This window comes from Gavia stellata, chromosome 3 (genome assembly GCF_030936135.1).
Source record: "Gavia stellata isolate bGavSte3 chromosome 3, bGavSte3.hap2, whole genome shotgun sequence".
Taxonomy (NCBI): domain Eukaryota; kingdom Metazoa; phylum Chordata; class Aves; order Gaviiformes; family Gaviidae; genus Gavia; species Gavia stellata.
Genome location: NC_082596.1, coordinates 10700435 through 10844613, shown reverse-complemented (window position 1 = coordinate 10844613; position 144179 = coordinate 10700435). Strand labels below are relative to the sequence as shown.

The following is a 144179-nucleotide window of genomic DNA, read 5'->3' as shown; positions in this document are numbered from 1 at the left end:
CTATTTAAATTTTATCCACCAATCTGAATTTGGTTTAATAATCAGGGGCATCTGGTCACACAATTGTTCCTGTCCATTCAAAAACAACCCTTGTGATAGCTGACATTTTTAATTCAGCCCATGCACATTTAAAACAATACCCTGTGTATTGCTTCATGCGGCTGAAATACGCTCTTACACACGGTGCACAAGCCATGCTGGGCCTGCACTAATTCAATCTACACCCTCTTTTAGTATGAAATACGCCATGTGATGTTATCAGCCTGGAATAACACCAGTGACACTGTGTATCTAATCTCCACATATTTCTAGTCAGAAACAAAACCTAACAACGTGCCCATCCCCAGCTAGGAAAACAAGCACAGAATGCACGGAGACAGGGTACCTCGAGCCACGATCCTGACATTTGTTTCCAAGAAAAATGGTTACAAGTTAAAAGCGAAGGTTAACTACTGAGTCAGAAGCTCGACTTTGCTAAGATTTTGGTCTCGGGCCTTTGTCCTTTTTCACAAAAAGTCCCACTCTGATCTCATTCATAGGAGTTTGCACCCATGTAACTTCCCCGGCTTGGTTTGAATTACTCCAGTTGTGATGGAAATGAGAACAGGGTCAGGATGAGGGAAAAGATTGATGGTTCAAACAAAGGGCTGGTGAAATGACAGAAGAAAATTATGTCAAAGCTCTCCCTTGCTTTTTTAATGTAGGTTAACAGAAGGGCTAAAAGGCTTCCCTGGCTCCCCCAGCCAGCAGTGGAAGATCACAGTGCCGCCACAGTTTAGCTCAGATATCTTTCTTCTGTTGCATACAGAAAGCCAACCAAGTGAAAATGAAGATATTTATTTACGAAGCACCTCAAGAGCTGACGTGATTGACAGTGCTGTCCAGGAAGGTGCCAACTCATGAATCAATTGAATTTCCTTGCTGCACAGCAGTTCGGAGCAGGTCTGAGAAGAGCGCAAAGGAAGGTTGGGGCTTGCTGGGGCAACAGCTCCCTCTAATGATGGTTGGGCGTCAGCCTCAAGGAAGGAGAGATCCTTGCTTCAATGTAGGAAATGTGTCAGGAAGATCCAAAGTAAGCAGCTCTCCTCCCAGTAATCTGGCACCCAGATGGAGCTGGCATCTCCATTTACTTGCCACTCTTTACTGACAAGCAGCAATAAACAGTATTTTAACAGGAGGAACAGATTAGGGGTTGAACTGCTGTAGTCTCACAAGTGCACTTTTTATACAGTGGCCCTAGCAGTTCGGGCTGACTTTCTTTCCGTTGTTGATGGAAGCAACCCCTTTACCTACACAGATAAAACTAACTGTATATAGGTACCACCAGCAGCAAGGCTGCCTGTGCAATGAAAGAAAAGCCAAGTGCTATTGTGGTTGCATTGAAGAGATGGCTACTGCATAGGTCAGAGCGGGGCATTTCTGACCAGGCTGTGCTGTTTTTTGAGCCAGCTGCCTAACACTATGCCAGCTTTTTTTCTCCTGTTGAGCTCTGCCTGTTTGGGGTAAAACTTTAAGGTCTGATCTCATATCTACAGAAATCATCAAGAGTTTTTCTGGTGGTCTCAGGGAGAGCAGACATGACAATAGTTCTTGATTCACATAGCCAGGGAGAAAGGCCCACATAGCTTCCCACATGCACAAAAGGTTCATTGGTTTCTAGTCTTTGCTTCACTAATACCTTTGGGTAGGTTACAAGGCTCCTTTTCTAGAAGACTTTTGCACTCCTACCCTCTGGGGCTATCAAGGTTCCCAACTACACAGCACTAGTTACTTTTATCTATGTTAGTGAGTAAGTGCTGTATGGTCACCAGCAATCACTTAGATGATCTGGGATCAGCCCATACACCTGTAGGAGTTCAGTTAAGATGACTAAGTCAAGCAACTTTTCTCCTTAAGCTTTGTCCTCAGTCAGCCAGGAAAGATAGTCACTTAAGAGCAGTCCACAGCAACTGCGCTCCTTAGTCTGGTACTGAAAGTAACCTCAGCGTAATTTGGACTACTCAGTGTGGTCTGCACTGCTGTAGGATATGTAGGGTCCTTTACACCAGATCAAAGTGGAAGGCAAATGCTACAGCTCTGATCTGGCAGAACATCACATCCACTCGCACCCTTTGGGCACCAACGGTTCACCCCCCATGTGCAGTGCAGTGGAGACCATTCTCTACTCCCAGCTATGGCTTATTCTGCAAACTGCCCAAAACAACCAGCTCGCCCATCTGCTCTGTTTCCTGAGCAACTGCTGCCTGATTTGAAGACTTACGAAATCAAAGGAAGTTAAAAATGATCTCATGAAGACGCCATGGCCTCTACCTTGGACCAAATCTAACTAATATGAGTTTTGACTGTATAGAAACTGCGAGAGTGGGCATTTCATTAGAATTAGTAAATTGCCTAGAGAGAAGTTAATGGCGGGGGGGGGTGGGAAGGCTCACTTCTAAGAAGTGTAGAAATTTCTGATTACTATTTAAGCGCCCATTTTTAGTTAATTTGCTGGGTGTGAAAGAATTTTTTTTTTATCTTTGCAAAATTATGCTTAACGATAAAATGTACAGATAATCTTTCTAAAATGCATATAGGTCTGAAATTGAGAATCTAAATAGTAAGTCATTGGTCTGCTTTTCTAAAGGATTTAATGCCAGGAGACTGCAGTGCAAAATGTCCAGTTTTTAAGGTGTCTAAACAGGATGTCCAAATATTACAGCTGAAATCAGATGAACACCAGCTTGAGTCACCTGGTTTCCAACTTCATGACTCCTCCTGGGTCTTGCCTCTGGAAACTGGGATGTGGGCATCAACCTTATATATAGTAGTGCCTCGTCCTACAGACCATAAAGGAGGGAAAGTGTTTTTAATAAATTGTGCAACAAAACCTTGAAAATGCAAGGTCAGGCTACATGATAACAGTCCTTTCTGCTTTTAACATCAATAAATCCTAGCAAATGTGATCACATCACTTGCGCAGTACAGCTAATTGATTGCATGTTTACCTTGCACACCATTCAGGAAATCGGACACAGCTGCAGTGAACATCACTGCACAGAAGACTCCTGCGGGGAAGGCAGTAGAGTCAACATCTTCTGGCTGTCCCTAACAAATGGCACGACTCTCAGCATGCACTTCTACAGAGGCAAGAGGAAAGTGAGAACAAACAACGAGTGGAAAATGTAAATACCAGACAGTCAAAGTGTAAAAGGCAACTGGTTTCCACAAGCCATGTTTTGACTGGAGTCCTGGGAGGGAAGGCAGCATGTACCTCGAAGCAATCACATCACAAAGAGCAACCAAAAAACCAACCCACAACTATTGCAGTTATTTTGAATCATTCATCTCAGCAATTCAACTCCCCTCTTTACAGGAGAAGATTTGTGTGGAGGTGACAGCCCTGCAAGGCTTACCATTACTGCTAACATTTGCTGTATCCCATCGTACATACTTAGTATTGAGCAGTTTTGCCATCCTAAAAAAGACATGTGGAGCTTCAGTGCACACTGAATTCATCAATATTACCCTTGCCTGGTTGAGAGCACTGAGCTCTGCACAGTGCAAGAGAGCCTCCATCCTTCCCTCTGAACTGGAGGGAACACCAAGTGAGTCTCATAATGCACTTCTCTGATCGCTGACCCAAAATAGCAAGGTCCCGAACACTGCCTAGCACTGATATTCACTTTTCAGTTCAGAAGCAGGAGAAAGTATGTCATGATCTGCATATTTTAGAAAGAACTGTTTGTTTTTTCTGCCTTGTATTGGGTGTCTGTCTGTGGGAACGCCACCTTCCCAAACTGCCCTGTGGACCAGCTCTGAGTTTAGTCCACCCAAGAGACTGCCTGGGACTCAGCCAGAAATAGTTCATGCACATCAGCAGCTTCACGGTGTTTTTCCCCATGTGCAGGCCCATACACTGTGGTACCAACGCAATGAGCCAAGAAGGGGAAGCCACATCAGCAGGGGCACAGCGTCAGAGCATCCCAGCCAAGGGGAGGAAAGCAGGTCCGCACACTGCTGGGGATGGCAGGTACTCCCAAATAGGTGAGCCATGGGGTATGAAAACGCAAGGTGACAGGTTAGACAAGTCCAAAGTAAAGGGTATTAGGGCAAGGAGCAGGACAGATTGGCCTCTCTCTGGGGCGCAATAACCAGAGGGGTCAGCACTGTTGACTGCTTGCCTTCACTGAAGTGAGAGTGCTGTCTGTCCTTGGCAGGCTGTGGAGCTGGGTCCTCTGCAGTAACGAAACTCCTCACGTTTATGAATGCTTTTAACAGTCCGGCCCAGCAATGCCAAATCACTTGTCCAGCTTTACTGCAGACAAAATAAAATAGCTCTAGCAAGATAAGCATATCCTGGAAGGCTGGGATTTTCCAGCAGAGAGGGCCAAGTCTCTGTTGGTGGCAATTGGCACTGTTGCTTGCAACTCCACAGACAGGTGCCAAATGACCATAGCAGAGACTTTGGCAGTGGAACAGCAGTTGTAATAAATGACTTTGTGAAGCCTCGCGTGCACTTCACCTAAAGTATTACAGCCTGCCCTGCCCCTCCAAAGCCCTCCAGAAGCATGGGATTCTGCTTATCAGCACAATGGGCCAGCAAAGGCCCATCAGGGAAGTTCACCACCACCCTCAGTGGTGTGAAAGCAGCAGCCACCTCGCCCTCAGTGAGGAGAAACCCCAACTACCTTTCCAGAAGGCTCCCATCGCTCTCGCTCCTGAGCCACCAGCCCCAGGGGAAGAAACCACAGTGTCTGGGCCAGGCTCCGCAGGGGCGGGAAGGTTGGCACAATGACTGCAGCCACAAGTGAGCTCAATAAAGCTATGAGTGGCTTTTGTTCTTCTTTTGCAAACTGCAAGGGCTTCCAGACAGTCATCCTCATCCTCTTCCACCCACCTGGGAAATGGTTATTTGCAGAGAGACAATAGTCATGGTGATTCACCTCCAGGCCCAGGCTTACCAGGGGACCTTAGAGAAGCTGCAGCACTTACGGTGGTACATGGCATGTGCTTGGGCTGACGTGTTGAAGGAATAGTGATGCTGTTTAGCTAACTCATTGCTAGGGTGGCCTCCTTCTGATCTGGCGTGATTCAGATGTCTCCCATGCCCACATATTGACTAAGCCAAATTGCTTCTTACATTAAAACCCTCTGGAGCTGGACTTTATAAGTCTTCAGATTCCCACAGATGTTTGGCTTGGGAGTCCTGGACCGGCCTGTCCCAAAGCTAAAAAAGACATGCAGGTCCAAACTGAATTTTGCCCCAGCCTGGTTGAAGTGGTCAGCTGCTGCTAACCTTGCCCGGCAGATTGAGAAGCGGGGAAGGGAGCAGGAGTCAGGCTTGTCAGTACTTGACTGTTTGTTGCTCACCCTGCTAGGTCAAACCTAAACTGAACCATGCTGAAGAGTACAAAAATAACGTGGAGGTGTGCCCTTGTGTGGGTGAAGCTTGATGGCCCTTCACCAGTTTGTCCCTGATGCTTTACACCTAAATAACTCGTATTCAACATCCCAAGTACACTCAAGAGCTGAGTATTTCTGAGAAGCCCCGGGTGCCTGGTGACATCTTCAGCTGTCTACCTGCTCTCAGCCAGCACCCTGTGGAGGCTGAGCCTCCACACAATAACTCCCAGCATGTTTTTATTGTATTTTCTTTAATTAATCTCTGCAGGAAGCTAAAGGCCGTTCCTGCCCCTGGAACTAGATCACTAGCTGACAACCCAAACTTCACAGAAAGAAGCAACATGACAGTGGTAATGAAAACAAGACAAAAACAAAAAACTGTGAACATTTTTATTGCCACTGGAGCCAACAGCATCCAGAGAGTATATGCAGAGCTGTCAGCAATGCCTCTCTTCATTTGGGACCCAGTCAAAACAAAGCTCCAAGTCAAATTTCTTGCCTGACCATTACATCAAGTTTTAGTTTCATTCTCAGTCATGGCCTACCACTGATTACATTATGAAATTCATTAGGAAAAAGAAAATTGCAGTTATTTCCTTGATGGAGCTGAGTGGTGCTATTGCAGAATAGCCAGGAGCAACCAGGGAACACATGCCCATTAGAGGCTGGTGTAATCCCAGCGGGATCACAGCCAAGCAGGACAAAGCAGCAATGTGAGAGATGCACTGACAGATCACAGGGTAAGTTTTTAAAAAGGAGGATGTTTTGCAAGGCCTAATCTTTTGGGTCATATTGAGAAACAAATGTACACAAAAGCCTCAAGGAAATGGAAAGAGTGAGCGACTAACTATATTACAAAGGTTTTCCTGCTGTAGCTATATGTGTTATAATAGAAGAACCTGGCGGCATCTTGTATTGTTATTAGTGGTTTAATTAGGAAACTTGTCATCTCGTATTGCCCAGTTCCCACCTCACTGCCATTAAATGGTTCACTTCTTATTGTTCTCACAGCAAAGGTAATGTCAGAGCAATGATATAAATGAACAGAGGCTGCTCAGTTTTATTCAGAAAGTGTTAGATGGAAGAAGGCACCAAGATCTTCACCACAGACTATCATCTCACATGTTAGCAGAGACCTAAATGAAAAATAAATAAAAAAATCTCAAGGGAAGCCTTGTTTCATTCCCACAGAGTGGTTGTGATTGAGCGCAGGTAGTTTTCACGAGGCAAGGGTTTTCTTTGTGGGACTAATTTGAACAATTTCCCACAGAACACAGCCACCATGCCGGAAAGTTCGAAGCCGGGGACTGAGGACTCCAAACTGGCAGCACGAAGGGGCGCAAAGCCTGCGCCGGTCCTGACTGCCTTGGATAAGAGCACAGTGTAATTCTCACAAACCACAACTGCCAAGGTGCACTGGGAGATTGGAGGGAACTTGTTTCTTCTGTTAGTAACCACAGGAGTTTCTTGTGGTCGGTAGTTCTGAGAATGGGAAGCTGGACAAGCCGTAGGTGCGGGAGATTCTCGCCGCCTCTGGGGTTACCCACCCAGCCAGAGCTCAACTGATTAGGAGGGTATCGGAGTTACATAATGACATTTCTGGGCTGTTTTACTGTAAAGATGTGGGGGGCCTCTTCGAAGCGAGAGGTGGGGGTTGAGGATAGCAAAACCGCAAGAAATTGAATTTAAATGGGAGAACAATTTAACAAATTCATGTAATATATAATGTACAACAAGCACATATATTTGTATAAGTAAAATATAGCAAGTCAGTATTTAAAACCCATTTAATCTATTAGTGTATTTAGACTGGGAGTTCTGCTTTTAAAATGCCTATAAAATTGCTTGGGATCCGTAGGGATCCATCTCTCCTAACACCACACATCTGAAATATTGACATCTATCTCTGAGCTAATCCCTAAGAGCTCCAGAAAAAGAAATTAAAAGCCTGTTAAAAGAAATAGGCACTTTTAGGATGTTCTTAGGATGACAGTTTTAGATATTTTCTTCAGGATGCATCAAACCGTTCTCTGGTCTCCAGTGGCTACTGAGAGTGTGTGGTTACTAGCCCAGATGTAGATGCCTGTATTTACTCACAGGAATCCCATCCCAAATGTTCTAACATATGGTTAACAACACAACGTAATAATGATAACTTTCAACAGTATTTTAATGGGAACTAATTCGGCTTCCTGTAGAAAGTCCTTTCCAGGTTTTTGTCATTATAGGAGGCATAAGCCACCTCCAAATTGCTTGTCAAATGGATGCCTTGTGCAGGATGCATCCATCAAAGACCACCAAATTCAGGTTTTATGAGGCCAACATGTGTCAGAAGGCATTGCCACCCCTCACAGTGGAGTTACTGCACATGGTTTTCACAGCAAGGCTGTGATGTAGCTCAGGTGGTTTTGCAGACACTGGTTTTCTTTGTGGAAGAACTACAAGCAACTTACCCCAAAAATGACCGTGAGGGATCAGACTACCTGAAAACAGGTCAGAGGAGAGTCAACCTTCACACCCATTCCTGCCTCCTGAGACCAAATGTGGCAAAGGTTTCAGCAATATACTTTTTTTTAATAGGGAATTATTTTGCAAATACCCTTATTTTCAAATGAACACCAGCTCCATAAAGCAGGGCTATAATTTCTCCAGTGTGTTTCTTTCCTGTTAGGTTCTTCATCCATAAGGAAATTCAAGCCTCCTTCTATATACCTCCTACAGCATTGAAATTGTATATGGATTTCAGATGGCAATATTCATTAGACACTGTCAACTCACATCAACAGGGAGAAAAACCTTCCTCCATCATCTCATTAGATGTGGGAAAAACAACAGAAAAGCTGCAATTGTTTGGACGTTTTGTGTGATAATACTTTGAGAGACAAAACATTTCTCCTCCCAGCTCTAAAGCTATTGAAGAGATTTTCCTGACACACTCTAAAATGATTTATTGTAGGTCAGAGGGCAATTGCAAGAGAAAAAGATCAATCACACAGGAAGAGATAAGTTTTTCCCTTGATCTTTCTTTCTTTTTTTTTTTTTTTTTTAAGTGAACAGCTTCACTTCTAGGATTTCCAAAATTATTTCAGGACTTTAATTTCCTCAGTGATCATATAGTTTGGAGTTTGCTTATGGTTAAGCCATTTTATATCAGAAGACATAAGTTCATGGTTCTGACCTTACAAAAGCAAATATTCAGTTGAGATGTTGTTGTGAATAAGATATTTTTAGTGCTTGGAAAAAGTTCTCTGTGGGTGAAGAGAAAAATATAAACTAGTCTGCAATACTCTGAAACACAACTCAATGGCATTCTCATAGAGCTGCATATTATCATCCCATAGATGCCACACCGATTCATCATGATTAATGTTATCACAGCCAGTCCCAAGGGTTGCAGCAATGATTGGCCACTTTTCATGAGGAGCTGTAAAATGGTTTTTTTGTTCTGCATGCTAGACACAGAAATCATTTAAGTGCAATAGACTGAGCAAAGCCGATTACATTTACGTACAAATTCACTGCATTCACCATGCAAATGTTTTCTTTCTCTCTACTATTAACGAAGAACATTGTCCCTTCATTTCTCAGGGAATTAGTCATGCAGATCCTATTGCCTGTCAGGAGAATAGCATGGCTGATTCCTCAATAACCATACTCAAAACATATCCTTACCTGGTAATTCATATTTATCACATTAGCATACTGCAAGTATGAAGAAATAGGGAATACAATGGTTTTGCGTTCATTGTAATAACCACAACATTTGGGATTGCTTTTATTAGCCAGATAGTATCTGCATAGCTGTAGTGTCTACATGTCCCAGCATGAGCAGAGCTGTAGGTGAACTCTGCAAGAGGCAGAACCTCCGCCAAACAGTTTTGAAGTCAAGTCCGCAGAAGATCTGTAGCATGAGAGATGTTATAGGAGCCAGGACAGGATGAATGATTCAGTTATGGCAATGGTCTACCCAGCCAGTGACAAACAGAATCAGCCACATCAAGTTATGTGGACGGCTCTAGCAGTCAGCTAGTCCTCATCTAGTGGTGTTGCTTCTGGCTGTGCTTCTGATTCTCACTCTTTCTCTACATGGCAAAGCCCAGGTCTCAGGAAAGAAAGCTGAGGGTGTGCAAAGCAAAGTCTGGATACTCTGATTCGTAGGCACTTATTTAGAGATGGGTGCATGGTGAGCTTTATCACACATGCAAATCAAGAGAAATGAGCTTCAGCACAAGCCTGGAGCCAACCTCAAACTCAACTCCCAGACCCATCGAGAAACCTCTTCACTTTTGGCCTATACAACACTGAGGCTAAGCAAGCCAGAAATAAATTCTTCACTTTAATTCAGATGAGCTGATAGCAGATGCGTAAACCTGGGTTGCTAAGGATATTTTATGCAGCAAAATCCCATTTTTAGGTACAGTGTCATGAAAGTCTCCACTGTTTTCGCCCTAGGCAATGTCTGGCACATAGTTGTCAGCTTGAGCAACACACAACATGGAATGAAATCACACCCTTACCAAAAGTAAGAGAAAATCATAGCGAATTGTCATGCAAGCCAGAATTTTATCCAAAGGTTTCACTGACACTCATCCGGGAAGGGTATCCAGGTCCACTCTTGCAGACTGGGCAGCCTCCAAAGAGCCCAGGGTCCCAAAGTGGCACTTGGAATGCAAGTGCTAGGAGTTGTGGTGTTCAATGTAGTTGCTTATAATGTAGGCGTATACACCCAAGCACATCTCTACAAAGTCAGTGGTCAGTGGAGAGCAGATAATAGCGTATATGCTCTTTAGAGCACAATGCACCTCAGCCTAAATAGACCCCTGACTCTGGTAACTCAAATCTCACCCTGAACTCCATTGGCTGCATTGACACGTCTCCACAGACCGCCACAGAGATCTACTGCCAGCCAGCTTGGATCCAGACACCTACACTGTCAACACATGAAGTTAGAATACATGAAACCCATCCTTAAAAACTTCTCTCATTTGAGCCTTGGCGAACCTAATAATCTAGAGAATGGCAGAGTGAGAAAGCACGACCACATGAATGCCGGTTTCCAAAAATTTGCTTCCCTCCTCTCCCCACCCCCAGAAATCAAGAATTTTATGTTAGTAAAGGCTAGGAAAGATTGAGTCAGCAGTCATTACTGCTCTTCTGTCACAAGATGGAAAAGGCATCTCATTAATTTCCATTGTATAGCATATCCACAACTCAGTTTACAGCCACTGTTCTCAGTGTCTTATTTTCTTCATGATAAATCATAATAGCCTTCCAGGGATGTTTCTTATTACTAGATTTGTTTTTTGTCTGCTGGAAAATAGCTGAGTAAATAATTTATCCTCTTAGATTTTCAGTAATGAAATAAATTATTCAACATAAACTAGTAAAAGACTTACCTTTTCCATCTTCTTCAGTCCTCTTCTGAAAGCTGGTTCTCTCCTAAACCCCACCTGAGTTAATTACGTGATTTTACCAACTGTCCAGGTTCATTGGCACTGCTCTTGAGCTTGCACCTTTGCACTGTAATTTCCCCAGGCTATCTATATATCAGTAACATAGATTTGTGACCAATTAGTCAATCTTGTTGGTAGAATGGAGCTATTTCTTTCTGTTCCTGTTTTTTGCAGCATGTGAAGGAAAGCACCTGAGCCATTTGGTCACCCTGCGTATGTGGGTCACCCTATCACATGAGCTACCTTGGCCACCACAGTCAGCTACATTGCCCCTGTCATCTGGATCAAACTGCTCGGCTCCCAGTGGAGCGTAAAGCCTGATATCTGAGTCCAAATATCCTTGAACTCCGTGGAAGTTAAACTGAACATATTGCCGACAAACAAGAGCATTAGATTCAAGATATGCTTAAATTCAGCTCCACATTTGTAAAGATGTAATACTTCATCAGAGAAGATATCTGTGGGGTTTGGGGGTTTTTCCTGTTATCCAGATATTAAATTCATTATGCAGGTGTAGCAAAACTATATCAAAGTCTGTCCACATCCATCAGTAATCATAATCCTCTGAATGTGGTGGTGCTCCTGCTCTTTCATTGCCTGGTTTTTGGAATACAGAAAGTGTCCTTTGACAACACTATGGTGATCCATCCATTCCCCTTTTGGGATGATCTGTAAGGTGAGAAATTAGCATTTGTGAACACAAAATTGCACTAATGTGTTTCCCCACTATTATAGGATCTACATCAGGTAGCCAGTGAGGAAACTGGAAACAGTGTGGTCAATGGCAAGGGAGGAGAGCAGAGAGCCAAGTCAGTCACAGTCCAAGAGGAGCCCCTGCTGATCACTGGGGGGATTGCAGTGAGTACTGCGGCAAAATTCGGGTGTTTTCACCCAGCCAGGCAGCGAAACTGTGTTAATGTGAATTGAAAAGAAACAGAAAAAATAAGAAGACTCAAAAGCAGTTAGAGAATGAAAAACTAAAATGGATTCAGTCAAACGTACTTTCAATTTCAGCTGGTTTTGCAATGGGTATTTTTACAATTCGGAATATATGAAAATTGTTTTGTCCAAGTGCCTTCTTTTTTAAGATATAATCAAGAAAACACATGTGTTCTTGTGGTTTATCTTTATTCACCTCCATTAATCACGCAAAATAAATATCACTCATCAGACAGATACAATAGATTGAAAGATTGGCATGAACTTTTGATGATTTCATAGTGAATTGGTAAAACTAAAGAAAACACTACCTGTATATAATGGTTTTATTTCCTTGTTGTTTTATATCTTGGTGGTTGAATATTCTAGATTTGCCTCTCCCTCCTCCCCCTCCAAAAGGAGGTCCAACTGTGTTTGCATTTCTAGTGCCGAAGATCAAAAGTTGCCCAAGATCAGAAGTTGCCCAAGATGAAAAATGAAATCTGTGTCACAGGAGAGAATAAAGCCTGGTTTCCATATGGCCAGGCTCGGCTCCCCCATAGGGCCGGGGACAGTTTGAGACTCTTGTACCTGAGGAACATACCTGTTCTGTCCACAGATCCTGCAGCGCCTGAACAGTCTTCGAAGCAGATGGATGGACTGGAAATAACAGTGCTCTTCAGTCTCCTCCACTTCTCACATGGGCTTCACCGATACACAGGTTTACAATCCAGATGCAAAGGACTTCATATTCTTGGGTAGGTACATGCTTACTTATAGCCGGTTCCATCTAAACTTGATTGTTCAAACGAATCACATATACATAATGATGTAAATCATACCACTATCTGCTGGTTAAAAGACTACATGATGCCTTCAAGAAGTGCAATGTAAAGTCTGGGAAAAGGCAGAAGGAGACTGTACAGTCAGTGAACACTGGGATCGTATCCACATGTCTTACACACATGCAGTATCACCAGCTTTTCCTTTCACAGAATCACAGAATCACAGAATCACTAAGGTTGGAAAAGACCTGTAAGATCATCAAGTCCAACCATCAACTAACACCACCATGCCCACAAAACCATGTCCCACAATGCCACGTCCACACGTTCCTTGAACACCTCCAGGGATGGTGACTCCACCACTTCCCTGGGCAGCTTATTCCAGTGTCTCACCACTCTCTCAGCAAAGAAATTTTTCCTAACATCCAGTCTAAACCTCCCCTGGCGCTACTTGAGGCCATTTCCTCTTGTCCTGTCGCTAGTCACTTGGGAGAAGAGACCAACACCCACCTCTCTGCAACCCCCTTTCAGGTAGTTGTAGAGAGCGAGAAGGTCTCCCCTCAGCCTCCTCTTCTCCAGGCTGAACAACCCCAGCTCCCTCAGCTGCTCCTTGGAAGACTTTGTGCTCCAGACCCCTCACCAGCTTCATCGCCCTTCTCTGGACGTGCTCCAGCACCTCAATGTCCTTCTTGTAGTGAGGGGCCCAAAACTGAACACAGGATTCGAGGTGCGGCCTCACCAGAGCCAAGTACAGGGGCACGATCACCTCCCTGCTCCTGCTGGCCACACCATTTCTGATACAGGCCAGGATGCCGTTGGCCTTCTTGGCCACCTGGGCACACTGCTGGCTCATATTCAGCCGGCTGTTGATCAACACCCCCCAGGTCCTTTTCTGCAGGGCAGCTTTCCAGCCACTCATCCCCAAGCCTGTGGCATTGCCTGGGGTTATTGTGACTGAAGTGCAGGACCTGGCACTTGGCCTTGTTGAACCTCATCCAATTGGCCTGGGCCCATTGATCCAGCCTGTCCAGATCCCTCTGCAGAGCCTTCCTACCCTCCAGCAGATCAACACTCCCACCCAACTTGGTGTTGTCTGCGAACTTGCTGAGGGTGCACTCAATCCCCTCATCCAAACTTGTGTCCTCCAGCCTCCTGGACCATTACTGGAGAAGAAGAGCAACCTTGTTCCCACTCACTGCCAGCCAACTGTGACCTCCTCTGTGACAACTGAGGTAGTAACTCCCTTGTGTCAAGGTTACAGTTACAGAGAAACATCTGCTAGAGAGGTCTGTCATGGCAAGCAGAGGTTAAGACCAGCAGGTAAAAGGTAAGAAAGAGAGCACAGTAGTAAATTTAAATTAAGATGAATTTCAGAGGGTTTGCCCAAGTCAAGAGCATGCTTCATTGAGCCACTGTCAGAGCAGAGCGAAGTGCTGAGGACAAGGGGAAGAATTGCACAACCTCAGGGCTCACTTCATGTGGCCAGAGTCTAGTGGGAAGTAAAAGTGCCATTTTCATCTAGAAACTACTTTCCTTTACACTGCCCCTTGCTGATACTGAACTACAAAAATGCAACGCTGACCAGAGCAGGAATGGTCTGGCCATTCAGCTGTGTCAGGAAAGTCTTATGCTGCTGCTGGTCCTGTAAAGACATATATATATATATAAAAATATATAATATAAAGCAAATTGGAAAAGTTTGGACATGAAAAACAGAGCAAACTGTCTCAGGAATTCAGATCTGAGATGAGCACATAAGCCTGAGAGGGGGTAGTCTCTAGAGATGTGTGCATACTCACATTACGATTAACAACAACAGTACAGCTGTTCTTTGTTCTTATTGAAGGATGAAGAAAGCATGTTTATGGATAGATGAAATTAATGTACAACTCCAGCTGTTTAAAAGGAAACTTGGAATTACCCGGCATATCCTCAACGTGTTATCCCTTATGAAACAGCTGAACCTGGACATCCTTACCTGCTGGAGAGCCAGTGGTTAGTGCACTCATACTTAGTCAAACAAATGTGAATTAAGGTCACCTTAACTCTGGATAAGAGCTTCTGTCCTGGCTTTTAGTTACACTTGACAAATTTCTTTCCATTTCTTACCTTTCTTAGGCTTAGATTCATCTCCTCATCTCCCAATATTCTGTAGTCAGTGTGGGGATAGGAAGAGCTCATTAGCTTCAGTGAGTGAAATGCTATTGATTCACAGCCTTCTTCATCCTATTAGTACAAATTTAGAAACGACCCGTGATCCACAATGAACCAGCTCCGGATTTATCCTAATGCAAGCAAATAGCGACCCTCGCTCACTTTACTTGTATAATCAGCAGCTTTGGTTTCCAGCCAGCTCTAAGCATGTGAGTTTTTCTCATGAACTGCTACCTATTTACCGTGTTAGAAATGCATTATGCATGCATTAGATCTCAAAATGAGTCTGAACTCTCACAACCTTTCACACTGGGGATGTGTCCTCCCTTAACCCTGCTGCACAACTATTTGCTTGAGAGCATTTCCTTCTCTCTCCCTTCTGCCTGTGCAGAGCAAAATAAGGAAGAAAAACAGCTCTACAAACACTAGAATGCTGTAATGAACAGTAAATGTAAAATGGCCTTCAGATGATTTTGCCCTAGCAGAGCTACCTGGCCCCTCAGTATCCAGGGACTGCAGCCAGACTAGCCAGGGGGTGGGATTAGGTCAACATCCTCTTATTTCCCCAATTCAGCTCAGCACAAGGTAGGGAAATAAGCTCAGGCCCAAAGGGATGCCATGAGAAGGGTGTAACACCAAGCACCCTGATGCCTATTCCTACACTCAACTACTAGGTACACAAAGCCCAGCACAGCTTTGGTTACAGACTTGCAGTTCAGATGATACTGTGATACAGAAAATCAGAGTATGTAACAGTCAGAGGCAGGGATGTAGGATCAAGAGTTCACAGGTAGAAAGCTGGGAAGGTGATGAAGTATTGCAGGTCAATACGCTCGTTATTGACACTTCTACAAGCACAGCACACCTTGCCCCAAGGCCCTTTTTCTGTGGGAGAGGTGTCTTTTATGGTGAGCTGGAAGCACATCTTAGTTGCTTTATATTGACCACTCTAAAAACTATTTCAGGTGCTCATAATCTTTGCGAAACCTATACTATTTAGGCTTATTTTTTTATGTGCAGAAACAAACCAGTTAAAATCTGGAAAAACAACTAACACCTTGCAAATATTGAGAAAAAATCATGCAAACAAAAAAGCCAACAAAAAATCCCAATATAAGAAAAGGTTTCTTTTGGTATGAAAGGTTTCTTTTTTACGAAAATCTTTTGATTTTTGTAATTTTATTTAGAAAATTCTGGGGCAAAACTGGCAGTATGCTGAATTTGCAATGCTATGTGGCACCAGAGGTGGAGATAATTACAAATGAGTGTTCCTAGAAACAGAAGGGGAAAAAAAGAGGAAAGAACATGGAACTGCGAATGCCAAAACAGCTCTGACCCCATCAATCCACAACAAGCAACCAGATCAAGCTAGAAGATTGTCCCTTCATGAAGGCAAGCAAAGATATTGGAAAAGGTAACTAAAAGCAACCTTTTCATCAGATAATCACAAACCTTGTTTGATAATATGCATTTAAGTGAAGATCAAACTAGTGATGAAATTATAATTAAGACACTGAAAAAAACCTTCATTCTAGATAGAAAGAAACTTTTGAGAGAGATCTTATGACGTCTGACAAGATATCATATGAGAATTCAAAAAGAGGGAAAAAGAGGCTTCAAAAGCCTCAAAGGCTTTGAGAACAGAGTTGTGACTGTTGAATCAACTGTGTTGTTTGGAGGGTTTGTGGAATCCTTAATCTGAGGCAAAAGTTGTAACGGAGAGCCAAAACCAAGACCAAGGTTGCAGAAAAGATTCTGACTTCAGTTTAGAAAAGGCTATTAGACCATAAGTGGAGAACATAATTTGTAGATTGAAAGCTCTGAAGGAAACCAGGTCCCATTCAGAGGACCGGGTTAGTCAAAGGAGGAACTGGAAGAAAATTGAAAGCTCAGAAAGGAATGGGAAAACTGCGCACAAAATTTGAAAGAAGGAGCATGAAGAATGGCACAAAAAGTGGAAGAAAACACAAACCAAATTTATGTCTAGCTTTTGTAAAGAGCTCCTATATTTTGTAACAAGCAAGATAATTTTGTAAAAGCCTACTGGAAAGACAGAATGTACCGAAGTGGGTATAAAGTACATTACCTCTAGACAAGCAAGAATAATTTATTAAGGGAAAGATTTCAGCGATGCCTAAATGGAGCAGATTTTTACCTTACACACTAGCAGATCTCTTATTAATTTTAGATTGGGTGCACAGATCATTGTGATACCTGATTTACAAAACAGAGTGTGAAGACAAAACCAACACTACCAATGCTCAGCTTATACAGGGGACAAACCACTCCTGAAGATGTGGCATTTAAGTGTAATAGGACAGTCACCTGGCTGGAGAGGTGGAACTGCCCAGACCCTTCCTGGGAAGTGTGCTGCCTAAAAAGATATCTTTGCTTTGAGTAAAAACTTCACTTTTTAAATTAAGAAATAACAGCTTGGTAAGCCAGGATGGAAGGAGGAATATTTGCACACAACCATCTCCTGGCCATGGCCCCTGCTTTTCCAGGGGGTCCTTGCTTCCAGCCAGCATGATCACTTGCTGCATGGCAGCAAACAGTGCCCAGTGCCCTCTGCTCTCTAGGGAGGTTTTTCCATTAATATCTGAGGCCTAACCAAACTCATCACAGCCTCAGCACATGCTGCAGACTCCCAGGGTCCAGCTGCGTCCTCAATAACGGCACAGCCTCTGCATCCGTTGATGCCCTGGGTTGCTACAAATGGAAAGGAGGAGGAAAGGGTCCAGGGAAGGGAATAACATTCTGCCAATCTCCTTAGTGGATTATAAGCATATCTGTGAAAACCAAAAGAAAACAAACACGCGTGTCATGAGGGCATATAAATTGAGATAAAACAAAAACTTTAAAAGATGAGGTTTACAATTACTTTGGGAGAAGGTGCACCTGAAACATAGCAGGCTGCCACTGGGAGATCAGAAGAAGAGTGCAGGGAAACAGGAAAAGAGAAAGCAAAAAATAGAGATAAGGATAAGGAAGAAGTAAATTAAAATATGGAAATTACAAAAGAAAACTCAAAATATCCAGGATGTAGAGAAATGCCATAAATAAAACAATACAGACTACTACGCTCTGGGTAATGCTGTAAAGAAAAGGCCATTTTAAAAGATGAAAATAGTCAAACAGAAGCAGCGTAGAATGATAACTCTAAAAACTTTAAATCTATGATCCAAGACTGATATCAATTCATATGTATATGCTGGGAAAAAACCTACCTAGATTATTATCCTTTTTATCCATAAACAGCATTATTAGAAAATACAACCACTAAACATGCAATCTCACATGTAAAATCTTTCTTTGTGAGCCACAGCACACCATCTGCAGTAATAATGGGTCACAGACCACGATTGCCATGACTCTGTTTTGCAAAATTTTGATTTAAAAACAGCATTATTTCAGCTCTAGGATAGCTACATTTTTTTGCTGCTATAAAAAATACTGTTAAAAGGGTGCTTAAAAGAGATGAAGAGTCAGATCTGGAGCTTTATTTGATGGTGCTGAATTTCAGAGCAATACCCTCTGAACAGGGCTGCCACTTGCAGAGAACACTTCAGCCCAGACCGGCAGGTTATTTTAGCTGCTGATGCTAAATGCTGGGGCATTTTCACAAAAAAGTGACCCAGAAAATTTACTGCGATCATGGATGACATGAACTTAATGGGGCCGCAGAACACTGAACTGGTGTATTACATCAGAGGACAACAGTCTCTTGTGAAGTAGCCTCCCTCCCACGAGGTGATTACTAATGGAAGACAGATCTACAGCTTCCATAACAAAAGGAAGAGGGAAAAAAAGAATGAGTCTGAACCCTTGACATCAAAACCAGAATCAACAGAAGCGAGGGATAAAGCAAGGGAAGGCACAAGTCTAGGCAAAGCAGAGCTAAAACTCATGAGATGCTTCAGACATCCCCAGGACAGAGGTGGTCAGCTCAAGAGACTGGTTGAGACCTGGTGATGCCTCATTAGAAATCTCTGTGTTGCCTCTGAGTGGGGATAAGTCGTTAGAGTAATTGGCTCTTTAGGAAGCTTGAGATAAAATATGACACACTCCCTCCCAGCACGTTTGAGTTGAAAGCAGCTGTCGAGGGAGTCAGCACTGATGTCAGTGGCTTGAACAGCACACAAAGATCCCCTGTCCTTCCTTTAAAGCTCTTTCCTAAAATGTCTTTCTGCTGACCTCTTGTTGCCTTAAAGAATCATCATAGCTCTACACTCCAGCCCCAAACTCTCCTTAGTTCTGTCCTAAACCCACTTCCCCTCCATGGTCCAAGCCTCTCCTTTTTCAAATCTCCTAATTCCTCTGCTCTCCACAAACATCTGGGACGCTTACGGGCCACATGTTCCACTTCCTTCAAGGCAGTAGGGAGGATGGGGACACGCTGCTGCTGTGGATTGCCCTGTTAACACACTTGGCAGGGCTTTACACAGTGAATTTAAAGTGTTTGGTCCAGCTGATACTAAGTTCAGATTCCTACGTGATGTTACATGTCGTGTTTTCAAATTTTTGAATGTATTGAAAATATAACTTTAAAATGCACCATGTACCCACTTAAAGATAGGAAGGAATATTTCGGTTACAAAGCTAGTAAATACATGCTGAAATAAAGGTCACACACCCAGCCTCTTTTTTGCACTTTTATAGATCCATTTTTAAATACATAGTGTCATACTCAGCCTGCCTTTCCCATGTTCATTCAGCGCACAGGACAAAACTGGTTTGCAGCTGCTGCTGCCTCAGCTGTAACTAGAGGTGTCGGGAGCTATACCCTGAGCACACACTATACACCAAGGGCTCTAAAAAACCATGGCTTGTAATTAGTGCCTGATGAATGTCTCTCTGCCACCAAACATGAGGATAATAGCTTAACTTCATCTCTTGGCATTAGTGAGAAAAAGTTTTTGTTAGAGATGGCATAGCATTTGACTGCTACCATGATAGAAAAGCTCTTGGAAAATGAGTGATGCTGTGCTCGGAGGATGGCTTGTGTGGGTCTGGTAAGTAAGATGAGCCTCACACCGACCATGCTGAGGTGCCCAGTGTTAAAAGACCATCATCCATGGGAGCCCCAGGAGGTGCAGGGGTCTGCAATCACATCATTAAAGATTACTTGTTCATCTGAAGACATCAAATTGGGGCTGCCTAGACAACTTTATCTTCTTTATCTCCTAATTTGGGAGTACTTCAATTTGCCCCCACAGTAAGCTTCTTTCAATACTTGCAAGAGGGAGTGTTTCAAAGGTTTTAACAGATATTGCAAGGAACTTTTCTGAACTATTGTGCCTCAGGTCACAGGTCTAATTTGTCAGCGCTGATGTAGCTGCTTCTTTGTCCTAGGAGTGTCCCAGGAGCTGAGACAGAGCTAGCAGCAGAGGAGCAGGCAAGACCTCTGTGCAGTGCTAAGAAACTGCTCTGGCTTCTGAGATTTACACAGTAACGGCTGCAGGGGAGCTGTGTGGGGGACATCAGGTTTGTTGAAAGGAATGATATTTCCCCTACAAATGGAAGGGGAAAGAGAGGAACAGGTATAAGATGCTCAGCGTCTCCAGCTCCTGCTGGGAAGGAAAATCAAGGGTTAAGTCTAATTTCCATTTCCACTTACCACAGAGGGGAAAAATTGGGCATTTTAGACGGTTATCTAGGGTTATAATAAAGTCGTTTTAAGGGATATTTTAAAATTACTTATACATGATTGAGACTGGATTAAGAAACTTTATTGACCTGTAACACTGACTACACTCCACTTGACCACATCAGGTAAGTGACTTCAGCTTTGGCCAGGCTTTGGATTACCTAAAATCCCAAGAGCACCAAGGACAAGCCACGCAGTCACAAGGGATCACTAAATATCAGTTTAGTGAGCAGAGAAACACTTTTAGTCTGAATGGAGATGAATCCGAGCAAGATAGCTTTACGGACACACAGCAAGGGAGAAACAGACCTGATACATAGGATCAAATATCAGCTGAGAGAGGGTTAAGAGTATTGAACACGAGGTTACGACGGAGTGAAGGTACATAAAGGTATCTGATAAGCTAAAGCAGCAGCCCTTCTGTGCATGTATATACCACAGATCTGAATCTTCATTGCTTTGCAATTTATTTTCACCTGTGATAAGGTGGGTGTAACATACTGAGTTGGCAATAATTTACAGCCCCTTTGAAAGGGCATAAGAGATGAGTGTAAATGATTGCCAGGAACCAGGGTGTGGTGAGAGATGCGTTGACCAGCTTCCAACACTAGAAATAGCTCTTTTTTTCTTTGTATTTAATAACTTCCCAGAGGGACCCACCACACTCATTTCTAGTCCTGGAAAAACACATTTTAAAGTTATGATATTATTATGTATCAAAAAGCTATTTTGCATCATTTATTATTTATTCACTGAGGCCTTGAGAGCACTTGAGTTTCATCCATGCATGCAGAAAAGATACAACACAGTCCCAAGAAATTTATTAGCTAAGACATTTGCTATAACTAAACTTGCGTCAGATTTACTTAACAGATTTCTAAATTGATTTAAATGGTGCAAACCTTTCTGCAGACAATGTAAACTTAGCTTAGATGTTACTTACAGAAATTTAGTATCCATAATTACTGACTGGAGTCAAGTAAACTGAAGTGAGACTCTCAAGTTTAAGATGTTTATTATGTGGGTTGTGTATCTGGGATGTATAAGTGAATTGCAAACAAAACTTTCAAAGACATCATTTTTCTAAAAAATCAGTTTTGAAAGAAGTGATCTTTTATGTCTAGAAAACTTCTTGTAAAACACTAACCAGCTTTTACCCCATCGTTTTGCTGCCTGACTTTATACTTAGCTGTAGCTGCCTAGGTTTTTATAAGGTGTTAATAAATCTACCCCCACTATTTTAAAATAATTTGTCAGAGAAATGCTTTCTCATTCATTCCATGAAGACTGAATCTGCCTGGGAGCTACTTGGCTGCTACACAGATGGGCACCCCTTGATAAAGAAAGCTGATTGTGTTGCAACCAAAAATAGTTTCTGCCTGTATTAAGGACACACACTGAATGGAAAATCTGACAGCAAAGAGGTGCTTAGCACCTGTGCTTGGTGTTAATCAGAGCCAAGCCAAAAGTAGCTTGCAGCCTGACAGCCTCTCTGCCGCTTTCTCCTCTTCCTCATACAGAAATTTAGGTATAGCTAAATTTCTGTGGGCAAGGTGTGGGCTAGACAGCTCCCACAAAATCTCTTCAGGCCCTGATTTCTATTGCTTTACACTCAGAGGCTGAACTTTCTTAAAAGAAAAGAAAGGAGGGAAGAGAGGGAGAGAGAAAGAGGATGGGGGAGTCACCAAAAAAGCAGAGCCCCAAGGATGGCTGACTGCATAAGCAAGATGGGGGTATAACTTAGTAAGATGATGATGTCTGCTGCAGTGGGGACAAACTCTGGCCAAGATGGCTGGGAATTATGTCTGTCTTCTTGAAAAGAGTAAATGAGATCTACGGACCTTCCTCAAAAGTCACTGCTGCTCGCTGCGGCGGTCCAGAGAAGCCCACCATGGGTAGCTGAGCTTTCCCATGTGGTCTGAATTTCTTAGTAGGTCTTCTGGTGGGTTGCAGAGAGGTGAGTGTTGGTCTCTCCTCCCAAGTGACTAGTGACAGGACTAGAGGAAATGGCCTCAACTTGCACCAGGGGAGGTTTAGGCTGGATATTGGGAAAAATTTCTTTACTGAGAGAGTGGTGAGACACTGGAACAGGCTGCCCAGGGAGGTGGTGGAGTCACCCTCACTGGAGGTGTTCAAGGAACGTGTGGACATGGCACTTCAGGACATGGCTTAGTGGGTATGGTGGTCTTGGGTTGATGGTTGGTCTTGATGATCTTACAGGTCTTTTCCAACCTTAATGAGTCTGTGATTTTGTGATTCTTCTGCAATTGGAGTCAAAGGCCTTTACACCACATCAAGTTCAAAGTGGCAGGCTCTGGCAGTGGGTGGGGGAGAAATATGTTAGTACATAGACCTGGGAACCAGCATACCTGCATTTAGTCTAACCTTAGTCTGCCTCTTGAGATAGAGGTTTGTAGTCCTAGGTCAGAGACTGTAAGAGCAGTTTAATATACTCCCCTTTCCATCAGATGACTGACAAAGTGCTTAGTGAAAATTTTACCATTAGAAAGCCACCATTATCAAATGGAGTATTTGCAAGTTAGAATTTAAAATGCAAAAAGGGACAATAAATCTATAATTTGGAGATGCAGGGTTCAGAAAGTCCTTACAGAGAAATGTTCTTGGCCTGATTTCTCTCACTGTCTCTGTCAATGCTCCTTTCCATCAGTGACACCAGGCAGCCACTGCATTAAGCCCAGACACTGCTGATGGACCAGGGGCTCCCCACCACCCAGCCCAGGGCTCCCCGCTCGAAGCCACAGCCACTGGGCTGCACAGTCTCACTCATGATTCCTGCTCTTCTCAGGGGCCTGTGAGCCTTCCACTCCTAGTGATGGATTCAAAACGCAACTTGTGCCCGGTCTTGCTGCAAACGCCCTCCAGGCATGCATGGCGGATTGCTCTCCTGAGATATGAAGACAGGAGGTTCAAATACCCCAGGGTGCGTGACTGGCTGTGAGCCACAGCCATTTGATCTCACGTGAGTTTACGTGGTAGAAAGGCACAGTCAAGACTGTGCGAGCCATGAAGTGACACAATCCGGCATGTTTTGTAGCATATTTTATCTACTTATCTCCAAAAGCTTTCTACACCCTGCTTACAGCAACGGAAACAGTTATGGCTCTCACTCCCAGGTTTACCAAGGGGCCAGTGAAGGCTCACATGCATTTACGGATTGAACCCCAATCTACACTGGTGTAAGAAGTGGTACCCTTGGCATCAATGGCTTCCTACTGAACAAGGAATATTGCAGCTAAAGTGAGTATCCAAGGGACATGCAGCAATGGCCAAACAAATGGACAACTCCCTTGGGCTCACACTATCTGCCTCTTTGCATTTCCATACTCAGGGCCTGATCTTGCTTCCATTAAGAAGGATGGAAACACTCCAAGTGCTTTTGGTGGGAGCAAACGCCTGCCTCTATACACTGCAGCCTCCTGGGGTGTATATATTGTAGACTGTATTGAAGCTACGTGCCTGCATGTATTTCCTATGCAGTTTCAGTTTTTATAAACCTCTGGATTTTGCAGCTTTGTCAGCAATGACAATGACGGGTTTCGTTCCAACTGGTGTGTTCCCAGGGAAAGTTTTTATTTTAAAGAAATGTCACTTCCAAATGAAAAAACTGTTCTGCTGAAAAATTCTTCACTGGTTTTGTCTTTTGAGGTAATTTAAAGGCTCATCTTGCCTTCAGGTGCCCTGCACACTCAGGAAATACTGAATCAAAACATCTGGTACTATAGTGATTATACTCTTCTTCAGTCCATCTTCTGCAAGTGTTAAAATGCATCATTGTGGGTCCCCGTTCCAGCTGGAGAGGAACGACTAACTGCCCCTGATCATTTGTTCTTTCTCATCCTGCACAGACAGTAGTAGTAGAGGCTACCAGTTCCTCTTCTGGATACTTTTTGGGTCAGAAGTTAGCAACCTTTGGAAGGTCTTCTACACATAGCACTTCAGCTCTGTCAATGTCCTCAGTATAAAAAGCAAACATCTATAAGTAGCCTTTGAAGATTAATGGGAAATTCAAATGACTTCTTCTAGATTTGCATATATTCTTCATTTTGACGGTTTCTACTCACGCTATGCACTCCTCCATGCATTTCCCAGTCTTTGGATACTAACGTATAGCATATGTTCCCCATTTAGCTCGTCCTTAATTCTTGTTGGCATCATGTCTGTGGCAAAGGAGAATAAAAACAGTTGCTTTGAGAGAAAACATTTGTTTGCAAAACAAACTTTTATTTATATTTGTATGTGAAAACAGTCAAAACCTTTATATTCTTTCTTGAGATAGACATGTCTGCAGGAAGAATATCTTTCATAACCATTTAAGTTATGAAGCAACGGTCATGTTTTAATGGAGCTTATCTAATAAAAATTAAGTAGAAGAGCATGTGTTAAGGTGTGTTTATAGTCTTAAACTACCTGTGTGTTTCATGTGTATAGAACCAATCGACATCTGCAATGATGCTGGAATCTTAAAAATGCAAGAAAAACATTCTTTGAATAAATTGCCTTGCCCATAATTGAAAAGTTCTTGAAAAACATTATTTAGCTAACATGTCAATTCCTGTCACCAGTTTGCAAAATACTAGTCTGCATCTGTAAGTCCCACAATGAATAAGCCTGGCTAGACACCTTCAGAGAGGGAGGACCAGGAACCTAGGGAGAGAGCAATATGTACGAAGTAAGCACTTGTAAATCTCACCCAGTAGAAGGAGGTTTTAGAGATGCATGTATGCAAAGGCTGAGTACAGTAGATGTTAGAAGACCACAAATCTGGAAACAAAACAAACAAAAAAAGACCCACCACCACCATCACCAAGTGTAAAATCAGGCAGGAAGAATTCAGAGTAGCTTTGCAGTTCTTTTTCTCAATGGCAACAAGCATATGCCGTTGAAGTCAATGCTGATGATTGCAAGGTTTTGCCGTATCCTACAATGGAAGCTGATACAGACCAGATCTGAGATATTATTTCTAGCAGGGAGTAATGTCCCAGGAGTTGAAGGTGCTCTATTACTTCCCAGAATATGACCAAAAATGACAATATCCTCTTGCATCAGTTTCAGAGGAGGGCCGTGCTGGCAGAAATACAAAGGAAGCATCATATGCACAGGCATATGAGGCACCTTCTTTCCCAGGACTGGAAAACATTCTGGAAATGTCATGGCTTTAGCTCCTGCAGAAACCCAGTGGAACTGATACCAGAGCTCTTTGTAGAAGACACAGGCAGGGAGGAGAGGCCTATGAACTAGTATCACTTCAAACCTCCATGCCCTCTTGTCTTTACCAATACTTCTTGATGCCAAGCCAAGGGTGGGGGGGGTGAAGGGGTGGGAGGGGGGTCTTTTCAGGGGAGTGAAGGGGACAGCAAGCTCTTAATTCAGTTAACGATTGCAGGAAGTGGTTTGTCAGTTTAGAGGTAGTCCCTGCTCAAAGCCAGTGCCCTTCTCAGAAATTAACTTGCAGTTCTCTAAAGATAGATTGCGCAAAACACCAGGGGGCCCTCGGGAACCTGCAGCCACAATTCCCCAGGCAAGGAGCTCCAGAAAAGCGGTGAAATGCCCCCCTTTGTGCAGCTGCTCTGTGGACTAAACCAACGCTCAGTGGAGCGGGTCTCTTATGCAAGTTCTCAGGTTTCATATCCGCAGTGACCAAATTTTGTTAAAAATATGACAGCTGCTCCTGTCATTTTCTTTCCATGTAATTTTAACTGTAACTTCAAACTGCACACGCATCGTCTGCCTTTCAGCGATGGAAAAGGGAGGTTTGCATAAAGCGAAGGACTTCCCAGAAGTTGCCAGCTTTGGCACTGAAAGATCAGGTCCCCTTGGCACATCTCATAAATGGCATAAAAGAGTTTGCAAACTGCAGCAAGTAATTGATATGCTAGGTGATATTCAGAGCAGTCTATTCAAGCAACATGGCAAAGTAGGATTCAGTTGGGTATAATTGCAACAAAACAGGAAATTGATGGCACTTCAAGGAATAACTCCCAGATTGCCTTGAGCAATAGTGAGGATCTGATCAGTGTAACTGTAGAGTATCAGGATGTCTTATTCACACTCCCAGAAACTGTACAATAAACCCTTTCATCAGAGCCTCCAACATGCCCGGTGAGAGCATTTTATTCACCCTTAAGGAATCACTTCAACTAATCCACCTGAATGACATAATTTTGCACTGGTGTAAATCTAGATTATCTGCACTGATGTCAACATATTGACTCAGAGCTTAGCATCCTTGCAACTGGAGAAGAGAATCACAGAATCACAGAATCACTAAGGTTGGAAAAGACCTGTAAGATCATCAAGTCCAACCATCAACTAACATCACCATGCCCATTAAACCATGTCCCACAATGCCTCGTCCACATGTTCCTTGAACAAAAGAGGTCTTTGCTCTTTGAACAAAGAGAATCTTTGCATTATTTTCAACCCAACGGTTCCCCAGTTAATTTATACTCCTTTTGTTAACCAAAACCACAGAAACTGGCACAAAGGTGAAATGAGTGCTCCATATAACCCAGTCTCCCACCGTGGCAGAAGTAACTACTTCATGAAAAGACATCTTAGAGTAGGTCCATCTTGCTCCATAACTGCAGGTCAGATGCGGCCACACATCATGCAACACAACAGTGTTATTGGGAGCATTAAGGTCCCATTTCCATCCCTATTCCCACCTCAACAAGTATATATCTGTCCTAAAGCCCAACAGCAAGAAGCTGGCTGTCCCTCCTTAGTGGTGGTGGTTGTATTTCAAGAGAGGAACGCTTCAGTCCATCACGGTCCTGCCACTGTGTCTCTCCAGAGTGACTTCAGCAGTGACAGCTTGTTTGTTATTTCTCCCACAGAGTTTTTACCCTATTGTAGGCCAAACACTTCAGGCAAAAACAAAACAGTGTTGTGCTTTTTTCTGTTTTGGAATCCTTTTTTTGGTTTGGTTTTTATGTCTTTGGCAGAGAGGAAAGGGTTTATTTTAAGGTGTTTTAGACAGAAAGGTCACAAAGTGACCTAGCAGTGCTAGCCCTTCCCCAAACATCTCAAGCCAGAGCTTGTTTTGTGAGCAGTGGCTTGGTCTAATCTCCCATGGCAGCAGCTCCATGATCTCTCCCCTTCAAAGCCGGTAGAGCCACAGAGACAAGAACCTACCTGGTCCATACTGCAAAGAAACGGAGAATGTGCAAAAAAAGGTGTGAAAAAATATGCAACAGAAATCAATTCACATTGAAGTGGATATTTGAGAGCAAATGATAATCATTAAGTATGAGTTCAACTGGCTTATTAAAATAGCTTTTCTCCATGAGAAGCAGGTATCACCATGCCCTCTTCTGGCCAGTGGCACCTCCACAGCCCATCTGCAAATATTTCTCTTCTCATAGCTCTTTTCCTGAAGCATTTATGTTTAGCTTAAAGTGCCCTCCTCATTTAAAGGTCTTTTCCTCTGCCTCTCTCTTTGTTTCCTTCTCAACCAGTTACACAGGCAAAGAAACCTTTAACTGATCTACAGAAGACGCTGCTCTGGTGCAAAAAGCTCGAAGAAATGGCGTAACATCTCAGTAGCTTCCCAGCACCAGGTGCCTCCCATGTCATGACTGGTCTCCCCAGCTGCATATCCCAGCACAGGAGCTTGTTCCAGCCTCAGGAAAGAAGGTGATTTGAAATGGTGCTGGCACACACAGGACCGCAAGCACACAGGTAGTTTGCTAATGGTAGCAGCACATCACACTGTCGTTGTGATCCCTTCCCTGAATGTTGCTCAAAGACTCCACACACGTGAGTAAGTACTCCACAGACTCATCCGACACAGTGCACAATGCAGCTGACAGATGTGGCCCTGAATCATTGGCTTGTTTGCTACCAAACCCTCCCCATGTACATTCTGCATCCTTTTAATGGAAAACATTAGCTTTCAGAAGAACTCATAAGATGGTCGTGTATCGACCCACAGGGGACGGGAGTCTGCTCTGCTCCCCAGCGAATGAATCAGACTCATGAATGAGTGGGCTCTGTCTTTCCAGCTTCCACTTTCCCAGTCATGGCCCGTTCTTGTGTTCCTTGCTTACGTTAAATTCCCACACTGAGTCCTTCTTGTGTAATTTAGACTGAGATTTTCTCGCTTTTCTTTTCTCTCCCTCCCCTCCGCCCCCCGCATCCTCTGTACAACAGAGCTGGCCACACAGCAACAGAGGAAATGAACAACATCTGGTGAGATTGATTCCTCGTTCTTGTAAGCAGTGTGAGCTAACAGCTGTGTCAGGCATTTCATCCAGCTCTGGAATAGAAAAGAAATCAATCATGCATTCCCCTTTACCACACCTCCTTGTTCTGGCATCTGCACCACTCCTGCAAGATAATTGTCTGGTTCACTTTCCTGAAAATATACTGGAATCCCACCCTTTGTACAGTGGACACACCTTGATGCAAGTATAATGATTATTCTAAAATACAGGAGAGTTTAAAAAAAAAAAAAGAGTAGAGCACTTAAGTGCATGTCCACCTTAAAGCAAAGGAGCTCATTGGATTTAATAAAATGTGCGAGCTTACATGTGGGTTGAAAAAACAGGGTGGGGTTTTTTCCTATGCATTTAGATGCCTCATCACTATTGCATCCTATTGCTCTTGGTAATACCCAGGCACTTAGGAAAGCCGCTTTTAGGCACAGACATGATTTGTACCATTATGCCCAACGATGCCATAATGGTGGCAACATATCTTGTTGTATTGAAACCTTACTGCTGACCACTCTCGAAATCAGAGCTGGGGGACAGATGAGATCCAAAGCAGTAGCAGCCACAGAATGAGCAGTAGATGTAGCAAGAGAAGGGCAATTTTCTTATAACTTATGGGTCCCTGAGCCAGCTTTGGAGTTAAGGATTAACCTCTTCTTTTGAGTGTTTCTGCTGACACTGCCAAGGAGCTGCCAACTATCTTCAATTGCCTGGGCAGTTGCTGTGATGCAGACATCTGACCACTAAGAACTCGGCGAAGATCCACCAACAAGTCTTCGGTAATAATTACTGTCCCACAACCTCAGCTGTGACCACATAAAGCACAGAGCAGCTCAGGAAGGAGGATTCAAAGGCAGTTTTTAACAGTCTGGGACTGCCGAGCATTGGGCGACTTGCCCGGTCTGTCTCACAGCTGCTCACGCTGATGGTCTCGCAGATAAGCCAGCTGCAAAGAGCCACAAGCAGGGAGCATCTTCATCTGTCCCTTGGGGTGCCGTTCAGAAGCATGCTGGTTTTGACTCAATTTCATTGGGATTCTGGCAAAAAGTAGGGCCACAGCAGTGTAGAAAAAGAAGGGTTTTTATCATCAGTCTGGATCAGTTTGGTCTATAATCATAGCCAAAACTTGGATGCCTCTGGTAGATGACTGTAGGTTGCATGCTGGTTCTGCAGAGATTGAAGCAGCCTGTCTTCTCGCTATCCAACTGCTTTCCTAAGAGCACTTCAGAGTAGTGATACCCACCTCCAGGTCTCCAGAGATGTTTCCTGAGGGCCCTATAGGATTAGTCACGACCATGAGCAACTGAAAAGCAAAGTATGATGCTGAGAAGGACAGCAACGTATGATATTGCACGTGGCACACCATCCTGCACAGTTTTGCTAACACTGAAAACGCTGACTTAAGAAAACAAGAAAGGAAAAAGAACACTTCTTTTTTTTCTTTTTTAACCTCAGGTACCGCCACAGGTGTCTCATGCCCACAGTGAATTTCCCAGTGCCTCTGCATTGACCTTCATCCTGAAAATCTGAGCAGTACTGAGCACAAAAGCCCTATGAAGTAAAAGGAAGGACATATTGCATCTTCCTTTTTGCCAGCTATATGCACATGAAAACAACTCCTCTTCTCAAACCAGTGATATTCACTACTGTAAAGTAGAATGGAGAATTTGGAAGCAGAGGGAGAAAGAAACCTAAGAGAAAGTGGGAAACAGCCAATAAAGGACATATGTAATCCAGGGAAGCAAGCTATATTGCTAGGGGTTTGCTTGGGGTTGAAGATTTTCCAATAAGCAAAGTAACAGAACAGATTTATGATTTCACCATAAAGTTGCATGATACCATTTAATGAATTAAACATTCGCATACGGGTTCAGAGAAAATATTACCGACTAGGAGAGCATAAAAGCGTTGGGACATTCTTCACGTTTATTACTCATGAAAAGCTAAAGAAAGAAAGCAATCACAATAGCAATGAAACATACTTTTCCACCCACATAGTATCTGATCAAATATTCACAGATGGAATTTATATGGGGGTTTATGGTAGTTTTTTTAAGCTGCAGTTGTAAGTTAGGTTCTGCTAAAATCCAAATATACACATATATCTTAGGTATTTATAGGAGTCCTATTACCATAATAATTGAGCACTTCACCTCTTTTAATGTATTTATCCTCACACCATCCTTGGAAGGGAGGATAGGCTACCATTCCCAATGCTGAGATGGGAACTAAGGCACAAGAGAGGCTATGGACAATAAAGTGCCTTAGCTGCCTTCAGTTTGGATATTGCCTTGCCTAGAAATTAGGCATTTGGCCACACTGGAGTGCTTAAAAGAGCCAGAGCTAAACAGCTTCCTAACTAGTCAATAGGAAAGCTTACATGCCCCCTTGGACAGAGCAAGGAGAACTATCTAAAATAAAATTAAATTCTCCTGGACATTCACATTTTGGAACACTGCCAAAATGGGAGGGTCCTGCCATCCAGCAGAATTCAAGTAAAACGCAGCTGATGAATATACTAAAAAATATATATAATAGAAACTAGCTGATATAGATCTGCTATATATGTATAGTAGAAACTAGCTGATTTTTTTTTTTTTTTTTTTTTTTTTGACTGCTTCAGCATGGTCTTTGCAGACCACAAAGATCCTTCAGGTCCTAAATTCTGGCTAAGTAGCTTCTGTGAATTTCTGCCTTAAGACACTCACTGCCGGTGAGTGGGGAAGGCTGTGAGAAACTCACTGTCTCCAGGAGCAGCAACAGCCTCATCAAATAGAAGGGAAAATGCTCTGAGATTATGATTATGCTCCATTGCCTTTGGTCCCACACTCTCACACCAGTGCCTTCATCCCACCACCATCACCATTCCCCCTGTGCAGGGAATGGCTCACCTGAGTGACCGAACTCTGCTCAATCGCATACCTAAGTGTTTTCCACTCTGATGCCCAACCTGAACAGGTCCCTGATAAAATACATTTATAGAAGTTGAAAGGTTGCTATTTCTGAGGTTACTGAGAAGGAGCAAATAACTCCCCTTTTGCAGCTTCCAAACTCTTGCTCTTTGTTTGGACTCGTGTCATTGACATGAGAGCATCTCATTTAAGCATGTGTGATATGACAATAAGGCAGGGAAATCTTGTATAATGTAGGCTAGTTCATAAAAGTATAATTCACCAAAGAAATGAGGTTGAGTATATGCCTGAGACCCAGGAAGGGTCATTCAGTTGGGTTTCAATTCAAACAAAGATGGGTTCCAATTCAAATTCAGTGCGCTGGCACATTACGAAAGGCCTTGTGCCTACAAATTTTGCTCAGAACAACAGAAACTCATAATCTTTCATGGAAAAACAACCCAAAGCATCCAAAAGCAGTAATTGGCTCATAGCACCATGGAAAGAGGCCAGAGCTACATTTGCTTCAGACATGGTGGGAAGTCATTCAAACGTTAGCACCAGTGTTGTGGTCAGTTTGGAAATTGGGGTAAATTTGACACCACTACTGTGTTGAAAGCATTCAAAAGATTTTCCCACTCTTCTCCTATCCCCACCTCTAAAGACAAGCTCAGAACTGGTCAGCCTCCAACATTTAAGAAGGATGTACACATTACCTAAATCCACTTTGACAGCCAGAGATTAAAGTATATCTCTATAAATAAATAAGCTCCATGTAGGTCCCAGTTACCAAACAGAAAGGAAGTCGTATAGCAAAATCCTCAAAACACACAGGCATCTGGCTTGAGCAGTACATTAATTCCTTCCAAAAGATGCAAAGGCATCTTGTTTGATCACTGATGGGCATGTAATACAGAGGGATAGACACTCGCACACCAGGAGGAAGCACAGCATCAGTACCATAAGCTGCTACGGGCCATCAGTTGTCACTGAACTCAGCAACAGGTGACATTGACCATCTGATATTCACCCCTGCAGGTTGTGATTTCTGTGGGACACTGCTTCAGAGACTGTCTGGTCTTTTCCAGCATCATCAGCCCTAGAAAAGCCTGGACCTAGGGCTGTTGATTCATGGCAACTGGCAGGTTAAATATGGACAATTAGAGGAGGTACCTCCCTTGACTGCCCATTCTGGCCGTTTTCTAGAGACTGCTGCACTGCAGTAGATACAGTCAAACTGTATGTGATGCAGTTCCCAAACCATCATCTACAACCTGGGTGATTTTAACAGAGCACAATGCAAATGGCTGTAGTCCAAAAGTTACTTCATATGCAATTCAGCTTCCTTGCAAAGGAAAGGAGCAACCTCTGGGAGAGGGGAGGAAGGAAATATTGGGGAAGGCAACTATCTCTGCCATCTCAGTTTTATCTTCCCGTCCTCATGAATCAACATCCTTAGGAAAAAAATCCATTTGGAACTTTGAACCATCACACTGAAAACATCCTATGTGTTATTTTTTCAGCAGCTTGTCGCAGTGCATTATTGGTGTCATCTTGTTTGTTATTTTAACTTTAAGAAATATTTCATTTGAAATTAGTAAACAAGAAAAACCTCAGGCTCTTTTTTTTTTGTTCATTGTTTCTAGACTGAAGTTGTATATATAAAAATCAGTTCATCTGGTTTTTGTCATTACTAGAAATAAAATAATGACTTAATGACTTACTATCACATGGCATTCAGATTACAAAAGCAGCACTACATAAAAACCAATGCAGCACATATTAAATGGATTAAAATTGAACTAGATTTCTAATAGTGACTGTATGATGTGGTTACTTGAAATAGCTGGGGATTAGACTCAGTGACCCAGGAGGTCTATTCCAGAGTTATACTCCTAAAAAGCAATTGTTAATGGGGAATCATCATCAAAGGGAGGGTATTTTCTGTGGGTCTTACAGAGATCTCCTTTTGTCCAATGTTATTCAACATCTTTAGCCAGGATGGTGAAGTTTTCAGAGGACACAAACATTTGGAGAACAGTAAACAATAATGGGAACGGGTCAATTGTGCTCACAGCTTGGTGAACTGCGTTATTTTGAACGTCACTCTGCAGTGAAACGCACTATCCCTACATCTAAGTTGAAGTCACTCTTAGAGCATATTCAGAAGTAGGCACTCCCAAAATCCCTGTATATTGTCCTGTAAAACAGAAGATACAATGCTTGGTTATAGAAAGAGCGTGTTGTGCCAAAGTTAAATGTTTTTATTACCTCTGCATACAGTGCTGGTGAGACCATTACTAAAATAACATGTACAGTCCAAGGAGGTAGCTGAAACACTGGAAAGGGATCAGAAAAAGGCTACAGCAATGATTTTATGTCTGGAAAATCTGCCTTAAAACAAAAGAAGTTCAGCCTCTTTAACTTCTCTAAGAAAAAGTTGCGAGGCAATGAAATCACAGTCTGTATTTGGGGAATGGAAAATATTTCTGATAATAAAAAGTTGCTTAGTTTAGCAGACAAAAGGCATGCAATGTCTGACCAGCTAGAATTTGAAATTAGATTCAGGTGAGATAAAATATACATTTTTGATAATGAGTTCAGATAACCACTGAAACAACTTACCAAGGAAAGATTTGGTAGATTTGTAACTCTCATGAAGTCTGAAAGACCAGATATCTTCCATAATGACACGACCTGGCTAAAGGAAGTATTCGTCTTGATATGGGAATGACCAGGGCCCTTGCTCAAAAGAAAGCAGTACAGGAGATCAAAGCCCCTTTACTGTTTTTAAAACCTGTGAAGAAAGCTAATCTGCCCACTTTTACGGACCATCACATACAACCTCTTGGTCACAATGCAGAATCTTTCAGGAATCTCTCCATCCAACAAGCACATTTATTTTTAGTTCAGCGAGCTACCTATTAGGCCTTTATTCTTTCTAAACCTTTCCATTCTTTGAGTTCTGTTTTCATATCTTCTTTTAATCCAACGATTCCTCCTTGCCTTCCCATAAAGTTGTCATTTCCTTCAGATGCTCAGACTGATGAAAGAGCCACACCGAAATAAAAGCTAAATGAGGTGAAAATATATCCCATAAAAACCCCCATTAAGGAATTTACAGAGAGATTTCCTACTCCTCTGGCTCAGATAGCCATATTTTATTCCTTCTAGGAAACAGAAAACCCTTAATCCCATAAGAATGCAGACAGAATCAAAGAGCAAGAGGAGGCATTAGGTTGCAAGAAGAGGAGGGGGGAAAGAAAGAAGAATTTCATAGTCAGCCCTTCAACACAGTGTGAATGAATGGACTATCACCACAGCTACTGCATGGAGCACAGGCACCGAGCGGAGCAGATGCGGAAGAAAAATATGATAAACTGAAAATATACACAAAGTCCACAGTCAGATAGCACTGGCTAACATAGCGTAATAGGCTGTTGAGTGCTTAATGAGCCAGACACCATTAGGAAAAACGTCTATCGGAGGAAAAGAACGGAGAGAGAAGAAAGGCATGAAATGCTTGTGTTCGGTCATGATTAATTCAGAAATTGAGAGAAACAGTAAATTTGGTAGTTTCTCATCCCTTACACAAGAAACTGGTTCTTCTTCAGAGCAAAATATATTCTGTCCCCAACCAGCTCTCAGGTTATTGCTTCCCCCGCCTTGTCTGTTTGTTTGTTCTCTGTGTGTGTGTGTGAGCACTTATCCTTCAGTATTACAAGTTGGGCAGTGATCAAACAAGACCAGCAACCACTCAATACAACATCCCAGATTATGGAAAATTTGTATTTTGTGAAAGGTCCCTGGTATAAATGCCACATCTTTTTCTCAGTCTGCTCAAGCAGTTACGTGGCTTTGTGAGATATTTAATTTCCATTTTTGATCAGGGTATCTTATGTGTTTTGGGTTTTTATTGTTTTACATTAATTCATGTGAGGTAAAAAAATTCTTTCACTTACTTGCACCTTTCTGGTCTTCTCAAGTTAATAAGAGACAGAGAGGTTAAGCCTATATATTTTAGTTAAACCTATGTATTCTAGTGCATCAACACTGCACTAGATGATAGATGCAGCTTTTCCTGGACATTTTCATATGTTTCTGGAACAAACCCTGCCTGAAGCTCTGGCACCTTCTGTTCAAGCCAAGCCAAGCACCGTACAACTCAGCATCACTCAGGATTTGGGTTTGAATCATTTTAATTACTTTTCCCTAAAAAGGAATCCTCAATATTTTTTGCCATTTTTCTTGTCTTCATTGTTGTCAAATTGCTTCTAAGAGACGAACACATGGAATTCATTGAGCATACAACAAAACCCACATTCAATTAGATATTGACTGTCTTGAGGGATAACAGCAATAAAATGCGGCCAAGGGGAAAAACAGTTCACGGGTTATGGTACAGTGACCCAAGCGTTGTGGGCAGAGGGGAATGTTGCATAATCAAAACAACAATGAGGCGAGCATGGGGAATAGCATTGTCTTCTCCACACCCTGCCATCACAGCACTGTTCCTGGAACCACCCCCGCCACTTGTGAGAAAGCCTCTTTGAAAATCAAACCCCCAAATTTTCAAACCACCTTCAGATGTGGGGACCACAGATTCACCTGAACTGAGTCTGGCTAGTTCTCTGCCATGAGTACGACATGTCTTCTCACTCCATCCTCCATATCCACGACACTAGTGAGGCCAGCAAAGCTAACTGTCATCTGTTACGTTTGGTTCCTTAAGAAACCATGCATTTTGCCCATGATATGGACTTACCCTGAGCAGATCACCATACCATAACTTCTAGTACAACCTCCAAGCCGTCTGTCTTTGTCTGTTTATCCAGTCTGAGCTATTTGTCTGGATTCTATCTAGTCAAAGGAGAAGGATTCACCTTAGAGTAACTCATCTGACCCAACAGAGGTGTCTCAGGGAGATGACTGTCTTGCTCCTTTCATGACATATGGGGACCGAATGTGCAGATGGCCATATTAAATGGACTGAATTACATCCTTACTTTCTGACATCAGAGAGTTTTCAATGGATGTGACAGTAAGCCTATTGAAATCCACTTTATTTACTTAACTTGGCTTCAAACCAGAGGAAACATGAGCTAAGAGCATGAAGAAGGATGCTTATCCTCTGCGAGACCACCAAGATTCGTATCCTTCCTTGTCTTCATTGGTTATAGAAGGGGTCTAAAGTTACTAGGCTCCTAAATGAGACACCTCACTTGAATGACTGAAATGAGGTGGGCTAAATCTCTGCTTTCCTGACATTCTCTGCAGGTATTTCTTTGCAGCACCTGGATCTGTCAGCTGTACAAATTCTGCACTACAAATCCTGATCGAAATCCCAGCTCTTCGCCTGCTGTTGCAGAGATACATTCTCCCACCAGAAGCTGAAATAACACAGGCGAGTATCAGGAGTGTCACTAAAACTCACAGACCTTAAAGCTCCAAGTGTATTTTCTTCTTTATTCTCTTCCTCCAACTCACATGTAATCCTTTCCTTTCCTCTTACACTTTCTAAGTCTGCACATTATGAAGTTCTCATGCCACACTCCTTCCCGCTCCCTCCTTTACCATGCCTATAGGAGTTTACACTAAAGATTCCAGCTCTGTTGTTCTGCGGCCTGAACCACAAGAGAGTCGTAAGTAATGTTCTATATAAAATACTCCCATTTCCTAGAATTCACTCCCACTTTCAGTATTTCTTTCCAGAGAATCTTCTTTGGGAAGATATAAATAATTTTCCTTTTCTCCTTCCTGGCTTAATATCATGGTTGATAAACCTACTAATTTCCTTTCTTCCCTTTCATAATATGTCAGATCCTAACCAAAGCAAGCACCACCAACAGGAAAGCTCTCTTCTGAAAACAGCTGAGAATACCCCATACAGTATATCTGCCATCATTCAGTTTTAACAACTCAGGAACAGGGCTACTCCATCCCAAGGATGTTTTGGGGTGCTGTTTTTGTCTCATTTTGGGATGAGAGCATGGTCTCAATGATGAGTTCCACCCAAACATGTCTCTGCTCACAAGTTTGTGTGACCAGACTTCGTCTTTGGTGGTTTTGCATATGTCTACCAGTGCTTCAAGGTTCATCTCCAAAATAAAGGACTCAGCTGGAACTGTCATCTACTGGACAAGACATTCCCATGTACTTTAACACAGGTTTTACAGGATGGGGATATACTTTTCACTGACATTCTGATCTCACCCGTCTCTCCACTGTGCAGCCTCCATGGAACCAAGTCATAAAGCCTAAACCTTTGAGGATATTACCCTGAAGGAGGCGGGTGAAATCCCTTTCCCTGCTGCAGATTCACCATTGGAGTCAGCAACACCTTTCCATCCTGTTTCCTGGAGGGAAGCTACGGTCTCTCCATCATCCCACTCCACAAACCTGGGACATTGCCAAGGATATCTGCAGCCAAAGGAGGGGAACGCAGTTTCCTACCACAAGAAACAGAGCTGCCGGTGCAGGTGTTTAATGTGTACTCTTCTTTGCAGAGTTGTGCTAACTAGGGATGCACAACTCAGTTTACATCAAAGAACCAATGTGAAATTGCATCCACAATTGAAACTACATACTAGTCCAAAAATCATGGGGAAATGTGGACCAGAAGCAAATACCTTGGCATTAGACACAGCTTTGTGCTACGCCAGTGCTAACATTACTTACTACTTACACCATACTGTACAAGCTATTTCAAGGAGTGCCTTAAAACTAATGTTAAAACATTACAGAACAAGAGTGACATGGGGTATATAATTGAACCATGCACTAGAGCAGCCTCATTCCACAGCCAGAGATACAAGACAACACCAGTGGTTTGCTCATATGTGCAAGTAACCAGCAACACCTTCTTCAGCAAGGCTAAGGCACAAATTCCCGCAACGTGCTCCATAATTCAGCCTCTTCCTCTTTAAAAGCAATCATACAGATAAGCGTTGCTCACACCGGTTGCAGCACATATTTCTGTATTTCAATTTAAATTCACCCATTGAGATGCATGACTGCTTCTTTTGGTCACGCACTATGTCTATGAGTTCATGTGACACTTGCAGCTTTTAAAGTAACACTTTCTAAGCTGCTGTGCCATTCATCTGTTTGATGAGTTCAAACAACCTCTGTTCATTTATTCATAAAAATCTCAGTTTGGGGCTCCAAACATCTGGTCACAGAAATACAATACCTCACAAAAAGCACACCAAGAAGTCAGGAAGCGACCAGAATGATTTCTAGTTTAGCAAATCAGTTGGCAATAGAACTTTTTTCTTCTTAGCTGTCCAAACCAGGTGCTCTCACCTTTTCTACATATCCAGAATCACATGCCATGAGACAAACCGACCTTTTCTGAGGATATTAGCTAACACATTAGATTATATATAGATATAACTGAGACCAACACACTTGTTGCTTTCTGCTCAGAGTTTGGCCCTGAAGAACAAGGAACAAATATCCTAAAACATCACAGCTAGATCCACTGAAAGCTCATTTATCAGAGCCTTTACAACTATTGAAGTGAAGTTTTTGAAGCATATGAAAGTGTATATATTAAGATCAGTTGTCTCTGAACAAGTTTTTTAGAAATCCTTGCATTTTGGGCTTGTGTAATCACTCTCTCTTGCAGAGCACAAAGGATATTTCATTCAGATTCCAGTGTCTGCTGATGTTGGGGAACCAGCACTTCTTCAGCTATCTTTTCATCCTTTTGTTAATTTTGCATCGTGCATCAAGTTTTAGAGACTGATCCTTCACTACCACATCCTGCTCACTGGCACCTATACATATGCAGAGTAGGTGTAAAATTGTTCTGAAGCGTAGAAAGTGTCCTTCTCCCATCATATTCCATCCTCTTCCCACTAGCACTGGATGCAAACCACCATGCAAATAATTAACACGCTTGTCTCCCTTTGGGTTGACTGATAAAATGGAATCAGACAAATGAATTTTTGGTCCCCACTGATCTTTGAGTGCACTGTGTTATGACAGGGTGTGAGGTGACATGTCCGGTAATGTGTTGTGTCACACTCCCCAACTATTTGATGCCATTTAATGTAATGCATCCTGGCATGCTGTGATGGGATGACACAAAATGAGAAAGAAGCCAAACTGGAAATACCAATTACCCACTCTTAACCCTGAGGCAGTAGGGGAAAAATATGCCTGTGTCTAGGTGACCCTTGCTCTGCTTATTGCCTAAGCTTCATAATTCAAGGAGTTTGTTTCGGGTACTCCTCAGTTTGAGGTCATTACTAACCATTCAGGTGGCCAAAGTGCCTGTAGCCCTCCATCGGAAATCCTGCAGAAGCAGCGGAGAAATCAACTGAAAAAAAATGTAAATCACTGTTCCCAGAGCGTCAAGTTAAGCTGATATTTTGTGTCTAATGAGCTGCAAAGAAAGCCACAGGGTATAAGGAATAAAGAAAAGGCAGGAGAGAGCAGGGAGAAGGGAGACTGCACTGGCAGGGAGGCTGAGCTGAAGAGCAGGCTTGCATCCAAAGGCTGCATGGACAGACAGGGTCATGGCTTGCGAGCTGTCTAGCAGAGTAGAAACAAGCAGGACATAGGAATAACACACCCTGTTCTGCTGCAGGTCAGCCCTGGGAGGAGGTTACTCTCCCAGCCTACCCCGAGCAGCTCACTGTCACCTTTCTCTCCATCTGAAGTCACTACTCCTCTGATCTACCAACCAACCTGCTCACGTAACTGCTGCCTAAACTGGTCCACTCAAATGATCCAAGTCAAAGCACAGCCTCTTGTTTGACCCCTGGAGCACTGAATAGGGTACAATTTCACACGTGGGTATGTTGGCAGACTGGAGGGAGAGCTAACCACCCAGCAGAGAGGCAGGGGTGATCCCGCGGGTTCCCATGTCTCTCAGCTGCACCACAACACATGTGGCCAGCATGAACAAAGTGCCCCAAATACTTCTGGACAGTGGCACAAACAGGGTGATGTAGAGTCATGGTTTCATGACAGCTGAGATTAATACCGCAGACAAGGCAGAAGTCAGCAAGGTTTCAGCAGTTTTCCTTCTCTAGATCACCTTCCAACTTCACACCTTCTTCCATCCCCACCACATATTTCTAAAAGCAACAATTTCCACCCACATGTCTAGAACCCAAATTCCAAATACATCATAGCAGGAATGAGTTCAGGTCAAGGATACGGCTTCCACTTGATCCAAATCTAGTTTACCCTGTTGCCCTTCATCAGTCTGCACAAGGCTGTGCTCTCCAAATACTCCTCTGCCAGTCTCAATGGGCAGTCCTTCCTCATCCCAGTATTCTTTTTTCCCCCATAACTAGTCCTGGGAAAAAATATCTGTGCAGTCCCACTCTCTGTGTCTTCATGCATCAGTGCAAATATCTGTATAAGGTTGCATGTGCCATGCCATTATTTGTCCATCACTTTCCCGAAACCCATTATGGTGGGTTGTCTGAAGACACTTGATTCTTAGGATTTTTTAATGGGAAGAAGGAAGTAAAATATTTTGGTGTGATGTAAAACACTTGCCATACAAATCCTGCCCTCAACTTGTACTTTGTTGAAACCTCTAAAGGAAAATTTGTATTTATAAGCTTATTCATAATACTCTTTTTGAAAACAAAAACAAAAACAAAAAACACCACGATTCAAAACAAAATTATACCTCCATGAATAATGTCATAAAGATGTGAGACGTGTATTCAGAATATTTGTCAGAAGCTGCCTTGGTCCGTTCCCACGCCGGCTTGCAGCACTCTGGAAACAAACTGTTTAATGGTATATTTTCATTAATTACTTCCATGGTTGAAGAAACATTATCCTAGCTATGGAAAAATATTTTAGTGATATTGTGAGAAAGATGGAGAAACGCTCCAGAGTGCTTTCTGTTAGAAGTGACAATGACCATATCTTGTTATATCATTTAACAGCTGGGAACTACAAATACAGTATGGCAGATCATAACTACACTGGACTTTTACATACAGACTAAAAAAATTCACGTTGTTCACAGCCAAACAAAATTGGGAGACTCCTTATAGCAAAGCTGAGGGAAACACAGATTTACCAAAAGATGAATTTATTTTGTTGGGCTGTATAGTGTACTTATTATCTACTTTATTTTAACTTCTTTTTTAAACATAAGTTCCCTGTTTGTAAAAGAGAAAAAGCCTAGCCAGCCTCCAACAGAGTGTCAAAACTGAACAAATTGCAAAATCATACCGTGTAATTGCCAGGAAAAAAAGTGCTAAAATGATGCAATCAAATTCCAACCGGATGGAATACTGAAAAAGTAATTATAAAAAAAAAAAAAATCAGACAACTGAAACTGTTGCACCAAATCAATGTGGCAACTGCAGGATTTAAGATAAAATCTCTGTGTTAGGTCCTGAACAAATGATTGTGAGCAGGAATCCGGACATGAGACACTTTCAGTTCAGACAGAGGCACAGACTAAGCCCCATGAGTGACACAGCTCAAAGCAGCAGGATTTTTCAGACCTAGTGATGACAGGGGGTTTTTTGAAACACAATGTATTCACAGTTGTTTAATCCTTGAGACAGTCCTACACAGAAGCAAAGTACATTTAGGACTGCTGTGGAGGCTAATAGAGAAACGAGCTTCCTAGAGGCAACATATCAGGCAGCCTGGGGGTAATCAGCAAGATCCACCTTCATCCAAAGCAAAGCATATAGAGTTGAGCTGGTCCTGCTGGCCTCCAGTAAGCCACATCTCTGCACCAAGTAATAAACAACCTCATTCAACACTGCCCCATTTCCGATTCCTCATCCTGTAGCCCATCTCTGAAAAATGCCAGCGTAGCCCTAACAATCACCAGCGCAGCACACTTTTTTGTTAAAGTATGCGTGTATATGTTAGAAATGTGGATATATTAACATGCATATACAGAAACAATTCTCTATAAATAGAATAAATAGGTGAAACAAGCCTCACCTACCGCCAAATTTCTCCCAATGCATGTTTAATGTATTTATGAGTATTTCTAGTTCATTTTTCCTTTTGACTCCAGACCTGCTTGTGTTGAGATTCTCCGACAGTTTAAGTAGAACAACCTTGTGTTCAATACTTAAATTTCATGTTTTATAGGCTATACAAGATACTGTTAAGCCTTAAAGGGCAGCCACTATAAGAACAAGAACAGTCATAAAGATTCCACAGGAGCCTCTCTATTGCCTTGATTTCTTGTTTTATTGCAGTAAAACTTTGCATGGTTGAGTCATTCCATTCTCAACAAATTGGTAACTGCAAGCAAACAAAATGCTTAAACAGTTTGGATAGTGATCAAAATCTCAGTCCTGCCAATGACTATATTTGTGTTGTTAGAGAAGTGTTGGTGCAATATGAAATTAAATTCTACCATTCAAAGGTCAAGCATAAAAGCAAAGAAAAGGTATTTGTTTGTCAAGGTATAAGGTTTGTTAAGGAGCTTGTGAGCATTATAATATCCTGGCAACTACTGCTTATGAGCGTATTTTCCCTTGAAAATTCTTTCCTCTACCGCTCAGCACTTGTCTTGTTGACATAAACAAGACTCATCAACATCCAGGTCAAAAAAGTACACTCAGCTCTGTAGCAACATTGCTCACATAAGTTAGGCTGAACTTTGCTCACAGCGTAATCACGTGCATTTAGTGGGAAGCAGATGCCAGATGTGGTCTCAATGTCTGTGGCCAGAATGGCTCTTACCAGAGCACAACACCTGCACTCATGTTAACACTGCTGCTGGGGCTTCAGCAGAAGGGAACATACAAATTAGAGTAGAAGAGCCATAGTCTTAAGGGCCTTTTCCAAAATGTTGTTCAGTGGCACTAATCCAATACCTGCTTCCAAGTTTTGTGCTGGTAGAACATTTTAGAAAGGCTTGGATTTCCTTTAAATCTATTAATACTCCTCTTGGTTTAATCAGAAGCACCATGTAAAAAATATTAGGAAAAATTTCTTTCCTGAGAGAGTGGTGAAGCATTGGAACAGGCTGCCCAGGGAGGTGGTGGAGTCACCATCACTGGAGGTGTTCAAAAAATGTGTAGATGTGGCACTGCAGGACATGGTTTAGTGGGCATGGTGGTGTTGGGTTGACGGTTGGACTTGATGATCTTACAGATCTTTTCCAACCTTAGTGATTCTGTGATTCTGTGAAATATGTCACCCATACACCAGACATTATAGTTGAAAGGTCCAAGCCCATTGGTTTGAAAAATCTAATCCGAAAGTTTATATTTCTTTCTAACTTGGTTCTTTAAATAAATAAGGCTTAGGATAACAATGTTTTCTGTCAGACAGTCCTTCACCAATAGCCTGAACATGTCAATTCACTTCAATTCAATGTGGCAAAAGAATAGCAACGTCAGAGATGCTGCATTCCTACAGATTTTCTGGATATAGGTAGCTGAGTACGGGAGCAAGACTTCTTAATGACAGCAAGGTCAATAGGCAGTAATTTATTTTAGATTCCAAGAATACACAGAAATGGTACCTCTCATGTCCTCCAATGAGTTCCTCACAACCATGTAAGGAACTGGATCTCTTAAGTTCTACTGTTTATAATGCTTCCCTCCCTCCATCAGGCAGTAGACAATACTGAGAAAGATCAAGAGGCAAACTCTCTTTTATGTTAACCCAAACCAGAGCATCTCCCTTTTCAATTGAATTTTATAAACAGAGGAAAAACAAGATCAAGATTATAAGGATCTTATTCACAATGACAAGCAGCTGTGAAGACATGACTTTATGTGACATTGCAGCTATCATTCGCGCCTGACTGAAGGAAATAGTGCATGCCCTGGAATAAGGTATTACTCAATATTCAATCAAGTATCAGGTGGTGACCCATAAACTGTCCCATCACCATCATGAGGTTTATATGGGCATAAATTTAAAGTAGTTCTAAATGACGTCTTGAGCACTGTAGCCATCAGACTTGCTAATTCGTATATGGAGTCCTATTACTTACAGATGAACCGCAGCTTACCATTAGAAGTACTTTTACTTCGGTCTTTATCTAACTAATCATCACTGCAAGAACAAATAATACAATTTAAATTATGAAACAGTAGACACAAAATACTAATATTCAAGGCAAGATTTCTATAGGTAACCCCACCTGAATAATGAGCAGCACCATCTCTGGCCCTCGGGGTTTCAACAGACAGGTATATACAGGGGTACATGCAGCACCCTCTGACCCTGTTCTGCAAAATTCATGACTTGCTCAAGCAATACACTGATGGAAATCCAGGGAACTCTGGGAAAAATTATAAAGAAGAACTTTCAATACTTTGATAAGATTCCCTAACTATAGTCTCCTAAGAGGATTATCATCCTTGCACTCGCAAGGGGTTTGGGAAGCTAGCTTACTTCAGTGCTCCCCATGCAGACTTATTTGATGACAGATTTTGTTGCTGGATTGTTGTTTTTACTTTCACTGCAACACTGGGAGCCAGTCTGGGATATGAAGCTGTAACATTCCAGGAAGAAATGGAAGAAGTGAGGAGTCCTCTTCCTTTCATCCCCCACAAAGCAGCTCACAAATCATACCACAGAGGATTAAGCCATCAGGTCCTAAGGACCTGTGGTCAGCCTTGGTGGGCACTTTCCCAGCTAAATGACATCTCTTTCAGTTCACCTGTGACCTTGTCCTACACAGAAATTTTGGCAACATTTTGAGAAGTCAGCAAAAGTATTCTGCTTCTTGGCTCTGACATAAAATGCAATCAGAGTATGCCAGGAAAAGTTCAGGAAAAATAGCTGAGAGGAACCATGACCCAGTGGAGCATGTCTATAAATCCGAACGGATCAGCCATGCAGTTTCCCTCATTTTCACTAAGGCACCTGCAGACGAAAGATTTGTGAGAGAGAAAGCGACTGGAAGTTTTCCTATACAATGACCCTCCTGCTACACTTAGGGGGAAAAAAAAGATAGGAGTAGAGGGAGCCTCTGGTGCACAGAGAGTTCAGGTGTCAAAGGAGGAAAAAATCCAATGTAAAAAACCCTTTGTTTTAAAATAATCCTTTCAGCAAGAGCTAAGCACTAGTGTAGCACTTCGTTCTATGTCTTATTTGTATAACAGTAGGACATAGAGGTCTCCAAGGACAAGGTCCTTTGTGTTGGGTTCCTCACACAAGCATTGTAAGAGATACTACCTGTCAAAAAGCCTTTCTAAATAGACGTGACAAATATGGGGAGAAAGCAAGAAGCATAATTCTCTGCATGAGAAACTGAAGAGAAATTAAAAAACATGCCCAAAGACATTGCAGAAATCACTAGCAAGGCACTGATGTGATCCCAGCTCCATGGTCACAGTCACTAGTAGATGACTACTGATACAGTAATCACCCGGCCTAGCACATTAATCATATGTTAACCCTCCCTGACTACAACTCACTCTCTTACTCAGACCTCTAATGTCTGTAAAAATGGAAACAAACGAAAGTACATTCCAGGGCACTTAACAAATCTGCTTTTTTTTTTTTTTTTAATTATGAACATTGTAAAAAATTATTAAGAAAAGCTGCCACTTAGTTCTAACAAAACCCACTTAATCACATTCTCGGATACCTTCTTAATTCCTGCTTTTAAGATCCCTGATTTCCTTTGACTATGGGTGCTCACCAAATATTCCTGCTTATTTGTTGTGTAACTCCAAACACTTTTGTCCCTTACCTAAAATCTGAGGGATCTGTCCACCTTTTTCAGATGACAGGTGTCAGTGCAGTCACTGGACTGGTTGGTCTGAGGAAAGCAAGCAGAATTACTCCCTCCAAATACACTTTTCAAAAGGTAATAAGAGATCACGATGAGGAAAGCCAAGCATTGGAACAGGCTGCTCAGAGAGGTTGCGCTCTCTCCATCCTTGCAGGTTTTGAAAACCCAATGGGATAAAGCTCTGAGCAACATGCTCTGATCTCATGGCTGACCCTTCTTTCAGTAGAAGATTGGACACGAAACTTCCTGAGGCACCTTCCAACCTGGATTTATCCCATGATCTTATGATCTTACTGTGTGAGACAGATTATTAGCCCTACAGAAAGTGGATACTTATTTTAAAGATGCACCAAATTCTGCAATATGATTTAGTTTAAACTACGTCTCACTAGAAAAGATGGAAATAAAAGTGACTCTTCTGTCTACATGAAATTGGTATTAGACACTAAAAAGTCATTTGTCTTATTGATACCTGCAGCGGTGTTTCCAACAGCAGTCACATAGCCTAATCACCTTCTAGTGTTGATCTCAGGTGTATAATTCTCAGTAGGAAATTTGATAGCAGTGTGGTAAAGGGGGTGTTGAAACCTGATGTCCTGGCCCATCCTGGATCTTGTGCTCCCCTTGCTGTCGACCTGCTGTATCAAATCACGCCATCCAGCAGAGCCACTTGAAGCATCTCAAAGCTCTAAGCACTGTGCATATAGGCATGCATGCAGGTCTCGGATGAAAGACGTGTGATTTGCTGCACAGACTTGATGAACTGCAAAGCACATGGGCAGTAGAAGCCGAGCTGCATCTTTTCAGTTGTCAGTCAGGGCCAGGCAAGGCAATAGGCCACAAGCCCATAGCAGAAGATAACCTTGGTGTCTTGCCTTACACATATTAATTCATTCAGGCCAGACAGTCTTTGTCCTATCTATAAGGTTTATAAAACACCTACTACAAAGGGTCTTGAATTTTGACTAGGCTTATTCATTAATATTCAACACATCCCAACAGCACTTAACAGTTTCTAATCAGCAAAATCATTTTTCTTGCTTGTTACTGGACATTTACGTGTTATATTTGTTCAGATGCAGCATATTATTTGCTTCTGAAAACTTCAAATGAGTGCTGTCTTCCCAAAATGGTATGCACCAGTCGCATGGCACATTTGATAGATGAAGCGTTTGCTGGATGATGTGCTATGAGCTGTGCCGCAAGAGTTTATTGCATAGACTCTAGTTGGGTTCATTACTTACACCATAGGTTGACAACTTCAAAGTTGACTCAAATCTATCCACGCAGCTCTGATTTCAGTTTGCTGAAATGTGAAACTATGATACTTTCCGCTGGTACAGTTTACTCTGATGCTGCTGTACAATCGTTCTGCAGTACATTAAAAGAGAGAACATGGGCTGCCACTGTGACAACCTTGACGTTATACCACTTCACAGAAACCAGTAGCCCTATCGGGTACTAATATCACCAAGGGCTTGGGTCACACAGCTGAGAAACAGTGGCTTCATTAGTTATCAGTGATCAGCTGAATTGTGGAGACTGACCATATGATTGCTTATCTCCAGATATGTGGAAATATAATGTAACTTTAATGTTCTTTATCAAAGTTTAAGATAAGAGACTTGACCTCATTATCAGGTCAAGAACATGTGCTCTGAGCGTTGTGCAGAGCTACAGCAGCTCAGCTGCCATGCTTCAGCGGGTTCAGTTGCCATGTCTTCATTGCATGTTTGAGCCCTATGTACGCTTGATTTAAGCTGCTTGATCCCATTGCCTGAAATCCCTGTGCAACGTGGGGATCTAGCTCTCCACAACTTCCAGCGTACCTATGCAAAAATACAAATACCAGCTTTGATTTTAAAGGAACCTCTAAGCATAAAGATGTGTCAAAAAAACCTGGGACATCCCAAAAAAATCATGTTGTGCAACTGTTAAAAGCTGATGACAATATATAGTCAAGGGTCTGCAAAAAGTGTAACAGCAATTAGAGCCACCGCTCTTTCTGTTCCCCTGAGCATCAGAAAAAACATCAGATACGCAGCAACAGTTATGTAATAGGAAGCAATAATTTCCGGCAATTTCCACATCAGCATATTATATAATGAACACATTGATGTGGAACTGACCAACGACCAAGCCACAGAAGGATGCAACTTTGGCAAGTAGATTTATAACTCTTTAAAAAAAAAAAAAGAAAGCGGAAGAAAGAAAAAAGGTGTTAGTTCCAATACCATGCTCTTTCAACTAGAAAACTTCCAGGCACTCTGCAAACATTGTGCAACATAGTTCTACAAAGCTCCAAGAAGGACACTGAATGGGCACAAGTGTCCCTAGTTCTTATCTGTGTAAAGTAAGGGGAGGATGGGAAGATGTAAGGTACTGGAATGAGACTGCAGGAATTCGGATTCCTGTGCCAGTCCCATCAGAAATACCCAACATGATATTAGGAAAGATACTTTAGGCCAAAATTCAAAGGCATTTAAAAAAATTTGGTTACCCAGACAGATCTTCAAATGCTGCATAGCTGGAGTTTATTGATTTTAAGGGAAGTTAGTGCAAAATCTTTCCAGGAATCCTTGGGGAAAAAATTTTCTGGCACCTCCCGAATCTGGCACTGGTCATTAGCCCCAGAGACTACATGCATGCTTTGTGTGATATATATGTCAACCTGAGGTCTTGCTAAGTTTGTGCTGAGATTTCTCTTTGTAAACTAGAGTTGCTAATATTGTCTGCTTATTCACTTGTCTGTCTAGGAGCTAAGCTTTTTGGAGGGTCAATAACCCACATGTTTATTCCATGCCTTAAACAAACTCACAAAGGAATAACAATGCTGTAACTAATTAATAATAATGTAATAACAAGAGGCAACATTAAAAAGGTAAGTCCTTTTTAATCTTTAAAGAGGCAAACTCAACTTAACATGCTTATTCTCCAGCTCAGGTCATCACAGCTTTCCCAAGGTGAAAGAAGGCCTGATTCAAAGATGGGTTAAGGTTCATATATGTCCCCTTATCCCTCCAAGATAAGAAGGTTTCCCAGGACAGAGCATAGGAAGCCACAATATTTGTAACCTCGATCTTGCATAAAGTACATTTTACTGTGATTGATAAACACATGCAAGAGTCCTGGTTCTTCTTCTAGGAAAATCAATGGAAGCTTAGCCAATAATTTCAGTAGAAAGCACCTGTGGCCAAAGTAAAATATCATTAGCCCGGTGTTTTTTTTCCAGCAGTGATGTCTACATCCAGGGCACGATGAACAGAAAGATCAGCATATTAATATTTATTCTGAAATTACAGCATTGGGTTTGACAAGTGACAGACTGAACGCAACAAGTCTTTGATTCTGGCAGGCAGTTTCTTTCCAGAGTCCCGAAGGTTATGCAGACTAGGAGACAACTATTTTTATATTCAGTCTGCAGAGTCAGGACTCCAGGGAAATTGTTTTGTTTTACTTTGAAGTCTTTGCAACATTAAATTTTACAGACATAGATTCACATCTGCTTCCACACTTCTAGGACATTTACAGGTGATCTGACCTCTTTTCAGCCTCATTAGACTTACCAAATAATTGCAAGCAAACAATCAGACCCCTCTGAAGGAGAAAAGCATCCAGACTGTGCAAGTAGGATGCATTCTTAATTGGCACCTCCATGCACCACTGAGTATTGCTTGGGCTCATTGCCGTGATGTGATTTAACACAGCAGTCTGTACTTCCCCCTATGTCTGATAGTAACGTGACAAGGGATTTTAAAATGTATGCGTCTGGGAAACAAAGTAAAAATACTGGGGAGAAAGCAAGGGAGAAGCTGTATATTTACTGTAGACTTTGTATAAGCAGAGCCAAATCACAGTTGTACCAAAGTCTGAAATTGGGGAGAACGTGTTGCAAAGGGGAATTTGGATAACAGTACATGCCTAAGCAGTAACAGAACCTGTGGATGTTTAGACCCACTGAAAATCATAGAAAGGTTTGGGTTGGAAGGGACATTTAAGGGTCATCTTGTCCAGCCCCCCTGCCACGGGCAGGGACATCTTTCACTAGATCAGATTGCTCAAAGTCCCATCCAACCTGACCTTGAACACTTTCAGGGAAATCAAGCCTAAGTGTCTCAAATAGATAACTTGGAGGAATACAAAAACTGAGACTCTTTAAAGACAAACACAGATAGTTTGTTGCTTGGGACTTGACATAGCCACAAGGATTTACACAAAGAGGTGAAATCCAGGGCTCTGTCAGTGTTCCCAATTTAAACCAGTAATGTTTCTACACTCACGTTTCACTCCCATGCCATGTGCAGCTCAGGAGGTGATAGCAAAGGCAGCACTGTGCCGGTTCTTGATTTCTTCTGATCTCAAAAGCATCCATCACATCCCTGGAAGGAAGAAGAAGCAGCCTGCAGGAGAGGAGACACCTGAGCAGTCAGGAAGCACTGGGTGAAAGGAAGTCTTGGCAGTGCCTCTCCTCCCACTGTGACTCATAACCAAGCAAGGGAAGAATCTGCTCCAGTTATTCCAACTCTCCAAACTTTTTCCTTCTCCTGAGGAGAATTTTCCATCAGCTCATTAAGCAGGCTCTGGTGGCAGTGCCTGAACAAAATGGTTAGTGTGCCATAGTACACTGTGGGCATAAAGGTTGATTTATAAAGGCTCTTGACAGTGGGCTCACACTTTAGAAGTGGTCCAAAGGGGAAAAGACCAGAATGTGCTTTGTGGGAACCGAAGGTACAGGCAATATCCTGGGAAAGTCTAGTTGCACTTATGTACTACATTAATCCTAAGTGTTTTGAGGTCTCTCTAGAAAATGAAGAAAACTCAGCTATTTAAGAATCTAGCATGCCTTCAATTTTTCCCCCATGTAGCTTATGAAGAGTGCAACCAGTGCAACAAAACTGCGTCAGTGGTCATTTAATTCCTGCCCCCAGACACACCACAGTGGTTGAAGGAGGAGTTCAGTTTCCACAGTCAAGTCACATCAAGGTCTCTCTGCTGAAAACAGAAGCAATACTGCTAATGTAGCTCCACAGGACTGGTGTACCCTAAGATGAAAACATGTGTGACCACTGAAAAGTGAGAAAACCCCACCATCTCTTTCCGCTTTCCATTTTTATTTTCCAAGGGAAAATTTGACCACTGCCTGGAAGGGGTTGGTGCAGTCTGGATATGAGAGATATCCATCCAATTCTAACCCCTTGTGCCAGCTTGCTCAGGAGTCACCTACGAGGTGGCAGTGCTATCTCTGGACTCATGGACACCAGCATCAACCAGCAGCAGTGCCCCAGGAGGACCAGCAGTCCAGCACTGCAAGAGAGAACAGAAACCTGAGCAATTGTAAGTCATTGTAACCAAGCTCTGGAATGCCCTGGAGCGTACATCCCCACGTATCTCAAAATTTCCTTCAGCTCTCATCGGCATAAAGAAGGTTAACAGTAAAACTCTGGGCAGCCCACGCCCAGCACTTTGAGTTTCAACAACTTCTCGCCTGTAGCAATAAGAGGAAAGAAAGGGCTTTCTCTGTTTCACATGGATGGGGAGATGCGGAACATTTAGTATGGTGAAAGATCTTGTGTCCCATCTTGGAAAGCAGCCAGAAGGTGGAATCTGAGAAGAAGGCAGAAGAACCAAGCTGGTCCATGGACTAACACACCACCTGCAGACCATGTGGTCCTCTGCTTTCTAATGGCAACTGCATTGCAAATCAAAACCTGTCCTGTGTGCCTAGAGCAGCCCGAGTCATTTTTGAGTCAGCTCCACCTTTTGTACTGATATTGTTTCTAATTCTTCAGGGGATTTGGAGCAGAGTTAATCATGCATTTTATTTTCTCTTTTTCAAAGAAAAAGGTCCAAATATCACTGAAGTCAAAAGGAGTTTTCAGCCCTTGATGGGATCTGGACAGCAAGCAACAGAAAAAGGCTTTATTTCAGGGGAGACCCAGCAGACACTCACTGACAGTGATCAATGGGTCCTGAAGCAGAGAAAAGGGAAGATCAGGAACACTGATCTCATTTGGCATGCAGACGGCATCTCCAGTTCCCCGCATGTCCAGCTCAGTGGCAGAGCGATGAGTAAAGGTCACCCTGGTGACCCCAGTCTGGGTAATGTCCCCATATGGTGCACTGACACACAGACCTGTTCAGTGAGCTGTCAGAGGAGAAAAGACTGGACAGTTCTTCACATTCAAATTGCACTGTCAAAAACTTCAGACAGAAACATGTATTTTCAGTCTTAAATCACACTGCTCACCACAGACTGAAAGAAGTTGGTGCTTGGAAGGCTTCTCGGGGTCTTCTTTTAGTAAAACAAGGAACTCTGCACCAAAAAAAATCATAGCTGATACAGTAAGATTAATTGGATGAGATTATGCAGAGGCATAGCATCATTTATAAAGATTACTCTTAATAACTACAGAATTACTTCAAGAATGAGGTCCTTAATAGGGGTTGCTGAAATGATCCTGGAGAAGTCAATAACAATACAAATATCAATTTTTCAGTCACATAGCATAGTCAAGAAAACACTGCAGACACTAAAAGCTCTCTCCTTGCTCACTGGAGAAGGTTCCAATGAACCCCTTGGTGGAAGCCGTTCAATGATCTTTTGAACTGGTAGGCCATGCCTGAGAGAGACCCCAGAGATTTTGCAGCTTGTGTGCAGCCAGCCTGAGCACCAGAGAGTAAGGCTTTGTGTTCCAGACTTTGCAGTCCCCATCCAGTCCCCTACACCACAGACAGGACCAATCCCATGGAGCTCAGCCATAGCAAACTGGACCCGCTCTTGGCCCCATCACTACGCTCCTCCTCCAGCCCCCATGTCATTTCCACCACCAGGTACCCCATCACCTGAGAATCTTTAATACCTGTGAAACAATTCTGCAAAAGGAGAGTTGGACACATGCATAAGTGCCCTGTGTCCTGGCTCCTTTTGAAGCATTTTTACTGTTACTAGTCACTGCCACTGAGAGCAGTGGCTGAGCTCAGGTGCTGGGGGAAGAATTGCACTGAGAGCCATGCAGATGCTTGACACATACCTTCTGCATGTCTCCTTGGCTAGACGCGGGGAGGAGTACATAGCCTTCTGATGGCATTGTCCCTTTTTCTGATTCTCTAGGCACGGAGACAGTCCTTGCTGTATCACCTCACAACATTCTCTGTCGTGGGTCACACTACTGTTCATAGGATCTCCTGTCCTAGAAGGTACACTCATGGTGGACAGGGTGTTGGGATTTCACAGCGAGACAGTGCTGGCAGGGAGAGGAGCAATGAGGTATTCAGGGTGCTTGGAAAACCCAGACTCCTGCCTCTGGATGTACCAAAAGGACCACGAGAAGCCCTCTGGGTGAGCAGGATTTGAAGATGTACCTAGTGCCCATTTCTTCTGGCGAACCTACACCCACCTGGAAGCCCTGCCTGGCAGACACAGGCATGGCAGAAGCAGTGTCTCCACCTCCCACAGGCTGGAGCAGAGCTGCACCCCTGGTGGCACCAGCCAGGACATTTCTGCTGGGGGAGAGGAACTCATAGTACATTGCACCTGGGAAGGGTTAAGGATGAACACCAGCTACCAGCCTCCCGTACACAGGTACTTAAAATATCCTCTAAAACGTGACTAACCTGCGTCAAACCCAACTGCTGGCACACAAGGGAGAACAGGGTCCCTTTCGTACCTTTCTAAACCACTGGCAAAGGCTTTCTGCAAACTGGCCCACAGCACCCTCCTTGGAAGAGCAGGCTGGAGCCACTTGCCCTACATGTTCACTCTTCATTATGATTAACTCCTCCGTCACAGAGAGGGACACAAGCATCCATCTCTGCTCGGCCAACTGGAATCACTGGCCAGCACACCCCGTGCCATTTATCACTGGCACTTACGTGGGAGAGGACAACAGCAGGTGCCATTTGTGTCAGTGTAGCTGCGTGAGCCGACTCATTAATTAAAGCCACGCGGCCCCCAGGCTGCTGGGAGGGCAAGGAGGAGCAGGAGGGATCGTTTGTTAGCTCTCCCTTAGCACTCACTGTCTCTTTCAAAGGCCTTTGAGTAGAAGCACACAAATCCCATGGCACCTTTGGGCCATAGAGACAGGAAGGGTGATCTCCCCGGGGAATGGCTCTTGGGGGTCACTGTTGGTGGAGGTCAAGGCCCTAGGAGGGGGCATGAGGGCTCCACGGACTCACCTCATCTCCTGCAACCTTGTTTTTAAACATGGTGCTTTAAAAGAAGTGACAAAAAAGAAAAATAATCCAAGCAAACACTGGGATAATTAAACAATTGCCCCACATCCTGCAAACCAGGAATCGCTATTATTCATGGACCAGAGCTGATGGGTGCAATACCATTCCTTTTTGTTCTCACATTACAATTGCATCCATCCAGTTTCACGAGCCTTCACACGATCCTCAGTTCAACTAATTCCAGTAAGTCTGGACAGATACTGATGTAAGTGAGACCAACACCAGACCCTGTCACGCAAGTCCCCAAGCTATTATAGAAGAGCTGTAATGACAGACCCCAAAGTGCTTCTTGCCCATTTTCAGCTAGGCTGGGTTTTGTAACTGCATGAACCTCAGTGACATGATATGCCACGTAAGGGTTGCCCAAGGGAAAGAAGTCATTCGGGTATGAGGCAGGTCTGACTCACAGGGCATGAGGCTACACATTGCACTGGAGCAGCCATTTGGGATTGCCATTCATCCTTGGCACAGAGACGCTGACCTACTTCCTACAGTGCCGTCGTTGCACATTCACCCACAGCCAGGCAGTTTTCCTCACCGCTCTGGGATGAAAAACTCTTCCTGATCACTGGCCAAAACCCTTTCCTGTACTTTGAGACTGGGAAGTAGAAGATGCATTTCACTGTGGAGAGACATCAGCCAGGTCCATGCTACTTTTCAACACTTGCTTACGTCTTGCTGGAGCAAAGGGGACTGCTTTCTCTATTATGCATGTGCAATCAAAATAAAGAGAATTCCTGAACTTTTAGCACCCTAGAGGTATTGCCTATTTCCCAAACTCAAAATAGCCAGTTGGCACAGTTTAAAGGTGGCTTGCACTCAGATTTTTAGCCTGCCAAGTAATGTTATTTCAGGGAACAGCACTGCAGCGCTAACGCCTTAGCAGTTGTGCGCACCCCCTGCCCTAGTCTTACATCACGCAAAGCTAGAAGGAGCCTAAAGGAAAAGATTTAAGGTTATTTTGCCGAAGACTGAATGTGGATCTTTCATTGGATTGTCAAAGAGGAAAATTCATGTTATCAAATACACTTGCTGGCCCCTGATCAGTTTTTTAGGGCATTGCAACCGAGAGCTCAGGGAAGAGTTAGGAAAGGAGCAGCCGAGTGGGTAAATTCCCTCTGCTCTCCAGCAGCAGTGCCAGGGACACCATGGTCATGATGAAAGGCCATCATCTGAGCTCACTGAAGAGCATTTATCTGGGTGTATTCCCCTGTACCTGCATCTCTCAATCCTGCGTGTCTAAAGGAAAAAGATGGCTCCCAGCTTGGTTACCCTGCAGGGAAAAGGGTTGTATGGGGTTAATGCACCAAAGCTGCCCCATCTGTCAGGAGGGCCAGCAGAGCTCACCCCTAAAGCAGGATGGGCATTAGTGATGCTCCCTGAAGTCTTGTGCAGCCTCATGTGCCAGATGTGACACACTGATTATTAGTCCCAGCTCAACTAGGATCCCCATCATTCCTAGGAGCAAATATCAGGGAGTTCACCCCAGAGCACCATGTCCCAGCCGTTGACCCTCTGGCTGACTGAGAAGACAAGGGTCAAACAGCCACAGAGACCGAGGCACTGCAGATGTAGATCAGGGGAGACCTCATAACTTGCATCTAAACCCAAAAGTTTAACATCTGCATATCCTGTTGGGCACTATAATCGAAGCTGAGGATGAAATTTGCTGGGGAGGAGGCAAAGACCTCAGGGCTGCTCCATGCAGCACCAGCCTTGTACATGGGCCAACAGAGGGGCCGACAGCAGCAAAAGCACAGATGGAATTTGGATAATCTGGACAGGGCAGTGGGCCTTCCAGTCAAACACAGGGTTAAACACACACAAATGCAGAGTGCTCTGCTCTCCCCTCCTGTCACCTCCCTCCTGTCTAGAGAGCAGATCCTCTCCAATGTCATCTTCTTCGCCCCAACAGCGGAGTGAACACCCTTCCTCTTCCTGCTGCCTTGCAAAGCTCCGGCCATCGTCCGTGCACCCGCCGCCTCACCCACCGGGAGCTGACGAAACCAGCCCCGACTGCGCCGTCCCATCCCGCAGCCTTTGCTGCCATCTACAGCCCCACGACTCCCCGGGGGAGACAGGATGGGGATGGGGACTGGTGTGGGGTGCACAGCCCACGGGAACCCACCCGAGGGCCATGGCGATTGCTGGCCTCTGCCTGTCCCCCCCGCAGAACTCCCTATGGCCGGCTGAATAATGCATGGACAGTAATTTAGTTCAGGCAATTCGCCCTTTTTTGTCTGCAGGTTTAATCATTGGGAGATAAATCGCCCGCATCCCTAGCTTCCCGGACGAGGAATCGTTAGGGGCCAGACCTGCAATTTATTATATTTTGGCAGAGAGAAGGTTTAACTGCTCTGGGGTGGGGCGAAGAAGGAAGGAGCTCTCACAAAGACCATGAGTTAATGCTGCTAAATACTCGCCTCTAATCCCATGCATTCATAGGCAGAACGATTGCTGTTATCTGAGCAACAAGGAGAAATGGAGGCAGTGGGAACTTGCATGAGACCCTGCACAGGCAAGACCAGGCACCCCGCCCTAATACTCCAAATTACTTAACGCTGCAAACGGGTGCGCTCCCACATCGTCCTCCCTTCCCTCAGTACCCAGCAGCATCTTGTCACAGCACCACCCCAATATAAAAATAACAACAAACATTAACTCCTACAGAAAGGACTTTCTCAGTAGGTTTCCATGTGTCCCAGGGTGGCAGCAAATACCACCCTATCTGGATACAAAAGGGCAGGAGTCTCTTTAGAGGACTCCCCAGGATTAAACTGGAGGCTGCACTTCAGCTCTGCAAGTAACAGCACCCATGCAGAGATGTGCATGGTTTCAATGTACTGGGAGATATGGCTCCCATCTCTCTTGATATGCACAGGCATAAATGGCAAACTTAGAAAATTAACCTTAATGTAAGGTTAATTTTTACGTAATACGTGATATTCCTTTTAAAATCAAATGCATGCACTTTAATAGTACACACTATGAAAGGATCAGGATGAGATTAGCAAAGCTGCTGGTATGTTCAGACAGTAAATAAGTCAGACAAATTTCTGTTTTTAGTGAAAACCATCGCAATTTTCTTAAACATTTTTCCTTTCCTCCTCTCCTCTCCTCTCCCCTCTCCTTCCCCCATTTTTTCCCTTTCCTTTTACCTTCCCTTTTTCTGTATGAGCATTGCCTATTTAATCTGGGCATCAAGACAAACTGGGGGTGAAAAGAAACTGTATGTCTACATCTCTGTTCCCTGAGATTCCCAGCACACCCTACAGCATTTGAACACCGATCAAGACTGGCACATTTCAGCCACTTGATCACATCCTAGGACTGCACCAACCTGGCAAAAAAGAAAAAAAACCAACCACAGTTAGTCGTAGAGCCAGGAACTCTCTTCACATGAAAGACCTTGCCCACTCAAAGGGGCTTTAGATCCCAACCTCATGAACAGTCCTTTCAGCAATTGTACCATGTGAGAATTTTGGGGAACTTGTCAGGAAAGCACTGCAAAGATGCCAGGGAAATGCATTTAGCAAGCAGATTAAACAAGGCAGACAGCTGGGGAAACTATATCCGCCAGGTACACGCAACCACAGCTAACCCAAAGTGATGCTGAAGAAATGTAAAACCAAACAGGCGAGAGCATGTTAGAGAGGGAGGAGTTTACATGTCACTGATACCTGCAGCATGAAATTAACCCAACCTGCCCCAATCTCATTGTCCCAAATCCCCACAGTCATCAGAGCTTTACCATGTTAACAGAAGCGTCAGCAGCTTTTGTTTATTTCTGACCCATTTTTAGAAATTAAGTGAGAGCAATGTACCATCACGCACTACTGAGTGAAGGCAAAGGAAAATAATCCAAAGGAAAATGAAGCCAGGATGAGAAAAAAAAAGGATACCTCTGAGGGACAAAATTCAGCAAAGTGTGTAGGTCTTGGACTAAACAGAAAAACCAACACAATTTAGCCCAGCAGTGCACGTGGGGACATCTGAGTTTGTGCACAGGCCTCTCCCCCAGCACAGAGCAAATGGACACAGACAGCCAATGCTCTCCCTTCGCAAAACACTACCTCATTTGTTATGTTCCTGCTGGTGACTTTGCTGGAGCATACCTCACATATGCATGGTCCTAGCTGCTTGCCTAGACTCTATCCCAATATGACTGTATCTCCGCTGGGTCGTGGTAACCATCCACTGCTGTCACAGCTGTCCACACTGGGATATGGCTTTTACAAAGGCTTTTGCTTAAACAACTGCAGAAGGCAGTAAGAGCGGAGGAGCCACAGCCGCCTCCGGGAAAATCCTGCCCATGGGCTCATTGCTCCTCTAGGAATCTCTTCTAGAGCAGCTTTTTCTGATAGAAACAAACATTTTCATTTCCAGCCTAAGCTTTTTCTTGGACTATTTGCACCACTTGTTACTACTCCATACTGGTACCTGAATTAAAATGTTCTCTTGCCTTACTCCTCCAAACCTGTGTTTACACTTCCAGAAAATGCTTTCTATACTCTTACTTCAGAAAAGGGCCTGTTTCACCAGCATGAAGCGGAACAATCTCCTCTAGATCTCTCGCCAAGATTGCAAAAGTCTTGTGCAACCATCAGATTTTGGGAGATATCCACCATCGGCAGCCAAGCCCCAGTGAGAACAATTTGGATCTGAGCTCAGCCCTTGTCCTGATCTGGCCTAAGCTGGGCTCCAGATCCAGGCACTTGCTCCTGTCTGCCTTTCCTCCACTGGGAAACAGGAGAAGAGGGGAATTTCTTGCCAGGTCCTCCCAGGCTCTCTTGATGGCAATCAAGAAGGCACTTGTCCCCATCTGATCCAACAGACTCCATCTCGTTCATTTTGGTCTCTCAGGTGCCAGCAGGAGTTTCTCACCTTTGCAAAGGAGGAGCTTCTAGTTTCTTAGTGATATGGAGAGAGGGCAAGTGGGTGTTTTCTCTGGATGCCATTGCGAAGTGACTATGTTTCAAAGGACACACCATAGGCCAAGTGCTGGTTGTGTGAATTAACTCCAGTGCCCTTCACCACGCCTGCCTCAGAGCCTGACCACCACCAACACAAAGCACCATGCCACACCACTGAGCATTGCCACCACCGAGGTGGACTGAGGAGACCCACGTGAGCCAAATAAGGCTGAGGCATGGCCGGGGAAGCTGGAGAATCCAAGGTAAAGGAAAACTAATGGTATACTTAGTTCTGAGTTACTTCATGGCAGCACAGAATTAAAAATAAGGAACACCTGCATTTAGAAAGAACAAGACAGCCTTCAAAAGAGAGTCCATGCAACTGTAGCTGCTTCACTGTGGAGGATGACCTGCAATCTGGGGTTTGGTCTGTGAATCCCTGAGTCCCTGAATCCAAGGGTCTGAACCTTAAACCTTCTCTGGAGAAAGCCTGGTCATACAACTACTGTCAAATGACTGGCTACACCACCTTACCAGTCAGGTGTCTGCACACCGGTATTAGATCCAGAATCAAAAACCTTGTGTGTCTCCCCCCTCAAGCTCAGAGAGACAAAACCAACAGCAAAACATGAACATAGAACTGCAGCTACATGCAGCACACCACTGATCTTGAGGTATAAGCCAAGCTTGCCACAAGGCCAAGTCAAAAATGCTCTAGCTTGCTCCCCCAGCAATCCTAGATTCAGAGCACACCAAAGCCTGTACTCCAAACTCATTACTCCAGCGGCCACAGCCTCTCCTCCCTGGGACATGCAGGGACTCCCCTGCAGCACCAGGGGAGTGTGCAGGGTGTGCATTGTGCAGGGTGCAGGTCTCTCTTCATGTCCTGCAAAGGGTCGAATCTATACTCATACCTCTCCTTTGCAAAACCCCAAAATGGTTCTCCATAAGCTAACCCTTGTTCCTTGTGTCCCAGTCACAAGAAATCAATATTCAGCATTACTGTTTTGTGACAGCATGAGTGAGCTCAATAAATCCACCGCAGGCTTCTCTTGACAATGTGCCCAGGAAGACTCCTTCCAAGGCCTTAATCCACTATTTCAGAGTATTACTAGCAACAAGTAGTCTTGAGATCCTCTTCATATAAGCCCTGTTTACACTGAACAGCCAGTCTACATGGGGCCAGAAGCAAACATGATGGATCGTTCCATTCAGAGCTTGTCTACAGCGCACTTTTTTGTTTTTAAGAGTATAACAGTCATTAACAACATAAGGTGGATGATCCTGTTGGCTTGGAAAGATTACACAATTGCATGTAGCTATCACCATGCTACAGAAATGTCTTGTGCTGACACCAGGGGCTCAGGAAGGCAATTCTTAGGACGGGGCAGTTATGCTAAGTTCAGACCAAGGTTGGATCTAGGTGCTAAGAGAACAGAGGAGCACCAAAAGGATGTGGCTTTGGGCTGAAGCTGGCAGCCAACACCCACTTTTATTAGAGATCTACTTGTCCTTGTCCCAAATCTGTCATTTCTACGGTTTACAGTGGGGGATCTGCATATGCACATAGCAAAAGCTCAGTGTGGGGAGTGCTTCTCCAAGGGAAGTTAACAGCAGCCCTTTTGAATAGATATGTAGGTCCTACTTCTGATTGCTGCTAGGTAGTTGGGAAGATAAAAAACATGAAAAAGCTATCCCATCTCCAGTTTTCCTATGAAATCATGATGAATAGTGACTTGCCAAGAGAGACTGAGTCTACAAATTCAGGAGCCAGGATGGGGGTTTGGGAAAGAGCCTGCAATAAGCAGTTTCACCCCCATATCCCTTCCAGTCACCTGTTGAAGTAGAGGCAGCTTTCATGGCTGTTTCAGAGATGAAGAGTCTGATGCAGAGGTGAATGGGCTAATTTTACTGCAAGACAGAGGCTGTCAGTTCTCAGTCCCTGTGTCTTTTAAACCACTAACCCAAAACAAGAAGAAACCCAAGCTGAAATTCTCCAGTTGTTCTGAATATTAAAGACTTGGTCTTTTTTGGCATATCATATTTGGGCATCATATCAGCATCATTCTGGAGCCAAGAAACAGTCCATATCTGGACCTTGAATGAAGACTTCCCAGGGACACAGAAATGCATGTCATAAAAACTAAGTATATTCTTAAGCAAGCCCTTGAACATATGCACCAATTTTGAATGATTGCAATGCCCAACAGTCCTGCTTTCTGCCCAAAATCAGTATTCATGGTTAGCAACCTTACATCCATACTGGCAAATGAACCCTGGTCAGGGCAGAGGCTTGAGCACTGAACCATGACTGCCCTCACCATGGAAGTGCTGGTGGGCTTCCTTACATGGTTAGACCTGTGCCAACCACCTTCCTCCCAGGTGACATTTGGGCACAGTTCAGGGAACAGTATTTTCTCAGGACTGTTTGGATATGCTCTCTCTGCTTGGCACAAGACAAGAAGAAAGAGTTTAGTCATGACATTTGGGACTTGGATTTGCTTACTAGTGCAGAAGCACTCTGTCTCCTGATCTGGCTTAATGACAGCCCAGGTAGCACCCGGCCTATATCTCACTACCAGCCTGTGCACTTTCACTCTCTTCCAATGATTCCTTCACACAGACACTGCCAACATCCAAGGGTAAGAGCACAAATCCAGGCGTGGGGTGTTTTTTTTTTTTTGAACACACTAGGAAAGAATTGGGAATAGTATGCAATAGCAACACCCTACAGCACCCAACCATCCAACTGAAAAAATGAATAATTGTTAGGCATATATTTCATGAATGCTATTTCTGGGACTGTCAAGTTTTCCTGAGGAGGTTCACAACGACCACACAGATTCTTTCATTCTGGACACTCGTGTTCTTCAATGTCTCATTTAAACTATAGATCACAGAATCACACAATCATTAAGGTTGGAAAAGACCTGTAAGATCATCAAGTCCAACCAGGGCAGCCAGGTGTCAGGCCATATGAATTACCTCCAGCTTCCACTCATTAAAGTGAAACAAAGACTTCAGGGTCAGTGAAGAAGACAAGAGGAGGACTCATTGGCCCATTTGGCCATATGCATATTGGCATCTGACACTTCACTCCTCTGTATAGCAGATGCAAAGACAAAAGACAAAAGATTTAGGGATACCAGAATATCTTTTCATTGCATACAATGAAAACCTTCTGCCTAAAAAACCTAGATTTCTTAGATCACCAATTAGCATGATCATAATTTTTGCTCAAGTAATCATTTCTCCTTAGTTCAAAATATGCTTATTTTGTTGCTCCAGTAAAGGGGAAAAAATATCTCCTTTTTATGCTTATTCTCTACCAACTTAACTATAAAGTGGAAGAATTAAGACTTCAAGTCTTAGATTATCAACAATGTTTAGTATCTATGGAACCATTCAATGTCTTTAATTCAGTAGTAGGCTGTGTGTAAAATACTGTGATAAATCCTTTGCTGATGTAAATTTTCATCACTTCATTAATTCCATGTTAAAAAAGCATTGGCTGATTTTCGCTAAGAAGAATGACTGGCCATATACTTAGCTGCTGGAAAGCTGGTAGGTCAATTGCAGGAAATTTGTCATGCCAGATAATAAGATTGGCAAAGTTAGGAAGGCAGAGAAAAGCTTTCTGCACCTGTAGTAACACTCCAGTCTGTTCTGTAATTTAATTAATTTATATCAGCAGAGAATCTATTTTTTATACCTGCTGGGAATCAGACAAAAAAAAAAAATCATTTATTTCAAGCATCAGCTCTGAGACTTAAAGAAATAAAGACCATATTTTAAAGTGTGTGTGTGGGAATCTATCAGGCAAGAAAAAGTTTACAGTAATTGTACTCATATTTTCCAACTCACATCAAGGCAAATCAAAGCACATGTTGCTTCGGCTCTGTAGAAACATTCTCTCCCAAACATAAGAGCTAAGGTTCCTATTGGATAAGCTATTTGGGCCATAGCCTTATCCACTTCAGCATCGTGGAGTCCTTCTACAGAGGAGCCCCACAGCTGCAGGTGGCAGGGCCAAATATCTCAGCCAAATATTTTAGCTTAGCTACAGGCTTTTGAAGTGGTCCTGTGTCTTGCTGAGGATGTCAAGTCAGAACTTCAGTTTGTGTGCACTTACCTGTATAAAACAGAATAAAACCAAGGAAATCTCATTACTGCTGTAACATCTAGAAATCTTCATCATAAACCAGAAAAGCATTGAGCAAGTTTCCATTACATGGAAAGATAGTAAAAAACTATAAAATAAAAGAAATCAACTTTCTTTGGAAGAACTGATGTGTACTAAATTTTTTATTTCCACAGAGAAGGACTTTTTCATTCCAAAACAGATAGGTTTTCTGTACAGGTTGTTACTCCTGCACCAGTCAAATCAGTGGGAATTCCTTTTATTTACAGCAACAGGATGATGCTTTCAAGGAGCCGTACAACATCAGGGACAGGAAGGGATGGCTCAGTGTCACCTGGAAAACAGTAAGTTCTACAGAGTATTCTGGAAATGATAAATCCTTTTGCACATGCAATGCAGGTGCATTTTCAGCTATTAAGTAAGGTGGTGCAAGTCAACAACAAGGACCATTACGCTGCTGCTTTCACGCATAGTCCTGCCCTGGCTTCACCCCTCAAAAACATACAACAAACCACAGCAAAACCAGAGATCAGAGAGGAGTGTTGTTATTAAACGGCAAACAGGCTACTGAGGTATTGAGGATTAAATAATTCTTCTTAACAAACAAGCAGATAACTTCTAAGGTCTAAAGCTGTAGGCACCATTCAGTATGAAGAGTTTTCTTTCCTCCTTGCGGAGTAGGAGGCAAATTCAATGTCATGCAGTCATCAAGCCCAATCTCTGCTTTGACCAGATTGTAAATGATTGCATTGGAAACCACTGGCAGGAGGGTATTTATCTCCAAGGCTATGATTATTATCATAAGCTAGTTAAGAGTATGCTATCTCTTTCCCACATCTGTTACAGATGTCTATGGCAAATGTTTAGCTCTTGCTGGGAAGCTCTTGCTTGCAGCTTGAGAAGTTTAAGATCCAGTCTTTGCCAGTCTCAGCGACTTGAGGTGCTACACACCCCACGCTCCTTCCAGATCTTCATCCAGAGATTACCAGCGTGACAGCGCCTGGTTCAGACCTCCGGCAGCCCACAGACCAAACCACCCCACCCAGTCATCTTTGAATCAAGCCTGTCATTTCTGGGTTTGCGCAAACACATGCACGTGTACAAGCGGAGAAATGCCAGGGAGGTTAGCATCTCCCTTCGCACGCGCTCAACCACCGAAAAGGACTGACACAAGTTTGCGTCACCAGAGGAAATAAGCAGTGTCTCGGACCACAACAAACGCTGGCAGTCTGGCATCCCGTTGGAGATCTTCTGACTTGTGTCATCCCCACAAGACGAGAACGCCCTCTTTGTATTCGCCTGACCCGCGCAATAACGGGGGCCTAAGGCCTTGTTCAAAGGCTTGACATCAGCAACACAAGTGCAAAATAAAAGCGAGAGCTGGCTACTCTCCAAGGATTCGTCTTGCTGATCTCTCAGCTGTGCCAGTTGGAGTTAGTTATGGAGGAAGAGCCGCAGAAACTACCACGAGTGCTGAAGGGATTGGGAACGTCATGTATGGCGTAAACAGGAACTGCAGATTCTCGGCAGAATGTGCTTGATCTTTGCAGTGTGGGAGAAGACACGGTGCAGTTTGCTTCAGCACAGTCTTCCTCTCCCTCAGCCCAGAAGGCAGCGCTGGGAGACGGCTAATGCTGATAGTAATACAGGGGTAAAAAGGGAGGTATTTCTAAAATATTAGATGGAATTGCCGCCTTCTGGCAAAATGGGCAGGTTTCTTTCCACCTATTTACTCTTTGACCTGAATCAGCTCTTCCCTTCTTAGCCTGCTTCCACGGGCAAGGTCAGCACCCCCGGTTTGGGGCTCACCTCCACCTCCACACCTGCTACAGCTGTAATAACTAACCTGAAACCATGCTAGGGAAGAGGAGATCCTGTGAACGACTGGCTCGGTCACAAAGCTATTTTTGGATCTCAGGCCCACATTAACCCCATCCCTGAGAGCTGCCTGCACCCAGGTACGCAGGCATTCTTGGGAGGCTGCACATTTCACTGCAACGGGACAACTCCCTGCCTGACACGTAGAGCTGCTGCAAGTTCAGTCTGAGTCTTTTTTAAAGGGGCAATTGATATAAGCAGGACAATATATTCTCTGTGTCCTCCCCTAAGACACATTCACGTGTCTTTGCTGGAAACGCTTCCGGCGTAGATAAGCAGTTTTTTTAATTTCCTTATGTCCTACTCACTGCAGCATTATTGCGCTCCAAGTAGCCGACCAGCCCAAAGGGGCAGGCGAGACACAGCTCGGACAGCTTTTACCGTCTTCCTTCATTCCCCCGAACACGTACCCTGCAGATCCTGACAGTGCTCGTGTGCACAGAGCATCACCGGGAATCACAAGACGACACAAAGCGGGAACACGCTGACCTTCTGGATGCTTTAAACTCTCCTCAGCACCAGAGAGAAAACATAAGTCAAAAATATGATCTTCTTGGGAGACCAAAGATGAAAAAGAGTAAAACGCACCATTTAAGTCCGACAGTTGTTACCAAACCCACACATCTCTCCTTACCTCCCTGCCACTGATTTATGAATCAGATGCCTCGTCCTCTGGACAGGCGCACACATGTTTCACATTGACACAGGTTTTCTTTCCCACACGTCTCTGCTGGGTAAGGTGACCGTTTGAACTCATTAATTCACCATACAAAGCGAGTATGTTCCCTTAGCTGGTGTCCTACAGAGCTCAAGTTAAGGGCAGGAGAATGAAAAAGACTCCTGGTTTGGGGGAAGGACAGGAGGAGGGAAGACAGCATGTAAAAAGGCTATACTTCAACCCACTACAACTTGCCTTCTCTTCGTCCACAAGCACATGGTGCACACATTATTTGTATGCAGCAAAATAGCTCGTTAGTTCATGCAAACCAAGCTGAGCACATCTGTAACTCTGGTGGGTCCCCAAGTCAACCTAAGCTTGGAGATGCACTGCAGCTTTTCCTTACCAGAGGTACCTGGAGGGCTTCAGGCTCTCACCCAACATTTCACTGTGTCACAAACCCTCAAACAGTTGAGAGAGAGGTGGCTCAGATCAACCAGGTGAGAGAGCCTGAAGTAAAGCAAATTTCCCTCAGCCTCACCCTCTACCTGACCTCATCTGAGGGCATCTCCTCTCCCCATCATTTGCCCAACCTCAGGAGGTCCCACATGTGGGACACTGGCAGCTTGCAAGAAGCAAATGAGGCTGCTTTGCTCTTCCCTTTAACAGCACACATTTTGGTGTGAAAGAGGTGAGAACTTGTCACTGAGGTGAGGTGCAACACAGCCTTGTAGGTAAAGCGCAGGGTCCTGGCATCTGAGCCCCTGCTGCCCCCTGCTCTATACGTCTGTGCCCAAGCCCCATCTGTGCTCCATCACTGTGGTGCCTGGGCCCAGATAAAGCACTTTTACTCATAAAAAAGGCTAAAGGACACTCACAGCTCATGCATAATGTTCTCCCTTCCTTCTCCCCAGAGAAATCAGTGAAAATCTGGCAAATTTGCACCACTTCAGACTTACCCTTGGACATCACTACTATTAGACATTGGGAATGAGTCTGTTTGTTTGTGGCAAGCAAAGAAATTGAGGGGAGGAAGCAGCAAAAAAATAATTGGTGGGTGGATGTCTTTAAGGAAATAAATACATGGTTAAAAGTAATTCCATGGTCAAGAAATAAATTTTTCCAGGAACTTTAGGGACATGATATACATACATGATAAACCAGAGAAAGAGAGGAAAAAAAAAAATTGAAAAACCCCAACCAATAGATATACATATAGATATATTTATATGTGCACTTCTTTCTTAAAACCCCTAATGCAAGAAGGATGCCCTGGTCTCCCAGTGAATTTTGGGGTTCTCTGTAATATTTCACAAAACAACATCTGTCACCCCAAATTGTGATGGAGATTAATTACATTCTTTAAGACACTCAGTGCTCTCCACTCCCACTGACAGCCCTCTGCAACTGCCTGAAAAGCAGCCCCATAATTAGTAGCCATACACGGTGGATGGAAAAAATCCACGCCAACCATTACTAGAATGCAGTAACATTATTTCCAAGGGATTTTGAGTTGCATCCAGAGTGAGGGAGACCTGACTCATTTCTTGTATTTCGCTTTTGGCAGGAAGTGGGGAAAAGGAGTTAGACTGAAACTGCCAAGTAGCAAAAGAAAATGATAAACCTGCCATGCAGAAGTTGGACACAATGGGTCACTCACTATGGGGCATGTGGGGAAACCATTTGTGTCTCTTTCTCACCACTTCACAATGCCAAAAACCTCAACTGATGGAAATTATCATTCTCCCTTTGGCTTCAGTGGCATCGTGCCAGTTTGCCAGCTGAAGATGTGAGACAACAGTTTTCGCTCCGTGTGAATTTCTACAAAGTTATGCAAAAATTCAGTAAAATGCATTTGAAAATTAACTGATATTGAACTATGTTCTATTTTGGGAATTTATTTTAAAACTCCATAGAAGGATTTGAGGTCTAACATCCTGCTGGGATAACGCTGTTGATGGCACTGCTATTTACATAAGCCTATAAAATAGGCTTTTTAATCTTTTCTTCCTTTTCTTCTCCTGACCTTGCGCTTAAGGCATTACAAGAGTGGGTGATAAACAAGCAAATAAATTCTTATGGCCAACAAGCAAGGGATCATCACTGCCACACTGCTTCTGAGCTGAAGTATTATCTCAGGCAATCAAAACTTTAAAGGGAAAAAAGTCAGCTGCAGCAAAACCACCGGCTGTGAAAGCGGCGTGTGTCCCTGCGTCCATATGGCTGCAGCATGCCGAGAGGGGAAATGCCTGTAGCCACTGACACCAGCCCACAAGGGACCAATTCTCCCGGCATAGCACTGAATTAGCAGGAAAGATATGTGTCCTGCACAGCTTGGTACTGTTACCTTCATAAATGGAAAATCCTCGCCTGGAGAATCGGGTTAATCCTGTAGGACCTGCGTGGGAGACCGCCCTTAGCACAACACAGGCTGGAGGAGCTACCGTCCCCGTCCTTCCCAGGTTCCATAGTCAATCCTTCTTCTAAAGCTGAGACGCTCTTGCTGTGATGCTCCTAGAGATGCTCTTTCTTCTCTGAGGCAGACACCCTTATAAACAAGAAGTTGAATCCAGCAAACCAAGCTGAACCTTGCCATTAAATCACACTCAGGAATTTAGCGACAATGGCCTTATGCCATTTCTTTAATCGCCTACAAGTGAACACGCTCTCCCAAATACCCAGAATTTTGAATCCTTCCACTGGAAGCAAAGCTAACGGTAAATACAGCAAACGTCCCGGGACAGTGACAGGCTGGGACACAGGCACCAGCCAGACAACACAAACTCTCCTCCTCCTACTGTCCTACCAGTCTGGTCTCCTTCCGTGCAGCCTCACAGCACCAGGGGAATTCCCGTTCTAGCGACAAAGGTAACTGGAGATCCGGAGAGGTTTAGCGCAATGGGCAAGATAACATTTAAAAGTCCAGGGGAAAGAAAACCTGGGAGCCCTGCCTTCCCACTGTCCACCCAAAAGGCATTTCTGTTGTAAAGACTCTTCATTCATACTTCGTCAATATCCTCATATGCCTGCAAAGCAATCCTAGGAAACCAATAAAAAACAGTATACAAAATTCATCATCAGTTATGGTTTCATGTATTAGGAACATCAGTGGTCTTTCCCTAACCTAGGAAAGGGTGGTAAGCCCTGACTTTCTGTCTATGCACTGACCTGAAGCAAATGTGTGTATATATATAAATACACACACACATACGTATCTGTATATATACACACACTACTTATGCAGAAGGAAACCTCTAATACTTTGTCTTAACAAGCATCCCCAGTGCCTTTTATTACAACACTGCAAGCTTCCTAATGCTTTACGTCCTCAGATCCTAAAGGGAACTATTAAAGAGCCAACGTGTGAGCCAGCATCCATTTGTGGATGAAGAATGCTAACGGCCGGCACTGCCGCGGCAGGGGGGTGGCAGGTCCTGAACGACCTCCAGACAACCAGGAGGGAGTTCAAAACACTGCTGCAGGGATGTTAATCCCATCTCAGCCTGCAGTAAAAGCTCCCTGAGCCATTTTGCAATGCTGCTATCATTCTCCCTCCTTAAAGCAGCAATTTCTTCTCCTCTCTGTTTTCTTGTACTGCATTTAATGTCAGTGCCAAGGCTCCTTCTCCAAAATCTCTCAGGCACAGCCACGGTACTTGCCATATGTCTGAGGGAGCCACTGAATTAGTACAGTGAATACACAGCAAAAGTCCTGTCTTTTTAAAATAATATTTATTTTCCTCAGAACCTCTTTCTCCCCACAAGGACCAACTGTCAGCTACATGATATCTCAGCTGGACAAAACCCATACAGCTGGGGTGAAACTGCTGGGGACGTGAGTTTTCTGTGCAGAACCACAACACCGTGGGCAGCAAGATGCAGGATCTGGTGGTCCCAGGGAGCTGCTCAATCCGTGGGTTTTCATTTCGCAGTTACGTACAATCGCCTCCACTCCGGAGTCCAAATCCTCAGCCAGCAGATGCTTATTTAACTCATGGCAAGATCTTGGCAGGCAGTCTGACATTTTCAGAAGATAACTGCAGTGAATAGCACAGATCTACTTAATCACTTCAGTCAGGACAGAATGACCCAGTGTCATCTTCTGATCTGATTTATGAAAGGATGGCATCAAATAGGATAAAGCAACTGGCTGCTACAGTGTCGATGACATGATGTTCCTGCAGTGCTCGAACACATGGTTTTGGGGAGAGGCAGAGAGAGAGCTAATGAAGCTGCAGAGACAGGGGGTCACATCTTCCTCAAGGACCCCAGCCTGGCGCATTAGCATCCCAAGAACCAACACTTGGAACACTTTTTTTTCCATAAGACAAAATTTGGGCTTGGAAACTTGTATAATCCCTCAAAGGGAGAGCCTAGAGGCAAAAATAAGTAAGTTAAAGGGGAGAGACAGTCATTATTTCCAGTCCCTCCTTCCTTTTAATTCTGCTTAGCTATGGTCCCCTCTCTCCAGAGGGGCCACCACCCCCGTGGGGCTCAGCACACCTCGTCCCACTGACAGTTTATAAACAGAGTTGGCTCCTTACTGCAGCCCCTGCATGGTCACCTTCAGGCCTGCTCCTTCAAAGAAGTCTCCTCATCAGTTCTTCCACAGGCTCCGAGATCCTACTCCCATGGGATGCATAGGTCCAGTTCCCAAATATCTACTAAACCAGTGGTTTGCAGCCTGCAAGGTATGGACCAACCAGTGATGGGCTGCAAGGAATGGGAAATGGGTCTATGAAATGTTTCAAGGAAACACAAACAAAGCAAAAAAGGACTTTTACTTATCAACCGGTATTTGACAATGTCTGTGGAGAACGCTGGTGACTGGTCAATTGTCAGACAAAGCTCATGATTAATTTTTTTTCATCGTTTCTCATTTAAGAAGTTTGTAATTACAGCTTTGCACAAGAGTACAGTTCTGGTGGTTTCACTGGTGCAAAACAAGCTGGTCTACAGATTTTTCTCAAAAAAGCTCTATGGTCCAATCAGTTAACATCACAGGTACACTGACTTCAGGCTATCCAGTCCCTACTGCTTCCAAAGTAGAAAAAAAGAAAATGGAAAATGTCAGGATATATTTGCAGCAGAGTTTTGTGACCTCCTTGGTCTTGCAGACACCTTACAACTTAAGTGTCCGTGCCATGAGTATATACTACATACCTGTGCTGGTTCAAGTGGTGGCCCTTCAGAAAAAGGCAACAATAAAAACCAGGATTGATCTGACACAACTTGAATTATCTAAGAAATAAACATGGCCACCTAGATTCTCCCTATAGTCACAGGGAGAGAGAAAGACCTTCAGAAAAACATTAATCTTGTCTTGTCTAATGATGTTAGGACAGGATGAATCAAGCTGGAGACACACATGACTCTTCACTGTCGAGAGAGCTTAGATGGGACTTCTGCTTCAGCATCATTCAAGGTAGGTCTGATTAGCCCAAGACAAAAAGACTTGCCAGAAATAAAGGTGCTTAGGGGAGCCCATTACCCTCTAGACCCTTTTATCTTCATCTCCTTAACAACTAATTCCTTCCAGCATATACCACAGGGTGCCAATGCATGGATGCTTGCCTGTCCAAGAGCACGAGGAGTACAGGGCACTCTCTGGCCTCAGCCAGGCTGCCTCCTCCCGTCACACCGCTCCGCTGCCCACCAATGCCAGGGGAAAATGTCCCATGAATTTCAAGAGGTGTTGCATCAGCCCTTTTTGTCTGCAACAGCCAAACAGTGAGACACAAGGACTAGGAATGCATCCCATCCTTCCAGCACACCATTTTGCAGGGTGTTCTCTCACACGTGGCTTTAAAAAAAAACAACAAACAAACAAAAAACACACCACGATAATTCTTACTGGATTTTTCTGAAAGAATCAATGTATTATTTCTAGCTACACTCATGAATTCAAAGACCACAATCACCAGGAGATTATCTAAATGACGTTCTGAATAATGAGGGTCATGTCATGTCAACCACCAACTATTAGTGAAATGAAAGACAGAGGGGAAAAATGGTTTTCATCCCAGTCAAAATAACACCCTAAAAATGGGAATGACCTTTTTGTGTTCTTGTTGCTGAATTTTCAGGTTTTGTATCATGGAAAAACCACATGATAAGGTCCCTGCACAAGATGCCAGGCATTTCCAGGCAAACCATACAGACTGCAGCATCATTAATTTAATCTTCCACGACTCGACTCTTCTCCTGACTGAAAAATCAATGCTAATAAGGAGCTTTGGGAAAAGACTGTGTTGATGCCTCATCTTGTATGGACTAATTTTAACCTGCTATCAAATGACTAAGTGGCTTTAAAGAACCTATAAACCCAACAAAGAGATTTTTAAATGTCTCTTTCCTAAACGGTGCTCTCTGCTGATGAAGACATCTAAATGCATGAGAACGGGTTTATGTGCTACCTCAGCCTCTCTATCAGGAACGCTAGGGATGGAGGCCAAAGTCTCGTACTTAAACCGCATCAGCCCCTATGCTGGCGTGCAGGAAAGCACCAGGCAATGCATCCGACAAAGAGCAATTTCAAGTAGTCAGAGCCACTAATAGGATCTGAATCAGCTGTAGCTGAAGGAAAAGAGCGTGGTGCTATTTGCTCATTCGGATAAATTGCCTGCTAAAGCAATAACCAAAGCCTGAAGAACAAGCGTGATTTTAAGCAATAGTTAAGATGGGATAAAGAGCAACACCCTGAAGAGTCTCAGCTTCACACTTGAGCATCCCCTCCAAGCGCTGACCTGAGGTGTCTGCCTTTACCTTCAAGGTCTTTGGGGAGGCAGCCCAGGAGGTTACAGGAGGTTACAAGGCATCCGAGAGATCATTCCTCACCTCTGGGAGCTGTGAGACTCAACTTCCCTGAATCACGCAGCTTTTTCCTGCTGCTTGGCAAACTTCACATCAAAATTTGCTACTTGGCCACACTGTCCTACTTTAAATCATGCCACAATGCCTATTATTTCACCCGGGGACCACTAAGTCATGCCCAGAAGAAAACAGCTAGGTGGATTAGGACATTGTCTTTTTTGAAAAACTTCATTTTATGATGAGTCGGTTCTTCCAGTTCATTTGTCTCTTCCATTCCATGTTGCATCCCACTTTTAAACCACTAATCATGTTGATCTGACCACCAGAGCAGCAACTCTCCTATTTCTTATTTCTTTCTACAGCTCCTAGCGCTATGGGGGCTCGATCTTTGAATCAAATGTCCTGAGGTGCCTTGATTTCTACTTAAATACAAATAAACTCACCAATATTGTTAGCAGATTTTTAGAAATATGCTTTGCTTTCTGAAGATCCAGCCATCAACACTGGAAAGCACCTATGAATTTTTCTAGCAAATGCAAGGCCTCCTCCGTAGTGAATAGATTATTTACTGAATAGTCACTGAACTTTCAAAGTCAGATTAAATTTGTTTTCCCTTCTATTCAGCAGCTTTGACCATGGAGGGAGATATGGGAAAGGATGGCTCCAAGATTAAATATTCACTCAGCCTGAGAAGAAGCTGTCTCCCTCTTGCAATAGAGCTCCTCAACTGCCAATTTCCCAATTCCCTCCTGAACACAATAATACATTTATAATAATGCCTGCGATTAATATGAATGAGGGGAAAAACAAGCCAGGCTGTGGAATACAGCGAACTATTTATCCCAGCTAAACATCACTGTTTTATCACTGTGATAGGAGTGAGAAGGAAACCAAACTCCACTACATCAAACCAGCTTTTAACACTGAGATCCATCCTGATAATATCACAGCAGAGAGTTTATCAGCAAGATCTCATCCATCACTAACTCCAAACAGGGAGTCTGTGACGAGGTTATCATCCCACCAGAGCCCTGTTTCATTTCCCCAGTGCCTTGCTTTCATCCAAGTAACGGCATGCCTGGCAGAGAGACCAGCCTGGACCCCGCAAGGCTAATCCCAGAGGGACCGAGGTGTCTCAGAAAAGCTCTGTGCTCTAAGGAGTTGCCAGCTACAGTTTTTCTCTTGCACGTGAACCATCATCACTTCATACCTTGACCCTTTGATGAGGCTGCTCTCAGAGATCTGTTATGTAGGGTCACAGCCTATGGCTCCCAGGGAAAACAGACATGGCCACGGGCTTTTTTGGTACTGTGTATCAGCACTAGCATGACATTTACTATTGAGCTACCAGAAAAGCAACTGCTGGATGCGTGCATGCAGATAAATCCCAGATCCCCAGGCACACTGGCCGTGTTCAGCCCACTGTGCATCTCCACGATGCTGACCTCCGTGTCTGACTCTGCTTCACCTCTCTGCCCAACGTGGCTAAGTCACCCACCAGGACCACACCAGCCTCCACGCTGGCATGACTTACCCGCCTCAGACGGCACAAGTTCCCCAGCGCGCTGTGCCCAGGGTCTCCAAAATCCCACATCCCCAGACATCTCTGTCCCTGGGTTGTCGGCGGTCCACTGTCGGCTCCCTGGGGGGCAATACTTGCAGCTCTGCCCTCGAGACCCACCCTTAGGGCATGAAAAGGCTGAGGAGGGGGCTGGTCCAGCCCTGAGGTGGCTCTGAGCCAGCAGCACGTCGCGGCTCCATCAGGAGGGGTCAGGTCTATGCAGCACACTTCAGGATTGCCACCAATGGGGAGTTATCAGGGTGGAAAACGATCCCAAAATGTGGTGTCAAAGCCTGTGGCTGTGCTTTTTTGCTCCTGCTACAGTAAACTGCATGAAAGGGAAAAAAACCCTATATATAGGAAAACTTTGTTGCTTTCCGGTAATTTCCCCAAGTTCTTACCATTCTGTATTTGGTCATTCTACAAATCACTGCTCTCACCCGTCCTTAGCTCATCATGCAGCAGGAAAACGGGATGAAGCTGAAAGATAACAAAACCTTGGCAAGATTCCAACCGTGATTAGACATTTCAATGAGTAACGAGCGTGACCAGAGTTACAGCAGTAAATATTTAAAATTATTTTTGAAATGAAGTCTCAGGAAAAATGTAAACTCTCATGATTTGAGGCATTAGCTAACCCCTAATTACAGAGGGAAGGGGAGGAATGGAAACTTTTCTGAGATAAGGGATAACCTAACTGCTTGTTGCAGGGTTTCTTGGAACACCCGCAGTCCGTCCCGTTCTGGCCATTGTCAAAATCCCGGGCTAGAAGGCTCGCAGGTCTGAGCAAGCTTAGCAGCTCCTAAATTCCTAGAAAAGCAACTATAACTTATACTTTGCTTGCTAGAAACGTTTGATTTTCTACACAAATTATAGAAATATATTATTATATAAAATCAGATGTTTTGTTGCAGGAAAACTGTTACCATAGCTACTTTTTTTTTTTCCCCTCAGGAGCTGCAATTAATAGTTTGTCCATTACAAACATCTGGTTTTTATTTATATAATACATATGTTATACATATATGTATACACACAAAAATTAGATGTTGCAAACTGTTTTTGCTTTTGTAGCATATGAGAAAGCTAGAATGAGAAAACAGTTTCCCAGCACAGGAGACGTGAGCTCAAACACCTTTACAGATCCATTCTGTAAAGACCATAGTACTTACTGATTTACAATATGATCTATTCCATTCACTGAAACTTTTGATGATTATATACAGCCTGCTTTACTTCTCTTTCCTCCATACAGTTTTTGATCCATTTATTGTTTCATTCTAATCTTCTGGGAAAAATATTTTTATGACCCATTTTGTAATGGCCAAAGCAATCGCTCTCCAGCCTTGACCGGCTCTTTTAATACAAATGTCTCACACCATACGTAGCTATACGTACCCAAGTTACCGTCCCTTCTGCTTTCAGTCTGCCAAGGCAGGAATGCAGAGAGTAGTTTGTTATGGAAGAGGCTGGGTTTGGGCAAGTCTTATACACAGGAGGGCCAAAAGACTCTTCTTACAGCTGGGAAGGTTGATGGTCATCCTCAGATCCACAACCTCGGTACAAGAATGTTTCACCTCCTGCCCAAACGTGTTTTCTTTTGCTGTAGCAGGTCACCAAAGGATTAAATGGTCAATCCCAAACTTCGTCCCCAACATCTAGTCATCTTTTGGCTGTTATGGGCTGAGGCCCACAACCCCTGGAGAAGGGGTAAGATGAGGAATGCCATGGGAAAGTGGCACACAGGGCAGGAGCCAGAATAGATGCATTTGGGCAGCCGGTGTTGGTCCAGTGACACACGGCAGCGTTTTGTACCAGTGAGAGCCACCTGCGTGCTGCAGGCTGTGCCAGATTCACCCGACAGCCATGGTCTCACCAAGGGTAAATCTGTTCTTTCTGCAAGGAGGAGATGCAGAAATACCCCCACCATCTAGGTCAGCCAGGACGGATACAGGGAGCAGGCGAGCCTCAATGAGGCTGACACAGTCAATGTGGCTGTTTGGGCAACTTCTGGGGCCCTGCCGAGCCATGGCTGAAGCGGAGGAGAGCAGGAGCAAACAGGTTTCTCTGGGATCTGCCAAGCCCACGGTGTCGATCAAAGCATGGAAAGCACAAGCACTCCAAGGCAGACGAGTCAGTGCCATGACCAACAGACGAGGGATGCAACAGCAGCACTGGCAAACATCGACGATGCCACCATGAAGTGTCACTGTCTCCAAACCAGCGGTGTCAGCCAGCTGGGGCTGTGCACATCCACTCACGAGCCGGCGTGCTGGGAGCAATGGTCTGTCTTTTGTACATTGCATGCAATGTGGCTTGCAATCATTGCAGCGCCTGGACTAGGACTGAGCCCACCTGACGAGTTGCAGTAGTGGTTGCCTGCAGACCTCAAAAGAAATAAGTGGGAGGAGGTTGATTCCTGCGGGACTTGGAAAGTTTAGCAACACCAACCCTGGGCAGTCCGTTTGCTGTCGCTGTTCACTGTGCGAACCCCTCTACAAAAAAATTCAAATTATTTTTGTGCATCTCCTGCAACACTCTTCCTCAGCAAGATGGCCCCTCATGGTCAGCAGCACTAACAGACACCGACAGGATGGGAATCAGCCTTTGGTCTGAGTCCTGGTGGGTGATGATCCTGCTCCTAAAGAATTACCAGCCTTTTCTCCTGGCCTGAATCCAAAGCCTGTGTTTGAAACCAGAGGAGCACTGGTGCTGTTTGCCTGCTGAGGAATGGGCACTTGTAGCAATGGGCTGTAGGTTAGAAGAGGTGACAGGACTGCTGAGTGGCTGAATCACTCCTGAAGAAGAAAAGGAAGATTCTACCTCCAGATGCAATTCGATTAGCATCCCCCAGAAACTTTTGCAATGCAAGTTTGTCTGCTCTCCCCATTTACAGCTCACCCTATACTTGTCCGCATACACATTATCCTTGCACAAAAATCACCTTAAAAAGGGTACCCCAAATCTCGTCAGCGACTCAGTCACACGGACATCATTTGGGCTCCAGAGCTCACACACTGCTTGTTCTATCAATCAAAGCGTCAGGCTGCACCTGAAGCAGTGCTCAACATGCCTGCTACCCGCTGCCGCTCCTCCGGCATGGCCCCAGAACCCAGCCCAGCGCTCGGCTCCAGGCAGCTCGCCTCCATCTCCAGCGCCTTTCTGAAGAGGAAGCTGCGCAGACTGACCAAATTCCGATCCCCTTACACAGCCCCTCGGAGCCGCTCCCCGGGCAGCTCAGCGCAGCCCTCGGCCGCTTGCTCAGGCCTGAAAACGCGGCGAGGGTTCCGAGAGCCAGCTCTTCCTTTGCAAGAGAAGTCGAGAGTGGGATATTCCTAACCTCAGGCTAATCAGACCCGAGAAACTTCTCTGCATTGGATGTAGTCTCAAACTGCGTCTGTTGTTATTGACATTATTTAAAAAAAAAAAGCAAAAAAACCAAACCGGTTTTGGGAAAGAACGCAGCCAAAGTCCCAGCCCAGGGGTGGGGGGAAGATGGCAGCAGACTGAAGCAATCACTGCAGTGCACAATATCAGCTCCTCCCTTACCTGCAACAGAGGTTTTATTGTAAATTTGTAGCGTTTACAGTAGTGATACAGCAGGCTATTTAAAAGATATACCATATACACACACAGAGCACTCATAGCAATAGCTGTAAGTGCTGATCTAGGCTCAGACCACAGAAATTTCCCACGGTCTGATCGCCAGCTCCCCCAGACTCCAGAACAAATCTATCCCCGGTGCAGATGGGGCGGGCTTGGTCTCCCATCGGATCTCTCTTTTAAGGGTTTCCAGATCTGAGCCTTGGATGAGCCATCTCTGCACCAGGGAGCTGTTTGGGGCTGCAGAGACCAGGGCTCAAACCCGAAGAGTAAATATGAGTCTGAACGGTGGGAAGGGGCTGAGCACGGAGCAGCCGTTCGGCTGGATGAAAGCAGCTCATGCCGCCCCTGCAAACAGCATCATCCCCAAAGCCTTGCTGATGAGAGACAGCTATCTCTGCTAGAGGTGAAGGGGGACAGACACTGAAGATGATGGTGCCTTCGAGGCTGAAGGTCCTTCAGCAAAGCAACTGATTGAAGTCCTACTGCTCTGCTCTACCTGTTCTGCTCCCGGAGCAAGAGCTTCCCATGCCGCAAAGACCTAGACAGTGCCTTCCGTAACCTAACCCACCCTGTAAAAGCTAATTAAAACATTTAATTAGCTTTTAATTAACAGCATATTTCAAAATTCTTTAGAGACTTGCAGATCAGCAGAGGTACAACTTTGGGGGCCGGGGTCGTTCGTTTTTTGAACGAGTTCCCTCCTTGAGAGCAGACACACAATTACACCGCGGTATCAATTGTTCCTCATTTGCAAAGCCAGAGCATGAAGCAAGTTGTGTTAATGTGTCGAAATGAGGGGAGAAATAAAGTGAGCAATGGATCACTGAGTCTTTGAAGGGAAAAGTAATATTGCAGTAATTTATAGAAGGGAGAGTTTGTGGGTGGGACGGTCGCTCTCAAAGAACAGTGGCATTCAGCCAGTAAATATAGCTCATTTGAGAAGAGCATCACTGCCATCTTCAGGAGAGCCGGTTTCTCTTTCCTGCCAGCAGCACCTTTCTGGGGAGCATTTTTTGGTTCATGCAATAGAAATGAAAGTGTTTTCTGCAACTCCGGCCAAAGTTATATTTTTAGTTATTACTGACGCTCTGCGGATGATGGTTTGGTCCAACGCCTCCCAGCTTCTGAATTTTGACACCTCAAACTGCCTACGCAAGAACACTTCATAAGCATTATTTCCAGTGCAAACTTCAGTTTAAGATGGAAAAGACCTGTCGGTCAGCCCGGCCCATTTCACTGCAGCAACATTTCCTAACAGACACCTCTTGCCCTTTATTCAGTCTAGCTTAAACGTCTAAATGTCTCCAAGGAGCCATCCTCTTCCACATCTCTTGCAAGATGTTTATGTTCGCGTAAGAGATGGGTTAGGAAACTCCTCGTGGCATCAGCCAACTTTTCTTCCCGTGGCATTAAATCATCATTCTTCTAGCCAGACTGCAGTCAGTCAGCTGGTAAACACAGAGAGCACCTCCAGCCCGGGTCTCACAGTGGCATTTCACTCTCAGGCACTACAAGCCATTTCAAAGATGCACAGTGCTGAATGCAGAGTGTATCACCCTCAAAACAACAAGAAGGATGCTGAAGATGAAGATTTCAAGCAATTGCTTAAAAGCTAGGAAATAGCACAGTTAAGACTTCCACATTACTTAAGCACAAGTCTTTCAGCAAACGCACTCCCCCACTGCTTTTAATTACACCAATGCTGATCAGGGGTCACATAGCTGGTTATGGGGACATCAGCTTTACACTGCAACATCTCCCTCCACCCTGCAATCGGCGCGTCTCATGTGCCCCTTCACATGATGGGCGTGCTTCCAGCCACGTGGGATGAGCTGGATGTGTGCACACACTCCTTTCCCAAGCCTGGACACCGGCCCGTCATTTGGCCAACGTTTGAGCATCACTTTGACACAATGGGCACGTGTGAAGTCACGCAATGCGGGAGGATAAAATAAGCAGCTCAGTTTCTTCCTTGCCTGCATCCAAGGAAAAGATGGGCCACAGATCAGGCCAGATACATGCTCTTGCCAGGCCAGCTCTGACTTGGGGTTGTCTTAGACTCCTACAACTATCGAGGCCACCTCTTCTCTGCCTCAGTCAGTTCATTGTATACATGGTTACCAGCAAGAAACAAAGCCATAAAGGACATACAGATACTACCTGCGGCAGGAGCTTTCCGTGCTTCTGCAGATGGGGACATCAGCAATGCGCCCTGTATGGCGAGGAAGGGGAGAGCATACAGAGACACCTCCGGAGACCTTGGGATCAAAAGGGATTTGCCATCACTAATGAGGAATGCCAGGGCAGGAGCCAGGAGAGGGCACAGCTCTCCAACGTCCCACTTCTTCATCACGGCCACCAGCTGCTTCTAACTCCTTGCCTCATTTATCGGACACCTCTGACCCCTGCAGCAACATGTTGGCTTCTGGATAAGGCTCAGGCGAGAGCAGAGAACGTAGGTCCCCAGGGCAGGAGCCTGCAGGGTGTAGCAGATTGCTGGAGTTCACAGCAGACTGCTATGGGGGGGAAGACAAACACACCTCCTGAATTTCTCCAACTCCTGTTGCACAGAGGTCCCAGGAGCTGTCCTAGGACCTGTCCTCAATCACTCCTAATCATAGCAGCACATGGAAGATAATAGACAGCACCAACGCGTTTCCATACCCATTAGATAAATGCTTTTCAAAGGGAAAATGAAGGGTCTTGTGTGAAGCCGAGACACATAGACGTGACTGAGGAGGGCAGCCAAGGAAAGGCTGCAAGTAAGCATTCCCCGGAGCTCCAAGACCGTTTGCACACAACGGCAACCTCAGTAAGCATGTTCGTAACACACCAAGTCCATGTAACTTGCTACCAGCCTACCACGCACTCAAGCATTTACTGGTGAAATAATGACAGCACTTGGAAAGCTTTATTCTACCACTTGCCCAAGTCTTGTAACACCGTCGCAGTAACGAGATGACTTCACCTCTGCCCCATACAACTCCACAAACACCCACTTCACACTACTACAGCTGCACCAAAAAGGGACCAGAACATTGCTCCGATTCAAGAAGCAGGGTCAGATTATACCCGGCCAGATTTGCCCACCAGGTACAGCCCTTCTTGTGTTGTAACTTCGACAGAAGCAATAAGCCTGTCCAGGCACCCATGTATCATAACGGTAATAAAACAGAAGGATGAGACCAACCTGAAAGGATCATTGGCATCAAAGCAGGGGGAAGCAAAGCACTGCCCCAGATTCAGGGCTCCAAGCTGGATGCAGTCGTCCAGTTTTTAAATATCCCATGTGATAGCAATTCATTACAAAATTCATATGCAAATTGAGAGCATGAACTTTATCCTGGGATTGCTTTAGCGCTTGCTTCAGTGCCCCGAGACGGAGAGCTGCTACTATTGACCGGCCAGCAGACGCTACACCGGACTTGGGAAAAGGAGTGAAAAAACTTCACTTCGGCCAGTAAAAAAAGACGACCAAAAGAAAGAGCAAGAGCAAGAGCCTGGTAATTCAGAGCTGGTTCTCTATTTTGATAAAAGAAGCTGCTGCACAAAGAGGCGTTTCTCAAAATTTTGAGGAACAAGTAACCCCATCCCCGCAGCCAGGAAGGGCATCCTCAAGGATGCCTCCTGCCTCAAGCAGGACTTGTTAGTACACGAGTCCGCAGTGCCCAGCAAACATCACAGTGAGTTCCCACACAGACGTACTTTTGAAACGCCACAACTAACTTACAAACTCACAGCAACTGCATAAACCACTCCTTGTTTATTATTTACATTTATTTCACAGGTGTCTTTTTAGGGACAGAAAGACAATGCTCAGTTTAGAAAACCCGAAGAATAGGAGGATGAGCATCCTCGTGAAGCAACAGCCTGAAGAGTCACCACATCCCCGCTGCAGAAAGCACGCTGGCATTGGCTTTGCGAGCCAGGAGAGAGCAGCCAGAGGACGGTGCATCCAGAATGAGATGTTTGCCTGGGAACGCTTCAAGTCCACCTGCAACAAGCCATTTCAGGATCTCCCTCTCCAGATCTGCTCCAGCCATAATAAAACTACCAGGAAATAGGCAGCATTCCCAGCAAAGTGAAATCCTGATGTGGTTTATAAGCAGAAGATACAGACAGGAAAGGATACTTTTTTTTAGGAGAAACTTCTCCATAATTTGTGTACTTTTTATGCAAAATTTTAAGAACCAAATCAGTATCATATAAGCAGGTTGGTACTAAAGAACTGCAGAAAAAACCCCAGGGCTTGTGGGGTGACACACACTCCTAGCCCTGTGATCGGGAGCAAAGCTACGCAGCCACTGTACTAGCTATGAATGGTGACATGCATCACGCAAGACACTGTGGACCCATTTCCCCAGACACACATCTGTGCCTGGAATTCGAGGCCCATAAGACAGCAGCAATAGCATTTACACTCAGACACACCGCATCACGAGGAGGCGGCCTTCCACCCGCAACAGCTACAGGGTGGTTACACCAGCTCACGGCAGAGGGAGGACGGCTCATTTGAGCAGAGAATTTAGTTCAACCAGAGTGCCGCCCAGCCCAGCACTCCCAGACTCCAGGCTTATCACAAACCCCAGGGTGGTGCCATCGAAAGTGAGCAATTTTCCCCCAAAACTTACATAAAAGCTGTTTAGTGGCCAATACTTAGTGCTGAGCTTGCCAGCTACTCTTCTGTCCACTACCACAGAAAGCAGAAGAATTAAAACAGAGAGAGGGGGAAGACTAAAGAGAGGTTTTGCAAGGAACAAGCCCCAAAGCTTGAGCAGCAAACACGCAGCGGTTCCAGTTCAAAAATGCGAACAGCTGATGCCTGATGCACTGTTTTCTTCTCTTGGAAAGCTCACCAGTAGGGAAGCTTGCAGAGTTGTGGGTCAGCCAACTCAAAAGCACGCCAGCTCTAATCTCCTTTCCCAGCTGCATACACAGAGAAACTGCGGAACACAAATGCCAGAGGAAAAAAAAGGAAAGCTCCAATTATTCTCAGACCACAAAAACGATGATGTTTAAAAGCAAAGATTTTGGCAGGGCAGCAGAAAGGAAGAGCTGTCCAAAACAGTCAACTGAAGACACTCTGTGTTGTTTTAGTCAGTAGCCACTGAGGCAAACACAGAAGAAATCTGCTGTATGGCTAGTTCTTCCACAATGGCACCCAGGCTGGATTTACCCTTTCAACTGTTTTCTAATGACATCAGAAATAAAAAACTGTCAAATACCCAAGTTGTGCTTAAAAATCCATTCTCTGTAAATTATGTTTCCTCTAGAAAGCTTTATTTCCAAAAAATAACACTGGACAGGAGCATGATTTGCCCCTCCTGTGATTGTTATTCAGTAACCGTATTCACAGTAACAAGGCTGAGATGAAATTAATTTTCTCCTAGGGGTAACGAACCCATGAGGACAGATACCCTTTCAGATACATGCAGAATGGTTGGCTGTATACAGTTTGTAACATTCATACAATTCTGGGAAAGATTCTTCTTTAAAAAAACAGTCAAGTTTTTTCCTTTCTCAGTTGGATTCAACTATGATGCTGCCAAAAGGACTAGAGAGAAGTATCATGTCAAAGTAAGAGTATTGTATTGCTGTAGCCAGCGTAGCGCATGGTTTGCCTTCTCTGTAGCAAGGACCTCTGCTAACCATCAGGAAAGAAAAAAAATATATGACCCCACCTAACAGAGGAGGTACAGGTACCAGCAATACACACTTACACCTCCTTTGAACTCTTCAAGTGTCATGATTTAAAATTTTGCAGACCTCTTATTTCTGAAAACAAACAAACAAAAGGTAAAAAGGAGAATCGTTCCTGATGGTGCAGAAGGGTGTCCACAAGAAATCCAGCATGGTCACACTGGTATGTCATATTTGGAGCTAGTGTGCCATGCAAAGTTACAAAATATTATTTGTCCAGCAAATAAAGCTGAGGGTGTTCACGCTTGGCTGCAGGTTTCAAATCTCCTTTCCAGAACGCTGACAACTCATGAGGCATAATCACAACAGCCCCACACACGAGGCGCACTGATATTTGCCCACCGATACAAAACACACCATTTCCCAGAGACGTTCCTTCCAGTCATTCTCAATTCTGGTCTTCCCCTTCAAATCTTCCCCTCCGAAAAAGATTTTCCTCACTGACCTACCAAAACTTAACGCTTGCTCTGGGAAAATGTTAGGCAAACAGGAAACTTTATTTAGTGTGCTAAGATTATTCATATTTTACACACAGTTCAAAACATCCAGATCCACAAGAGTGTACACTGGCATATAGAGAGAGGGAAGTTTATCTCCCCGCCATTGGTATAGAAAGAGCCAAAACTGGCAGCCTAATCCGGAACATCATTTCTGATGACTGTGATGAGATTTCAACATAGGTACCCAAGATGCAGGTTCTTCAGCAACGTCCACCAGGATCTGTATGGATTGCACAAAGCTATTCCCCCCAAACCCTGCACGAGTAACGTTTTTGGGGACAGGGAAGCAGCACAGCGAGAAGAGCAAGATCCCTGAAACACGCTAGGCTTAAATCAGTGGATTAGACTAGTGGTTACTGGTAATGAAACAGCAGAGTTTTCACTATATAAAATTTATAAATTTATTTTTTTTGTAAAAATCCAAAGAGCACGAAGACATCTCACTCAAAAATACTGGTAAATCAAACCACACTTAGAAAAATGAAAGCTGATTTTATTATCTTATCCACAGCCAATCATTTGACATGAACATGCATACGTAATTTTGCTACGCACACACCACAGTTTAACGTTAGTTATTAAAGGTTAAACATACAACATACATCCTTACAAAAATGAGTCAATGCAAACGTAACTTTTAAACAAAACAGTTTTTACTCATTTAAAAAAACCTTTGTGTTGGGTACCATTTTGTACAAACACAGTTAATTTAAACAAATCTGCTTTTAGTCTCCTCATGGTTGCACATGAAAATAAGCTGCAATAGAAAATGAAGTCATCAAGGGATTTTTAAATAGCAGAAGTAGGCAGTCTTGCCATGCAGAAGAAGCAATATTAAATATTAGTTTTTCAAAAAAAGAAAAAAAACCACAAGTTTAAAAATATTTAGTTCAAGTCACAAATCTTTCCCCAGTACAGAGAAATCCAAATGCAACGCATAATTAGCTGCCACTTAGGATGGCTATTCTGAAAAGTAGAAATACTTTCCAGAATTGATAATTTTCATTGATTTGGCACAGAAAAGAAGTCTGAGCTTACTTAAGAACAAGAAAGTGATTAAAAAAAGGGTAAACAGGAAGAGAGAAAATAAAAAGCAAGAATGAACGAGATAGTAGTTGCAATCACTAAAAAAAAAAATCTGTGCATCTCAGTCATTGCAGAATACTGTCTGTCTACAGCAGGTGCGAATTCCAGGTAATTGTTATTGCAACATGGATTTAATTTGCTTGGAGGTAGTCTCATCATTCAAATGCTTTGTTGTGTACCTAAACACAGAAATAAAAATCAAGTTGAGAAGAGCATAGATGCTATTTTACTTTGGTACAGATAGGTTGAGCCGTAAACAAACTTATTTGTTAACCTGGAGTAAAACCCTCAGTAACTGATCATCACCCACTCCACGGTTTGCTTTTGTCCTCACAGGCCATTTCATAGTGAACTCATGTTACCAGTTGTGATAGCTAATGATGAGTAAGACTAACTCTCAGGTCTCTGTCCATAGGTGACATCTTTAACTAAAACATAGCTTCAGAAACTTTTCTTCAAAACTTCCAGTGACCAAACCTTTCTAAGATCCCTCAATGAGAGAATGGATTTAATTGCTTTTCAGCCTTATTTCCTGTTTAGTTAAGCAACTGTGCTGCTAAAACTAAACAGTACACACCCCTTCCCCCTTCAAAATTCTCTAGGGCATTAGAACATTTTAAAATTACTACAAAAAACTTAAGTCGTCTCTTATTTTAAAAGAAAGTACTGTATATCCTCAATGCTGGCTTCTTTGCGTGACTTCTTTCCCTGATCTTCCTTCCCTGACTATAATCTAAAAGCAAGTAAAAACTTATTCTGTAATTTAAATTTAACATGTTAAATTAGCGCTTTGAGTGTGATCCACAGCTGCAGTGATACCTGAAGAATACACAATGACTTTTTTTTGTTTTGGAAATTAATATCAATATAGATTTCAGCACATTTTGGTAATTTATACTTTCCACAAACAAGAGGCCTAAGGTTTTCTAAAATCCTCAAGAGTTATTGCACTTGGTATTCTGCCCATGTGAAAAAGCTGATTACAGTAGTTATATGAAATTCAAATTATAAACAGCTGATCTCCCTCCAAAATCCGTACCACCTTCCATTTACTTTTTAAGACACATTATTTATCTCTTAAGACAACATGAAAACTTCTAGCACTCCTGCAGAATGAAAGACTTAGATTTGGACTTAAGTTCTCATGACATGATCTTGAATCTGCTTTCACCACACACATAGGGAGAGATGCAGAGGTGAGCTGCTAACAATTCCAAATATGATCTTAAAAAGATTAAATATCCTACCCAAATGAGTAATCAGATGTAAGAAAGCAGGACTGTTAAAGTATGTATGCATGAAATGGGTTGGTGTGATGAAAAGTCAGCGTGGCAGCACAGACAGAATTTACACTAATCACAAAGTAACGCAAAACGCAGTGAGAACCTGAACTACAATTTCCACGTACTTTACTAAGTGTCGACCACGATAGGGAAAAATGGGGTACCAGTAAAGATCGGTGTTCATTTGCAGCTGCAATCACAATAAATTAATTAGAAAATAAATGCTAATATAGCATCTTCCTTCTGGAACCTTGTGTTTTTACTGATCACCATCTCAAAGACTGATCACGTACAGGAGGTTCAGAGATTAGTAAAATTATTTAGGCATGGAAATACTCACATGAAGTCTCAAATTAAGCCCAGATTTATTTATTTTTTTCTTTAGCTAATAATCTGAAAAAACTTTGCAAGTGAAACCACTTATAATACCACATTATTTCGCTTCTTACCACATCTTAACACAAAAAAAGGGCAAGTGAAATTAAAGCAGTTTCACTACAGATAAGAAAAATGAAGTACAACTGCACACTTTCAGGCAAGACAAACTAAGGCTTCCACATTTCAAAGTGAGTGCATGAATAACAATACCCAGTTACAGTTAACTGTTACCAAAGTAATATGGTACTTTTTCAAGTAAGAACAAGAATGAAGCCTTCATCTGTCTATATTTTGGCACTTTTTGCCACTCCTCTGATGCCGGACTTCCACATGAAGAACATGTTACTGGCTACAGATACAGCTTTATGACCCAAATTAGCAGGTTTTTAGGTTTCTATGCAGAATTATTAATTTTTATTTACCTCTCCAATTAACGTGGCAACTTCTTGTCTCGTCTATTCTACAGCAAAAACATTGAGACTCTTGCCTTATGTACCTCCCTAGAAGTACTTTGTGAAAGAGGAACAATTTCTAGTTACATATCAAAAAACTATCTGCCTGACACGTCTGAAGCTATCTGCAAAACATAAAAATCACGTGAAACTACTCTTATATTCTACTAATAATAAATAAAACGATTAAGTCATGGTCAAACCACACATAGCTGAGGATATGGCCGATGCAAACTAATTCAGCCATTTCTTTGGTAAGCTGGCACAAGTCACAGTGCGCGTCCTGCAGCTGCTCATTTGCTTGTTTGGTAGTTCAGTCAGTACATGTGATCACAGTTAACTTCGAGTTAGCTTTTAGTATGAATTATACTTTGCCATCAGTTTTAACTTCAGGTGCAATGTCTACTCTGTCACGCTTACCTCTACAGACTCATTCTTAACCTGCATGCAGTTGAAGTATGCAAAAAGTTATCTTAGAATGAACAACTGCAAGTTTAAAACCTAGCTTTTAAAACACAGTAGCTTCTTCATGCATTCCTGTCTCAAGACACATTGGAAAAGAAGCCTGCATAACCACATTCACCTTTTACCTGTAACACTGACTGGAAACCTTGCTGCTGAAGGAAATGCCTTGAACAATTTATGAAAATTCACATAGAAAGATTTCAAATAAAAGAATAAGAGTACCTGAGAGCATTTAGAAGGCCTTCTACACTGTTAGGAGGCTGGTCTTTAAGAACTTTGATGCATCCTTTCATCTAGGAGTTAAAAAAATTATACCATTTTTTTCATGCTAATACCTTCTAAGTTTACAGAAGTGTTATATATTCAGTTTGTCAGACAGAAAAAAAATAATTTAAAAATTGCAGCAGCGTACAAGACATTTTCTTAATATTTGAAAGGAGTTAAGCTTTCAGTATTACATTTTCCTACAACAGAATGGCTTAGCTACTTAAAAATCTGTGTATCTTTAGAAAATGCAATTTTGATGTCAAGCTCTGCTTTATTGGCCTTAAAAAAAGGAACTGTAAATGAAAACCTTTGTTTATCACAAATCCATTACGAATGATTACATTCAGCCAGTGAAATAATGACAAACTCTGTAGCTAGTACAATGGGATAATAGTCCTTTTGAAACAACCACAAAGCAGCATATGGTAACAGCAGGTGTTCCACGGACTTACTATCAAACAAGAGCAGAAAGTTAAAGACTTGAAGACTGGTGGATGACAAACCTAGCTTTTTACAAGATAGCGAGGAACAAGCTAGATGCTGTTGTTATTTCCAGTCATTCTGATTTGGATCTTTCAACCCAATCAGTGTTCATAAGTATTTCAAGAAACTACCTGTATTCCATCAAAACAGATCTTTCTGACCTAACAATTTCATGACCATTTATGTGTCTGAAGGCCTAGTTTGTATTTCTCACTACTTATGTATATGGTTTGCTAACAACTACCATTATCCTTTTAGCATCAATCCAAAGCGTACATCTGCTACTAGAACCTGCAGAACAGAAAAGGAGCCTACACACAATTTAAATACTCAAAAGATTATTTAGTAACAATAAACTTACATCAATTTTTGAAGTTTTGGCAAAAGCGCCCACCGGATGCACGTGGTCATAGAGTATGATGACACCCACCATTACCCTCAGACAGAATGATACTGTTTCCTCATTTGTAAACCTGCTTCTGTATTCACTGTAATTTAAAAACATAGATTATTATCTATCAAACACAAGATAAGAGTACATACTAGTAGCGCCCAAAATAAGATTAAAGAGAAAAATCCTACTATAAATCCTGAGAGAAAAAAAAAACAACCCCACAAGCTTTTGAGAGTTTTCCTTTTTCCTTTCAATAAGCTGCCTACTAGTCAGACCACCACTTAGAAAGAGTTATCTGGAGATTAACAGAGATTCTGAAATCTAAAATAGCACCCTCCTACTACACCATTTCAGGTATACTTTTTTTTAAAAAAAAAGATTAAACCAATACATAACAACTTTGCTTTCAACAGTTCCTATCCTTTTCCCCTCCACCCTCTAGTATACATGCAACACAAACTTCTGACTCAGGAAAAAAAAAGGCAAAAAAAGCAAGCTTACTGAAAAAATGCTTAACTACTTTCTTGAATGAGACAGACCATTCCTAAACAAGGTCAGAATATAAATGTTTGGAGCTCTTAATGTGCTCCAAAACAAACATACTGTGGTATTTGGACAGAAACTTTTTAAAATAAGGCATACCTCATGCCTGAGTAATTTTACCAATAGGAAACTGTTTAGATCCCAGAAGAAACAGATAAAAACCAAAAGTTTAGTGACTTTTTGTTCATACTCTCAGTGCCTCTCGAATTTGCAGTAGACAATAGACTGCCTTCATGCCTAAGAGTCATCTCATAATTCCCCAGACAGGGGCATTGCAATTTTGTTACAGCCATCAGCCAAGCCAACGTGCAAGGAGGTACCATCCAGCGCGTTGCCCATAACCCCTCTTTCAGGAGGCTGTAGGCAATCATGCTCAAATAGAATATTTTCCTGAATTATAAATGAGAAAACCATTTATAAAGAGTGCCAAGAGGTTGTCTAGCTTTCATAGCCATTCTATTTTTAAATATTAATACGTTCAGAAAAGTAGACCGCATGATTTGCATGGCTAGCAAAACGAGACAAGTTAGTTTCATGTTGAGGTTAAAAACTAAGTTGGTAAAAAGAAAACACCATAGCTCCTAATTAAACCAGTTATATTTCTTTCGCCTTATGCGTCACAAGTCGTGTCTTAAATACAGAGATGATTCATACACAATACAAGCACTGTTTATACTCACGGGGTTTCCAGCATGACCCTGCACACACTAGCCATGGTGCTTAAGCAATCCGTAGTATTCTCTATCGGTAAATTTTTGTTCTGCAGGAAAAGATAAGCAGTTTCCAATTAAATTATTGTGAAATATTGTACTACAAAACCAAAATCAAATCAGCGATCTGCTGGCATGGCAACGTGGAGGAATTAAAAACATCAACACAACTATGGTAAGTAAGGTAGCCTTGCACTGGATTTTAGTAACCTTACAATAAAGATTAGCAACTTAAAGAGCAAAGTCTACCACATAGGTTTTGCTTGCTTGTTTGTAGTTAAAGAAATACGCTACTGACACTACTGATTTTTGGGAAGTTTTAAAGGAATCATCTAACCTGTTCTTTAAAGAGAGAAATTTCTATAGTCAAATACCTGCATCTGCTGCAATAGTAACACTTAAAATTGTTGCAGACAAACACCTCAAAGAAATGTAAAATAAGAGGCCATTTTTCTCAAGGCATTTCAAGTGTAAAGCAGAACTTAGGAAAAAATACTAAACCACAATGTATCTTTGTATTAATCATGTAATGTACAATTATTTTTTATTAAGAAATAGTGTGCATTCTTTGCATGCAAGACAAAAATCATCAGTTATCAGAAGTCAAGCACAATACTTGTAGTGACTGCATTTTGTCACTAATATTTATTCAGGTAGTTAAGGATAAATAGGGATGTGTCAAAATGTCGGAATGCTTTTCCGGTTCAGGTTCCTCCCCTCTTCTGCAATAACATAAGTATACTTGACTTTACACTGCAAAACAAAAGTGTCTTGGGAAGGAGAAAAGGAAGCTACTTTTCAATTCTCTTCCCTATTTCAAGCACAGAGAATCAAGCTGTTTCCCTTTCAATTTTCTGAAGTTTCTGCTCTAAACCACCACCAAAATGCAGCCAACATCCATACCTCTCCCACCTCCCTTCTTGAGGAAAGCTATCACTACCAATGTTGTAATGCTACCCATTAACTTTTTGCAACGCACCCACAAGGTGGCTAGCTGAACTTACTGTAACCTCTACAGCATCTGAGAAAGATACTCTGTGTTTCTTGAGGCTCAAAAAAACAAGTTTAACTTCCAAATGCCAGATTAACCCTGGTAAAGGAGTTTTGTGTTCCAAAATGATGTCTGGCCCTGCAGTGCTTTGAAGTACAGTATCCAAGCCATAAATTTATATTCTTACCTCTGACACAAACTTTGTTGTAGCATCGCTTAAGGTTTTCAACATTGGCGTTGCTTCAGCGTAAAATAAAGACATTCTGTTTGCCAACTCATTATTTACTTCATTTTCTCCCTCTGCCTATAGAACAGAAGGAAAAAAGAATGTAGTTGTTCTGCACATGAAAAAGATTAAGTGGTAGTATCAGATTACATTTCATCTCATCCAAGGGTTACCTACTGGGACATTGTTAATCCTCATACGGCTCAGAGTTCTTCTATAGTAGCTGAAGTCATTCTGTATAGCAGGATTTGTCATCTATACAGATATGGAAGCAAAAGAGTTGTGACAAACTCAAGAAAAATATAAGGACAAGTCTTCATAAAGTATAATACTGAGAACAAGAAAATATTCATCCTTCTGAAGTAAAAAGGCCTGTGACATGTTGGGAAGTGATACGTAGAACATAAAAGCTTTCTGGTTAAATTCTCAGATTTTTCAGAACAAGATCTAACAAGAACAAGAAGTAATCTCCTAAATAGGAGTTTGAAATCAGTAGGTTGAAAAAAATAGCTTTGCTAGTTTGACTCCAAGGATCAGATCAGCAAATTAATATCACTTCAGCTTAATTCTTTGCACAGTAGCAAGAAAATAGCTGGACTATGGGTGTGCACATACTAAAAGCTGCAGCAGCAGCAGCATTATCCCAAGAGATATGCCAAATTCAGATGAAGAAACATGATTAATATGAACTGAAATATAACAAATGCCTAAAGCTAATATGGTATTTCATCCACTTTCCAGTTTAATCTAACTCTAGGTCATGCAAACAAGCCGAGCATAGTAGATATTTGAGTATCTACTGCATGCTCTATTCTAGAACAGAACACAACCCGGATTGCTTCAGTAAATAGACTCGTTTTCTTTTTGCTAGCCTTTGTGCTTACAAAATTACAAGTTCTTACCTTGAGCTCATCAAATCGGAGTGTAAAGTGAAGAATTTCTGCAAACTGCTTAGCAAGAGCCTGCTCTCGCTCCAGGTGTTGCGTTGGTGAATACGGAGTGCTTGTCAGGGCTCCCAACAGACCTCGCAATCCTGCCTCTTAAATGAGAGGAGAGTATTTTGCAATATACAACTGCACCTGCTTCTTGTATCTCTATTGACTGATATTCTGCATGCTAGACTTAAAATACCCATCTGCCAAATAATTAATAACAGGGCTTGATGAATTGCTTCTATGTGCCACTGTTACTGTATTTACGTACAAACTGCTGTAAAGACTACGTCTAATAGGCACTGATAGGCATGAAGAAACTTCTTTAAAAGTTTTATTCAAGCTTTGTCTACAACATTTGTGTAAAATGTATTTCAGTAACCTGTTTTAGCAGACTGCAGCCTTTAAGAAAACACAGAATTCAAGAGGTACATACTTATCAGCAAAAGTCATGTTTTATTTGTTTTTAAGATAAATTTATAATTCAACTTCCTGCTCATCATCTTGAGAAAAATACCTCACCCTCTTTAAAAAAGCAGAGCTTGCCTGCAAAAAGCTTCCATTTTTTCAGCTCATTTTTTATGAGCTATGCTAATAACTTTGTCTAAAAGTGAGGTAACAACAGATACTTTGTGGAAAAAAAACCAAGTCAAGTCTAACAGGTTTTATCAGTTTAGACACAACATCAGTCAAGTTGGTTTTTTAAGAGGCATGAAGTGCCATCTCCAGTACTGCACCTGAACCAAGATTAGGCATTGCCACAGACCAAATTATTCCCCCCCAAACACCAGAAATAATACAGTCACTTTTAATTAGTCTTGGTATTACAAAGATTAACAGAATTCATTCCCGATGAATGAGTCTAGTAATTTTCAAAACAATCAGCTCGTTAGTGCGTTCCAGAGTTACTAAAGGGGTAGAGAAAGAGGATGACAAGTATGCTCCCATTCTCTCTCTCCTCTCAGGTATTCTCTGAAGCAAGTTTGCTTTCACATGCAAGAAGGCAGTACACAGATATAAATAAGATCCAGTCCAGTGTATGGAAGGAATCTATGCAATATGAGCATTTATCTACTAACGAGGGGTTGACCTAGATGTGATCACATCTGAATATGCCAAATGTACTAATTAATGAAGACAAAAAAACCCCAAGTTAATACCATTCCACTTACCTAGTCTTTGAGAAAATTCATAGAATTTCTTTAGTTTGCCTACTAGTGGAACAACTGCACCCCATGCCTTCTCTTGCAGCTTCTCATCATTGGGATGCTGTATTGCCTTTAGTTAAAAAAAAAAGGGGAGGAAAAAAGCATGCTTAGATTAAGAATAACTGATACAGTACTGGAAAAAAAACCCCAACACAACCAAACCTATGCAGGGCAATTGTTTGAGGAGCTACTAATTAAAAATTCTACCTACTGAGAAATTTCCAGTTGAGAGACAAGCCTGTACTAACCCATGTCTGTTCCAAAAAGCTCTAAATACTTGTGTTGAAAATAAGTATCCTGAATAGGAAAACAACTTGGAGAGAGTATAAAGAAATCGTTAAAAATAAAGCTACTCAAGAAAATTTACATAACCAGATCTAGTTAATTAAAATCAACAACTTTATTGGGGTACCTCCAAGCAAAAAGTTTAGTGATCAAAGTCTCATCCTAACATTGGTATCTATCACCAATTTCTGAATTTGCAAAGAAAAAAAACCAAACAAACTTGCTGTGAAATTCAGGCTAAATATTACAGTAGGAACATTTAAGCATAATCAACAACATAAAGGTATATATGCATAGACCTTGTCTTTACAGTAAGCTTCCCAGACAGATAAAGCCATAAATTCAGTCTCTCCAGGTTTTTAAGACAGAAACTAGACTACTTAGCAACTGAAAATCACTAAGAAAACAAATAAAAATGCTCATAACTCTCCTGCTGCATCTTCACAGTCAACTCCTTGATTCCCAGATCTGTTTCAGTCAACCCTGGGCTGTGAGTTGCAGCACACTCCTCTCTGGTCCCTAGGAAGCTTCCTTCCTGCGATGTCTCCCTTCTCTCAGGAGTATCTCTCTTCCTTCTCCATGGGAGCTGCAGGCTTTGTTGCCAAGACACACATTCCTACAGCCTCTCCCTGAACATCCTCCTTCCTTGAAGAACAAATAAGCAATCTCCCCTGCTAAGGGTTTTGTGGAACACAGTCACCCTCCTTAAACCTACCTTATGAATTCAACAGAGACTGAATAAAAACTCATGGTACTTTAAAGCTGAATAGTTCTGAGTACCTCAAATTCATCTAGAGTGAGCAGAGACTCCTCCTATGTACTAGGCTTTCTTAAGAGTACGTTACAGTAATTCCTCACTTTAGGAGCAAAGTAACCCCATTGCTGCATCTGAGGAAGAAGGGAAGGGGGTTGAGAGAGTCTTTATTCAACTCTTTCTTAAAGATAAAGGAAAAATGGAGTGACACACTGTAAAGAAACTTTGCTTCTGTTCCAAACATCTACTTTCGTAAATAAAAGCCAACTAAAAGAGACTGAAAATGAGATGTCTTTTGTGTTAGGATTACCGCACAGACTTCTCCAATTAGCGTACAAAAAGATGTTGACAGTACTCAATATTGCATTGTATTCATGCCATGATCTTTCCAAATTTGCCACTAACTCAAGAAGAGTTTAAGTGGGAATATAAAGAAAAAACAGTAACAACAATTCCATAAAAAGTTGGAGAAGCATCATTTGCTATTAAGTATGTGCATTAGTATTATTGAAACAAGCAATATCTGTTTCACTGTTAAAAAGGAACACTCCAGAGCAGAAATTCAAGACAGCAATTTTAATAGACAACATGCTCTGCCAAAACAGCTCCTGCAAGCGAAGTTGAAAACCAGCAGTATTTGGTTAGGATCAGACAATGAACAACCACAAGTTGTGTGCAATCATAACACTCTAGCTCACCTCTCGTATTTCATGGCCAGCTCCTCTATATGACTGCAAGTCTTCCAGTATTCCTTCTGCATCCTTTAACACTACATTCACCTGATTATAAATTTCCTTTTCAGATTCTGTAGGTTGGGCATCTAAACAGCAGAACATATTAAATACATACATATTTTTAACAACAGTATGGAATTCAATAGCCACACCATCACCTATGGGACAAATCCTTCATGCAGCAACTCATCAAGAATTTTCATTCTCTAAAGAGCTACTGCAATGTATGAGGAACTCCTATAAAGCAATTGCATTCACTTTAGTAGTCTTTTAGCTTCATTTAGCATCCCAAAAATCCACCTGGAATCTACCCTTCCTGACTTATTTAAAATTGAGTTAGGAGAAGAAATCCTGACAAGTCATCTTTATGACTATCTCACCTTAGAGTGCAGTACAAGCTCAGCTGAAGAGACTTAGGTAAGCACTCAAAAGACACACTCACTGCAGATATTACAGGAGGTGTTCATGTCTACTGTTATCTAGAAACACTGCATCAGATTATTTTCCACCTTCCCTGCCTCCCCTTTTACTGGTTGGGAAAGAAACCGTATCTTTTACTTCTAAATATATTTAATTCTCAAAACATATTCTTTATTGCACTAATTGCAAAATCAGAGTTGAGAACAAAAAGATCTAGCGTAAACTTTTTTTTTCTTCCCGCCTCTTCAAGGATACATGCTGTCTCCCAGTTTTTCTATAATTAGCTAAAGACTCCAAAAGTATATTTGATCATCATTTCAAAAAAGATACACATATATGTTTAAAGAAATGTCATTCAATAAAAAGTATGTTTTGAGAAGAATCAACAAAAGGCTTCAACCTTTAAAAATAATCACCTAATACAAATATCTCAGACCTAGTTTACTTGAGATCAATTTTTCTTTTAAAATTCTGATGGAAGCTAAGCTATAATGTTAGTTCCTTTTAGACTGATATAAAAAAACCCTAGTTACTGAAGCTGCTACCGAAGCTCTTAAAAAACCCACACTTCTCTGTTTACATGGGCAAAACCTGTGATGAAATAAGTATCAGGATATTTTAATCCAGAATTTCCAGTGCCAAAAGTCAGGGTATTAACAACAGATTCTTTTTTATAGGAACAAACAAAAGCTATCTACGGACAATATATCCTCATGATTTTGTGCAGTTTAAAGGGTCTGGAAAAATGTCTTTTTAAAAGTGCTTTTTCCATGATCCATATGTACAACTCCCACTAACAGAGATGGAAGTTAGGTACATACTTACATTAAACAGAAAAAAAAACCCCAAACCTCACAATATCCTAGTGTTACACACAAGAAAAAAACATCAGGAAACAAAGGAGAAAGTAAGTTTCACATGCATTGCCTGTCTGGATTTTGCTGTAATTTTTGCATAATATTTCTTATTTTTATGGTTTAATGCATAGAGACTGGGCATTATTAGCAAATATGCCTATACATAGACCTTGCAACAGTTTAACTGTGGTATTTTGAGAACCATGAAGAATTAAGCAGAAGTAAAAAAAAAGCTGGTCATTCCTTTTAAAAAAAGGTGTAAGAGCACCACATTGATTAGGCATCGAGTAAAAGTGGCCAGGGCTTTTCAGATCATCACAAAGGTCACATTTATAATTTTGAAAGCTGCTGAAGACTGCTGTAAGAAATGAAGACAAAAAAATGAGGGAAAAGAGCAGAAAGGTAAGCACCCATTGACTGGCAGCAGTTCATGCACAAACATGAAATGCTATAGTGAAATACAGACTAAAACGTGAAGTTCTGTAGCATTCCAGATTGTGTTGTTAAATAATGCAATCAAGACTTGCCACTTGGATCATCTCGCACTGAGCACATCTCTTGCCTATTTAATGTTTCATGCCATTTTTTTCTTTACCCTCTCTAGTAAGGAGAGTTCATTTTTCAGTGGGGGGTGGGGGGACAGCAGAAGGGCCCACGAGAACTACTCCTCCTCATTTTGAAACTCACCAACAAGCAGAACAGATGCAGTACTATGACCTTCCAAGTTTAGAAATGAGAATCACCTTCCAGATACAAATTAAGTGGTCTTCACTGAACAGCTGGCTATGCAAGTCAACACCTTCTACACCTCTGTTAGTGTGTTTCACTTAGGATGTCATCAGCCAACTACTGTGTTTCATTTCCCTAAAATGATCCAGGAAACCTAAAACAAGGGTTTACACTTAATTTGGGGTGGTGGGGTTTTTTTTGGTTTTGTTTTTGCTTGTTTGTTTTGATCATAGCAAACTTATAAATATACGTGTTTTAAAATCCAGTAAGCACTGGATTATTTCTTTTAGTATGTATTTCATTTTGGTGCACCTAGCCCTCTCCAACAGAAGAAAGCTGTAAACTTGATTTGTCCCAACTAAGTTCCTCTCCCATCAGTAATTCTTCTGCGCCTAGAAAAGAGCTCACACTTAAAAAGTGAATCTAAATTATTTTCTGTTCACTTCACAATACATTTAGGATGTATTTGGATAGATTTAAAAGGCAGAATATAGAAAATCTTCAAGCCCTAATGCTGGCTGGCTCAGAGCAATTGTTGTATTTGCTTCTCAGTGCTGGTTAGGGCATTGTATTCTGAAAGTCCATCACAGATGGAGAAAGAGGGAAAGGCTCCTCTTCCTAAGCACTGTTGTAATCTTGTAATTCAAGGAATTCCCACTTATCAGTATGTACCTGAGGATTCAAGCTACGGGACTTTCTCTTGAGAATCACTAATTGTGGAACTTGTTTTCCTCAATGTGGAGTGCACAGAGCAGGAAAGGGTGCTATACTTCTGGAGTTAGTCTTGACAACTAAGAAAAAGCAATCAGCGCTGCCAGGCATCCAAACAGCAGGATGGAGGAAGCATACAATTTCAGGGCTATCCCCCTTCCCCCTCCATGGATGTAAGCTCCTGCTACAACTTTATGACAAGGCTTTGCCTTTACCTGGCCACATTTTCCGTAGAAAGAACAAATACAGCAAGCACAGCCCAGCCCACTGAAACGTTCTGAGGTTTGATATTGTTGCCAAGGGAGCTGACCCCTGGTTATTCAGGGCAACTTTCACGTTTTTAATCCAATAGCAAGAAAAGTTAAGATTGAGGCCCCTCAAGTAAATTGGGAGGTCATCTTTAAATTAATTTCAAATTTAATCAGAACACTACTGCACTAGATGCAATATACATTTAGAGTTCAGAAAGCTCACACAGTAACGTATTAAGGACAAAAGAATAGACTTGAAACAATATACAAATGCTGTTATGTGAACTAAATGCTATGGAAGTATGACAACATATTGCATGGGGGGAACACACACATTTAATGACTATTTAAAAAAATATTTGGCTAGCCTACAGAACTAGTAGGGAGAGAAATTTGGGGTTGAAAGTTTACACCGCACAGCAAACACTATTTAAACTGAGATTTTTCCCAGGGAAGAACACATCAAGTCGTCTGAAACTGGCTGGGACAAAACTCACAAGGCAAGGGAGAGAAAAATCCCAGACTGCTGGAGATGAAGTAATTTATTCATCTCTATCATCATTACTATGGAGAATACTATCTTTGTGGCTCCTCTGAAACCTAGCCAAGTTCTTTGGAGGTAATGCAGAATACTTTCAGCGCTAGCTTGAGATCACCATCTGCAACCAAAAACACTCTGCATTTTAGCTACTATTCAAATCAGTAAATTTGGAAAGGATTTGCACTGTGACAGTAATGGCACTGATGTAAAAGTTGAACTGTAAGTTTCCCACGTTGTAGGTGGCTGTTTTATGTTAACAACATTGTCCTTACAAAGCTGTGCGTTTTCCTCTGCTCATGTTAAAGTGGCACTGCAAAGACTTTACTAGAATACTTAAGACAACTATTTGATTCAAACAGGTAAGGTGAATGACCAAAGAAAACATAAGCTTAACCAGTGTTGAAGCAAGGAAAAGCCAACAGTCCATTATATAATTTATTAGAACATTTTTTGCATGTATTCTGATAGTCACACAAATCACTGGAATCTCGCACCAAGATAAGTATCTGAAAAAACATATCTTAGAAACCAGTTTAAAACCTTTCTGAATTTGGAGTTTGTATCCCTGTAAAGCTTCACGGACATTAGATTTTTAACTCTATATGGTATTGTGCAAGAAACATTTAACTAGCGTGCTCACTCCAAAGATCTATTTGGATTTAAGAACAAAAGACTTCAAACTGTACATTTTTGGGCCAGGCGTAACATAGAATTGGCAAATTTGTTTTTAATACAGAGCTTACTTGCTCTTCCACATAAAAACACAACATTAAGTATCACAAGATTAAGTGCCAAGTCTTGAAGAAAGATCTTGACTGTGTCAAAGCCAAGATCCTGTCAAGGCAAGCTATCTGAAACAGAGTAGGAAGAAGCATGGATACACAATATAGCAGTAGAAACAAACGCAGGACAGGGTCCAAAAGGTATAAAGAACAGTCTAACAATTCAGCTGTAATGTAAGTCACTTAATTTGACTGTGTATGTAAACATTTCATGACAGCAACCTGCTTACTCTCATGCCAAATCTTGTTCATGCTCAAAACATGCACTTTAAAACAAAATTGATAGCTTTTTTTAAAAAATAGCAGCAATTTTTATTGCAATTTATTTTAGAATTATGCCTCTTGTATCCAACTAACTTGAATTTAATTTAGTCCAATTTAATTGTCAGTATTTGCAGATTAAGCTGGAGCTTCACAACTCCAATATTCTCCCATAACAATTCTCCCTACTTCACTAAGTCATACATACCTATTCTGATGATATGTGAGATCTGAAGTGGTTTTAAAAAACAGTTTTGCTTTCTGACTTTTGAACAGAGCCCTTGATTATCTTCCCTTTATGAATAATTTGTATGGCGACCATCTTCCAATAACAATATATTCAGAAGAGACAATTGATAAAATCAACAGTACAGGGTAAGGTTTAGAAGAGTTATAATTTTAAATGTCATTAAAGCAAAAACATATTCCTCCAAGCATTCACTTTCACATTAGAAGTAATATAACCAATTGCTACTGTTTCAAAGACAACTGAAAAATAATTTGGGTGAAGAAAAGAAGATATAATGAATCCGAAATTATCCATATCACAATACTTCAATTTTTTGTTATGCTATTCCACTGTATTTTATTACATGGTCAAAATGCACTTGGACATTAGTTTTCTTATTTTATGCTTACTGATGTGCAGCTGGGTAAAGCAACAGCATATCCCAAAAGAAAGTAATTAAACATGCATAGCAGCAGCCAACAACACTTACCTGCCATTCTTAGCTATATTATATCATGCAACAAAAACTAAAAGCAGAAATGCTAACAGTATGTGAACCTTCCAGAATGCTTGGCATTGATCAGACAAGCTATACACCTCTTCTTTTCAAAAGCAATTTCGCCTCTATACTCTCTGAGCCCCCCTTTTAAGGAGGGATGAGGTTAACTGTCAAATTTCAATGCCAAGTCAAATAAGGTTCACATATACACCTTTAATGTGATGATGTTGGGAGAGCTATGAATAGCTGTTGTGAGCCAATCTGTATATGCAGCATTATTCAATGGCACATTGGAAGTGAAGAAAAGAGAATCAGGTTTCATATTCAGTCCTTCCTTTAAGGAGCATATACCTCCTTGCAATTTTAGTAAGTCTTCAAATTCTTTTTAAAGTTTTGATTAAAAGCAGACAGAGTTTTGGTTTAAAACAAGAACCGTATCAGATTCCAACAGTAAAATAAAATTTGAAAGCCCTCCCTGAAATAAAGATTTTACATTTTACAGAAGTGAGGTTATTTTAAAACAGATTATTGCTTTCTACAAAAGTCTGCTGAACAATTATCCATAGCTCAGGCATGCAAAGCTGTTAGAAGGATGGCAAAGTGAAAACATACATTTAGTACATGACAAATGCAGTCTACTGCAGGCAAAGAGTAATAGATATATAAAATCATCTTCTCACTTTCAAAATCAAGGAAAAAATTTGGCCCCTGCTCAAGGTCTGTGCATGTCAAAACTTTTAGAAGGTTCCCCATGTTAAGGTACCTGCCAAGACAAGAATGAGAGAAAAGAAAATTTTCTTTTTATAAGAAGGAATAGCCCAAATACAGTTGATTGAAGCAGTGGGGGAAAGAAGACCAGAGAGTTCCATCAGGCACGAACCCGTCCTTCAGGCTGCCACCCCGATGGGTGGAGGGAGACCCCCACCTCGAGGACGTACAGCTGGTGATCCCAGAGATGCAATGCAGCTTTCCTGTAAGAAGTGACTACGTCACTAACATCTTCACAGCTGCCACTTTGAGAAAGCGGCAGAACTCCAACTGAAGGCATCGCCAGTGACTAATTCTGTCCCGGTACACCCTAGCACCAGTGTCCTGAGCAGGAGTACCGCATTGAGGGCCAAATACCGCATTTGCAAGCACTGACACTGTAGCCATGCTACAGAATTTTACCTGACAGGACAACGGAAAGAAAGAGCTTTAATTTTGTCAGCCCTTACAATTTTGTCAGAAAGCCGTTACAGAAAACCACATCAAGATACATCATTTCAGTGTGCAGAAAATGCTAACAGGTATGCCACACAAGGTGCCTAAAACATCTGTGAAGTTCAGACAATTCCACTTCGGACTTCTGGATGTAAAAAATGCACATTAACTGCACCTTGAATTACTAAACCAGGAGCAGGAATTATTTAGTACTCACTCTTGTATAAAATAGGATTACAGCGAACAACTGCTCAGCACAGATTACTATGGCATACTGACAGAATTTTTCATTTTATGATTACTTGATTTGCAGGCAGATGGATGGACATCACTGACCACAGCGACCCAAAATGATTAAGCACAAGGAAAGAAAATTTACACAGTGGCATGATGGTGGCTTGGCTACTACTGGAGGGGGAAGAAAAAAAAAAAAAAGGAACAGAAAAAACACATGCAACTCTTTCAAACTGCAGATTTGCAACTGAGTCCCCTAGCCTTCACTGCAGCAGGTATAAGCAACCCTACTGTTACCATTTTAAATGCACCAGCTCTGAAGGGCCGAGAGACTTACTTTCAAAATCCAAGAAAAAATGTGCTGCATTGTGGTCTATGTCCCTGGTTAGCACCTTAATGAGATTACCCATGCCAGCAAACCTAAAAATAAAAATGGCAAAATAATTTAGTTCCAATAACCATTTCCTATTTTAAGTATACGCCTGGGGCTCACCGGAGCAGGGCTCCTGTCGGGTTTTGCCCACCGGATTCATCACCTTCTGGTGGGAAGTAGAAAACGTGCACTGTACAGCGCACTTCCACTCTCCTCCTTCTCAGGGAGAAGTGATTATTGAAAAAAATTAAGAGTTATAGCTTTGACAAAAAGAAAGATTTGAATTACTGGCTTTCATCTTTGCTTAATACATTTAAATTATGTCACCTGTGATGACTGAGCAACTGTTTAAGCCATTGTTGCTTAGGACAAAAGCAACATCAAATAGAACTGGTGTCATCATAAACCTGGTATTTACTATCTCTCCATAATCCAAAACAAATTTCAGAAAGCCTCTAGTAGTAGTCAACTGTTTTTCCTGTCAAATCACGTAAAGTGACAAGTTAAACGCAAGTTAGACTTTTCCAAAAACAGGAGATAATCAAGTTTCAACCGTTCTTCTTATGTTTGCTGTCACATCCTAGCTAAAAGAAATGAAAAGCGGAAGAAAAATTAAATAGTCATTAGATGACTTGAGGTCAGATAAATTAACGGAACAGTTTCAAACGTTACCATAAGTTTCAAAAATCAATACCTTCAGTAGGACTATGAAAACTGCATTTCATAACAAGGCAGTCTTTTCAAGGACCCCCTCATGTCATTACAGAGGCTGAAAACATACTTAGGAACCACTGCCCTGAAATACCAGGAGTTCACTGGAGTGCTGCTGCAAGACAAACACAAGACACTACCCAAAAATTTAAGAATAAGCCATCAACAGTCTGACATTTGGATTCAAGCATAAGATCTAAAAATCAAGTTTCAAAGTAGTGTAACTATACCAACATACCAGTGTATGCCCTTTTCTTTTTCTTCTGAATTTTACTGTTACTGAAGACTGATGTTTACTTGGAAGGAGGTAGCATGACCGTAAGAATGATTAATTTATTCGGAATCAAGAAAACTGAAGCAATGTGAAGTCAAAACAAGTCTGGCAAAACAATTTTTCAGAACCTGTGTTGCCAGATTTCTTGAGCTCCATAAGAAAAATGCAACTTGTGTGTCACAGAAAAGCAAACTAAGAACAGAACGTGATTTATTTTTCAGGATCCACAAGATTCATCAACAACTCACACAACCAACAAAAGCTAGAGAAGGAAGAAGGAATTAATCCCAGATTATTGAAAATGACTAAGTCTTTGCTCCAACTGCAAATTACATTAGTCTTTGCTCCAACAAATTCTACAGAATGACCAAACAGTTAAAAATCTAGATTTTTTTTTTTTTTAGAAAAGCAACTTCGAGTGTAAACCAACTGATCACAGTGGATTCCGCACATAGAAACTCATCACTAGGTGTACGCTTGCTTTTTTGCACATTCAACTTTCTCCTTGAAACTCAGGAAAATGCAAGTCCTGCTTCCTAAGCATTTGAACTTAGTTCTCTGGAAAGTCAGATCCGATTTCTGAGCCTGTGAGAAACACTCATTACTTGAGGAAGTTTTAAATTAGAGTGTTCAGTTTAGACACTTATCTTAAAAATTAATCCATCAAAACATGTTTCTTCAAAGAGGCAGCTTTTCCAGAGCTTTCTATTCCATAGCTTAGTGAACTCTTCAAATGCTACACATGCACCAAGCAACATGAGAAAGCAGAGAAATTACTCTTCCTTATCTCGCAAGCATGTTCTGTAACACAGGACTGAAAAAGCCACTTAGTCCACTCCCCAACAACAAGGACATTCGTAATTCGGAAAAAGCTGAAATACAGAGGCATTCTCAAACAAATATTTTCAACAAGGGCAATAAAAAGCCAAAAGTGCAAGCTGCCTAATGCTGATTGAGTCTGTAGATTCAGATTTAAAAACCAAACCTCAACCTCAGAACAGTGTATTAAATATTTCAACTCCAACGTTAAAAAGTAGGTAAGCAAATACATAGCAGTGAATGGTGTTAACTGCCTCAAGAGAACTCTTAACTATACCTACAATTACTGCCATGCTTCAGCTCTTCAGCTGCACCATCCCCTCCTCCACCAAAATATTTTCAATACCTCAGGTAAATGCCTCTATGTAGGTTTTGCCTTTGTTTTGATATTAACCAGTCTCCTAAGAGTTTACAGGGTCATGCATGTGGTTTAAATATTGGATAACATTACTTCTGAAGGTCAGAGTAGGGGTATGCTTATAGGGTTGAAATATTTTGAATATAAGTTTACAGAAGAGCACACAGCCACTGCAGAACAGATTGTTTAACTGAATCCGACCACTTCCTAAAATGAGTAAGGGATCAGGGACTCAGTTTTTGTAATACAAATACCTTCATTCAGACCTCCATCCCTCAGAGAAGTTCGTCAGTAAGAATATATGGTTTCTTTTCTGGGAGCGAGTTTTACAAACAGAGAAGCGCAATAAAAGGTTTGGCTGTACAATGAAACAGTAGATATGAAACAAATTCAAGCAGTAGATGCAACTGACCTAACGGGAACACTTCAGTGAACAGCCTCTCTCAGAAAAGGAGAGAGATTGAAGATGAAGAGAATGGATTAATTCAACTACAACAGCACCAAGATGACAACATGTGATATAGGAATACATTTCTATTTACAAGAATACAAAGCTGCATGAACACTTGTTCATAATGAAGTTCATAACAGACTTCTTCCCTTGTGCATTCAGCATACTGAAAAAATCTTGATAAACTTTAGTCATGTCACAGTTTTGCATACAAGATGCATGATCACATTTGTTTTCTTAGCAGCAAAACATTCACCAAATATTCAGTTTTTATGGAGTGAATGGAAATCTAGCAGAAGCTGGACAATCACAATATTTTTGAAACTTGTATCAAGATGAATTTTAACAGTTACTCAAGGATCTCAAGTATTGCTTACTACCAGAAGATTAGCTGTGTTTTAAGAACTGTGAAAATGACCATTCCTCCAAGTTGTAATCCAAAAAGACTTTAAGAAGCTAGAAAAAGAACTTGGAAACTCAATTTAGACAAAAGTTGAGAAGATACAATTGATTTAGCATTTCTTGGGAGGACACTGTCTCCCTCCTTAGCATTCAAAATGCAAGTTCCAAGGAATTTGGAAGGAATTTACTCTTCTGGTGAGGCTAAGTACCAGCTTCTCGAAAATGGCGTTCTAGAAATTAGACCGCAGTGCCACAGCGTGGAACTTCCCAGGTGGATGGAAGCTGCTGCAGGACAACATAGCATGGCTCAGGTTAGATGGCTCTACATTTCTGTGCATTCTTTTGATTCAAAAGGTATAGTCAAGCAGCAAGAAAGGCTGACCTGTTGCCCTCAGGTGGAACCCTATAGAGGGGAAAATGAAAACTTACCCTTCTGAGAGGCTGCTATGTCAGCAGAATACCTGGATCAATCTAGAGCAAAGCAACCTAGCTCAAGGATGCCTCAGGCTCCTGACAGATTCAGATTTACTAGAGTCTTGTTTTGTTCAAGATGTCTTGTCATTTGCAATTCTGCTGGGCCCAAAACACATGAAAGAAGGTCCACTACTGGATCTAGTATTAAAGATTATGACAATCTGCATGTAAAAGAAACAGTCTACAAAACTAGCCATTACAGTCATCTTCAGGGATCTCATCTGCTATTTGATGCCCTTTAAAAACATCACCAGAACAGAAGATTTTGAAGACTCTATGAAGTCTTTTTTTGCCCTGTGAAGACTTACCTTGGTAATTAACCACCACAGTGGCATGCCCAGTCAGTACTGATTTACCAAGCACTCTTTCAATTTCCTTGAAAGCCCACAACTTCAGCTGAAATAAGTAGGATTACTGTTTTAGAAAGTCAGATGCGGTTCCAGTTAACTAGCCCTGATGTTGAGCTATCATTGTCTAGTCAAGGCCATCTTCCAGTGCTAACTGCATCCTTCTTGAGCACATTACCACATCAGTCAGCCCCAGTTCAAGAAGGAGTTGAGTCTGCATAAAGACCAAAGCCAATAGCAAGTACTGCAATCAACTGGGTTTTATATCCTGCAGCTGGGCTTTGTCCCAGAGCCAACTGACTCAGAACATTGACTGGAGGTGACTTTTGTAGGTGGTAACACACTTTTTGAGCCACAATTGTTTCAGTGCAACTGGAACAAAATCCACACCGAAGTTGTAATCCTTATCAACAGGAATTTTGCGTATTGCAATCACCAACATCAAAATATTCACATGCACAGACTTAAGTACAGCTTAGGTCACTACTTTGTTCTTACACAGCTTCAGATTGTCAACCTCTGTCCAACTTTATTTGCTAATCTCATTCAAAATATAGCACACTTCAAAACTTGCAACTGTTTTTTCTCCCAGGGGTCTTACAGATTTTATAGTGCAGCGTCCAAAGGTGGTTCATTAGGTAAACTGGCAGTGTAAGACCCAGTAAATGCACACTTTAGCCCACTGAAGTTTTCTCTTGCCATCATAAAATCAAAGCGGAAAAGACACACCAGTCTCTGTCCAAAAACTGACTGTCCTTGCGAAGCTGCTCAGAATCCCTCCTGGCATGCTCTGTACTCTAGCACAATACTCCAGCCACGTGGAACAGGTTATGGGAAATCAGTGTGTGAGCCAAGAACATGGTTTAAACTTGACCTACTTGCAGAGGAAGACATACGGAATGCCACATTTGATTACAATGATTTGGCCCACTACAGCCTTATGGGGTTGTATGATGTTGCGTGTAGTGTCATGATCAGACAAGCGGAAAGCAAAGGCATATTTTCAAAACAAGTCTTGCACGCATGCCCTTCATGCTGAAAACATCCCTGACACATTTCAATATTTTTTTCTTCCTAAGCTAAGCCCAAGGGAAATTTAATAGAAATACATGATGCAACTGAATTCAGCCGAGCACCACAGAAACTTCCCCCTCTCGCACCTGAAAGAAAAACTGTACATTAACAAGGATTTTGCTTGCAACTGATGAGCAGCTGGAAAACTTACTGTTGCTAAAGGTAAAATACTACAAAGATGTTCATAAGTGACATTTTAAATTTTGCTTTGTTCTATCGGAAGAATAACATGCTTTCAAAATAATTTTAAAAACCTAGTTAATATATAGATAAAAAAAGGTGTTTGCGACCACTGAAGAATGCCTGCTTCAAGAAAACATCAGGTCACCTTTTGGAAAAGCACACACTATTCCCAAGACTACTTTTAATGAAGCTTAAGACTGAACAGGAACATCCAGAGTATGAAAACTGTACTCCACAAAAACCTCGTCTCCATGCTCTGGAGTCTGGAGGAGGAAGCTAAGCATGACACTATATGGAAAGCACATCTAATGAAAGATCAAACATTTTCTTCCAGGGATTGAGTTTTATATTTTCAATTGGTCACGTATGTGTGGCATAAACCTCTGATTCAGAGGTATTTTGGTAAAACAGTAAGTGAAAAACACTTATAGCATTAGAAGTCTAACAGTATAGTATAACACTAGAGTGGTATAACACTTACAGTGTTACTACATAAACAAAAACCTAGCTGAATGTCTCCCTATACTGTTTTTCTAGAACGATAATCCTATCAGCCTAGCAATTGTTTCAAGGCTTAGTGAACATTTTCTGCCTATAGTATCTAGCCACGAATGGGGGCGGAGGGGAAGGGAAAAAAAAAAGTGAATAGGTGGCTGCCCACATCAGCTGGAAACCAAGGCAGCCCTTAGCAACACATGGTATCACAGGGCTGACAGCCTATAGGATTGAGTCGTTTTCTCTCCTGATGAAGCAGTTAAGCTTCGCAGGCAGCGAGAATGTGTCTGCCCTCAACCTTAAAAGCTAGGGAGTGCTGCAGAGATGGAAACAGGCTTGTAAACTACATTGCAGGAATCGCTCTTTTCAGAAAGTTGTAGTATTTTCCTTGGATCCAAATATATTTTTCCTACTCTAATGCAGATTTATTTCTCTTCTGAATAGTGCTGGAGAATAGTAGATGCCCTCTGACACACTCTAATTCCTACTACTGACATTAGTGGTGTTTAAAGTAATAAAGATCTGTCACTAAACAAAATCCCAAAGTCATAAAATACATTGCCCAGACAAGAAATAATTATTGAGGTAATAGTAAAAAAATAGTAGTGATCACTCAGTCTGGAAAAGAGACCAACACATGGGAACTATCAGCTTTAGATTTAGGAAGAAGCTTGGTGCTATTAGTTTAAAACAAGTTAGATTTTGGATAAGCTGGTCTCATTTTCAGGACTCATCATGGCTATAGAAACATTATTAAAGGTATCAGTTCAGATACTGACATCTAACTGCTGAACCAAACACGCATACCAAGTGCCACACCAGTCACCAGCTGTGCATAAAACATGCAATTTCATTCACTGCTGGACAATTTCTTCTAGCAAATGAAGATTTCATCAGTTTTTATATACACTTTTATGACATACTTCACAACCTAAACCTATGCACAGATTTGTGCATTGCTTTCCACTCCTGACACCTAGTGGTTCTTCTTCCACAAACCACTAATTGCAAATCAACCATACTAGGAATAAAAAAAGATACGCAAGCCAAAAAAAAAAAATACTCCACTGAATTTCTGGGGCTTCAATCATCAATATCTTATCTGAAGAGTGGAAAAACAATTTATACTGCCAGATAGAAAATGTTTTTGTATAGAAAAATAAGCATTCAGGCTACTTAAAAGCTGTTTAAAGCTGCCTCTGACATCAGTCCTTTTGGCTAAACTGACTTCGATAAAATACACTGTTTTAGCTGAAACTGAAGTTACTTTTTGAGATCACACATCATCAATAAAGTGTCCTTTCTGAACAAAACCAAATTCAAAACTTGTCATATCAGGAAAATGGAGGCCTGCCAGGGAAAATAGTTTTGTGAAAAAAGGCTCACATTCCTCAAAACCAGAACTGTAAAGTACAGTCAGGTCAGTGTTTATTCAGTCCATTTTTCCACTTAGACGAAATCAATGGAAAGGCACTGAAGAATCCACAGTTCCTTTAGAAGAGGCAGTCTTAAAGCCTTGATAATTCGGGAATGTTTTGGTGGCACAGCTGACACTGAATAACTTATTTGACAGGAGCTACAATAAAATAACTGAGTGCGCCCACACAAGTCTGGAATAAAACCCAATTTGTCTGGAATGATTACTCTTATATTTAAAACAGAACTTGTATTGAAAAGGGGAGAGACTATGCTCCAAAAATCTGCTCTGCTTTACACTTCAACGAGTAACTGCACAATTCTTCCAAGAGTGAATCTGAGGCTAAAAAATAATTAGATATGCTTTCCTATTTCAAAACGATACAAGCTCAACATGCTTTCCAGCTTAATTCTGCATAATGCTCCTTTTAATTCAATTTCATTGCAACCATCAGAAAAAAAAAAACCAAACACTTTTTTAGTTCAGGGATAGTTACATTCGAATGCAATTTACACTTTGCTTTCTCCTTTGAAGTCTGACACCTTAAAAGCCTTTTGCAGTGCTGTAACGCCTCCAACAGAGGTCACTATCTCACAACTTGAGCTTCCAGAGCAAGGGAAGCTTGTTACAAATGTCTTCATACCACCTTAGTGCCTTACAGCTCTGAGAGCTCGCTATTTCCTTCCAGCCCAAACACTACATTTAGTGCGTGATACTGTGACATGAACATGGAAACAGTGGCTGATCTCATAAGTCTGTCTTTTTTCAAAGTAAGCTGATAACATTCAATTTTTATCAGGTACATAAAGATGCAAAAAAGCACTTAGAGATGTTGTAGATTTACAGATTGCTTTTTTATTCTTTTACAGAAAAGCTTCTTACTCTACAAAAGATAGTATGCCTGTTAAAACTGTGCTATACTACACATTACTAAGAAAGTTTCGTAGTTCAGTGATGTCAGCCTATAATTTAACAGCTGTCAAGCTCTAGACTCCAAAAAACCAAACCAACAGTAACTTGTATGATAAGTCCTCCTCCTGCCAGCTTTTAATCTCAATGTAAAGGAAAAAAAAACAACCAGAAAACCCCCCTAAACCGGCAAGATTTATCTAACTGCTAGGGACTGAAAAGGTTTTTTTCCTAACTTCACTATAGTGTCCAGTCCAATTGACCTGCCACCTTTTAGTTGGTATGTCACTTGTGAAAAAGCACTCCTCTTCAAGCCTAGTTTTAACTGAAAATGTGTTTTCCTTCAAAATAGCTGAATTCCCATCTGTAAGAATCAGACTCCCATACGTTTCAGTACCCAAGCTGGATGAAGTTGCACTGAGGTTCTGATAGACAGCCTTGGTCATACTGCCATCTAATGCTCTAGGACAAGCAGTACAATCATCTGCATCGCTCTTTAATACTCAAACAAAATGTTTGCTTTTAATTTGGCTCCAAACTATTGCACCCCTTTAGTGCCTTGGCTTGCAAATCCTACACTAATGATATTATGACAAATTATCTAGTCAAGTTGCTGGATATAAATATTCACTGACATATTCTATCTCAATGGATTTTTTCAGAATGTCACAGTACTAAATCACAAACCTTGTGTCTGTGAACCTGACACTGACTGTCCATCCGCGAATTCAGTTCAGTGACACACCAGCCCTGACCTCCCAAGAAGGAAGAGAAGCCCTATGGCCTTCCAAATCACATAGCTGCAAGGGCAGATTTCCGCGTTTCAGGATAGCTTTCTGATTATTCTGTGGAGTTTCCTTTTTCTGAGACACCAGTCAGAAAAAGTATGTTTGCAGAATATAGTAGACTAATGAAACACATCAAGTTACTGATGGTACAGCAGAAGATGACTCCTTCCTATCCCATCTGTTTTCAGAAAAAGTAACAAAACAGACAGGCATTAGGCAGGGTGGTGAGGGGGATAAATTTGATCTCTACATGGTTGTTCACTTAAAGTTTCACAAGAGATTTCTTGCAAGACCAAGGTTGTACAGCCATCTTTGTTATTTCCAGTAACATCTTCAGATAGCCTCATGAGGCATAGTATGAACTACTTTTATTGAGTACAGATAGTTTTTCTTTTAAGAAAGCAAGCGTAGAACAAAAAACAGACCACATTGGTCTAGATTCCTCTAGCTGTGCTAAATCTGATAATTTTTTTTATCTCATTTCCCATCCCTTCCAAAATATCTCAAATCTTATCTTTAATCTTAAAATTAAACTAAAGGTGTCCAGTAAGTGTAAGATATCATAAGACAATGTATTTTCATCCACCTACTGGAAATATGGAGGAACATTTGCTGTTCTCCAGTGATATTATACAACCTGCAATCCATTAAGATCAGTAGTAAGCATGCAGAATATCATGCAGAGTTAGGATTTCCTGCACCAGTCTCTACAAGTCCACCTCATCTCATAAGGGAGTTTAGAATACATTTAGTAATCACATCCGGCTCAGAAAAATACTTGACCTGAAAATACTTACGTACTAGAAGAACCATCAATATACGGTCTACCTGTTTCTGCTCTTCCCTATGCATCTGTTACATTTGAATGTTCAGGTTTGATTGGATTTAAGTGACATCTAGTTAAGTTTGCCCCATTTTTTGAAGCTTAACCAAAGTTTTCAATAGCCTCCAGATCTCTACCATGGTTATCTTACTGGTGCTTTCCTATTGAAAGTGTTGCTTGGGCAGGGTTTCTGCCAGTCCCTTCAAACCCTTCACACTGGTGATTCCCAGCTGCTTTAAAATGCTGTTAAGCATTTGGCAGCTACTTTCTCCAGCTGTGCTGAGACAAGTTGAAAGCATCAGCAGTCAGACACCTGAACTTTAGGGCTGCTGAAGTGGACACCACCACCTTGGTTTATAAACATTTTCCCTTCAATACCTGAAATATTGTTGATTCACAGTTTCTTCAAAGAAAACAGAAGTTTCTTGCCATGTGCTGTAGCTGTTTGCCGGACAGCCTTCCTCCTTCTGCAGGCAGTACCATTCCCAGCAATGCCTATTGAGTTTTGTTAGTTTTTCTGGATGACTCTCACCTTCCTGAGCATGGAAGAATAAGTGGGCGTTGTGAAAATATTAGCAAAACCAAGTAAGCACATTAGAGGGACGTAAGATGGTGATTCCTGGAGACTGTACTTGGCTAGACAGACCCATGGTCTGACTCAGTTTAGTGACTCTTACAATGTATCCTTTGCAAATGCACACGATGATCTAAATAAAAGTTTGCGCTAGTTCAAATTGCAACTTCACTAACACACTTACCCATGACTTCAGAAGTAAGGGCTACCAAATGAAAAAGGTACTATTACTGCTGGCACTGGATGTTTTTCCATTAGTTTACTGTAGATGTGGAGAATATTGCTGTATGCTTGCCCAGTTCCTAGACTCACTCTATAACCCCAGAGAGGCAAGACAGTAGGCTAGAAGGACTGTTGGTCTGACCCAGCATTGCCATAAGCTTTCCAAAGAATTACAAAAATGTGATATAAATCTCATCAAAACCAGTGACCTGCAAAACGAGTATTTTAATACATCAAACATGCATTAAAATAAGGGACAATTACTTTAGTGACACATTTATAATTCCTGAATGGAGTATTCAAATAGTTTTGGAGACAGCACTTGGAGACGTTTTCTACTGTTGTCAACAAAACTGATGACAAATCAATTTAATCAGCTCCCCAGAATTCAAAGAGCTTTTTGATGATTAATCAGAAATGGAAGAAAAATAAATCCTTCCTCACATTTGGTAGCACTATCTTCCCAATCTGACAGCAGATAGTTAGCTGTGCTGGCAGATATGAAGTATAACACACATACTCTATGCAGTAGCTTAGATGACAAGTACCAGGCTATAAAACTAAAAGCTAAAACCTTCACATAAGCATATGCTACCGCTTCAGTCTTAAAAGCTGATTCAAAATACTGGTTTCTGGTATCAGGCATCTGCTTCAGAAAGGATTTGAAGTTAGACAGTAACTTTTCAGTAAAGAGACTGACAAAGAAAACCCACCAAAACATTATCTCTTCATTCACATCAGTTTAAGCACAGTGTAAGTTCTTACGCGTGGCCAAACTACGATACTCTGCGCACACTAAAAATGCCTTTATTGAAACAATGGGACTTCTTCACATCACTACAATGAAGAGTGTTCAACACCACTACCAGGCTGTGTGCTGAGGTACCGTGCAAGCAAAAAGCCAAACGCTTGCAACCTTGTTTAGCAGCTTTAACCACAGAGAGGCATATATTAGGTTATAGATCAGGACCTCCTAGTGAACACTAGACATTTCAGAAGTCATAGAAGCAAATGGGGGAAAAGAAGTTCTTGAAGAGAAAATTGCTAATATTCAGGTCAGTCTCATTTTCTGTCCTTTAACATATTATAATTTTTGCTTCTTATATGTCAGGAGAGTTTTCAAGCAGGTTAAGTTTAAATTCTTACCTACAGCCAGTGCTGCACTCGGTTCTTGGCCTCCAGTCTGTTTTAAAAGAAAAGGAGATTATGAAAATTCATTCTTTTGCACTGGAAGTCTTAAATGTAATGCTACGTGACATTGTAAAAGCAAACATACATCTGTTCCAGACACTGTGCTATTTTTCTGGATCTACTTCATAAACATAGTTCTGGATCTATATGCCACTGTGACTGTTGAAAAATATGTTAAAAAATAGAATGCAGGACTGTGCTTTATCTCTAGGCATATAAACAGAGAACACAATTATTTGGCAACAAACGTGTTTCTAGGGAAAAAGGCTGCTGGTGTTAATCCATAAGAACACATATCCCATAATAAATTTAACTACTAAAGAGTCAAAGCTGCAATAAAACACCAGTGATAAATTGTTCCACTTGCATTTCACTTTGCAGGCACAAACTTTAAAAAGAGAGTATCACAAGATTCTTAATTCAACCACACAAATTAGCTCTTGAAAAAATTCATGGCTTGCATATTGACCTCCAGAGAAGGCATTTTCAAGTCACCACTGAAAACCATTTGCTTAACAAAGAAAACTAGCATTCTTGGACAGCCTCAGTCTGCCATACACATTATTAACAACCACCTTAAGGCTGGTGAAATAATTATGTTATAGTACAGTTTAAAGGAGAAGATGTGGAATACTACAGTATCTCATAAAGCTTCAATAGGAAATAATTGTGTAACATTAGCTAGGGAAGGCTCTGAAGATCTACAGCACCATAGGCAAGAAGCAGAGTGGAGACCCTAACAAGGACGACTCTTCACAGCCCACAGAACTGAACATAAGCAAAAAGACAACTGTCAGACACTGTTACAACTGTAGAATTTTATTTCTCTGTTCTTTCCAGTGTATGCATCTCTCTCAGAGGCCTCCCCCTTGACTAGGATTTCTTTAAGTCTGAGTAGCATCTGCTTTTTTCTTTGCCAGTTGGCTTCAGCTTCCCTTTGCTCTCTCAGTAGTAAGCAACAGCTCGTACTTCAGGACAACAACTACTTCACAGGACAAAAAGATGGCTAACAGCACTATCTTCGTAAGAGCTGCTGCAAGTTCCCTAAAACTCACCCACTCTCACTAGGCATATTTTAAATACGGGGGGGGGGGTGTTCCCCCCTCCTCATGACTTCAGACTGCTCAATTCGTGCTTTTGAGACAAAGCAACAAAAAAAAAAATAATCAAAGACTGACTGGAAAGTATTGGTCCCCTGCAGGTCAGGGTGAACATAACTGATACTACGAATAGAGAAACCGAAACCAAAGTTAGACCCAACATTACTTCAACAAGCTGATTTCCTGATATAAGAAAAAAATGAAAGAAAAATCAAATAGGACAAAACATGTAAGAACACAAAAAAATTATACTTAAAAATAGATTTTGTTTTTGGGGGTAGTCAAGAGCTCAGGTTAAGATGATTTTGGGTGAGTATCCAACTTAATTTACTGAGCTATAAAGAAAAAGGTGAAGTCCAAATTCATTAGAATGATCAGACTATAGAAATAAATGAGAGTAACAGACTTTTTAAAAAATGTTTCCTAACAGCACTAGTTCATTACTAACAGAAATGTCTATATTTCCAGCTGATGAAATTATTAGAAAAAACCTCAAATTGCTCAGCTCTTACATCTTTCCAGACAGAATACTGCACTTATAATCATCAGCAGTTACCACCTGCAAGAAAAGCGTGCTGATGATGCTCAGGTAGCTTGTCCTGGATGCTTCAGTGAATGGCTTAGTAAAGCCATTAGCCAAAAGGGAAGCAACCAAGAAAGCTGAGCATTACAGGTTAGTTGGACTATCATCAATAACAGGCAAAGAGATGTTAGCACAGGAATCCATTAACTGGATTCATATCTTTTAGTACCAATGAGCATGCCTTCATGCAAAAGAGATCAATCAGACTGAGCACATTCGATGCTATCAACTTGGTTTATACTAGCAAGCTGATAGATATTTGATTTTTGCGCAGTGTGACTTCACGTCACACGATATTTTAAATTTAGAGGTTAGCACTATGCAATATAATAAAGCACTGACTAAATGGAAAAGAAATTGACTTGCAGATCTCTAGCAGTCCATGGGGAATAATCAGTGAACATCCTTTAAAAACAGCCAGATGTGAAATTAATGGTGTGATGGATTCTTTACACAATTAATTTTTCCACTTCCGGATGCACCTTAATTCAGACACAAGAGTATCTAAATGAAAAACCGTCAGGTTCAGAGTGCATTACTTGGGTTCTCCCAGTTAGTAGAGAGGATCTGCAAACATCTGAGCTTCCTTCTGACTGATTCTTAAGGTGTGGATCTGCAGATTAATATAGAAAGAATACCAACAAGCATAAGATGAGACATGCATACTACATGATTTAATAGGTAGTGAAAATTGAATAATACAGAACCAAGCATTTTTTCAATTGCTTGTTATTCTGAGGCAGCCACGTATTTAACGTTGTATTACAGAGAGAAGCAGCTCTGGGCAGGAAAATTACCTTTTATTCAATGGGTTAACAGCTCATAGATTTTGTTTAGCCTTTTTTTTTTTTAATACCATTTTATGGAGTCAAACAGCAGGAAGACTACTGCGTCCCATCCTAGGAATCTCTATTACACGCACCCCACCTTGACTTGCAACCTAACTTCACCACAGCAGAAAAAGGTCAAAGCATATGCTAACATCTCAGGCCAACTACAACAGGAATTCAAAGAATTGCCACAACAGTTGGAGAACAAATGCGGAAAGACACCTACAGCCATTAGAGAGGAACAGTGAATCATCTAAACTGCAGCTATTCGTTTTCGGAAGAAAACGAAACCAAGCATCACTCAGTTTGTCAGAGGAAAAGCCTGTAGTTGACACAAGTCAAATGGTACCCAAAGATAAAACACGCACTAAGTAAACTTGGCATCATTGTGCATAACGACACTTGGAAAAAAATGAATAACTGGCTAACTGCTGAATAAACCCTGTGTTTTAGGTATCCACCTCATATTGGAACTGATGCTGCTTAACTCGGCAGTACATGAAAACGGATTTCAAAAGAGAAAGGCTTAACTTCCAGTGTGAAACCAGTGTCTTCTGCCCAACCCTGACTGAACTAATAAAGAAGCCTCTACACACAAGCATAGACTTGTCAGCAACTGTCCATCAAGATTTGCTACAAGAATGGTGATTTTGCAGGCTTTCCAGCGCTTGGGTTTTTCTGCCTACTAAGAACTGAAAACACTGTAAGAAAGAATAGACAACAACTTTGCAATAAGGATTTAAATTACTTTCTGTGTACTTGATTGGTACCTCAGCATGTCAGGGAACTTCGGAAAGAATTACTTCATAAAGCTTACAACACTTACTAAAGAAAGCTTGCATAGGGTCCATGTACTCCACGTGAGGTATTAGGCACCCAGGCTTTAACAGTCTTCTAAACACAATCCACTCTGCTGCTTTCACAGAGCAAATGTTTAAATTGCTTGTTTGAAGTTCAAGCTTGCACTAGGATTTCCCTTGGTAAGTGCCACCAACTTGAACTCTGTGCAAGCCAGAGGTGGACTACAGCACAGATGTTCTCAGTCCCGCAATCTTAACTGCCCTTTGCATATTGCTGAACGGAGCAGGCCCTGGCTCAAAGACTGCACTGCTCTGGCAATTTTTAGACACTTCTGCTCTCTTGCTTCAGTTACAGCCTTGAAATTAAGTTTAAGGAAACCACTCCAAAAATTGGTTACTTTCAGAAGCACACATTAAAACATAAAAAACAAGCCCAGTCCAAAACAGAACCACAAGTCAAATACATCCCCCATCTTGTGGGTAATAAAAAAAGGAACACTAAGAAATGTTTAGTAATAAAACTTGATTTTTACTTTAGTAACAATAACAGATGGCTAAGCTATAAAAAATAAATCATAGCTAAGATCATGTTTCAAAGGAAGTTTGAGGGCATCTGCAGATGAACCCATGGTTCAATGCTAAATGGATGCGAACTCCAACATTAACATCAGCGATTCTAAAAGAAGATTCTGTTATATCTGTATGGCAATCAAACGTTAGATTAATTCTCTGCAAAGGTAATCTACCACTACTGCAAAGTGACCTTAGTTCTTTGTAAGAAAGCAAATGTACTGGTTGCCTGCTATACCTTCTTGACATCTGGCTGTAGAAAGCTTCAGCTCAAATCTTTCTTCTCCATACATTTTTATTTATCCTTCTGAAGCTAAAGTCTATGTGTTGTTCTAAGCCTTTCCTTTTCCTAATTTCTCAATACTGTCTTACAGTATTTCATATTACTTACTACACTCAAATCTGTGTTTTAAGTTTATAATTTAATGATAGAAAGGGTGGATCTGACATGAAAGCTTTCTTGGCAGTTCTCAACCTGTGTTAGACACCTGCCAAAAGCATGCATTATGCTTTCTGTCCTTTATTCACAGATTAAAATGCATTTATGCCAATGTAACTCATATTCTACACAGCTATAGTAGCTTATAGCTCTTCATACCATGCATCCAAACATCTAGTGGCACTCTCAGTTCCATGTGCTAAGTCAGGAGCGCAATTAATTACTCAGCGTACTCACTCCAAGTGAGGTCCAGAAAGCCCTGATTCCCTTTCTCTAAAGCTTAGTCTGAAGATTCGGCTTCAAAAGGAATGTAGCAAAGAGCCATCAGGTTTGCTTTGAAGAAAATATTTCAAGGAAGTTTAGATGCTGCACTACAGATTAACAAGAGGGGGACAGGGTTATACACACATAGCCCTTTTATCAAAACAACAAAAAAAAAGAGAGAAAACCACAGAGAATTGCGAAGCTTGTATGGCATAAGAGGATATTCACACATATACAAGACTAATATTCAGCATGACAATTTCTATTTCATTCACTTACAGGTATATTTTCCACAACAAACCATTACTTTGGCATAGTGGAAACAGTAAAATGAACTACTATAATCCTTATTTTTAAATCTTGTCAAGCTTTACGTAGGAAAAAAAGCTGCAATGTGAAGACCAAGTACAAGGTATTTTTTAACCAAATCAGAAAGGTAATTTAAATATTTCCAAATAAACTTTTTCACTTCTCAAAGGAACTGAGAATCTTAAATGTTGGGTAACCAGAAGACAAATAAGGACTTTTAGGAAAACAGAGATGGGACTTCTTTGGTTTGTTTAATTTGAGGTGGGGTTTTTTTGTTTGTGGTGGTTGTTTTTTTGGCAGGGGGTGGGGGGTAGAACTGTTATATTTTAGTCCAGGCTACACAAATTCCTGTTTTACCTGACGGGGAGAAAGCCTGCAAGAATTATTGAAGCAAGTCCTGTGTCTAACAGTCAATCATTCAAATAACTGAACTTGCTATTTCTGGTAGCATATTATCTGCTGTATTTCTTTTGAACTTTCATAAATCTAAATCCTGAAGTGATTTAGTACCGGGTATATTACAGGAGCAGAATTTTGAAGAACTACATAGCATTCAGGTTTTCACTCTTCAAAAAAGTACTTAAGTATTCCTAAGCTAGGAAGAGATAATCGGACACCTTTACGTTAAATGAGACTGCTTTTTGCTATCTATTGCACATTTAACTTCCCTATGACTACTTCACATTGCTATTTTTCTGCAATTGATGCTTCCTTTGATGTTATGCTGTTAACGCCCAGTTGTAAAGTGTTCCTGAATACCAACCAAGCGATTCAACAACTTTTTTTATCTCAGCTATACAAATGATATAATTTCTTTGGAATATGGCAGAGTTTAAGACTGAGCATTCTGACTCAATATCAGCATAACAGAAACGAAACCATACCCTGTCCCAGGAAGTTTGCAGCAATACTCATCCACTTGCGTAATAAAAACAGTAAGACAAGAAAAGGTCAAAAGGGCTTTCCCATTCAACATTATTAGTAGTATATTACCAGCTCTGAGCAACACCAAGACCCACAGCCCTATTCAGTAACAAACAGAGGAGTCCTTATTTCTTATAATCTAGATTTCTGCGCTCAGGGTAAGCCACTTTCCTCAGGACTATACTAGCTCATATGAACAGAAAGGAACTTTTATTATGAAAAGGAAATCAACCAGGGAAGACAGTAACTTACCACCTAAACCATCTTTTTACTGGTTTTAGCGAGTTCTAACCATAAACTGGTTCCTCAACAGTATCAGAAATTGAGAGCTGAAGCCATACTTAATGCACTGGTAGGTAAAATTGTAAGACGAATCTAGACCTAAGCTGATTAGCTTAGAGCTACACAAGTTTCACAGACAACACCTCTGCTGCTCAGATGCAATGGATTTGTTTATTCCAGATTTCAAAGACCACAGACTAGCTTTTAAAAAGCCTGAAAAGCTCTTCCTATGGAAACCAACAGTAGTAAATTTTGCCACTTGCTTCTCATGGACTTGAAAGCTGAGCAGATTAGAGGGGAATCCTAAGCAGTTTGCTTTAAAGCCCCTTCTCCCAAAGGTCCCTAGTACTGCTCCACTTAAGGCAGCTCCTTCATAGTAGTAACTCATGCACAAGCCAGGAGGCAACACTGTGCAAGAGTGACTCCACGACAGAGCCTTGGGACAGGCAGTAATTTCTGCCAAGAAGGAAGAGAGGAGCTCTGCTCCAGCCCCAGTAACTGTCACATAGTGCTGAGACTCTTGAAAGCACCTCCAGCTTGCCCAGGAGTGCCCTGAGCTCTACCTACACAGAAAGATTTGTGATACCTGTTTCAGCTAAAATTAAAAAAAGGGAGGATTTCAGACTGGCTAAGCCATAATATTACAGTAATGGAAGTTTCAGACTATTCTAATACAAAGGAAAACATGGGTGATTAGATGCCAGTAAAAATGATTAACAGGAATACGCAAAACAATCATATCAATCACTAGCTGTCCAGAAAAGAAGAATCTAATCAAGTTATTTTAACCTGTGACCTCAAATGTTTATTGGGTAACATTGAAGACGGAAGCACGCACAAAAATTACAGAATACAGGGTAACAAACGTAAGAGACACAATATGGGAACGTCTGGGCCCAGCTCCTAGGGACCACTGTGCACATTCAACAGCTCTGTCCAACAGTCAGGGGAAAAAAAACCAGGAGCCATACAACAAGGTCTTAATTCCTGCATTGTAATTTAATGATACTGAGTCAAAAGAGCTTCACAGTACTTCTGCTTAATAATTTCCAAACTTAATTCCACGATGAGCTAACAGGAGGCAAGCTGCATCAGAGGAAGTCCAGACTGGACATTAGCAAAAGGTTCTTCACTGAGAGGGTGCTCGATCACGGGAACAGGCTCCCCAGGGAAGGGGTCATGGCACCAAGCCTGTCAGAGTTCAGGGAGCGTCTAGACAATGCTCTTGGTCATATGGTTTAGTTTAGGTAGTCCTGCGAGGACCAGGGAGTTGGACTCGATGATGGTGATGCGTCCCTTCCAACTTGAGATATTCTATGACTCTAAATAATAAAACTGCAGTTATGTGGTCAAGCAGTAAGCTGAATATTAACCGGACCTGAAGGACTACATGTTAATAGTTCAAGTCCCTACAGAGTTAAAAAACCCCAACAAAAAAACCCCACCCAAAACCTAGAAATTTCCTTTAACAAGCATTTAAGAGTCCTTCTGTAAGTCAGGAAGTGAAATAAGCAACATCTGACATTAATCTAATAGAACAGACCACATAAAATGTAATACACAAGTCAAGTCACCTGTCCCAACAAGCACAGCTTTTCAGGTCAAATGTCTTTCTGATGAGATAAGTTTACATATTTTGCTGGTCTGATTATAAGTGACTTTTCAAAAAGTCAAAACAACCCTTAAATTAATGTCTTTCATTTGAAGGCTCATGGAACAAACAGAATTAAACAGTTCATGTTGTCCTGAGCAATTATTTACAGATGGAGAAAAATAACAGCTTTACCTTCATAAACAAATTGGCATTGCTGAAGTCTCAAGCAGAACACAGTTTACTAAATAAGCCATTAAACCAGATTCAAAACTCACTTCTTTTTAAACTTACTCTACTAACTGTTGCAGTAGGACTACTGCATGTAAAGGAAGGATATTTTGAAAGAGCTCTACACTGAATTCTGCTTGATTACAGTTAAAAAAACCCTGTCAGTGATCATTAGCAGATTACTACCATCTTCATTCAAGGTTTTAAGTAATTTTATGTCCACTGTGCGAGAAAAGATACCACATTACATTACATCAGCGCAGGCGGATTACTTACATTAATTGCTAATATGTACTATTAGACTTTAAAAAAACACAGGATTACACAAAAACTTTTAGCCCCTCAATCTATTGCCATGCTAGTCCTCTTTCTTGCCTTAGATACAAGCATTAACACAAAATAAATGCACGCTGGTAGAGCATCAGTAAAATGATCAGAATTTCTACCGAAGTATTTTATAGTGAGTGTCAAAACCACAAAAAGTACTTAACCTCCATATACTAAGAACCATTTCAACAAACCCGCTTTCACATGGACGACAAATCAATTCAAGCAGCTCTGCTGAATTGCAAATAGAATTTATAGGCAAACCTACAGCAATATATCTAAAGCAACATGACCAAAGGAGATTGTTTTGAACTTGTGGCACAAATGGGAAGTAGAAGTGGTTTCAGTTGTCAGAAAGACATTCATTTTCCTTCAGGTATTACAGTATATAGACTCATTGTGACTGATTGTTCTTTTATCCCTGATGGTTCCCACATTACCCTACTGCTGTTACCTGATAGGCTCTGCGGTGAAAGCTTTTCAAGTTCCTCAGAAGCATTTGTAACTTTCCCACTTTCTACACTGGTTACATAGATTTTGCCAAATGAAAAAAATCCTTCTCAAAGAACACGTGAAAAGCTGCACATTTCTAAACACCTATTTCCTTGTTTAAATAGAGGAAACATTTAGCATGGACCAAAAACAAAACAGAACCTTGCTTTATATTTCTTGCAGTGCGTTTGACTTTATATAAACTTCCCAGACAGTCAAAGCCATACAGAAGTCCGTAACACATGCAATATGGCCTTACTCAGGACAGTATCTCTTCTGAATGAGGTCCTTCACTTCTAACCTTTTGTAAGCACACAGGGATGGGGACAACTAGAAACAAACTTCCCTGCTCTTTTTAAGTTTAGCACATACTAAGGGATTTGCACTAAAAGACTGAAATTGTTACCGAAGAGATTTTAAAGATTCTCCCCACAAGGAAGCAGAACATTTAAAGATGTGTCAGCCAGACAAATGCTACTCATACAAGCGCTATACAAGCCACAACAAAGAGCTCTCAAAATTAATAAGAAAATAACAGGTATGCATTTGCTTCCACTTTGCAAACATAATACTGAAGGAGTTTTCATATTTATTAAAATTAGCATGAAACGCAAAACCTGTTAATCCACAAATGGTGCAATATCAGTGCTGGAACAGGGACTCCACAACATGTTAATCTCAGTTTGCTCAAAACATCTCCCCATCATCATTACAGGGGAACAATTCTAAGTTGCATGGAAAGATTTTTAAATCTTCAAGCATGCAGACAAGTTCAAGCTGCGTATGAGAGATAAAGTTATAAAGTAAGAATGAATAATTATCAGAGATTATACACAAAAGCAGGAGATAATTATCAAGATCTTTTCTGAATGACTGATACTCTGAAAAAATAATCCCATACAAGTTAATTAACGTAATGAAAAAGAAAAGCTAATACAAGAAAAGTAGGGGAAACACTAAGATGTTATATGTCCTTCAGTGTCTGTGATAATGGACAGCTGAAACATCATAACCAAAAGAAATACCACCTGGATAAAACAGGCATGTATGTCTTACACACAACCATTTGGGCAAGTCTGCCTCACACCAAGGTCCAGCTGGCTTAATATTTCTCTCTCGGCATCAGTTATGCAAGATCCAGACACACTCTGCACCAAGGGATGCGGTGTTCATCTGTCACATTCTCTTTTCACTGTATTGCCAGAGTCGGGGGCCTGAGCTGAGACCGGGGTCAGGTCTAAAATGTGGTAGAGCTTGGTAGGCTCTCAGCTGATGCCTTCCCAGACCGAAGTTAATGCTGGAAATGGTGAAATCAAGTTTGTGCAGCATTACCCCTGAGCTAAAAAACACTGCTTGGTCCTAAAGGAAATGCTACATTAAGACAAATACTTTACCACTGTTGCAGACAAAGAGCTACTTTCTAGAATTACCTAGTTTCACTCAGCCTGGCCATCCTGTTAAACTTCTCTCTGAGAGAAATGGGGGGATGATGGGGTGGAAAGGGAAGCCAAAGTAAGGAAATGGACAGAGGACCCCTCACTGCTAAGTTAATGAGCTTTTCAATTTTCTGTACAGGGCAAGCTATGCACTCTAATTTAGTGACAGACATACATTATTTATTCACATCGTATACGATCAGAATAATCCAAAGGATTAACCTAAAAATTACAATCAGATAATTACAATGTGGTTCAAAACCTGTGCTGGTAATACAGTGCTTTGGTACCTCAAATTGTGACATACTACATGCCAGTGGTTCTTTCTCCTGTAAATTGAGGGACATGCATTTTCAAAACAGGTTATGTGGGAAGGAGTCTGATACACATTTTAGTGTCAGAAGCTGCTATTTTACAAAGCCAGGCAACAAAGCTCTTGAAATTATCATTCACAAATAGCTCTACTATACAGGCAATCTTTGTAGAAAAAAAAAAAAGACTACATAAAGTCAAACACTGTTTTCACTATGTCATTTCTGACAGATGCACATTATTGACCACTATAAGCCTTCAAAACTTTCGTATCCTTAATCTAGGTTGGGCAGAGTGGCAGAGTAACAGAACAAAGTATTTTAATATTCTCTGTGAACCCTGGTTATTAGCAACAGTTACACAACACAACTTCATAGACTTATCCTCGATCGCTTATAAAATTTAGGCAAATTAACTGGCATGTGAAGATTAATAAAGCATCTGTAAATATTTGGCTTATAAAAGTTTAATCTTTCCTTATGGGCTAGGACGCTGCTTTCCACATTCATCCTTGGACCCAGCTGCATCACCCCATTCTGGGCTAAGAACCCTCTCCTAACACAAATTTACTTAGTCCTGTAGCTCAAATGGTAGTAGTAAACAGAAGGGTAGGATTCAAGCTTTATAGAAGGTATATAATAGGGTATAACCACAGAAGAAAAACGAATGCATATTTAGCTTACAACTTTGTGGATGTCTCCCACTATACCAAAGCCTGCTACTTCATTCACAACATTAAATATTTGAGAAGTGAGCTGTAAATCTGGTACCTGCTATCAGTGTGCATATGATTTAGCTATGCCAAGACATATTCAGATGTCCTAAACTCTCATGTTTCCTTGTGATTGCCTTGTAATAGTGTAGCTCAACATCTTAATTTATGGGCTGGTAAACTGCTACTAAGTGGTCATAGCTCTTCACTGATAAACCTATTACCGTTCTGAACCTAGAGGCAACCTATAAATGACTTTAAATGCCTGTGAATTATGATACATCCTTAATTTTATTATCATATATTATTTTCAGTGGAAATTATGCCACAAACACCCATAGAATAATTAAGAGCACATTAATGGCATCTTCCAAAGCACCTGGACACTCAAATTCACATGGTTAGCAATGTTCAACTTCTAAACGACGTTTTGTTAAAGTTTACTTTTTTCTCTCTCTCCAGGCTCTGAAGCATGAGATTTGAAGTTTCAGTGTTTGTACTATCGCACTTCAAATAGTCTTTATATAGTAAGAGGTCCAGACATGTTGTTTTAGTCTCAGTGGAAAAGGCAAATAGACAATGTTTAATGTCCCACTACAGAAAAAAAAGCTAGTCTTTTCTCCTACTGTGAGAGCAGGAATTTAATCACTTTGTATTCCAATTTAAATACCCACATGTTATCCACTGCTGCTGAGCCTTTTGTCTGGTAAGCTACACTTAATTAAAAAAAAAAAATATTGCATGAGCTACTTCTTGCTTTCCACAGATCAAAACACTTTGTACTCCTTGGCCTAAAATATTATGGAAAACAAAGAAACATTCTACAAGCAAAGACACCTAAGGAAGTGTTTACCAGTTGGTAGTATCTTCTTGCAGTCTTAACAGAGAACTCCCTTCCTCAGATTATCGATGCAGCAGCTCGTCTTCAGAATCTGAACAAATAGAAGAATCCAATTAAATGTAAACACCACACAGTATTTCAATTACACAAGCCAGTGCCAGGGGTAAATCAAAGTTAATCCTGCGGTGCCAAGGAACCTACATAATTCTTTAGGAATGCAAATTAAAAGATGCTGATTTCAAAAACCCTTGTGATTTTATGGAAGAGACACTACAAGCAAATGGAGAGGCATCCTTACAACTCTTCTGTGAGCCAGTAAGGCAATTAGCTATCCATGATCACAAGCAGCAGAAATAGAGCATTGCATCTCAGCATTACTGAGTTAAGTTACGCATAGTTACAGCACAAAAAAAATAGAGCATTACATCTCTGCATTTCTGAGCCATATTACACATAGTTGCAGCAGAAAAAAGTAGGTCTCGGTTCGAGTTTTATTTACAGTGTCATGTATATTGCGCACAGGGAAAAATGCTTCATTGCTACAGTTTTCATCAGTTAAAGACAAATTTGGCCAATGGCAGTTTTTACCTTTCTGAACTTACTCTAGGATTACTTAGATTTCCTGCTTCAAAACTAAGTTTCTGGTTTAGAAAATCAGTATTTGTATAGTCAGACAGAACAGCATTTCCTATGGAAATACAGCACTGAGATCTACTGCAAGCAGTCTAAGGGTCTTTAACTTCATTTGGAGTAGGTTTATGCAGCAGTCTACCTTTTTTAGTACAGTAACTGGATGATGAACTGGCCAAAACTGGCACCTTTCTGTTGCGGTGAAAGGTTCATAAGTCTTTTCCATTTGGGGTTTTGTAGGCTGCTTCTGTTTCAGCGATTTCTGCTAATTTAAATAGAGTGTCCTCATTTAACCTGTCTCCAGTAAAACCACTGTTGCTCCTCCTTCAGGTATTGTTCCTGGTACCAGAATCCACCCTGTCAATATGTCACATCTCAAGGTTTCTTTCAAAAGAGTGATCTTCCCATTTTGTACTACAGTTCTCTTTCTGCTTCTACAGTGAAGTCAACCACATACTGCAATGCATCTGTTTTCAGCATAAACTTGTTTTGGAAATATAAAATCCCTGTCATGTCATTGCAGAGCCAGCTGAAGAGGCATGAAATATTCAGCATTAATTTGTATTTAATCAGCTATCAGCAGCTTCTCTTACATCAGATAATCCTGATTAACAAGCATTTAACAAAAAATATGCTGCTTTGCAGTGACATTTCTAATCACAAAGGCCATAATATTACTGATTTGTCCCAACTTGCGAAGGGTGGAGGGAGGGGAAGAGCTATGCAGTATCGAGGCCGGGGGACAGTTTTAGTCACAGTGAAAACTATCAACAAAAGATACCACCCATTCCCTCCTCCCCTCTCTGCAGAAGAAAACCTTGTGACCTGAACAGCACAGCTGGGAGAAGAGGAGAAGGCAAGGACTCTGAGTTACTACACAAAATTCAATTGGCAAAATCAAGGCATCTTATTTGCAGCTACACTGAAGCAAATAGTTGCAACAGAGAGTTCAAAAGTAAAAACAAAAAGAGAGTAATGTTAGTTAAGGATAACTTCTGCCAATTTGTGTCAAGGCAGCATCTAAGATAATTTGCCAGGCACCTGCTTAATGTTGGGCTTTTTTACTGCAGGTGGTGTTGTCTGAAGCACTACCGCTCTCTCGTGCAGAAAGGGAAATCTGAAAGACATCCAAAACACCTTATTCACTTTGTTAAAGCACAGGCTTTGTTTTAACAATTGTTCCGCTACCACTGTCACTGTCTACAGCCCGGTAACAGGATTTGAAAGTTCTGCTGGCTGAGAGATCATTTATGCAATTGCAACATGCACAATTTCCTTCAACACACTCAACAAAAATACTTCCTTCTACCCTGCTGCGCTACAGTATGAAAAGCTTCCTATTCAGTACTGGAGAATGGATTTTTTTTTCAAGCATGATTGGTCATTTCATTGAACAGAAAACTTGTGTTACACTTCCACTGGATCAACTCACATATCGTCATGTTGCCAAACTCGAACGTTTAAACTTCCTCATAACTACCTAAAGCAGCATGCAGGATTTTGTTTTACTAAAAGCAGTATCTAAGCCCGCATGGAGACTCTTCTGCCCCTCCAGTCGCACAGGGCTCTGCATCGCTCCCTCTCCTGGCTGCTCAGCATCTCCTGTCCTGTAGTTCCTCCCTGACAACCCGTTCCCGCAGACTGGCCTTCAGGTGAGAAAGGGAAGCAAGTGCCAGCAGCTACAGCTGCGTAGCCATTCTGGGTGGAAAAAGTCAATGTGGCAGAACAGCAGTAGGTACAGTGGACTGGAGGGATCACGGAAACATCCGCACGCAGAGAAACTATGTCATCTGCCAGCGCTGGGCAAAGAATGAAGTCTGGTGCGACAGAGGAACTGGAGAGGAAAGAGGCTGCTGTGCAGGCGTGCTGGCCAGGAGCAACCGGGCAGCGCTGTACGTCGGAAGGACGGGGGTGCCGAAGTGGGGGCACACACAGAAAGCTGCAGACATGTGTTCCCTTTGGAAGATCTTCCCAGCTTTCAAGGAAACAATTCCCTATACATAATGTAGATTAATCTGGTTCAGTTGATAAAACCTGTCAAGAGAGCTTTTTTTTTTTTCCTTCTCCTTTTTAAATAACAGATCCCCAAACTGTAGTCTACAGTATAAATAACACAGCTGAGGAAAACTAAGTGAACTGCCATCTTAGCTTTCAGCCAATATTTGTTCAAAACTTAATTTTCTTTACTTCAATAGACCTTTGTCTAGTAAATTAATACTGTTTCTTTGACAGGCTAATAAGAATAGCAGGTGAACAACAGAGTAAGCTCATTCTCAGGAGATATCCTGGCTTGCCCTCCACACACTGTGTTGGCATAGCTTTGTAGGATGAGTTCAAAAGAAGGAAGCAGACAATAAACCTACTTGTTCCTGGTAAATTAGGGAGATTTCACCTATTCATTTAAGCGATCATCTCTTACTTCATTAGCTTTGTCACTTAAGGGGAAGGTGGAATTAAACTCTGAAGTACAGCACCCGATTAAATCTTGTTCTCCATACAAAATTCATGCTAAAGAAAACCATTAACCATAAAGATGCAAAGAGTCTTCTGTGAATCGCACGGTGTTCGTTTTTCTCTGCCGTACATGTTTCAACAGGCAGAATCTCAGCCACTGGTTCCCAAGCCTTCAAGTTTTGCACTCATTTGAGCTACAAGGAAGAACACTTCTGAGAAATTTATTAATGGCTACGTTCTCAGGAGAGAACAGTAAAGCCAGTAACACAGAAGTTAATAGGTTTAACTGAAGAGATTTCCACGCAAGACAGTTTGCTGAAATACTGTGGCAAAACAGCTAGCTATTGCCAGATACAGCAGTTTCTACGTAGGGGCTTCAAGTTATCTTAAACAATTTTCCAGCCTTTACCACCATTAAAGCAAGACTGCCGCTCACAGCCCAGGTAAGCCCTGGGTCAGAGCTGGCTGTAAGTCTTCACCAGCAGGTAACAGGGATGACTCAGGGCTGAGATGCAGAGGGAAACTGAGGTCGAAGTATTTCCAGAAATTCTGCACAAACCCTCAACTGCCAACCCAATAACCCGCCCTCCAGTTCTCTGCCTTGTTCCAGTCAGACACTCCCCCAAGGACACTACCGAGGTGACCATCTGGGGTAGCCTGAGATGCCATTTCATTTCCTCTGTGATCAGTAACTTACAATCAGCATCTTCAAAAGCTTTGTCTAAAGTACGCTTAGGAGTAACTCCACCTAGCCTGTATACCGAACACTGCTGTACAGATATGAACCACATTTAAAATCATGTTACACTCATCACCTTCGCTGTGCTTGACTTTGCTTAGCCCAAAACATAGAAAGCACAGAAGAGACAGCAACGGAGATTTAAGGTGATGTATCCTCCCCAACACAGACTGCAACAGACTGCTAGAGACAACAGCCCATCAACAGGTTAAGACACATCTGAAAAGCAGAATATACAAAACGAGTAAAAAAAATCCTAAAGATCCATAAAGATAACTAAATGTCAGAAGGCTTATGGTAACTTATAAAGAATTCTGTTGCCAGTCATAAGACAGCACACCAACTGAGCAGTCAAAATAATCCCTGCAGAGCTTCTGACAGGCTACTCTTCATAGTAAGGCAGCTATGAAAAAGAGGCAGAAAGCAACAAATCCAGTCTCCTACAAAAATAGGAAAACCTATAAATACTAGAATTCACAGATAGCTCAATGGCAAACAAAACTTGTTTGAGAATTTTATCTTGCACTAAAATGATATGGACTTTCCCTTTACCAACATATATTGCCAAAACTTAAATTTTCAGTCAGAAGAGGAAATTCTCCTGCAATTTGAGGAATCGGTGGTCAGAGACTATTGAAAAATCCTCACTAGTTTACTTCTAGGTGTATTCTGGGCTTGCTGCTGGGATAGATCAGGGACAGCTAGTGGCTGCAGATCCACATACTCACTAAGGTTGGAAAAGACCTGTAAGATCATCAAGTCCAACCATCAACCCAACCCCACCGTGCCCACTAAACTGATGCACATACATCACTGCATAAAACAACACAAAGGCTCCAAGGATTCCCACGTGACTGTCTCTTTTGCAGAAGGCTGTTAATGTTGCAGTGATGTTGGGTGCTGCTGGCCCAGCTCCATCTTTCTTCCACAGCAATCAATGGAAACGTGTCCTAGTCTTGAAGTCTGGTGCTTTGGGAATGAAAAGCTCAATGGCTTTCCTTGGCTTTTTCTTTTCCTCTTTCTTTTATGAAGCATAAGGTGTTTAGAACTATGGAAGCAGTGCAAGAAAAATATTAATGAATAACTATGGAGTGCAGACATTAATGCATTCCTTTCTCTTGAAATAACTGGCTTTTCTCTGTGGGCTCCGTAAAAGAAAAATGTCTGCAAAGTCTGAACCTGCTGTATAGAAGCCAAAGTAGATGGTGATTGAGAACTTCACTGGCTTTTTTGCTAAAACGTTACCTCTGCATTTATCATGGGGCAAAAAATCTTCTTTCTCTGCGAAATGGTGACCCTGTAGAGGCAAGACAAACCTAAGGCACAGGAGCAGTTCTTGAAGTTATGGCTGATGAATATCTACGTGATGGAAACTGTGCATGAAAAATGATTTCTAGGACCCCTTCCACACCCCAGACTCTAACCAATGTTGGAGGGGAGGAATTAAAGCATTGAGAGCGCTCCACCATTGGAGTGTTCCCCAAGGGTGGATTTTGAGGAACCGAGTAGCTTTTCAGCTTTTGTTTTTCTGCAGTTATGAACGGAGGAGAACATGAATTGCATGTGGGGCTGCACTACAGTAACTATACTCCCAGCTTCGAGTCATACCTTTCCCAGGTCAGGTCTGAAACCTGCAGGTCAGAACAAAAGCAGTGGTGTTTCACACCTGTCCTTAGAGGGGACATTGGACACTTCTAAGATTCAGCCGGACAGGGTGCTGGGCCACCATGTCTAGACCGTGCTTTTGCCAAGAAAGGTTGGACCAGATGATCTCCGAGGTCCCTTCCAACCTGGTGTTCTATGATTCTATGATTCTATGATTCTGCACAGCTGAAAAAGTAAGTTCTCATCCTTTTATTTTCAGGACAGCAATGAAATAGTGTTTAAGATCAAAATAATGATACTAAAACTCAACAGTTTGAGCTTCAACTGTACATCATATAGTTAATAAAAACAATGCTACGACACATTACAAAGTTAAAACTATTTGCTTCCAGAAGATTGCCCAGCTCTGCTTTCATGCAACACCGCAGCACTCAAGACATACCAACCATTTTCAACATCAAATTATTACTTTTCTTCATTCACCAGAACAACAACAGTTACAGGACTTAAATATGATATTCCTTACAGGTTTGAGCTGGAAAACATCAAAACATATTCATGTACTAGAAGCTAATTTTGTGCTTAAATGAAGATTGTCCAGTGAATAAAGAGCTGCAAAGACAGACATGGAAAAGACTCACACATAACCTTCCCCTGTCCCCACAGCAAACATTTGGCACAGGTTTAAAGTATTATCAGTCCAACACAATGCATTAATTGAAGTGTAATTTACCAAACAGAACACTGACCAGCTTTTCCTCTGTTAATTACTCCAAAGTCATAGAAAGGATTTCCAACTGTGAAAACTTTCTCCTGTCAGTGCCACATCTCAGCTTTTAACCACTGGGCTTGATATTTTGAGCTCAGTAGTGTTGCAGGGTTTAGCAACTTCCCCTAAAAATACAAGTTGTCAAAATAAGTTTAAGTATTACAGAAGGACTGAATTTTAGAAGATGACTACACTTATTGGCTTTAAATTATTTATTAATTACAATTTGGAATAGTGTGTGGTCCAGATGCAGGAGAGTTTGCTCACACTTCAGAAGTTCTAACTACCATCTGACCATTTCTTACCTTCAAGACCTCACTCACCCGGCTTCTTGGAGCTCGGGAACCTATGCCTATATTTACTGTAAATGCAGCAGTAAGAAGAATGTAGCTCTTGTGTAAAGCAAAAAATTGAAACTGCTAAATACCTATTCCATTTAACCATACAATGAGCATATTCCTCTGTTTCAAAGACAAATGTGGACGGGGAACTGTAACGACAGCAATCATTTGAATAATATAAGACAGACTGCTTAACTATGGGCAGATGAGAATATATTTAAAGCAGGACTTGAAAAAACATAACCAGTATTTTCTTCAGTTTCCCTTTAAAATAGAGCTACTCTTTAGAGAGCAACTCAAGTCCTCAGAGTGACTCAACTCAGAGATGAAGAGGGAGGACACAGATGACATGTCCTCCAGATTAGTTATGGAACAGGTTCCCATAGCAGGGTGAAAAGGGCAGGTATGTACAGTTACACACGAACTGAAACAGGAGTAATCTTTTCCTACTACTGGTGCGACGATGTTCCTGATACAATACAAAGTAGAAGGACAACTATGTTTAGATCATGTAACTTATAAAAAGTTGGTCAGAAATGCACAATCTTTGCAAAAGCTCTGGTAATTCTGGCAATCAGATGTCAGGAGCAAGTTATTGATACGTACTCTTTGACTTGTAAACTTTGAGCCATATAAAGAAACAGACAACTTGGTAGATTTCTTCATTCTGAAGTACAGATGAGATGCCACATATCTTTTGACCGTAGCTCTCAGTTAATATATGTTTGCTCCTTGGATACACTACACCTGACCAAGGGATTGAATTACAATGTAGAAACCAGGAATTAACCTACAGAATGACCATCAGACCAGTCCTAATTTTTCTACTCTCTGCAGAGGCACCATAAAAGAAGGTCTCTGTGTGACCAGAACCAGCAGACCAGCAGGACTGCTTTCGAAGAGCTTACTTTAACAGTTAAAGGTATGAGCAATCTACATGAACTCTTCAATAAGTTAAGGCTTGTAACAAGAGGATAGAAGATGTATATCCCAACTCCAAGAACAGTTTAAGATTTCCATTGGACAAAGGTCTAGCATAAGCGAAGACTAAACCCAAGGACTTTTCCATCCTATAAAAAAATCCTTCTCACCAGGTTCTGCTGTGCCTAGTCTTTCCTGGATCCACCCCTTAAACCCCTATTCATAAAGTGTCCCAGCTTCAGCTGAGGAAGGCACCAGCCTGGCTCACAAGTAGGTGCTGAATTCAAGACTCCTCAAATAGAGATTAGAGTTAGGTTTAAGTTTCCCTTATGCTACAATCAGTAGATTATTATGTAAAAGAGTCTGCCATTTAAAACCTCTGAAGGGGGGGCAGAGAGATGGTATGAAGCCCTGAATCTGGACAGTTGGTCAATACACCCTTTTTTTCCTGTTTCCTAATCAGCTGGATTTGGACAAGCTTGTTATCTAGTCCACAGAGAAGCAGGCATTACTTCCAGCTTTTAGCCATATTTACAGTACCTAACTTTATCTGATGTGTAAATAGTTTAAGCTCTTAGCTTAAACAGTCTGAATGATCTTTTTAAGATCCAATATTTACTTTAAAAAAAAGACACTGCAGAGCTTCTATTTGAGACCTTGAGTAGGAAGTCTCACCCTCAGAAGGCTGTCTGCAGACTATTTCGGCTTTTACATCTGCTTCTCACTAGAGACACATTAAAGGCAACTGGACTCCTATTTCTGCACAGGAAATCTGACGAACCGTAAGCCATTCTTACACTCCCACATCCTCCCATTTAGGTCTGCATGGAAAGAGCACAAGATCTTTGTTCAAAGTGTACTTGCAGATGCCATCATCTCCAGAGGCATTTTTCCTACATTTAATGTGCGTGTTACAACCTCAGTCAAAATAGGAGCGCAACAATTTTTCTATATTACCCTGTATTTGGAGTAACAAAGGAAGCATTCAAGAACAAGTCTTATATTTTTCTGCTGAAGTGAAATAACAAACACCAACATTCAAATAGTCAGATAAATGTTCTAGAGACTGCAACAAAGGAGTCAGTTCATCCTTTTTAAAAAAAAAAAAATCAAACTTTACCCTGGAACAGCAGTCAAGTAGAAAACACCCCTACTTTTATTTAGAGACTGGTCACACTGCAAAGCTTTTTGCTACTATAAGGCTAGAAAGACTTACTTGAAGACTAACAGATTCTTAAGTACAGTTTTTCATGAAGAAATGCAGCCACAAAACTGAAGTTAAATACACATATGAAACAAACTCACTGTATTACATAAAATTCACATAATAACATAAAATACACATTGTAGATTCATGCCCAGAATTCTAGTAGACACGAAGTTGCTATACGTAAGTAAAACTCTGACAAGAGACATGCATACATAGAAGCTTCCCTTCATCCACTTACCATTAACTCTGCAAGCGGATGCAAGCACATGCAACAAGAGTATCATCAAGCTGCACACAGCTGAGGGCACTGAGACAAAGTCCGAGGACCACGAATTTCACGAGTAATAGAATAACAGGGATAAATGGTACTAATAAGTGTAACCAGACTTGAAACTCAGGTGCCTGGCTACTGCAATCTCCAAATTTAGATCAGGGACTCCATCTGCAAAGTGTTTTCAAACCATGTGATGAGAGAGTTGCTCTACAGGTGGAGCATGCTTTAGGCTGCTCCTTCATGAGAAACCCACAGGGCTCTTACCACATTGTGCAACCAGAGCACAGGCAGTGCCACATACGAGTTTTATGTTCAACAAAATGAAAGGCAGAGAGACTCCTGAGCTCTTCAGAAACATGGTATCTGGAAAAGTGTTACATGAGTTGTGTAACAGAAGCCCAGAAGCAAGCTCTGGCTTGCAAGAGGTATAAACGGAAGTGTGTGCACATCCACCATAGATGCACACCTTCTAGGAAGAAACTGGATCTATGACGTGGTGCTGTAGTACACATCTGCTCAAGGACTATGATTCAGTGCCTACAGAGCTGTACAAGGAGTCTGATTCAGTGCCTACAGGGTGTGCTGGATTTAGTACAGTTGCACAGATTAATTGTATACCACATGTGTCTGGCTGCTGACAGGAAAAGGCTACACATACATACAGAATTAAGAGCACTTGGAGAAGTTGAATCATCTGCTCTAACAGGATTGATTGAAGCCATCTTAGTCTCAGATTCACTCAGCGCAACTACAGAAATCTCCTGCATCATCTCTGTTGTAAGGAGTCTCATAAGTGAAGCTAGTTAACTTCCACAATAGACAGGGTTTAGTTCGAGGCTCGTCATGCCTAGCATGGGCTAGAACAAACATTACCTACTATGGAATTATTTGCATTGGCATTCATCAACTTACATAATTTATCAGGGATATCTCATGCAGCAAAGACACTGCCAAAGAACTGGATGATTTATAGGTGTTCTTATAGCAGAACCTCCTTTAGCAGGAACTTTCCACCACAGCAGACATTTGCCAGCCATCTCCAAATATTGGAATATGACAAAAACAAGACAGAGGAAGCTAGAGGACTTACATAACTATAAATCTTATTAATAAAAATACGCTTGTCACTGTGGCTAAACTAGAAAACTACTTTTGCCTTATAGTACTGTCATGAGCATCACAGAAAGCATACTAAAACAGGCAAGCCAACTTTATAAAGAGCAATGCAAAACCCCTTTGGCTGATCAACTGGCTTTCAGTAGCTTTTTTGTCTTTCAATAAAAATTAATCTGGCTTTCAAAGATTTAAAAACAAGACAAATATTCACACAGAATGACAGGAGTTGGAAGGGACCTCTGGAGATCATCTAGTCCAACCCCCCGCCAGACCAGGTTCACCCAGAGCAGGTTGCACAGGAATGTGTCCAGGAGAGTTCTGAATATCTCCAGAGAAGGAGACTCCACAACCTCTCTGGGCAGCTCGTTCCAGGGCTCTGCCACCCTCAAAGTAAAGAAGTCCCTCCTCATCTTTAGATGGAACTTCCTGTGACCAAGTTTGTGCCCATTACCTCTCGTCCTGTCACTGGGCACCCCTCAAAAAAGACTGGCCCCATCCTCCTGGCACCCAACCCTGAAGTATTTATAAGCATTAAGAAGATCCCCCCTCAGTCTCCTCTTCTCCAGACTAAAAAGACCCCAGTCCCTCAGCCTTTCCTCATAAGAAAGATGTTCCAGTCCCCGAATCATCTTTGCAGCCCTTTGCTGTACCCTCTCCAGCAGCTCCCTGTCCTTCTTGAACTGGGGAGCCCAGAACTGGACACACTACTCCAGATGCGGCCTCACCAGGGCAGAGTAGAGGGGGAGGATAACCTCCCTCGACCTGCTCGCCACACTCTTCTGGATGCCCCCCAGGATGCCATTGGCCTTCTTGGCCCCAAGAGCACATTGCTGGCTCATGGTCACCCTGGTGTCCACCAGGACCCCCAGGTCCCTTTCCACAGAGCTGCTCTCCAGCAGCTCAGTCCCTAACCTGTACTGATGCACGGGGTTATTCCTCCCCAGGTACAATACCCTACACTTGCCTTTGTTGAATTTCATAAGGTTCCTCTCTGCCCAACTCTCCAGCCTGTCCAGGTCACGCTGAACGGCAGTTCAGCCTTCCGGTGTCTCCGCCACTCCTCCCCGTTTTGTGTCATGAGCAAACTTGCTGAGGGCACGCTCCATCCCTTCATCCAGGTCATTGATGAATATATTGAACAGGACCGGACCCAGTTCTGACCCCTGGGGAACACCACTTGTTACACACCTCCAGCTAGACTCTGTGCCACTAAGCACAACCCTCTGAGCTCTATCTATCAGCCACTTTTCAATCCACCCCACTGTCCATTCTTCTAACCCACACTTCCTAAGCGTGTCTGTGAGGATGATGTGGGAGATGGTGTCAAAAGCCTTGCTGAAGTCAAGGTAAACAACATGTACTGCCCTCCCCTCACCTATCTATCCAGTCATGCCATCGTAGAAGGCTCTCAGATTGGTCAGATGGGACTTGCCTTTGGTGAATCCATGTTGACTATTTCTGATAACCTTCTTTTCCTCCAGATGCTTTGAGATGACACCCAGAACGAGCTGTTCCATCGCCTTTCCAGGGATGGAGGTGAGGCTGACTGGCCTTTAGTTTCCTGGGTCTTCCTTCTTGCCCTTTTTGAAGACTGCAGTGACATTGGCTTTCCTCCAGTCCTCAGGCACCTCGCCTGTTCTCCAGGACCTTTCAACAACAATGGAGAGTGGCCCAGCAATGACTTCTGCCAGCTCCCTCAGCACTCGTGGGTGCATCCCATCAGGACCCATGGACTTGTGGATGTCCAGTTTACTTAACTGTCTCTAACTTGATCCTCCTCAACCAAGGGAAAGTCTTCCTTCCTCCAGACTTTCTCTGTTACCTCCAAAGTCTGGGACTCCTGAGGGCTGGCCAGAGCAGTAAAGACTGAAGTAAAGAAGGCATTCACTAACTCCACCTTCTCTGCATGATCTGTCACCATGGCACCTGTCTCATTCAACAACGGGCCCACATTTTCTCTAGTTTTCCTTTTGCCTCCGATGTACTTGAAGAAACCCTTGCTGTTGACCTTGACATCCCTTGCCAGGTTTAATTCCAAGGAGGCCTTGGCTTTCCTCGTTCCATCCCTGCATACTCTGGACAGCTTTCTTGTAATCTTCCCAAGTGGTCAGTCTCTTCTTCCACATACTGTAAACTTCCTTCTTCCACTTGAGCTTTTTCAGAAGCTCCCTGCTCAACCAGGCAGGTGTCCTGTTTCCCTTGCCTGATTTCCTGCTCTTAGGGATACACTGATCCTGAGCTTGGATAAAGTGGGACTCGAATATCACCCAGGTCTCTTGAGCTCCCCTACCCTCTAGAGCCGTAACCCATGGGATTTCTCCAAGCAGTTCCTTGAGGAGATCAAGGTTAGCCCTCCTGAAGTCCAAGGCTGCAATCCTACTTGTTGTTTTGTGCATACTGCACATGATCCTAAACTCTATCTTCTTGTGATCACTACAGCCAAGGCTGCCCCCAACCTTAATGTCCTCCACCAGTCTCTCTTTGTTTCTCAGTACTAGGTCCAGTAGTACACCTCTCCTTGTTGGCTCCTCCACCACCTGAGTCAAAAAGTTATCATCAATACCCTGGAGGAACCTCCTGGACTGTACGTGCCTGGCTGTGTAGCCTTCCCAGCAGATATCAGGGCAATTGAAGTCCCCCATGAGAACCAAGGCCTTTGATTGTGAGGTGACTCTCAGCTGTCTGTAGAAGGCCTCACCAGCTTCCCCACCCTGATCAGGTGGCCTGTAATAAACCCCCACAACAGTGTCTCTCATATTAGCCTGCCCCTTAATCCTTACCCACAAGCTCTCAACTTGCTCTTCATCTGCACCCAGGGAGAGCACAATACATTCCATATTAACTTATTCAATGTCTTATCACCCAAATCTAGAAACGGATGTTGGCCTTCTGGGCCTCCATCTCCCATATTTTTGTGGAAATTCAGTTATTTGCCTAAAAATACAAATACCAGTAAAACCAGTATGTAAAAAAAACCAGCAACGACTGAGATCTATGAGATCTGAAAGAATGAAAGGTTTTCACTTGGATAGACTTTCAGTCAATGTATCATTGCAAAGAAACTAAAGGAGTTTCACAGGGAATTACTAACCTTGCTTCTATCTTATAAACATGTTTTATTAGGAGTTATTCAACTACAGAACCTCAGTCTAATGTTTCTCTGGTTATTGCAACACGCATTTGATCCCCGCCTTTAACTACAGACTTCCTATTTGCTTTCACGTAATTAACACGGCTGTACCTCAGTTTCTTATCTGTATTGAGACAAAACATACAACACTAAGCATAGCAGGACTTTAGCCAGGTATGTAGTCTTTGAATTCTGCTACAGCAAGAGTTGGTAAGAGTAGCATTGGATCAATCTTGAAGGGGAAAAGCATAGACGATGCTGTTTAGTGACCCTCAAGGCAGTCAGCGAGGATACACTGGGTGAAGCACACATGCACAATACCTCTGAAATCTCTGCACAACTTAACATTACGAACAGAAGTTGCTGAAGCAGTACAGACTCCAAAAATCAGATACTGCATTCCTAACTGCCAAAGATACTCATGTTAAACTCTCATGCATCAACCTGAGAAATAATGGCAGTTTTTGTTTTACTGCTGAAAACTTAAGCTTATTAGGCCTTACGGACAGTAAGAAGTTAACTAATCATTTGAGACAGTCCAGTCTAATCCTGGACATAACAAACAGTAACTTCACTTCAATGTGCAGATTATAGTTCTGCCCATAAAATCTTTTAAGACTATTTTGAATCAAAAAAATCATGCAGGTGTTCCAAATTGCTGATTAAGTCATCCTTTCACAGAGATTACAAATAAACATAATTAAAAAAAGGAAAGATGCACATGTTAAACACAACATGCTGGAGAAAAAAAACCAAACCAACTGCAACACTGGTTATTGTTGGATTATTACAGAGGAGTGTCATAATACGGAATGCAGTTAGAATGTATTTGTTAAAAACAACATTGAACTTATATTAGGACAACCTTCTAAGATGAAAAATGAGTGTAAGAGTACAATTTGCATTCTACTAGGTGTACTTAAATAAAATTTATAGAAAAAACTGCTCCCATAGGGAAGCCTTAGATTCAAAGACAAATTCGAGGTCTTGATGATACAGAGCTAGACTCAAACCATTAACAGGATCCACAGATTCTATCCTGCCTCATATACCAGGAGTCTGAAGAACAAACCACCCCTGGAAAAGTACAATCAGCTTCTTGGTTAGTTGGTCAGCCAGAGTATTCTCCAAGATCAAACACCGTGCCTATGACACAACAGACAACACATACAATAACACAGAAGTTATTGAGCAGTTCATGAGAACGTGGAAAAAATTTTCTCAAGAAACTAGGTAGGGAAACAAGGGTAGTTCAGAAACATGGTATCTCTCTAACTCTGGGTTCCATGTCATATTCCTAATAGATAGCACAGGGCATTAGCTGCTGCACTTTCTTTGCCAGCTTTGAAACCTGCAAATAAAATGAATCATTCCCATAGAAGTGGCTTCAAAACCTGTAACTTTAGGCATACAGAACTTTCCCTAGATGGCATCACATCCTACTGATACTGGAAAACAGCACCAAACATGAAGGACGTTGACGAGAACTAATTCATGCTTGTTGTGAGAGATGCCATATTCGTAAAGCAGTTTCTTGAGCCTCATTCACTGCCTTTGCGCACATACACAGCGCTACAAAAGCCATGCGTAGTAGGAAATTAAACTATGAGGAAGCAACTTCTTCATTACCATAAACCCCTGCACACTATCAAAGTTTTGATTATCCTAAGGAATTATCAAACGGCATTTTACAGACATTTAGTTTCTGCCATGGAGCACTCTGCCCATAATAGGAAAGAGCTGCTTCAGCACTCACTTATGTCAAGGATCACTGTTCCAAAAAGGTACGCTGGGGTAGTGCCAAGCCACTGAAACAGATTTATTTCAGAAAACATAGTTATAACTTCTCTACTAGCCAATAAAAGCTACTGCCTAAAGGCAGTGATTATCAACCTCCTTCCAACTGCAGCTCTTTCTGCTTTTTGTCATAAGCCCATATTCCATAAGGCCAAAGGCAGAACACTTCCTTCACTTCCTTGGAGACGTCTATGTCACTGCTAACAGCAGGTGAATGGCAAAAGGGATCATTCCCCAGCACCCAAACTCAAGTAGAATTAAGTCATGCTTATGCAGAATGACACAGAAGTTCAAAAGACACAAGGTGAAAAGGAGAAGTGTACTCAAGTCCAGACAGGGACAAAAAAAAAAAGAGAAAAGAGAGGGACCGGCCCACTGACAGCTATACCTGATCTATTCTACTCTTCTGAATGCTTCTGTTGATGAAGAGGTTTTCAATATAGTCACTGTACCCTAGAGTACCCTAGGCTCCCACAAAGCTGCTGTCTCACACACAGAGAAGTGCTTTTTTTTTTCATGCTATCAATTTTATGTGTATCAAAGTTCAGTTCTGTCCTAGTAAGTCAATAAAATGCTTAAATATGGGATACACATTTCACATCTTACACCATTTTAGGTATTTTCAATGGAAAAAAAGAGTGAAGCAAAGAACCCTAAACAACTCACTCTCTCTTTATACAGACATTACTCTAAATTTCACTCAGCTACATCAGTACCTTTCAAAAGTTGACAGTCAGAAACATCTTCTACAAGAGAACAACAATAACAGTTTAGTGTTTTAATCTGAATTTATTGCTGCATTTCAGAAATCAGAGCTCCATGAAAGTTTTTTTTAACAACAGAATGTTTTGAAAGCTTAAGAATTAACAATGTTTTTAATAAGTTATATTATTTGTGTCACTGTTCATGATTTTGAATCTGTTGACAGCAAATTTCATCTGCCATCAAGCTGCACACTTACTCACCCTCAACAGGCTTCTCTGATGTACAAGCATTGTTATCAGAAATATTCAAAACAGTAAAGCACTCAGAAGTGTTGCAACACAGTTCAAAGTCACTACTATAAACACTAATCCCAACATGCAAATTCGTAGCTTTCAGCCTTTTCCTTAGCCTGTAGCCCTGTGTTGAAGAATAAAAACTTATTCCTGCCCTGTTTACTCTTTAAAGATGCCTAACTGGATATTTTACGGAAAAATGAACACTTCTGAAGTGACTGACCTTTACGACTTCATTTCTGCTTTCATAAATTCTAACCAAGTCTACTCTTCCATATTTACAAAACGGATACTCAGAGACTAAAATAGACACTAATGTAAGTTAGAGAAACCAAAACCTGTCCACATGCATAGGTCTTTCATAGGCTTTCAGCCCACCACTGTTACTTGACTAAAAGGGGAAGTTAAGCAAGACCTAGTAAGTGCTCCGTCAGTCTAGAATAATGTACTCCTAGTGTTAAAACATTCTTTAATTTACACCGTCTCTGTATAGCTATACTCACAAAGAAATACATAAAAGTATTCTTTATCGGCAGAGAAGTCTTGGCAGTTTGTTCCTTTCCACAGCAGAAATGAGATAAAAATCAAGGAATGCCATTCCTGGATGCTTTCAATGTTGAGAGAGAGCATACAAACTGTAAAAGCAATTTTGTTGTACATATATGAACAAGCATCTGCAAAGAAAAAGGGTAAATGAAATACCTCCTTGTAGATGGAAGGAAGTCTCCCTTATATCCTAAAGTACATACAAAACTCATATTAAATAAACAGGCATAAATGTACAGAATTCAAAGGCAGGCATGAAGGCAATCAATTCATTGTTACTTCCGAATTCACACTGACAGTGGAGATAGCTTGTGACAAATATCATCTTGTGATCTTTATCTCCAAACTTTATTTAAAGCATTTGCCTTCACAACTTTGATGGGAGGACATCCTTTAAAAGGTATTTGCAAGACAGTAAATGGTTCCTAGCTTAAAGTTCTGTTATGAGACCTGAAAATGCCTGTTTCTCCTCCCCACAAAAGAAAGATCAGTTGGCCTGAATTACCAGCTTTTTTTTTTTATCTCCTTAGAAACCATCTAAAAGAAGGAAGGATGCTGGAATTTCATAAGACAGTTACAGACATAACCCTTTCAGGTTCCCCAAGAGTAAATTGTCAGTGACAATAGTTTATCGAAATTGGATTACTAAGAATTATTGACACTTCTTTACAGGCCTGATACCATCAGAAGAAGAGATATACAGACTTAAAAACCTGAAACTGAACATAATGAACTATAAACATTGGCAAGAACGGCTACAAGTTTATTTAAGCTTAGAAGGAGTGACTAGACAGAGGTAGTGGTAGGAGGTAATATTAACCGCTTTATCACCTGTCCCCATTATCTCCCGGGGGAGACAGGAAGACACATCTTTTACTGCTGTACAACACAAGAAGGTTACCTGTTAGAAAGAGCGGGAAATTAAAAAAAACAACATTATAAAAACTAGGAGGATGGGAAGGCTGTCATGCCAGGAACACAGTTAAAATTCTCATTTATAGCATGGCTCTAACTGGTTCCAATAAAGCAACTGTAGTTACGGGTTATGTAGCAGGCTGTCTTTTTACTGGAGTCAAACTTTCACCAACTTCTGTGTTACGACAGAGGAGTTCTGCCTGTCAAGCATTTGCAGGATTTACTATCTGTATACACTTACAGCTTTCCTTCATCTAACCATTAAAAACAATCTCAACTTTCTTGTTGGCAGGTCTGAGTCAAAACTGCGACTCTTCATCAACCTTCTTCTATCCTAAAGGTTTTTTTACCATTCATACGAATAACCATGCTTCAGAGTAACTCCAATCCCAAGAATACACAGCCCTCAACTCAAAATGCATGACAGTCAGTCAGCACATCACTGTTATGCACTCAAACAGATTTCAGTTTCACTTTGCATGCTTATTCAACACAATTCCTCCCAACTCCTAAGAGTAAACAAAGACCTCTCTCCCATTTGCCTTACTCTTTAAAGGCTGCAACCGCATAGAGATTAAGTACTCAGAAGTTCCCCAGAAAACTCAGTTCTGCTACCAGGAACACTACACTTACGCAGTGAGACTGTATTATCTTCTGAGTTTACAGACCAGAGATTTATTATCAGCGAGTTTTGGTGTTGGTTGTTTTTGGGCTTTT

General features: G+C 41.8%; 1 protein-coding gene across 4 annotated transcripts; it reads right to left on the bottom strand.

Moving 5' to 3' along the window:
• Positions 1-84626: 84626 nt before the first annotated feature.
• Positions 84627-126066, bottom strand: CYRIB (CYFIP related Rac1 interactor B). 4 transcript variants are annotated; one of them, XM_059836281.1, is made up of 12 exons: positions 126030-126066; positions 113930-113966; positions 101333-101415; positions 95337-95458; positions 93564-93669; positions 92362-92498; positions 91637-91714; positions 91421-91537; positions 90213-90292; positions 88957-89083; positions 88068-88138; positions 84627-85446 (listed from the first exon to the last, which is right to left on the bottom strand). In XM_059836281.1, exons 3-12 carry the CDS (start codon positions 101403-101405, stop codon positions 85383-85385), a joined length of 975 nt encoding a protein of 324 aa, XP_059692264.1. In that variant the 5' UTR covers positions 101406-101415; positions 113930-113966; positions 126030-126066; the 3' UTR covers positions 84627-85382. The 4 variants fall into 4 exon arrangements, with proteins under 4 accessions (XP_059692264.1, XP_009805974.1, XP_009805976.1 ...); XM_009807672.2 differs by lacking the exon at positions 113930-113966 and having other exon boundaries at positions 126030-126034; XM_009807674.2 differs by lacking the exons at positions 101333-101415; positions 113930-113966; positions 126030-126066 and adding an exon at positions 102427-102505 and having other exon boundaries at positions 91421-91533; positions 91633-91714.
• Positions 126067-144179: the final 18113 nt, after the last annotated feature.

What these genes read in the sequence shown, in the direction of transcription:
- CYRIB (XM_059836281.1), bottom strand. Translation starts at nt 101,405, where the DNA reads ATGGGGAACCTTCTAAAAGTTTTGACATGCACAGACCTTGAGCAGGGG. An exon ending in TCCGATTTGATGAGCTCAAG is followed by an intron (nt 91,715 to 92,361) that starts GTAAGAACTTGT and finishes ATATCTGTATAG; the next exon opens with ATGACAAATCCTGCTATACA. An exon ending in CAACAAAGTTTGTGTCAGAG is followed by an intron (nt 90,293 to 91,420) that starts GTAAGAATATAA and finishes CTTTTCCTGCAG; the next exon opens with AACAAAAATTTACCGATAGA.